Genomic DNA, 144,179 nt, shown 5'->3' with positions numbered 1-144,179 from the left:
TTAGCGACATCCAGCGGGTGCTCTTTGCTAATCGTTTAATTCGTTTTAAAATTTATTTTCGTGTCTCTTTATCAAGAGACTGGTATGCCCTGATGTGGTACTGCTTCCTTGAACACGAATACATCAATAAATCAGCGCCGAAATTTTGTTGTAATATCCCTTTAAAGGAGAGTGAACGGGTGGCACATTTTCACAATAGGAACCCAACGCCTGCAATATCTGCACATGGCCCTGTATCTTAGGAAATTTGACGATGTCCAACAAGACTTTCTTCGCAGGACGGAGCAATACGCACTGACAAGCTGTATAAACAATTATCCATCTTCCATGATATTCACTTGTAGAGCACTGAATATGGCCTCCCAAAAGGTAATCTCACCACGTATCTCCTTTCATGAAGACGAGAGAAAAACGCTTCGTGTTTTCAGTGGTGGCCTCCGAGATTCTCCGTGATCGGTAGAAAAGTGCTGATAATTGTTCCGCTTACCGAAGTAATTGCGAAAATGTTTCCTGGGAACCTTTGTTTTCCCCATGACACCTTTTTTTTTAATGTGAAAAATGAAAAAAAAAATCAACACATTTATATTTGGGATTAAAACAGTGAAAACTAAATAAGCATAAATTTTGATAAATTCGACACACGCTGCCAACCCCCCCGCCCCCCTCCCCCTTGCGCCCTGGTTATTGTCACCGGAGATAAAGTCACGATTGCGATAACAAATAGCCACTCTCGATGAACAAAACTGCCAAATTTTGCCTTCTCCGTAAGCAGACACACGGCAGATAAGCTGCCATGTGTCTGCTTGAGGCGAAGGCGTGCAACAAGAAAGCAATAATAGCACGGGGAAATAACAGTCAGGAGAAGATGCAAAGAACTGGCTTGAGGGCTAGTTTAAAAAAAGCCTTATATAAAAGTTTTTTTGTTTTTTTTGCAACATCTTTGTATACAAACACAAAAAGAAAGCAAGCGGCAGAACTCCGAAATGTTCGAATCGCTCAAGCGCAGCAGAACACAGCCGCCACAAAGTCGAACGGCCGATGCTAAAGTCGGCCGCGTGGGTCGAGTGCCACGTGCTTTCTCTGAAGTGCTGCACGCTGTGCCGAGGTCAGGACGTCTAAATCAATCTCTGCAACATCCGCATAAGGCCTCACGACGGGAGATAAAGAAGAGCGAGAGTTTTCTCGTCGACAACGCCTTCAATGGAGCTTTGGGAAGCTCCAAAATTAGTGTAGAGGCTCTCTGGGTTACTAGATGCAACGAAAAAAAAAATTATCCACGTCGCAAGCCTCCCGGTCTTCTCGAACTTCTCTAGCCGACTCGACGACCTTAAGTGCTGAAGAGCTCTATTTCACTGCGTATGACTATGTCGAACGTTGACAGGCCATCATAGGCTTAGCACTTTAGAGCATCTTTTCTTATCTCCTAAGCACTGAATCGCATGGGATGGAGACTGCACCTTTGTTATGAATCATTGCGTTTCTACTATTTTCGCCCTGCTGACTTTCTGAAATGAAAGCTATGAAAAGTCAATAAACATCATGATCAAAGAGCGCTCTGTTTGATTATGTTTAGCAGTCACCACTTTGTCCAGCTTACCACTTCCCTTATGTGAAGTCGAGCTGATAGCGGTTGAAGTCAGGGCCGCTGCAATAGCAGATGCGAAGGGAGTTCGTCATTTAAAGCCGATGAGCTCACGGCTCCATTCGTCACACCCAGCAGAGTTGGAGAAACAGAACACACATAAAACGACCTCAACTGAAGGTTGAAACTGAGCTTATGCACTCTGCATCATAAAAAAAGCAACCTTGCCTGTAAAAAAAAAAAAAAAAAAAATCTTCAGGCCCCAGGCTTACAAAACATTATCACGTCAAAGTACGCGCTATTTTAAAGCAACATTTCATAATCAGGGTGTACATTTTCGACTCACTGAGTTATCTTCAGTGAGTTAGGCTCTATAGTAGTGAGTGATGTAATTACAAAGAATCAGAGATTGATTTTGGGGGGTTTATGGCGCAATAGCTACGAGGCCATCTGCGCCAAACTAATTGAAGGTCCTTACTATAAAACGGGTTTTACAAAACGGAAAATCAAAAGGCTATAATTGGTGTAAAAGGCCAATACTACCAAGAAATTCAATTACTCGTTCAAAAGAGACCAGAGGATTCTCTCCAAGAAGGAGAGCAGGATGAAATGGGATATGATGTTGAAAAAATTCAGGAAAATGAATGCGGCGCTTGGGCTCAAGGCCAGGGCACAACCACAGGATATGCAAAACAGTGAGCCTATCACCACACTGATCGCAGACTGGTGGATCCTCTACCGAAAGCAGATACCTATGGATTATGAAAGAGTGTCCGATTCTCAGACGGCACAACAACGTTTCATGAAGTCGGCTCTTGCATGAAGAGCTTTCCCAAACTCCCAAAGCCGGTTTGGTAACATGAAGCTTGTTACCGCACTCCATGTCCTATTCCAATTGCCAAGAATGAAGAATCGAGGACTTCAACGAGGGCTTAATATCTTGATAGGGTAAACAGGACAGAGATTGTGGAAGGTTACCGGCAGACCCTGCAAGCTTGTCGGCTTCTTCATTGCCTTGTATGCCAGTGTGACTGGGTACCCAACAAAATTTTATATTTTGACCTCGATGCAAAGCAGTGTTAAGTTTGTATTGAATCTGTTGTAGAAGCATATTTTTAGTATCTTTAAGAGAGCAAACTGCAAGAATCACACTTTGAGAGTCAACAAACAGGACCGCCCTCAGTATTTTCCATTTGATAATGCATTTGATCGCCATTGATACCGCATAGAGCTCCGCAGTAAAAATGCTGACGACACAATCGAGTCGTTGAACCTTGGAGAAGCATTCAGAATATACAGCGCAACGAACAAAAGAAGAGGTCTTGGCACCATCTGTATAAACATGAAGATACCCATCATACTTAGTTTGCAGTTCACCAAACTCTTGCTTAATTACAGCATGGGAAATGCCGTGCTTGTTGAACTTCGCAAGTGACCAGTCAGATTCAACTCGCTGTGCTTTCCAAGGTGGAATACCGTTGACTCTCCTAACGAGGCTGACCTGGTCCAGAGGAAGGTGCAGAGAAGTGCGAAGATGTTCAATACGGAAGCTTAACGGTGTCAGAATGCTTGGTTTTTTTTCAGAAAGGCGAAAGAACCTTGACCTCGTAAGTGAAGAGTACGTCGGATGCTGTGGGTCGGCGAGAATCTTGTAAGCGTACGTTAGACTAAGATAGGTACGTCGTTTGTTCAGGGACAGCTCATTGGATTCTGCATACAAACTGAGGACGGGCGACTTCCGGAAGGCTCCTGTTGCCAGTCGCAAGCCGAGATGGTGAACTGGGTCCAACATTTTAAGGGCAGAGGGCCGAGCCGATCCATACACTACTGCACCGTAGTCAAGACGGGATCGTACAAGGGCGTTGTATAACTGCAGGATACATATTCTATCAGACCCCAAAGACTTGTGAGATAAAACTTTCAAAAGGTTTGTGGACTGAAGGCATTTTTGCTTCAGAGCTTTAAGGTGTGAGATAAAGTTAAGTTTTTTATCGAATATTACACCAAGAAATCGGTGCTCCTTTCTAACTGGAATAGGTGTTCCATTTAATTCCAGGGATGGATCCAAAGACAGCCCGCGACACAAAGAAAAAGGAACACAGACCGTTTTTGAAGCAGAGAACTTGAACCCATTTTCGTCGGCCCACTTGGACAGTTCGTTTATGGCTAATTGCAACTGGCGCTCACAACTAGAAAGGTTACAGGACGATGATGAAATCTGTATATCATCAGCATAAAGAGAATGAAATAGAGGGTGGCAGCAGTCGTGCGAGTGAATGCATTGTTAGCAAAAACGAAGTTACACTTAAAACACCCCCTTGAGGGACTCCATTTTCTTGAACAAAGGAATCAGATAGGGCTGAGCCAAGACGAACTTGGAAAGTCCTGTCTGTCAGATATTCCTTTATGCTTTGCAGCAGACGGCCCCGGATATTACAGGCATACAGGTTTCAGAGAATCCCGTACCTCCACGCTGTGTCATATGCCCTTTCTAAGTCGAAAAAAACCGCAACACAGTGCTGCCTGTTTACTAATGCCTCACGTATCACAGTTTCCAGGCGAACTAAGTGGTCAAGGGTAGATCGACTTTGGCGGAATCCACATTGATAGTTATCAAGGGCCCTCTATCTTTCTAACATGTAGACCAGTCGCCTGTTTATAAGCCTTTCATATGTTTTCCCAAGGCAGCTTGTGAGAGCAATTGGGCGATAGCTTGATGGTAGTGAGGGGTCCTTGTTAGGCTTTAGGAGTGGGATGATATGTGCGTGTTTCCAAGCCTGAGGGAAACATGCCTTTTCCCACAAAAGATTAAAAAACAGGAGAAGGTTTTCAAGGGATTCTGGGGAAAGGCGGCGCAGCATTTCATAATGAATTCCATCGGGACCAGGGGCAGAGAGCTTTGTCACATTAAGAGCCATCTCAAGCTCGCATCGCGTAAATGGTTGGTTATAGGATGCTGAGTTTTCTCCCGACATGACAAGCTTTTGTCGTTCCGCACGAGCTTTTAACTGTTCGAAGGTAACACTGTAGTTGGCCGAACTAGATGAATTATAAAAATGTTCCCCGAGTATGTTCCCAATATCTTTTAGTGACGAAGAAGGAGCATTAAACGTTGGAATGGCAAAGCACCTGTAATCCCCATTTTCTTTCCTGTATCTGTCCCAGGCCTCCTTGGCTGGGACAAAGCTGGTTAAAGAAGAGAGATACTTCACCCACGACTTCCGCTTTGCCTGCTTCCTTGTCCAACGAGCCTTGACTTTTCGTCGCTTGAACTCAACAAGGTTGCTTGAAGTGGGGTATCTGCGAAATCTGCCCCACGCCCTATTTTGGTCTGCCCGGGTTGTGGCACACTCCATATTCCACCAAGGTTTACATTTTTTGGGTATATTACCAGATGCTTGTGGAATGGACTGCTGAGCAGCCTTTAGTATCTGCTCAGCAACATAAAGTGTAGCGTTCTCAGGGGACATAGAAGAAAGAATCGAAGGATCTAAAGTGGAGTGAAGATTAAAAAGCGTCCAGTCGGCCTTGTCTAATTTCCACCTAGGGGAACGCTTTAAAAGATTAGGCAATAGAACAGTACTTTCTAAAACAATAGGATAATAATCACTTCCAAAAGGGTTATGGAGAACCTTCCATGAAAAGCAATGAAGTAATGAAGGTGAAGCGATAGAGAGATCAATAGATGTGAATGAGTTGTGTGCGGCACTAAAAAAAGTTGGTTCTTTCCCGTTAAGAAGACACAGCCCAGAAGACAATAAAAGACGTTCAATCACACTGCCACGGGAGTCCTGACGGGTACTACCCCACATGGGATGATGAGCGTTAAAATCACCCAAAATTAAAAACGGTTGAGGAAGCTGTCCTACAAGTTCCTGCAGCTCTTGAATATTCAAAGGAACATTTGGTGGTAAGTATAAAGAAACAAGCGTTACAAGGCGGTCCACGAGGAGACGCACTGCAACAGCCTCCAGAGGTGTGCGGAGCGGAACTTGAGAGCAAGCGACTCCTGTCTGCACAACTACTGCAACGCCACCAGAAGGAGTGGAAGCGGGACGGTTTTTCCTAAAAACCTGGTGACGTCTTAAAATGTTAAAAGAATTAGAGTGAAGATGGGTTTCTTGCAAGGCAAGAGCGATGGGTCTAAGATCATCCATGAAATGATTGACATCATCAATATTCCTTAAAATACCGCGACAGTTCCATTGCATAAAATGTAACTTCGTCATCTATTAAAAAAGTGTGTAAATATGTAAATATAAGGAGATAAAACCTAGCAAAATATATAAAACTATAGAGAGCCAAATCAAGCTAGGCGGAAGATGTGACCACAATACGGCAGCTATTGGGGTCATCACTTGGGCGCTACTACAGGTTGCTTCTTTTTAGATTTACGAGAAGGTGTTTCCCATTCCATACCATCCTGGTCGGACCCAGGAGTAGACTGACTGTCAGCATCAGTTGTTATCTCCATGTCCTGGGAAGTGTCCGATGGATGGAGTACGACGGAGCTGTTCCGGCCTGGCACGCGCGGGGGAAAACCCTGGCCACGACCGGATGGGGGAGTGGCGGACGAGCTGGGCGAGGGGTCACCCAAGCTCGTCTTGACACCTCCTTTCACAGGAGCTGCATGGGTACCATGCTGCTCCTTCGGTAGGGGGACCCTCTCCACCGAGCAGGAGCGAGAAGCTCGCTCCTCCCTAGGAGGGGACCTAGGAGAGGGGGAAGGCGCGGCTGCTGCCGGCCTGTCCCTGGATGGAAGGGCAGCACGCGTGCTACCACCAGGGACTGGGGGAAGCTGCCGCTGCTTCTGTTGGGGAGCTGGGGCCCTGCGGTCGGCCGCCAAGATCTCGGGAGAGACCCGGGTGGCCCGCGACTCCGAGCGTGGTGCTGGGCCCCTGCGCACCACGTCGGCAAAACTCCCCTTTGACACAAAGAAGAATCGCTTCTTTGCTTCTGAATACGATAGGTTCTCCTTCACTTCAATGGTAAGGACGTCTTTTTCTTGTTTAAACGAGGGACAGGTACGATAGTAAGCGGGGTGTGGTCCACCGCAATTAACACAGTGAGCCACAGCATCCTCACAAATGTAAGAAACATGGCCCTGACTGCCACACTTTGCACATGTCTCCTTTCCTCGGCAGCTGCGTGCTCTGTGACCAAAACGTTGGCAACGGAAGCACCGCTGGGGGTTGGGGACGTAAGGGTGAATGCGGCAGTTCAGGTATATTGCCTTGACGGTCTCTGGGAGTGTGTGCTTTTAAAAGGTCAGGATACCATGTTTCGAAGGAACCTGTTCACCATTTTTCCGAAACATGATGCGTTTAACAGCGACAACGCCTGAGCTCTTGAGTCCCTCGAGGAGTTCCTCTTCACTTGTGTACAAAAAGTCATCCTCGGAGAGGACTCCACGAATGGTATTAAGTGTGCGATGAGGACTCACCGACACCTTTACGTCAACAATGGTAGTCAAGTTGAGGAGTGCTTCGCTTTGTTTTTTTGTGTTTACCTCCACAAGGAGGTCTCCAGAGTACAGTTTTTTGGCCTTGTAGGAAAACCCTACAAGGTGCTCTAGAACTTTGGCTACAATGAAAGGTGACATCTTCGCAACTGTCTTCTTTTCATCAAGAGAGTGAACAACAAAAAACTTTGTAAAGGATTCTATCTCGGGATCTTTGTCAATGGTTTTGTGTTCAAGGCAACGCCTTTTAAGGGCGTGCCCTGAACGGGGTTTAGAGGGGTGGGGCGCCATAGAAGGGCAAAGATTTTTCGGAATCCGCGGTGCACCGCCCACCACCGAGCCCAACAAGGGGTTAGGTAACGCACCGTAACAAGGTGAGCTTGGCTGGAGACGTTACGCTAACACTGCTGCCGGGAAACTATACCCAAGTGTGGGTCAAGAGTCGACAGAGGTCTCTTGCCACCCAAGGTTAGCCCTTGCCGCCAAAGAGGGGTGAAAAAGGAGTAAGAGAAATGAGAGAAGTAAAAGAAACAGGAAAGGTAAAGGTGAAAGATTGGAGGGGATAGTAGAAGAAAAGGCGACTAGACTGAATCATCCTGGCCGGGCCTTACCAGGACTCCCGTCTACGAGAAGCAGGGGCCGAAGTGGTGTATTGCCTCACCCGGGGGGCCCCGAAGGGTCCAAACCTTCCCCGGGCTCGGCTCAACCACCAGGATGCCCTTTCCCCCGAACACGGGCTCGCCACGCACAGCCAGACGTGGGTGGGTTTTAGCCACTTTTTACTCAGGGTCTGTCGTGTCGCCAATGTGGCTGGGGTCCGTGGTGACGCTACTCACCAGGCACCTAGCACCTAAGGTGCAGGCATCCCCTGCGGGGCTCGGGGTCCGTGGAGACGCCACTCTCCAAACACCTGCTTTCACAGGTGCCCCCTGCGGGGTTCAAAGAATCAGAGGAGTTGCAACAAAATTACGCCACTGACAGCCGTTGCCGCACAAAACTACGACGCTTATTGAGTAAAAAATTTCAGCATACAGGTTTTTTTTTAAATTTTCTTTAAGGTTTACTGATTTCTTCAAGAAATGCTATGAAGGCTACGCTTACGCGGTTTGTGCAGGTAAGTTATACGACCAGGAGTACATAGTATTGGAGGCCAATCGTAACGATCAGTGGGCTGATTAAGTGTTATGTATTAATTACATTTTTAATTAGTGAAGATAAACATATGGTTCTAATTAGAAACTTATCGGCCATAATCAAAAACCACTATATCAAATCTTTTCGGAAAGATATAAGACAATGGCAGCATTTTATGGCGGCCTGAAAAAACGCTTAAAGTGGACACTTTTCTAGGTTTCGGTTTCTCATCGGAGCGCATCTTTGGGCCCGCGGTCGTGCTCCTAGATGGTCGCGGGGCGAAGAAAACCTCCTCACCTTCCTTGTAGGATGGAAGGAAGTAGGGCGCACGTGTGTTGCTCGTCTCTGCGCTGGAGCGTAGGACCGCGGGCGCAGAGATGCTCTCCATTTGAAACCGAAACCTAGAAACACGTCCAAATTTAGCCTTTTTCCGGAACGCCCTAAATGCTACACCTTCGTTATATCCTTCTAAAACGACTTGATTTATTGGTTTTTGATGACACTGAGCAAGCTTCTAATTAAAACCATATATCTATTTCCACTAATTAAAAAGTTAATTAACACATTTGACTTAATTAGCTGTTTGATCGTTACGATTATCCCCGTATACTACCCGTCCCCCTGGCTGTATAACGTACCTGCACAAACCGGATAGGTGTAGCTTTCACAACTTTTTTTGAACAAATCTGTAAAACTTTCAAGCAAAACACCCTGTATAATTTGGCACCAACGCTAAGAGTGAGTTATAAAAATAGACAGAATAAAATGTCCTCTATACCCGTTTTCACCTCAAGAACCGAAGTACAAAAAGTCCGGCTCCTCGCGGAGCAATACTAATTTTCCCTTTTACGAGGAGAATTAATATATATGTAGGTGCATTTTTTATTAGATATATGTTATCTAATCAAGACGTATACGTTTCAAACGCCAAAAGGATCGCTTCTTCCTCCGACAACTAAACCTTGTAAGAACTACTTCGCCCGGCGTATGAACAATGCGCAAAACGTCCTTTTTACTGGAGGTGAAAACGAGTATAGGTTATCTTAGTTTTTTGCCATTAATGTCACAAGTTTGTTTGTAGGCTAAATTGACTTGTGAATGTTGCATAAGAAACGACAAGAAATTCTCTTGCTTCTTGTGCTTTTTTTAAGTGCGTAATGATTGAGAGATAATGTTTGCTGGATTATGTTTATGATCTTCACATGTCAGATACAAATAAAATATCATATTGTGGAATGACGGAATAATGTCGAGTTTAAAATTTCCATTCGTAGTACTCAAGGGTAGTTTGCATAAAATCAACCCTGTGTCCCTAAAAAAAGTAAAAAAGATATATAGACGGCAAAACTTCTCACCTTCCTTTTTTATGATTTCGCCATTGTGCAGGTGCAATTTTATTTGCCAGAAGCAGACAACTTGCACTCCAACACTTTCTTCTGATTTGACTTCTTTTTTTTTATGACGCATTTACTTCGTTGTCTCGGTAACAAGTATTACATTGTTTTTATCCGATTTTATTCTTTCCCCGGGACAACTAACAGAGTCAGTAACGAGAATAACTCGAAGAGGTGAAGCACGCACCACGTCCGCCTCCCCTTTGATAAGGGGCCTGCCTCCGGCGGGGCTCGTACACTCAATCCGCGCGGAGGGGGGCGGCCAGAACAAACGTCACGTGCGTTGTCACAAGAGCGTCACGTCGCGGCCGTAAAAATCTGTTTACGCCAGACGGTGGCTTCCCCGGTAACAGTCGCCGACCCGAGCGCTCTAGCGCCCCTAGTCGGAATACCTGCCAGAATTCTGAACGAGGTTCGCCCACGTGGGGAGGAAAAAGTCGAAGAGGAAAACAAAACGTGATCTGCATCGTCTCGCTCCCCGACTTCCCCATTTTTTGTCACCGCTATGGCGGTCCGTTCTCTCTTTCTCTTTCTTTGTCTCCCTTTTCCTACTGGAGAGATGCCAGCGAAGTTCCCACTCTCTCTTCGTAATGCTCGTCATTCTACCGTCTTTTTTTAAATTGTTTTAACGGATTTAGGGGAAGTATGTATGGAAGAAATCGGGGCGTACTCGGAGATCGATACCTTCGCCCGTGGAGAGGTCTCCCTTTTCTCGCTTCGTTTGCAATGTACAAAATCGCTGCCCGGATTTAGACGTGGCCCCATAACGTGCACGAGCTCCTTGCTAGCCAAGCCACGCCGAGAAGGCAGATATTATGGCCAACAAGAGAATCCAGGACAGCAGATGAAGTGTGGGTATGCAGGTGAGTGGAACAAGAGCGGAACGCTTTAGTTTCTTGAAGCGTGCTGTGAAGTAACTTGTGATGAAAGAACATGGCGTAAACAAATTGGTATCCCCTGTATCTGCTTTTTTGTCGTGCTAAGCTCGCCCCCCCCCCCCCCCCCCAAGAAAAAAGAACAGAAAAAATAAACAAAAATAACCCCGAGTAAAAGTATTTTACATGTTGAGGGTATCGTGCCAGACACATATAGACCTTTCCATCGCTTATCACCCGGGCTAAAAATGCTAAATCACTGAGCTGTGGACGCATCCGCAGCGTCTGATCTAGCGCACAGCAGAGCAACAGCGCATGCTCAGAAGGCGTTCCACAGCCCAGCAGGCAAAGATGGCAGCACGCAGAAGGCGATTTTTGGAAAGGTCTATATCTTTGTATTTTATTTTTAACGAAAGGAAAAAAAAGTTTTTTTTTTCTTGCAGTATTTATAGTGAAAGCACTGCAAGGCTATCCAGTAATATTGATGGGAATTATTTCGGAAAAATAATTTGATTATAATCACTTTTACTTCGCTCCAATAGTTATTTAAAGTTAAAATTACTCGCGCAAAGAAAGGAGTGAACTACAATTAGGAGTTCATAATATAGTGCAATTACTTTGCCATTACTTTGTTTAAGAGCTACCCGACTTGTATTATGTTAATGGTATATCAGTTTATTCGCACTAAAACGTATTGATACATTCTTGGTATGACCGTTGAGGATTCAGACTCATTTTGAGCCGCTCTTTCAGCTAATTCATTAGCGATATCATATGGGAGCCTGAGTTCTGAGTAATATGCGAGTCAGTCGTTTCATTATTTTACAACACCACTTACATGGCTAGCGTTTTCTTTTATCCCGATAGATTAAAGTAAATATAATATTTTGCTCTTAATAGGCACTCAAAGAGTATACTAGAAGCTTATGATCGACAGGACTTCTGATAAGTTATTCATGGCACAGATGATTGTAATCACATTATTTGTTTATAATTTATCTATATCCTGATATTGAGAGGTGCTCTCAACTAATGCATGTCATTATCTGTCCACCTCTGCGGATGCTGTAGCTGAAACAGTTGACTAGCTGTGAACCCGCAGTCGGTGCCCTGAAGGAGACTGGGCGTTTTTAAATTCCCACTACTTGGAAGAAGCGCAAGAAGGCAGAGGGTGGGTATCGCAGTCTGAACGCGGAAAAATAATGAAAAAAGGTTTTTGTAATTGTCATTCAAAAGATAAAGTTACTGAGGCTAAAAATTAGTGAAATTACGAGAACAATTACTTTGGTTAAAAGTAAGTAATGACATTACTAATCACCACTCTTTAATTAAATTACAGTAATTTAATTAGTAAACTTAAAGTGCAAGCCAACTGTGTAGCAGATGAGTAGATTATCAGCGGTTGTCACAGGGTTTCGTACGCTAGCCTTTCCACTGCGTTTGGAGTACATCTCGAATTGTGTGCTTTGCTCGTATCGTTTGGAGTGCATCGCAGGTCATCCACCTCCGAAGGTCGGGGGATATCTGGGTCTGTGTAAACAGGGTAGCCTAATAGGGTTCCGCGTTTTCGGTTCTTATTTTATTTTTTTTTTTTAAATTCGGCGTAACTTTTTTTGTTGTTTATTTAAAAATTAATTTTTCGTTTTTTTTCGATGAATATTTATGCCCGCAAAAGTTTACCGTCTTTTTTCGGGGAATATGAAATAAGCACCAATGGACACCGGATCAGCTATGATCCTTGTAGCTCTGATATTTGTGATCACTCAAAAAATAACGGCACAGATACATTCAAAAATAAATGGACACTTTTCGGAAATGCGTCCAACTGTAAAAGAAACAAGAAAAAAAAACGCAGAAGTACAGCCAAGGATATGAAGCCTATGCTCAAAATCATGGAACTTCACTTTCTTTACATCAGGATTACGTGATCTTATTATAGTAAACACACATGTACTTTCCCAGGCGCTCGTTGGTCCGCACTATTTCTTTCCTGTTAATACCTGTATGACCCTTAGGTTCGAGAATAAAACTGGACACTGGCAGGCTGGGGAGGTGAAGCGCTGCCTCAGCCAAAATCGGCCAATCAACCAAATCTGACCTCCAAGGAGACACGATGCGACATTTTGAGGCACAACATATTTCCTGTCCTCACTAAACTCTGGTTGCAGAGCTTGCATCAAGTCAGTCTCCCTTACAAGCAGTTTGAAAGCACGCTCGTACATGGCGAAGTCATGGGGCATTTCGGACTTCACGTTCCGATCGATGACGCACACGTTAAACCATAACGTCGTGATGGCAACCCTGTATCCCATACATTCTGACACGTTTCGATAAGCACTGTCGTTCCACTTTTTCGCCACGGCTCTGCAGTTCGACTGGGAGGTCAGAATGGCCTTTTTTGGTGAACACCGAATTTTGTAAAATGGATTTGACGTACTTTTATCGGTTTTATCTGTTTAAACCGAAAACGCAGAACCTACAGACTAACCTTTTTGGGTTAAAACCAAATTTCCGAAAATAGATTCGCATAACTTTTATCAGTTTTTATCGGTTTAAATCGAAAACTCCGAACCCTACCTATGATGCTACACATTCTAATCAGGAAATTGAAGACAAGTTTCAAGAACAGACGGGTAGTGTTTACGTTGCACATCATTTAAACCAGAGACTAACTGACGGCCGGAAAGGGGGCAAACACACACTTCTCATGCAATGAGGAAAGTCTGATAATGACACTCGCTCTGAAAATGCAAGAAATAAAAAAAAAAAATGTAAAGGAGGAATACGACACGGCTGCTTTTAAAAGTGTTTCGGCCGTACAGTCACCAAAGCTCTGCGAGTTCAGGACCTCCGAAAATCGGCGCATTTCTTTCTTTTTTGTTAGGGTTCCAAGGATATATATCTACATATACTTTGTTTTGCACACATCACATGTATGAGTTTCCTCTTGTTTCTAGTTTCGAAGACCACGTTTTAGACGGAAACAAAAAGTCACATGAATATAACTCGAACCCGTTCTTGACAACTGAGCATTATGACACAGTCTTGTCGATCTTGGGATAAACAAAATGCAGGTTTGAAAATCCAACTCGTTGCGCGACTTTGTTACCTTTTGATTACGCTATGAAATAGCTTCCTCTTTTTCTCTTTTTTATTGCGTACAGTTAGTTCTCCGCACCGCTCATTTCCTCTCCAGCTCCCGGAAAAAGAAAAAAAAAAAATCCCTTTGGCTAACCACATAATTATTTAGCAATACCCGTCGATCGACCGAGAATACATAATAAATAATTGCGAAAGAAAATGGCAAGGAATATAGGAGTCTTTCATAGCGTAACAGGCTGCAAGGGAAGAGGGAGGGAAGGCTTCGATCCAGCCCTCGCCGACAGAGCATAAATCAGTCGCCATGTGCGGGATTCGGGTGGCTGCGTCTGTCCGAGAGGTACGCTACGCAGGGAGGCCCCCGTCGTCTGCTTTTCAAATGGTGTATGGTGCACGAAAGAACATCGAGTTTGCTGCAGCTACAGTACGCACCTGAACTTGAAACCGCTGTGACTGCGACGAAAAATGTCAATAATATTTGACACCTGCCCGTACGGTCGCGGGAGTCTGGCGATGACATCACCCACTAAACAATATACTCTCGGGCGATGCGACTTATGCGCCTGCCCACTATGGGATAAAGTGCATTGGGAATGTAACTACTGGGAAGATAAATGCAAGGCTCCGCTCGTCATTTCATTTACTGCCTCTTTGGCTGCTCGAGTTCCCACGGTATGCGAAAAAAGAGAGCGCGCGTTAACTCCTCCGCTCATCTGCCTTTGTTTCCACAGAATGCCCGCTAGCACCCGCAATATCTACGTCCCGGTGTGTCTGGCATACGTTTCTCTCGAATATGCCATCGGCTAAACAGCGCCTACAGAAGTTTTGCTGGCACTGAGGCCGAATCAACCAATACCGAGTCGCGCACCACGGACCCAACAATTCAACGAAAGCAAAGTGTAAAAGAGGACGGTGAACGACGACAGGTGACTCATTAATATAAACTATAAAGGTAGTTCAATGTGCGAGATGAGCGCACATGCTGTGGACACCTTGGCTCCAACCTTTGTATAGTTACTGACGGCTTAAGAATCGCAGGGCGTGGAATCTTATCTGAAAGTTACTTGCTTCCTAATTCGTCCTTCGGCGTTCTCATAACAAGATGCGATGATAAGATGTTCGTCACTCACAGACATCTTACCACCGTTTTTTTTTTTTTTTAATCGTGGAGAACATAACAGATAAGGCGCCATTTTTTTATCCGAAATGGAAGCGTTTACGTGAGGCAACCTATAGCCTGTTACTCTCATAACTAACGGAAACAACCAATGAAACTGACTGGCTAGAGGACTGGCTCGGCAACTGCAAGGGTCATTGTGAGTCGTTCCCTGGATAAATTTACGGCGCGCCCATTTGTGCGCTCTGAGGGAGAACGGTAGCCCTTTGATGCCCCGATTCGATATGCGCATCGATAATGCGCCTAATGGTGTGCATGATCAACGGTGGGGTGACGCGCGCATATTGATGCGCATTACCATGCATTACGGCGTCGCTGAACGCATAACAATGGCGCGTCGGGGGTCCAATAAAGGGAGAAGCGCCGTTTTGGGAGCCGCCTGAAGCCGTCTCCCTGCAGCAAAGACGGGTTCCAGAAGCCTCTTCGACCGATTGCAAGAAGTTTTTTGTCGTCAATGGGACGTGGCTGAGTGCTGCGAATGAGACCTGCCTGGGGCTCTGTTTATAAAATAAGGATCTATATAGACGTGGCCGTAAAGGCGACTGAAAGTTTTTGTTTAATTAGTTAATACGGATAAAAAAAAAAGAGAAAGGATCGCAAAAAGCGTGTTTACGAAAGAAACACATTCAAAATTTAATTTGGAATGTTTACTAGAAAAGATCAACACGTTGCGTGCCCTAAAATCAAGTTATTTTGAGAAAAATATGTTGGAGATAGGATATTGAGCACGACCATTCCCTTTCTTTTCAGGTTTTATTGGTGTGCCTGTTAATTTATTTGACATACAGAAAAGACCTGCATCATAGAGAAAATTACATTAGATACAGACACGGAAAAAAATATAACTCAATTAGTTTAAAACACATATACAAAATATAAAGTAAACAAAGTAAAAAAGAAAAGGCTCAGAAACCATGTGTTAAACACAATAAAATTAAAGATCAAAATCCTCTTCTGAAAGCAGCGCGCTCCTACGTTATTTTACAGGCGGTAAGATTTAGGCAAAGCATTCCACTCAGGAATTGTGCGAGGAAAAAATTAATAGTTATCATCGGTACGACAAAATATCTTGTTCACCTTTTATAATGGTCCGCGCCACTGGTAACATATTGAGGTAACAAAAAAAAACATAGCGTGCGATAAATACACTTAAAACTCCTTAAGATAGGAATACGAAAGCATTCCCACACGCAGCGCATTCCTACAAGCAGATCGCCAAGTCTTTCTTTTGCACACGGCACTCCGGCGGTGACAGCACGCTCCCGCACTGCGCAGGCGCGGCGAACCCTGTTGGCTTCACGACGGCTTCCGTAACGAAGCATTCGCGTTGCTGTGCTCTTTTCTGTGTTTTATTTCTTAGGCCCGACCGCTTTGACCTGGAGCGCCCCGCCGTCTTCTGTGACGAAGCATCTACGTTGCTGTGCTTTTTGCCATTGGGAATTTAAACGCCGTTTCGCTGCTAGAGGCGGTTACAGACAACGCCGGCTTCACTCCATGGTATAGTTGATGCTTTCTCGTAAAAAAAAAAATATATTTACTTATTTGGTCAATGCCAGCCAAATCATTAGAATGGTAACCAAGATACTCGGTAGTTAAGTGTTGTTGTTTTAAGCATGAAGATTCTTATCTAAGATTTTTATTTTAATCTCTGTTAGACTAAAATTTCTGCAACAATTTTTTGTACAAATATTGCGTGAATGTTTTGTAGTTTTTTAATTGTTATATAATGTGCCTTTGATGCGGATACCACAGTACACGCGCCTAGTCAATTGTAGTCATTACCAAACTGCAATAAGCAGTTTCCTTAAATATCTCTAGAGTTGCATACGTACGTTTCGATAGCTTCAGTAACATAGATATTAAAAGAAAGCTTACTTGATAAAGTTGTTCCCTGACCCCGATATATATATATATATCATCAGTCAGGCACGTAGCCAGGATTTTGTCTCGGTGGGAACGGGGGGCGGGGGGGGGGGGGGGGGGCGTTTATGACAAAGTCAGGCATGTAGCCAGGATTTTGTCTCGGTGGGAAGGGGGGGGGGGGGGGGCGTTTATGACAAAATGCAGTATGAAAGGCAGGGCGGAGAGGAGGTCCCAGCAAAATGAAAACTTGCGGGGCGGGCCCCATGGGTTCCTCCCCCCCCCCCCCCCATGGCTACGTGCCTGCCATCAGTATTATTCTATTTTCAATACTCACTGAAATTGCCTAAATAAATAAGATTTAGTTACGTTTTTGTAGAACCTTGAACACACTTATTGGCATCTAGACCAAGTTTGCAAACCTTACATCATCCAGATAGTTTATTGAACTGTGACTCAATACAGAAGCATTACTAATACTGCCCCCTCTGTGGTTCAAAGCACAATCCTCTGCAGTAAACCCCACAGATGAAACCCAATACTATGTAGTCAACAAATATAAGAAATAAAAAAGGTCCAAGCGCCGACCCCTATAGCTCACTAGAATTGACAATATTAAAATCATATTTTCTACAATATATCACAACATACTGCTTTGATTTCATGTATAATTTTAAATTAATCGGCTGAGCTCTCAATCAACGTTTAGGGTACTTGCGCAAGTTGTTAAACGCCTAGCGCAAGTTAAGAAAAATAAAACGCGTTTCGCTTTCAGTTTTGGCAGTTTTCACGATCAATCAAGAAGTTCTACCAGCTTCATCGCGCACCAGAGTTCCTTTCTTAAAACGTGCTGAATAGAAAACAAATGTGGTTACGCCTATTTCTTTTTAACACTGCATTAATATTATGCAGTTACGAGACAATACTGCGGTTGCAACAACTGTTTTTGAGTTACACCGCTCATGGCTTCGGGAAATATTACAAAATTCTTCAATACGTTTTTTTTTTTTCTGCATCTGCCTAGTTTTGAACGAGAGCGTACTAGTTTCAACAGGCCATCGAGGTTGTTTTTGTATGTTTTATTCATGAATGCTTCACTAGCAATTTACGACGTATTCCCTAAACATCGCGGGCTCGGCGCCTCGTCTTTCGCATCCATTTTTATATCGCACAGCGCAGACCGGACGTACCTGCTCCGTTATAAATAACGTACCACGTCTCCCGGCTGCTTTGTAAAGAGTATCGCTCAGACGAAGAAAGCGCCGGGCCTTGTAATTGATTGGAAACAGCCACGCTTTGGAAGCGTGTAACCCGCGAGCAACGTCGCGCCGTATCGCGGAAGGAGCGACGCGCCTTGCCTTCCAACACGGGGAGGCGAGGAGGCGAGAGTTTACTTCGCCCCCATGTGGCGTTCCCCCGACTCGAGAAGCTCGCTAACTTTGCGCCGCAAAGTTGCTAGACAAGTTCACGTTAGACCGGTCGCCTTTGCTGGAGAGAATGGGAGGTCGTGACCTATTCGAAATCACGATTTCCGTTGGCCGCGTTTTTGTCCTTGACAGCAAGACTCAGACAGCTCCACGGGCGGCCCTCTCGTGTCGGGCTGGCCTTTCAGTTTCTTGCTCAGCGTTTTTGTTTTATTTATTTTATCCCAGGCTCTTGATTTTGCAGCGCGTGCGTGTTTGTTCTTAAAGTTTATTCGAGTTGGAGGGTGCTTAGGCTCGTCGTCGTCATCATGCGGCGTTTAGTGTTTCAGTTTCGTTTGGCGGCAACGATGCGAGGATGGCTTTGTAGGTGCAGTGGGCCGCACCCGGCGGCCAGCTCGACAGGATTTTATGAAGTCGCTATCAGCTCCCTTTCTGAGCTGTTTGGGTCTAACCTTTTCTTTCTCTTGTTTTTTGCCCCTCGCGAAGGCACGTTATGAAGGCAGTTCCGGAAAGGTCAAGAGTCGGTTATACGAATTCTGGGTTCCGAAGTTCAGACATTCTCGGTGTTGCGAATCTCGAACAGCTTGAAATCACTCACAGTGTAGGGTCTTCTCGAAATTCTTGTGTCGGACCATGCAGTATGGGGGAAGCGGGCATCACACATATCTTACGGCCGGTAGAGACAAGCGATGGGCTGAAATTTCAGCATCCTGAAACTGCGAGACCCGGGTCGGAGACTAAGAAAACAAACGTACGGCACGTACTATCTGTATGTTGTTTAGTTCTCTGTTGTTCGACAAGAATAACCCACTGAGACGTTTGTATGTGTATTATATTAATTTTGTGTTTTTGTTTCTCGGCTTGGGAGTTTTACAAGGCTAAAAAATAACGCATAGTCTTTTCTGCCAGGTAGGTCCTTCCAGATAAAAAATAATATCTGCAGCAGTCGTTGAGACGCTACACAGCCAAACGAAGTGAAGGACGACGCTCTACTACCTACAATGTCTGACCATGCATAGGGAAAACATTGTGTGTATGTTCATACAGTCAGAAGTTAGTCTGCCCTAGTGGGCGTCTGATGTCTCAGCTGTAATTGAGGAATTTAGCCAGTCCGCTTGCATGGAGTCTTTAACGTGCACCACGCAGTAGGGATACACGGCCACACGCCGGTACAATGTTCATCCGGATCGAAACGGGCAAGGGTCCCAGGGTTGAACCCAGAATTCCTGATTTCTACAGCGCGGACTTTCGCTCCAAATGCTCCGAGCTGGTGTGTTCTAGCCCACTTGGCCACCGATCTCCATGTGCATAAGAAGGGCGAACGCGTTCAGAACCTTGTAGTGCTTCTATGATTTGCCTGTGCTATATTTGAATAATATTTCGTGGCAACAAACGTTTATTTTTTCTTGCATTTTTAATTGAAAACTGTGATGAATGCACTGTAATGCTGCAATGTTAAGCTTTATACGTATGTTTTAATAACTACGGAAGAAAGAATATTGTGTTAAGAACAAATGATATGCAGCACAGGTGCGAGTGTTCTTGCCTACGTAATGTAATGCTACCCTCACCAGAATCTTATTGAAGAGCAAAGAATAAAGGATGGAGATGCTGATAAACAGTGACTGAGAGCATAAGAACGCGACGTACAATAATTTAACAATTCCCTGATGTCAGCCACTAAAGTTTGTATTACACTGAAGCACGCCGGTATAGCGCGCGCTTTCATATTGAAATCAGAAAGAGAGAATTAAACACAGCTTGTCATACAGGAATCCTATAAAAAGTGCTGCACGTTGCAGTATCCGGGTGAGGTCTTACTGAGAATGCCGCGAAAATAAACCTGTGATCTGTAGTTCTTTTGATGTTTATCTGTCGGGTGGTCTCGCCTGGTTGCCTTCAAGACCACGCAGCGTGTCGTGTTCCAAACCCTATTATGACAAACACGTCAGTCTTACCTACTGTTTGTTTCACGATGCAAACCAACTAAATATTTTAACTGCGGGCTGCTTCTTCCCATTTTTCAATTATTTTCTATGAAATCGGCAACGTTGCTGCGAAGTCTAGCAGGGTAAGTTGTCAATCATGCCCTAAAAAATACTGCGAACTATGGCCTACATGGCTCGCACCGACTACATCGGCACACAAAGTAAGCTTGTCTCTTTGTTTTGTTTTAAGGGTTTCATTTGATTCGCAGTCACGAGCACGTCAGTGAAGTATCTTAGAAAGCCGAAAAGCATACATGAGTTGCCCTGACGTCACTTCGGTGGCCATGTGAGTTGCCTTTCTGCGGAGTGCGTACATCCCCCAGCCTAGATTTGACACACTCTAATTGTTTTTCCTCCTAGAACAAGAAAAAGTAGCCATCAGTATGTTGCAATGAGGCACACCCAAGACATGTATGGCTACCATCACCTTGCGCTGACGTCACGAGCAAGCCGTCGATCTGTTCTTTTGTGTCAGTAATACTTTTTATTGTTTTTTTCCTCTTTGAAGAGGCATCGTACATGTTCCATTTGTTCTGTTAGCGCCTGCAAACTTGCTCCTAAGCACCGATAAAACCGCCCTGAGTACGGCTCAATTTCAAGAGGCTGTATCAACGAATGAATGCTCGATGCATCACAGCCTGTCCAAATGTTTCGATCCTCCCTAATTCGCATGCATCCCCATTTATTAGTTCTATACGGTGGCTGAGAATTATAAAAATAAGAACGGAAGCAGGCGCGTTTTAATTATCAACTTTTTCGCAACCTACGCAAAGTGGGCCAGATGTTTGCTACATGTGGTGGTGCATGTAGAGCTTGAAAAGTAAATAAAAACGTATAGCCACCCGGCATCATTATGATGTGGCTACCCAGATGCCTCGTGAATTGGGGGGTCTGGTTCCATGTCGCATCGTGTGACGCAGCTGTTGTACGTCGGTGGATGGGCCAGCACCAAGGAGCGTCTTGTTGGCATAATGCATACCCACAACCAGATACAGATCCAGAGATTGGAAGTCAATAGGGAGCTCTCCATCAAAGCGGCATTCCTTACGCGTGAGCCTTATCACGTCGGCCTACATCGCGGAAGGACTGCGCGACCTCTCTCCTTAGTGGGAACATTTACTCGCCTTATTAAGCCTGAATTAAAATGAGTTTTCTTTTAATAATGTTTTCTTTCTGGGTGTCAATCTTTTTTTATGCTGGAGTCAGCATGTGTTCAGCTCGCCTGTCAGTATACACTCTAAAAAAAGTCTGTGCGTCTACTTTCACGATGCAAGCGTGACGTTTTGCATTGTTTAATATCACAACTCAGACTGCGCTTTTTGGTCTAAACATGTTTCGGCATCGTCATTCGCTGAGCTGCCTCCGTAAATTAAGGTGATTGGCTCTCCGAGTGTTGTGCGTGAAAGTAGACGCACAGACTTTTTTTAGAGTGTACGTTAGCCTAATAACGTAATGCTTTTGTGAATGTGGAAATAGTCGTCGAAGCATCGCTTCCACTCTGCTCAAGCGAACTTCTCTAAAATTATTGTGTATACGTTGCAGCATGCAGCTTAAACCTGCATTTCGAATCTTCATTTATTTCTGGAAGCTTGTACAATATATAAATAAAAAAAACGTGAATTAAAAAATCGAAATAACTCATTGGAAAAGCGCAAGCATATGAGAAGCTCCTTTCCTTTGCTCTCACGTACTAGCCTCAGCTTTGCTTCTGTTCATGTTACGTGCACATTTCCCAGGATTCGGTCGACAACGCAAGAAACCAAACGCAAGTTTAGTGTTCGCTAGAAGGTGGACTGTTTTGCCAGCTCAGATTTTAAAGAGAGAATGTGTAGAAATTCGCCTATGGGAAAGCGCGGCGTCGCTGGGGTCGATGTGTTTGTATGATCCGTAATCGATCACTGTTGTGACTGCACATTTTCAATCATCGCTTCTTAGTGAGCATATTTAAGACACGGCTTTGCGCGATGATAGCCGCATGTCCATTGGCTTTTGGCATAAAATATTTTTTTAGAAAGCAGCATACTGAAACACATTTTTTCGCAAGAAATTGCGCTGACTTCGCCGTTTCACCGTGTCATCGAGCGAATTGTTTGTTTGCACGCAAAAGCGGAAGGTGGCGTCATCGTCTCTTCCTAAGCATAGAGAGCTCAGATTTAATAAAGGGAGCAACTCAATATATAGGCAGCGTTTCCACCTTAATGAGTGACACCTTCTGAGCGAATTGGTCGCTCAAGGGGTTGTGTGATTTGGCGCGTGGCGCGAAGAAGAAAAAGAAGACAGGTTGAGCCAACCTTTTAGACGCTTGTAGACAACCGTCAATTCCCCCTCTTCCTTGCAGCTTGCGTTTCAATCGCGACCCGTGAATCGCGCGACCCTGATTGAGCAATGGGAAGCAGTCTCATGTCTCGGCACAGTACGGCGATCGTACCAGCTAAATCGGTGTTAGCTATAGTCTTTATTTTATTTATGTTCCAGTGCCAGAGAGTTTCCAAAATTCTTCGATAAATTCAGCACCCGCTAGGCCGCTCCAAGTTACGAGACCAAAATAGGGCGACAATGCCTTAAATAAACTAAATTACCCCGCCGATGGCTGTGCCAAAAATTTACCTGCACCTTTAAGTCTAAAAAAAGTGAAGAACTAAAAAAAAAAACGAAAAGGACCGAAAGTGCGACGCCACGCAAACATTCTATTGAAAAAAAAAAGAAAAAAAGTGCCGGCTAATTTAAAAAGTGCTGAAAGTGAGCATTGAATTTGCGCTTGTAATGTGTGTGTGTGTGTGTGTGTGTGTGCCTGTACGTGTGTGGTGAGAGTGCGCGCTCGTTTGCGTCTCGGCTTGTGTGTGTGTTCTAACCAATGTTGTAAGAGTTATCCTTAAAAGGTAACGAGACACGCTGCCCGTTTCCTGCAAATAAAAATAACGCGTTAACGCTAGCGCTACCGACAAAAAATTAACGACCGTTACTTTTGCATTACTTTTTTTTTATTTATGAAAATAACGCTTTACTGTCGTGACGTCACAGATATTCATAAACGCAATATTTGTGCAAACATATCCATGCAAAATCTTCATATAATTATCTACTTTTTCTAGCTTCCACCAGAATACCAGAAAAAAAAACCGACAACGCGAAAAAGCGAAAAAATTTATACGACTTGGCGCATAAGATACGAAAAATACTTATGAAATTTATTTAAATTTTTGGGAAGAAGCTGTAACGAAAAACTTACCTACAATATCGAAACAAGTAACGCGTGATCGGTAATTCCCTTTCATGTTGCGTGTTGACAACAGCAGCTCTAACCTTGGACTGTGCAGCTATTATTGCCTGTTGCAACGTAATGTCTGTAGTCGAAGCTCCGCTTTCAGAGCGAGCATTCTACCTTTGACAATGCTTGGGCGTCTTGTAAGCACGAGCAACCAAAGCACGACGGAAGGCAAGGAGCGCTTGCTGGAGGCAGAGCTTATCATGGTTATCTTATGTCACAGTAAAGTAAAAGAATGATCAAAGAGCAGTGTGAGTGAATGTTAACATTATCAAAGAAAGCGCATATCATCATTCGAACAAGAAGAAAAATGGACAAAATCGAATTTCATTTCACTCGAAAATCTTAGCAGTAATTGAAGTCAGTGACTAAAGCACATACAAGGATTCATGAGGCCTCCGTCCGTGTACAAAAACAAATAGTAAACGAATTAGAGAAAACGCTTACTAGAAAGGCAGACATCAACAAAACATTAATAGAACAACCAAGAAAACAAACACGAAAGCAAACTGATGAAGCCCGAGCACATTTTCTTCAAAAAGCGGGCACTCTCCGACATCGTTAGGCTTTCGTTTGGAGGTACATTCCCTCGTGCTCCTAAAAGTCTCCATTGGGCGCCCATCCCAAAAGTATTGCAGAACCAAACACCCATCTGCAATGTGAGGCGGACAAGCCCTCCTTAGGGGTACTTCAGAGCCGTTTCGCCCCGAAACCCAAACACCGCTTCCCCCACGAATAAAAACAACAACAACAACAAAAAATGTAGCAAAACATTGAAGTCATTAGTTTCCTCGTAAAAAAAGAAAGAAAGAACAGAAGAACAAAGAAAAGCCTCAGCCCTTTTCTTTTTTGTGGGCTCGTAACTACCACCAGGCGAATCGTAACGCGTTTGGGGACTGAGTAGTGGGTTGCAGGAAGTGGTAGAAGACTGAGCAGTGGTAGAAAAAACACAAAAGGAAAAATAGCAGGGGTTTTTCAAGCGTCTTGCTGGACAAACTTAAACTCAGTGGGGCTATGCTTTATCTTTTGCCAGAAAAGCCAGTCTTCACAGCTGCAGCAAAACTCAATAATGCTCGTTCACATTTCAGGTGCTACATCCCTAGAGACAACGACTCCGTTTGTAGCTGCGTCCAATTTTGAGCACGGTATCTATCTTGCCAACTCATCAATCCTGATGCCATCTCCAGCGAAAAGATTTTCATTTGGGCAACTTCTTGCAATTTGTGATCACGCCCAGCGTGTCATTATACTATATATCACTTCATCATATTCCCTGTGCCAGCAGAATTATGATATTCACCATGCCAGCAGATCCACAAAACAAGCAGCTATTGAGTCAACCGAGTCTCTGCTGCCCTCAAAATGATGCATGTATGACCATGTTTTGTGCATGGAAGGCATGTTAAGCCACAATGGATTTGGCGTTCGTTTCCAGTCGCGCCCATTGTGATTTAGCAGGCCTGATTGCGTCCATATATGCAACAAGCTTGCTCTTTCTATGATCGTTTCGTGTACCCCTCTCAGCAACGGCCGCTGTTGCCCTGCACCCTGCACGCGCTTCACTAATATGCTCTTCTGATGCCTGAAGAAATATAGTAGTGGAAAAGCCTGCCAATAAAAAGTCTATTTAAATGTGCGTCACTTCCAAATGGCGCTATTCAAACAACCGAAGCCCACTTATTCAATTAACACTATCTAATTTACTTCTTGAGCGAATAACTTTTCTGTTCCTGCAAGTTGCTGAACTCATAAAAAAGCCATCCATAAAGGTCAGGTGTCAATACAAGGAGAAACATGGTTGACCAATATTCCCCGCTACCCGGTATTGTCCGAAGCTTTGTTAACCGCATTCGCGTATTTGTTTTGTTGTGAGATTGTGTTTTTTTATTTATTTCGCAAATTTTGGTAAAAATCTCTTCTTTTAACCAAAATCTTACGCAATATATCACTACGACGGCTGAGTTTCAACAAATTAATAGATCTAATGACACGATAAATATAATGGCTTATGAACGCGACGGCACGTTGAATGCAATTTCTCTACTTACAACACAGGTATCGTCCACCAAGAAAGTATTTCCAACAAAAACAACGCCGACCCATTTGCCAAGATACATTAGGCAAAGAATTAGAATATTTTACTCGTTACTACTGAACTGTTAATTGCCTTATGCTTATTGTTCCCCAATATTTTTCGTTGTCTTTATTCACCGGCATAGATTTCTCAATGCTTGAGATACAAACAATATGGTCAAATTAATGTCGGGCAGATTTCCAATGCTTAATTAGTCGAGCGCCAACACTGAATGAGCTTTTATCGTTCTACATCGCTCCACAAACACTGTAACTTCACTTTCAGAATTAATCTTTGTATCGAAATATATATATTGGCAGGCAGAGTCAATTACTCGAAAGTGCTTCGGCCATGCGAGCTACTGCAGTAACACGACCGGCCATTATCGCTTCATCTTTGACGGTCCGCTCCGCATCGCTGGACAATGTCGCGAAACGGGAATGCGCCGAAGACCCCAGACGTGCTTCGTGGCGAAAGAAATATCGTGCTCGGGGCCCGGCAGAAGGGCAGCACGTGACCTTAGCTCGCGTAAGAGACCTCGACCGCTTGCGCGATTCTATCTTGCGTGTCTTTTGGAACACCGCCGATATCTTACCTTGGCGGGCGTTTGGGGCGGCTCGCTGCCTTTCTGGGCTCGGACACAAGGGCAGAAAGAGCTCCCGACCAGCACTTTGCTTGGTGCCGGGGCCATTAAGACGTCATTTACATGCTAATGAAGCCGAACGAAACGAACCCGCGAGGAACCGCTGGGAAGGTGAGCCGATAGATAGTGGGGACTAAAGAAAAACCGACCTCGTTATCTAAATAACATAGAATATATTTTGTATGAGTCCCGAACATCGTGGTTTAGCTCGCAATCGCCTGACTCTCAAAACCCTACTGGAAAACGATCCTTGTGCCTCAACTACCGATATTTGCTCTGGTATCATCAAGAGCCGTGTTGAAATGGTGGGCATAAAAATGCTTCCTAACGCGATCTTTTGCTTTCTGGCTGCGAAAGTTTTCACTTTGCTTTAGGTTTGTGGGGAGTACACCGATGACTGCTCGAATTCAAGGCGTTAAAAAGAGGTAGTTCCTCGCAGTATACCAGTATTGCATACAAACTTCACGCGTTCAACCAAAGGCACAGTATCAGTTCTTACGCCTTCCAAGTTTGTACCGGTTTATATAGTGATGGCGTCTAACCAAATACTTTGAAATAATATCTGCTATGATGTAGCCTCTGGTCTCCTGCATTGATAAACGCCGGTAAATTAACACCAAATATAATTCCGGTGATAATATTGTTAAGCATCCATTGAGAAAAGATGCAAGTGCTATTTACATACGTTCTGTCTCAGCAGGTTTTGTCGTGAATTTGAACATCGTTCTTTCTGAGATGTACCGGGGTCAAAAGTTATGATCAACTTAAGATTACATACATCTCTCAATGTGATCTTTATAAATATGCTTACCATTTTCTTTCTCGGGTGTAGAGGGCATGACCCGAATATCAACTGATTTTCCAGAAAACGCCGATTCTACAGAGGATTTGACAAACACCGCTTTAAATCTAAAATTATACGAGGAATACGCATGCTGACGCATTAATAAGACAAAAAATGAACGCGAATGCTCGCTATGTCGTCATAAAAATGAGAGTCTTGGGTTATCAAAAACCAAAGGGGCCACATTAGAAAAAAAAAAAAAAAATGTCCTGCTAGTTTTTTTGTTTTTTTTTTTTTTTTACTTTTAGGTATTTTATTGCTACATGGCGTGGGCATATTCCGACTCCCAATCTGACAAAGCGAGAGCTGGCCTTCCTTATTCAGACAAAGACGGGACGTTTGCGCTCAGGTTCCCAATCTTTTTATTCGTAACACAAACACTGCGTAGACACGCGCCTCCACCGTAGTTCTCCCGTGCGCCACCTCTCTAGCCTCGCTGTCACGGGTAATTTCATTACGCATGCGAGTGCCGTCCAGCAACGGGGCACGTAGATCAACAGGGAATCCCGAGCGATTGCTTTCCCGCTCCCGGTGCCGCCGGCGCCGGTGTGCGTCGGCGTGTTGCAGTGCCGTCGACGTCTCGTCAGGTTCATTGCGATCCGCCTTCTGTCGCTCCATTCTTCGATGCGTTGCATCCTGGCCACAAATTCCGTCAACTTACAAACTGTCCGGTGTGGAGGTCGACGCCTCGGCCGTCTGTCCCGTGCTGCGACGTAAAGCAGTTGCTCTGTACACGCCGTGGATAGAATGCCCAGCCGCCTTGGAGATTTCTCCGAGGCAAACGTCCGAACGATTCACGATATAAAACAACGAGTGTTTGTTTACCCCAGTGAACCTGGAACAGGCAGGGGAAGAAGGCGTAATCCTCCCCCCTTCCCCAACCCCGCCCATCTCATCTACAAACATTTTAGACGTCTTGAATACCCGAGACTTCGGAACAAACACGAACAGCACACCTAAGTGTCTGGTATTCAATATGTTGAACGTTCATCAGCTGGCCTGCATCTTCTTTGTTATGCCTATCATTTCAGGCGTTCTGAGTAAACTACACGGGAGGAAGAGGGAAGAAATCCCCCTCCTCCTCAAATCCAGTCTTCCGGACACTTCTGACGCCCCTTGTTCAACTTAATTTGCTGCACCGCTGCACATTTGCTGTCGGTGTCCTTCCTTCAACAATGAATGCCTTTCCGTCGTTTCTCAAGTGGCATGACCTTCACCGCTTTCTTCCAATACCATTGCAGTCTAAATTCGGGTAAGGCACACAGGCAAGGCACATATCCAGTGAGCATCATGTTTTATGGACAAGATGAATCACTTGTTGCCAGGGGCTGAAAAACCAATATAACTGCTTGCTTTCATTTAAGACAAAATGAACATGAAAGCAATAATATTAAAATAACTGCCCCTCCTCGCCCTCGATGTTCGTTTGCGTTCGAAGGATAAGTTGGTTTTGTGGTTCACGGGCATTTTTTTGTAGAGGAAAATTAATGCCCAGACCTAATGGCCAGTGTATAAACTGTTCATGGCCCATTCACAGAAATTTGGGATGCTTCCGGTGCTTTTTCTTTCTTTTTTTTTCGACTCCTTCTACGTATGGGCCTTAGTTGTACCACTCGATGGCGCCACCAAACGGCCAAATAAAAAGCACCAGGGTAGGCAACGAGGCACTGCAAGGCTTTTTGTAGACCGTTTTCTCTTCTACGCTGCGCCATCCGCACCGAAGACGCGGCTATTGTGCTCGTGCGCCGCTAGTATTGTCTGCAGTGTTCCGGATATCGTAGCGGGTTGCGGCGGAGAGTGTTATATGCCGCGGGATACGATCTACGAAGTCTTTAATGGCAACCCAAGGCTCGCGTTGAGTAACGAGTGTGCGCGTGACGGTAAAAAAAAAAGTATTAGAAGATAAGGTATTCACATGCCAGAAAAAAATTAAGATATCCGAAGTGTTATACTTCTCCAAAGAAATGGGTTGCGTTTCTATGGGAGCGAATTGAGCAATAGGTAGATAAGCTAGCCGAGTGTCGGCTCCGATAGATGTTTATGAAGGAAGGACAGGGCGGTTAACTTCAACATAGATTCTGACCAGCAACTGTGTGCTGGGGATAAGGGGATAGGAAAGGAGGGCATGAAAGCAAGACAATTGAGCAGATGGAAGTACACTGGCGTTCGACATTAAGGGTGAACACATCTGCATCACTTTCCACAGTGCCTCTTATAACCTCTTATTTTCGTTTTGTCGTCCTCTCTCTTCTCGACCCAGTACTCCGCGAGGAGTTCCGGGCGATGCCCAAGTCCTCCCGCGTGGCGGCGGGCGATTCGGCGACGCTGGAGTGCGTGGCGCCCAGGGGCCACCCCGAGCCCTCGGTCACGTGGTTCAAGGACGGCACCCAAGTGGCCACAGGCACGGGCCGCATTCGCCTGCTGGGCCACGGATCGCTGCTCATCGCCGACGTCAGGCACGCCGACCAGGGCCACTACGTGTGCAGGGCCGCCAACCTCCTCGGCACCCGGGAGACGCCCGCCGCAACGCTGTCCGTACACAGTGAGGGACCCGTTCCTCTTGCGAATCTCGCTCCTTGACTGTGGAAGCCAAATCCCTGCAATGAATTTCCAAATTACAACTAACAAAGTTTAAACAAACATTACTAGCGTCCTTTACTCAAACTCCTAGGGCGCATGGAATTGCTTACTTTTGTTTAGATGGCATTAAAGAGTCGTTTCGGAGAAAACATGTTGTTTAACAATTTCCCCGCTAATTGTAACGATGATGTTCACGTCAGGCTGCTTTATGGCATCACAAGAAACCTTGATATCTTTAGTTGACATTTTAAATTTTTGCCTATTTAACAAGCGCCTTTCAATAAGACATTCCTAGTCCGTCGTTAAAATGTACCTTGGCAGCTGTTGAATTTTAAAAGGATAAAGCCTGCATCGCGGTATTGAGTGGCGAGTCTGGCACCGAAACTCAGACGGAAAGACGCCCTGAAATCTCCGCCCCGAAGACACGTCAGAAGCCGCTGTGGGAGTACGCTGCGATCAGGCACAAGGTGGTCGAATGGTGACGTCGTCATATCACGATTCAAAAGTGAAATTTGTTATACCGGGCTCAGCGAATACTTTCTGAAATCCCTAATAATAGGGTAATTGAGAAAAAGAAACAAAAGAAAAAAAAATCGGGATCAAACAGCTCAGTCACGTCGGACGCCAGAAAATCCGAGAAACATACAAATTAGTTCATATACAAAACCGAAACCACGAAACACGTCCAAATTTAGCGTTTCTACGCGACGCCGTAAAATACTGTACGCCCCCTATATCTTCCCAAAATCATCTTTTCTTTTTGATGATGCTCAGCAAGCTTCTTCCCGTAAAGAGATATTTTTTTTCTCAAAGATTCTATCTTTAGGATTTTCTGAAAGGCTTCGTTCAAACACCATGTATCGCGAAGTAACTGCTCAATAACGCGGCTCGTGCCTACAAATAAAAGGGATACCCTATATGGAATGACGGTACTCAAAAGTGACTGTCCTTTGAGGGAACAGCCGTACTTTTTTTTTAAAAAACCCCGTCTCCGTGTAAGAAGTTTGTGTCTTGAAACATTCTGGAACGTTTGCAATGCGTAGAAAAGAGAACATTTCAGAATTGACTTGAGTACACGAAAAAAGAAGTACTCGTGCCCCGGTCGGATTTGGCTCCCACCGAGGGAGGTGTAAAGGGAAGTATATATTAGCTGTGCTACACAGTTAGCGGAGCAAGTGATTGCCATTTTGTTTTTAAATCTTTTTCGCTTAAAATCAAAAGGCTCTCATCAAAACTACTTGTGTTATAAAATGGTTTGTGCCGCTAGTACCCTTTCAAAGTAAAACGCAAAAAAGAACCGATGTCGTGTTCGTGCTAACCGGGTCGCGCAGTGCACATACAAAGCTACCTTATCCACGTTGACAGCGATCGTGTCGGTATCTTTGGGCCGACTACTCGCAGCAAAGATGCGTGTCCATATCATAACTGCTGTGAGCTGTTTTGGCGACTGGATACAAACTTATACTATAGACGAGGTTACTAAATAAAGATATTATAACTGTAATTAGTAAATGTAAGTTTCTGCTAGTTACTTACGGTAGAAGCGTTTCATGTCATCCGCCGCGGTAGACAACGCTATTCAGACGAAACTACTTCTGTATTTAAAGAGCGCACTTAAAAAAAAAAGTAAATGCTGTTATATATTACGGGCTATGCGTTTACCAGAACATTTATTAATTTCCTGGCATGAATACACGTCACCTTATTCTTTACAGCGAAGCCGTACTTCGTTCGTGTGCCGGAAGACGTGACGACGATCAGCGACGAGTCCGTGGAGTTCCAGTGCAAAGTCAACGGAGACCCGAAACCCACTGTGACCTGGAGGAGGCAGGACAGAAAGATGCCCGTCGGAAGGTAATAACGTTTTTACTACTAAAAAGTCGAAGAAATAAAAATTCCGACTGAATATAAACAGATAGACTTGCTGAACTGCTCTAATGGTGTAGTTGGATAAGGGTAACATGTACTTATACTGGGGGAAAAACACTCCGCAATTAATTATAATTTGCAAAGCCGTACAACTGGAAGTTTTTATTTTATTTCAACACCTGACATAGCCACTTGGTTTGGTATCTGTCTCACTCCTGAACCAACCAGCTCTAATTCACGGCTGCTGGAGGAGCCACTAGTCTCGCTCACTTACAGTGTTTTCAAGAAACACGGAATTTTCTCAATCATATTACCATCCATTTATTTTCTGCACTTTCTCAAACTGGCCGCAATCTGGAGCTTCAAAGCTCGAGCACGAAGTGTTAGCTGATGATTTGATGCCGCCAACCGCCGAAAGTATCTACAGGGTGTCACAAAAGAAAATTTACAGGTTATTGTTTTTTTTACCGCAAAAATAAAATAGGCAACGCCGAACGCTCATTCTCCGCCTGAAGGTAGCGCCAGAGGTCACAACCAGATTCCAAAGTTTCAGCCGGATCCGAATACTTAATCAAAAGTTATAAGTGATTTTCTGAAAATTGCAACGGGAAAATGAAGCCCATTTTTGCCTATTTTCGGTTTCTGCTGCCCATAGAGCCCTGTGTATTCAAATACTCCGTCGGCCGCCATTTTCCCATTGAACTTTTCAGAAAATCACTTATAACTTTTGAATAAGGTAGCGGATCGGGTTGAACCTTTGGCATCTGGTTATGACCTCTATCACTACCTTTGGGTGGAAAATGAGCGTTCGGCGATGCCTAGTTTATTTTTGTGACAAAAAAAAACCTGTAAATTTTCTTTTTGTGACACCCTGCATATATAGCTTTGCCTGGTTACCTGCTATAGCACTGAATGAGACAAAAGACGTCTCTGCCCTGAAACAGAAAGACACCGAGGTACCCAATTCTCAGTCATCTTTCCACAATCAACTAAGGATGTCCAATGAAGTATGTGTTTTAAACGGGGATATGACGCTATAATGCCAGGGCAGTGAACAGTGGCGCCTCAGTCGGCTTCTAGTCAACGCGGCTGGCGGCCAAAAAGGGCAGCTTTCTGCGGGTCACGCCACTGAAAGATTGGCCACCAGCGCCGGGTCGCAGTTAAACAGGGCTTACCTACGTTCGAGTTCGAGACCGGGTCTAATGGTGATCTCTGAGTTGCGATAATCCCGCTTAAGATGGAGCTACCTGTCGAAACGAAACCTAATTGCCCAGTCGGTACACTCCCGTGCAAGGTGGCTGCACCGCATTATAGGGAACTCTGGGGGAAAGCAACTCGAAACGGCGCAGAGACCCGTTTCGGCGAGGAAGCAAGAAAGAAGGAATGAAAAAACAGGAGCAGGAGGAAACAACTAGGAAATGGGGAAAAAATGCCCATATAGAGTCGTTTTATTGAGATTTCTTTGATTTAAAGGCAGCATACAACGTGCCATTCACATGCTGAAATATACCTGATATTTAGCTTTATTTCTGTATCTAAGGCTTTCTGCTCTAATAAGTATTTATATAGGAGTATTTATAGTAGTATATAGAATTTTATTAAATTTTTTACCTAATCAAATAACAAAAACGCTATAGATATAAATCCATTTCTCTATTTTATTGAGAAGTGTCTTTATAGATGAAAACAACTATTTCTATGTACAAACATTCAATTTTTCACCATTTTTATTTTGTTTTCTATACATCTAAGCATCATATTTTTATCTATATTCATTCACTCGTTAACTCACTAATTCAACAAGAAAGTTAAAATAATATGAGAGGAAAATATTAATTACTAAATAAGATTAAGCAGTCATTAAACCTAAATGGAAGTTGTGTTCGAGCAGCTCAAAATAAACCATTTTTTTGTCTGGCATTGATACAATACACGCCAATTCTAGTAAATCTTTCAATAACAAAAATAAAATTGTTGAATCTTGCTTGTGCTTTTCGCGGATTATTTTTTGCTTAATTTAGGTATTTCTTGTTTCAGAGCCAACATCCAGGAAGACAAGAGCTTGCGAATACAGAACGTTGCCCCCACAGATGAGGGAACCTACATCTGCGAATCTGAGAACTTTGTTGGCTCCGTTTTGGCATCTGCTAGACTCACCGTGCATTGTGAGTACCAGTGTGCTTGTAATACCTAATATTTTTTTTAAACATTACTTTGAATTATTTAATTTCTAATCACCTTTTTGTTTTATAGAACATTTTGCTTGTTCAGTCCAGTTCAGTTCAGTTTTATACAAACGAAGTAAACACATCCTAACGCTATTTCTTTTCTCGATTATTTTGTACAACTTTCTGAAAGTATTTTCTCAGTAAAATATAGTAAATGTATCGACAGTCAAAGCTTATCGCTGCGGAGAAAAGCCAATCATGTCAAAACAGGCAGCACAGACCAATTTGTTTCATGTTGGCTATATGTAGAAATCTGATATTGTCAAATTGTATTTTGGCAAAAACGGAAATGCCAATTGGTGTGTCACTTAGCAGGAATTAGAAATAAAACGTTTGACAAATTAGAAGTATTCATGTTTTTCAACCCTTCGCAATTAGGAGTAAGTATTAAGGCAATAAGTATGTTTTTCCAATGAAGCATCTTTTCAGCTCGACCCTCGTTCCTGCTGAGACCCGAAGACCAGAAGGTGGGACTGAATGGCGTCGCTAAGTTTCACTGTCTTGCGACCGGCAATCCTCTACCATCGGTCTTCTGGACAAGAGAGGGGAACCAGGTGACGTCATCTCTTCATCTTTAATTTTTGTTTTCGCATTCCCACTCACAATTTGGATAGACACATGAAGTGGTACGACTGCTAGCCATAAATGCGGAAGTAAAAAATTCAGTCCGTGAATGTATATTATTATCATGGGCATTGTTCGTCTTCGCATATAACAATATCAACTGGCAAGAACTTGTACTTGGAGCATGTATTCTGTACCTTGTAAAAAGAAATTAACTAAAATTCTTGTTTTTTTTTTGTTAGACAAGAACTATATAAGAGAATCATATAGTAAAACAATTATATAGGTTATTCTCCAAACACGGTGTAGGAAAGATATTGCCAAGTGACATTAATAATGTGTAGTTCTATAAAACAGCCTTTTTGTAAAAAAAAAAACTGAACAAGCCTGCCTAGAAACTTAATAGGTTTATATGTTCTAAGCAATTTGCTTTTCTGCATCTAAGAGACATAAACGCATGATGTTTTTTTGTTTTGAGAGCTTCGGTCATTTTTGGAGCACTGCTGGCTTTTATTATTAAGGTTATTGAGGGTTTTAACTCATGTTAAATGAAATCTTAAGCTCAGGTACTTCAAGCCGTCTAACTCTTGAACCAAGAAAACGAAGAGTGGTAGCGTACCAAGGTGTATCTTAAACAGAAATTATCAAATTGACTTCATGTTTGTTGCGGCTCCAATGACAGATGCTGATGTTCCCCGGAAAATCCCATGGCCGGTTCTCGGTCACGAACGAGGGTACTCTGGTCATCTCGAGTGTGCGCAAGGAAGACAAGGGCTACTACACCTGCTCTGCACTTTCGGTCGTGGGCTCTTCCATGGCAAAGGGCCACCTGGACGTCACTGCAATGGACGACCTCCCACCGCCGGTCATTCGTCTTGGTCCGGCAAACCAGACGCTGCCCATTAACACTGCAGCTATCATGCCGTGTGAAGCTACGGGCGAACCAGTCCCGAAGGTGCGCTGGCAGTACAATGACGTCCCCTTGCAGACGGATACTAGGCCAAGGTTTGTGATTCTGCAATCAGGAGCATTGAGGATTAACGGTAAGTTTTGTCTGATTATTGTATAACCTCTGAAAGTGAAGCATAGAACCAAGTAACGGTCCACACAACCCATAATTATAAAACGCAAACTTTCTACCAGTGGTTTTCATGTGTATCATGGTACTTTTTATTTACAAATCTGTTCTCTTAGATCGTAAAGAGTGAGGTGCTCTGGCAAAGGGTGTAGCTTGTAAAGAATCCTTGTGACTTTGTGTGCGAGAAGCGGATTCTCACGTCCCCAAATGGTGCAAGGGTCACGTCTTCTGCGCAAATTTTATCTATCATACTTCGTCTGTCCCTTCAATTGGCGACAATCAGAGCTACAGGCCGCTAGGTCCAGTAACGACGCAGTTAGAAGCCACAGTAGTTCTCTTGGATGTGCGCCTCAGTGCGCCACATGTACCGTGGTCGACAAAACGAAACGGACCAGCGGAGTGCAGGAGTCGGTGTTGACAGTCGTAAGTGCGCTTAGCTGAGTCAACCAGCCATCGGCTGTTCGCGCTCGGAGTGCAGCCCCTGACAGATGCGTGAATCTCAAGCAAAATCGCTTTTTAATCTTGGTGTAACACTCACAATTTATTTATATATCAGTCCTTTAAGATGTCAGGTTTTATTGCATAACATATGTTTTAAAAAGAAAACAGCGAAAAGGGAAGAATTTTTTTTAATTCAGTCTACAGAAAGGACACACCTGCTATGACACTACACATTTATTTAGTATGAACTACGTGGGAGCCGCTGGTTTCCCTCCCCCGAGAAGGCGTAAGCCGTGGACGTTCCGAGCGGAGTCGTCTGACTTCGAACCTGGTCGCTTCGTATTTTCTCGGGGAGAGTACGCCACCATGCTGACCTAGTCTCTCACGCTCCTCCGTGCGTGTCCCGTTTTCGGCGGACCAGAGAGATCGCACGAAAGAGTCGGACCCGCCCTCCTCCCAGTAAATGGCCGTGTGGCCGAGGATCCCTGGATTGAACTTCGGGCGACGGGTCGAGTAGCGGCGTACTATCTCGTCCAACCGGCGATGACTCATCGCTAGCGTTTCCATTGGCTCTGACAGTCGGCGTCCTCTCCTCCTAGTGGACGTCCGTCTGCGTAAAGCCCTGGCCCGAACTCTCGCGACGACGGGTAGCAGCGTGAGCTCGGCCCAACCGGCGCTGACTCTGCTCGCTATACCCCTTTGGGTCTCTAGTCGGCGGGCGCTGCGGGCACTCTGTGTCCACGCCTCGCTTGACCGCAGAGTCTTGCTGGGGACACTTGTTTTCCAATAAACGCTGTTGGATACCGGAATCATCGTTCGTTGGCATGGCGTTGGCGCCATGCCAATCACTGGTGATCCATGTGAATCAACCAACGAGTGGGACCACCGTGTGAACGCAGTGGGTTCACTCGTTCACGAAGACGAAGAAGCAGACGACAAACCGAGTCTAAAACAATAAGACAATTCGAACTGCTCTTTTACGCTCGCTGACAAACTAAGGCATCGCAAACAACACAATCTTATGAAGTACAGACATGCAGGAGAATCCAAGCGGATACCAGGGCGTCCCAAACGATGATGTACGATGATGTAAGCGCAGCACAGCCCTATGCAGCCGCGAAAAGGGAAAGTAACGACTACAAGTAGCATGGCGGCGGCACCATTTCCGTAGTGCACGCGCCTGCGCAGTTTGCTTGGTGACAGCTGCTTTATTGCTGCTCCTATTCACGCGCGTAACGATGATTTGAACACGGGGGACGAAACACGAAAATAAGGAAAAAAAAGCGCGAGACGTACGAACAAAAAATTCTATATTGATCCAGTTAAAAAAAGTAAGACATGCAACAAAAAGACATGGCCTAAAATCGAAAAGCACTAGGCGAAGAAACGCTAAACAGTAGTGACGGAACTAATAAACAAGGCGTTCAAAATGCATTTTGCGGAACCGAAGTGGGCACACTACACTAGCCAAAGATTATAGTATTTTTTTATATTTTTTTATTTGGAGGAGTCAACTTGGTGTGTTGTTTTTCTCCTCTGCCTCTTCACTTTTCGCTGCCTGTTGCCAAAGTCGTTTATCTTTAGCGCGTGAAAGCCGCGCAGTATCGGAAGTATTCGCAAAAAGCCTCCCTACCAGGGGCGCTGCGCGCAGTTCAATGTATTGGTTGTCCCGGGCGGTGGAGTTCGATGCATACGCACAGGGCGCATATACTTTTACGTGGGATTTTGAAGGGGTAATATTTGACTTTTCGAAATACACGGTTTAGATATATTCGGGCTCGACTTATTAGCACTTCCGTTCGCCATATATTAGTGCATGCACCTGCAGAAACCAGTCTCGACTGATCCGAAACGAACAGTGTGGCATACTGCCGAGACGCTAAGTGCAGCTCAGACTAATGGTAAATAAGAAAACATACAATTTCCATGGCCGGCTTTCTAGAAGCAGCGTCTCAGTTAAGACAGGGGAAAAGAAGGCACTTCCAAAGCTAACGCACGAGTGGAGTGGCGTTTCAAGTTGAGTCTCAAGCGCTCGCGTGTCCCAGGTTTGGCAGGCTTTCTTTCACCCACTCAAAGCTAAGACGCTGTTTCTAGCAAGCCGGCCCTGATTCCACGAATGTCTCCCTGCTTAAGTACTCCTTTTTTGACGCTGGCAGTTGACAAACTCATGTTTTTGTTTATTAAGTGGTATTGTCTTTCTAAAGTAAAACGTTAAATTTGTTTTTATATTTCTTGGCAGCCTGACCGACTTCATGGCAGAATGAGACCACGGATGTGTTATGCATTTATTGGCTGGAGAAAGCTTATAGCTGCAGAGAGATGCACACTCTATACTGTTTTTTTTTTTGGGGGGGGGGGGGGGGAGGGAGCGCTTTGTAAAACAAGGGCTGCCTTGAAACCAGAATAAAAGAGTCATGATATATGGCTTATGCTCATATAAGAATGTTTACCCCTTTAAATTCAATTTCTAGGGTTGCAAATACCAGACAGTGGACTGTACACCTGCACAGCATTCAGCGAGAGTGGAGAGACCTCATGGAGTGCCTCTCTGACCGTCGAGTCTCCTCACAACCCCAATGTCAACTTTCACCGGTCCCCAGATTCTTCCACCTTTCCTGGACCACCTTCAAAACCCGTTGTAGTCAACATAAGCGAAATTTCAATTACCCTCACGTGGAGACGGAGCGAAAAAGTTGGAGAGTCCTCGTTGAAAGGATACTCAAGTAAGATTACTCGACGGCGTACTACTGGTGTGGGGTGTCTCGTTTTCTGCTTGCACTTGCTTCAATGCTTCAGGTCTTGTAAGCTGTAAAGTACAGGTGGAACTTTTTAATTCCCAACCTATGTGTTAATTTTTAGTATTTGTTCCTTTTCAGTGCTATTACTTTATCGTAATCATTTTAGTTTATGGGGTAGATGGCGCAACACAAAATGTACCACCGAGTAAACACAAAGGCTCATCAGTGTACTTTTTTTTATATTTCAGTTGAATACTACAGCAGCGATCTGCAAAGTGGCTGGGTTTCAGGAGCTTATCGTGTGCTCTCTGAAACATACACAATTCAGGCACTGCGGCCTGACTCGCGCTACATCTTCATCATTCGAGCTGAAAATTCTCACGGTTTGGGGCCACCAAGTCCGGCCTCCGATACCATACGCACTTTAGGTAAGTATTATCGAAACAATTACCACTCTCCTACATGAAATAACATAATTTACGCAAACTATAAAGGGGCATGGCTTGTGTAAAATGATGCATATATTACTTTACAGTAATATATGAATATAACATCCTCTATAACATCCTTAAAGCTAAGGTGGCTTATTTCGTGAATGTTTCTTTTTTTTTTTCATGCTAGGTACTCTGACGCAAGTTTCAATTACGCACATATTCAATACCCGAAGAAGTGGTAAATAGCTATTGTGCAGGAAATTGAACAGTCATGTCTAACGCCTCTAATTGAACAGTGAATGTTAAACAGGTTAATCTTAGGATAAGTTTCGATGAGCCTAGTTAATGTTGACATCATGCACTCTATGCAAGAACAAGCATCTTCCCAAAATATTTTTTTCAATACAGGTTTGTGTAATGTCATTCAACTTTGTTATCGTTTACTCTGTTTAGGTATTATTTTAGATTTTAAAAGTAATTGGGAGACTGTGTTTTTCAGGATTAGCTCCTCATTTTCTTCCTGAGCTTAATTTGGACGAAGCCCGGGTGAAGTTGACCGCTTGCGTGGTGGCTCTACTGGACATGCGTGCTGTAAGCTCCACAGCTGTGAAGCTCACCTGGAGGGTGAGTGTATGACAACTCCTAAAACCAAATTAAAGGCAAACTTTACTGCTAAGACAGAATAAATTGACCTTACAACTCGTTATCAAGGATGAATGTTAGATGAATCTTGATAGAAACTTAGTATATTGGAGTATTTCGATCATGTATCCATGGCAGTGCTCATCATATAGTACTTCTTTGTTACCGGTTAGTATAACTCTGTACTAGTCAGATTAAGTGTATATTTAAATTTAGCAGATCAAAGGCAGTTTGAATCGTCGTGCGTGGTCTCCAAAGAGGAAATAATCAAAAATATGCTGATTAATGCAGCGTACTTGATCGAATGAAACAAAATCCACGAAGCCGCCGAAAAAGAAAATATTTTGAGGATCCGGGATTTGAACCCCGGGTGTCCCACTATCCGGTCGGGTATGCCAATACTGAAAAACTTAGCAAAGTGAATAATGAATGCACTAATGGATGAATGAAGATGAAGCTCAATAAAGGTTAATAGAGATAAATGTTAAGTGAGAAATTTACTCTGTTATTTTTACCTGAAAATGACTAAATGTTTAGTAAGAAGGGTTGTGTGCATTGTATAAATTTGTAAATCTTAAGTATCAGCGATATCATAATATTTAAGTCAACCCGCCCCCCCCCCCCTGGTGCTGAAATTTTTGTGTTATTTCACTCATAATACAGATTCAAGGAGACAAGCATTACGTGGAGGGATTCTACATTCGATTTAAAGATTTGAGTGGGGGATCACAAATGTACAACATGGTGACTGTGCTCAGTGGAGGAGCTTCGTCTTACGTCCTTAACGACCTCAGGCCATACACGAAATATGAGTTCTTCCTAGTACCCTTCTACAAGAGTGTGGAAGGTCCCCCCAGCAACTCTAGGATTGTCCAGACATTGGAAGATGGTAAGAAAAATACTTGAAATTGTAAAGTTTTTAACGAAGCGCACAAACAGTTTCAGCTTCTAAGCTAAAAAAGACAACCTAGGTGAAAACATTAAATCATCTAGATTGCAAATGCAATGACTGTGATTGATACACATTTAATTTTTCCTATTTCATTTAATGTATTTTATTTTACCCGAAAGGCATCAAGCGATGAATACATCCGGGTTAAATCAAGAAAGTGAGAAGTCGTGATGGCCTTGGCATAAGGAAAATTGATATTCATCTGTCTTTGAGTTTTGCAAGTTACATTAGCACAGGTGCCTAAACGATAAAAAGATCTACACTAGTAATACCTTAAGTGTTGAAAGCATATTCAACATAAAGTTCAAGGAGATAGTGGTGTACTCACCATTAGTGTCAATATTACTTGTACTGGAGAAACTTGGAGATTTATTGAGCACCATCGGTGTGGTTTCTTTGCAAAAACATAAATATTGCAATGTAAGCTCTTAAGATTGCGACCATATCTGTTCTCCACTACAATAATTCTTCCAAATGTGCAGGATTTAGAATGAAAAAGGTAAAAGTTTCCTCGGTACTTTAAAAATATATGGATGCTTGAGATGCCCGGTACAGATTCATCTGGCTTCGCACTCTGCTCGAGGAGGAGGAGGAAAGAAGGAGGGAGAGGAGGATCGGAGAGGAGGAAAGAAGGAAGGAGAGGAGGAATAGAGAGAGAGGAGGAGGAGGGGGTAAGGAGGAAACTGAAAAAGCCCCCTGAAAGTTTGTTGTGGAAAAAAAAAAGAAGGTCATCTGATGAGTGTCTGCACTGTTTTAATAGCGAAAAGCGAAACTTTTTTTTATACTGGAGAAAACACTAGAGCTGAATGTACACCAAAGAAAAATGCATGCCATTATTGTTGACCAACACAACGACGTCGAGTTGGTTGTAATGGGCACAATATCGCTAATTTATACCCATGCATGGAGCGCTCCAGCGATGTTGCCAGGACATATATTTTTGTATGTTTACCACTTCTGGTAGTGGAAAGCAATATAGTCATCCTAATACTATCCACGAACCTTTCCAGTTCCAACGGCAGCTCCTGAAGATGTTAGAGCTCATGTGATGAATGTTACCACTGCCACAATATTCTGGTCTCCTCCTCCACCTCAGCATTGCAATGGAAAGCTGAGAGGTTATAATGTGAGTCTTAACTCCTTAGTACCTCTCGTGCATGACCCCAAGTCATAACTAAGTAGATCTGAAACATTCTTAAATGTAAAATTGTATGTCTTAAAGTATTACTTATTTACTCTTTATTTCAGATTAGGTACTTTTATGCTAAAAATGTGCTAACGTGATTTCAGGTCTATGTCATAGGAGACCCGTCTGAGCCCATCATGAACAAGAGTATGAATTCTACGACAAACTCCCTCTTTGTGACCAACCTCCAAGTGGGGGCTTCTTACAAAGTTCGCATTTTGGCTCACACCTCGGTCGGCAGCGGGCCCCTGAGTGCTCCAGTTCTTTTCAGAATGGGTAAGTTCAGACTCCTTCGGAAGTTTAGTGAAGGCAACCATATTCAAAGTGTATTTGAGGAAGTATCTTTATATAGAGGCTCGAAGTTAATTTGCTGGACTTCTGCTCTCATTTTTTTATCAGCAGATAACCTATCTTCGACGTCATTGTCCACCCCTTTTCGCAACGTCGTAAAGCAATCCTGGTTCATTGCTCTCATTGGATGCCTGATGTTTATAGCCGTCAGCATATTTTTATGTGTTGTGGTTCGCAAAAGAAAGCTGGAATTGAAGAAAGCAAATGCAGAAGGTGAGAAAAAGAGGTCCCGAATTCCTCTTATATTTCTGCAAATAACACCAATAGACCTAAGTCCTGTTTAAAATTTCCTTCTTTTTAGCTCCTGTTTGCAAACCAGATGAATTAAGGTAAGTGACCATTCAGTCCATCACATTCTGTTTTGAGATTGCTTTTGATACCTTGAAACTGTATGGTCCTGAAATAACCGAAACGAATGAAACTGCTCATCCACCCCTTCAGCAACTGCTTCAATTCACTAACTAGGAGGACAGGCCTTAGTCCTCAAGACGCTATGTGGATCAATCATAGTGCCTGGAGGGCCTGCGATCTATCCAAGGACACCTTCTGTGAGACTAAGCTGCTTAACAAGATGGACTGTACTTCAAACGACCTAAACTACTCCAGGTAAATTAGCACTATATTTTACAGCTACTTTGCTTGCATAAAGTGCGGAGAGAGAGGAAACACTGGTGGAGTGGGAATTTTAGTTCCCCCTCTGCTGAGAAGGGTTTGCCGAGTGGCTCCTTTTGTCGTGCAAACGAAAAGACTCCGAGTGCCCGGAGTTAGCGGTAATGTGAGGGGGTGCTGAGCAGCAGCCATGCTAAATAGCGGTGAAAAAGCGGTAGCTCGTTCACCGCCACCTACAGTAATGTGAAAGCATTGCTCACGTCCGCTGGGCTGTACTTTCAGCAACGAGCTCAGGAACCTCAGCAGGGTCACTGTTTCTATGCATCTTCTACTGAAGATGCATAAAAAGATGTGTAAGGCTGTAGCGAAGCGTAAGTAATCAAGCGGTCGAGGTCGTACTGACGCCTTTACAAATTATTTGGTCTTGCTAAAACGAGCCTCTCAAATCTTTAGTGATTTTAAATTATTTACAATAACTCCCATGGTTGATGACATTGCTGTATCTTATTAGGCTTTTAAAACGAGATCATGTCTTGTTTTATTAACTATTTTGATTGAGTCAATAAATATAATGTTGAAAGCAGGGTTTTCCTAGAAGCCCTACACAACTTTTTATGTTTGTCCACCTTAAGGAAATTTAATGAATAAAACGAACTATCTGGGGAATTATTTATATGACCTTGCAATTTTCGCTAGTCATAGGGATGAATAGCCATTGATTAAAACAAGCTGATGTGGTAAGAAAAAAATATTAATTTGTTACTCACAGAAAACTGGAATATCTCATTTACTACAAAACAAACGTACAAATTGTACAATTGTTTTTAAAAACTATACAGCATCTTATTCCCCAAAATAATAAATACGCTAACTTTACCTACAGCTGCCTAACTTCCACACCCAAAGAGGCACCAACACAGTGTACACCACATAGAATTTCAATCATGCAAAAAAGTTACGTTAGAACTAGCAGTAGGTTTTAAAAGGCAAGATCATGCCTTGCAGAGAGTGGGTATTTTATTAAGCCATGATGAATAATAAAAACAAAATGTTTCTGAGGAGCTGTCATCTGCCTTAGCCCTGCAGATTGATACATAAGACTTCCAACATCCTTGAACACATTTTGTTGTGGAAGTACAGTTGGTGGTCCTTAATACAGGCTGCAAGAGGTTGTATAATGTCATAAAATGAGCCTTTCTTATGTACCTCAGTGTCCCTCCATCACTGTCATCCCCTATGAAGGTAAAACATAGCCTGGCCTCTGAAAGGAGCATGACGAGGTATACCGTTTTTATGTGTGTAGTCTGCATTTTTTTTGCCCTGTCACTCCAGTACGTTTTGAGTTTTTGTACCATTTACCTTTTGTTTTTTCGAAATACATCTTGATATAGTCCTCCCAACTCACTCTGTAAACAACACCACACTACTATGTTTCCCTCCCAGACGTGGATGTTTGAACCTGGAAATTAATGGCAAATTGTGTAATGTGACCCTAATGCAAATCCTAATTATAACGCTTTGAGGCCTCAGTTAATTGAATTCCAAGGTCTTCTAATGTAGCAGAGTGAAACATCCCTAAGGCTTGGTGGCATATCTACAGCCATGCTCATACATTTAAAAAAATTGTTAGTGAAGGGAACAGATCAACAGTACCACTTTTTTTTCTCGGGGGAAGTTGGTATATTATTTGAATAATTATCTTAGGATGGCTCAGGTGTGACCTAACGATTCAATGGGTGTGCACTGTAGGATGGGTGGAACAATAAATATTAGTAATTATAATTATGATAAAATAAGTTGAAATAAATTTAAGCTTTAAAAGTGGCTACAATTTTAGGATGCAGTTATTTTAGACCGCTAAATTTAAATTAAAAAAAAAAACTGAAATAGAAGTTTGATCATAAGTGAAACAATGTTTTGCTTTCCGGCTCTGGCACAGACGCTGCTTCACTTGTGTCAAGCTTTCTCGCTTTGACCGACATGTGCACAGGAAGCTTCACCACTGGATGGCATTGTGCTAAACAGTGGGTAAAAGGGGGAGTGGGGGGGGCTTAACTTTATGTGCTCAAAAAATTTGTTCATTTTTGAATTTCAAATTTGTTCAATTTGACCTTCTATCGCTACAAATATAGGTTAAACCGTAATATTAAAAAAGAAGTTCCAAATAAATGTTGATACATATATTTTAAAACTATGCAAGTTAGCCAAAGTTCGTGAAACTGATGCACATTTAGTCAGGAATGAGAAATGGTAAACAACTATACAAAAAAAAAAGAAAAAGAATTATCAATGAGTCGAACTTGTGCTTACAAACTACAACTGCGTCGGCAACGGAAGGGCACCTGTTCTCAAGCAGCATGTTACCGGTGCAGCAGGAACGTTTCAAATCAGAACACTCGATGACATCCGAGAATGGACTGCAAATTTCCAGAAGAGTAGATAGTTATAAAAAAAAAGTTCTGGCTAAAGGGGGTACGCGCAGTGGTTAAAATCCGGTTCCTCCGCCTGGCAGCCTTGTGTGCTGCCAACTTCTCCACGCCCTCGGCAATTTTAGGCAACCTTTTCTGGCGGGCAGCAAGGTGAATTAGCAAACCCAAATTTATTTTTATCAATACTGCAAACTAAAGATATCTTGCATGAAAAGAAAGACGTTCGTGGTAAAAAAAAGTGATGTATGAGTTATGTAAGCCTAATATTTATTTTATAATTATGTACATTTTATTTTGGTTTGACTAAAAATGATGTTCACATTCAGGATAATACATAGAAACGATGGCATGCTCAGCGATGCCCAAGTATTAAGCTAAATAGTACTTCTCTTTTACTTTAGTGTCTATGCACCACTCAATTGTGGCATGAATGCTCCAGACTATGCAGAGGTTGATACACACAACCTGACAACTTTCTACAAAAAAGATGTGCCTTCAGTACCTGAGCCATATGCCACAACTACATTGATAAATCCTTCACTCCAGAAAACCTTCAGTGCTTCGGTGAGTGTTAAGACACAGTTGTTCTGGGTGGACGATTGGAAGTTATGTCCACTAGTATAGTTACGCCATAAAATCATTTTAACGCATGTAATACAAACCCACTTTTATCTCCATTGGTTTTGTATAATTGTTAGACATTATAGTGATACAACATGTTATCCACTAACATCGTAGGTTATTTGTATTCACTTAAAGTAGTTTGTAGAATTATTTTCAGCTTTAAATAATTTCAAATGTTTAAATGTAGATGTGTGAACACTTGTGAAACCAAGGAAACATATAGAAAGACAATGTACGTAGCATTTTCTATTTCCAGGGTAAAGATGGGCGCAGCGGTAGCTGCGGTGAAGAAGGAAGTCGTTTATCAGACAAGGCTTTTGACCTTGACTTCAGGAGATCAAACGAAGGTAAATTATTTCGCAGGTACCCTCAGAGAAGGCAATGAAATGTTGTTGGTAGCTAGAGAGTTTATTCACTGTATTTTATTTGTAACAGATGGCATCACAAATCGGATGCTGGAGTCTGACAAGCACACAAGCCCAGTCAGTGATTCTGGAAACTACACAACAGGTGAGAAATCGTTAACCAAGGAGGAAACTACTGCAAAAAGGCAACACAGTGTTTTCGTATACTCATCACATCTGCCTCTTAGAGTTCAGTTTCAACTTGTCTTTATATCCATAGATGAATATGGCGGGCCCATAAAGAGCCAGCAGAAATCGTCCAAGGGAAATGCCATGTCAAAGAACCCCTTGAAGAACTGGGCCGAAATTATTCCTCCACCTCCGGAACAGCTTCTCAGTGATGCTGGCTCAGCACTAAACACCCCCGCTTCGCAGCGGGGAGCGTCTCCACACCTTAGGCAACTAAAGAAAAAGGTAGGCACGCTTTACAGCGTTGGAGAGACTAAAAATCATTATGTATTTAGCGAGCTAAAAAAAGTACTTGTTTATAATCATTAGTTACAATTAAAGGTAACTTATGCCTCTGAGATAACATGTAGATCAGTTGTCTTATACTCTTTATGTAATAGATGGATGATGGGTGATTTCATGGTTTTGCATCAGGTTACTAGGAGTATTGTTGATTGCCCAGTGCTACTAAAGTGCGTATACTTACGTGCTCCTGAAGGGCACGGTCTGTTGGCCTAGACCATGCCCTTCAAGAGCATACAGCAATCAGCATTTATATATACAATATTTACATATCAAGTACAGATCATTGTCGCGACCTTCGAAAACCTAGCCGCTCAAACTTGCTCGCGAGCTTTCTCTCTCTGTCGTCCTTTTCTTTCTTGCCGATCAAGAGCTGGCGTGATGACCGCTACACTACCCCCTTCTCGTAGATTTGGTTTATATCGTATGCAACCGAAGTTTCCGCTCAAGATGCCTTTTTGTTATCTATACCTCCAATAAGACGTCGTGCAAAACTTAACCGAATAAAGAACATTCTTTGTGATACGTAGTGTGCACCTATTATTGCTGTGCAATGCTTCAAACACGTTTGTTTTGTTCTCTACCATTAAGATATATATATATATATATATATACGAGTAAACTTGGCAGTCAAAGAGCTCTCACTGTCGAGGAACTTATAGTGTCGAATCCCTCTCCAGTGCTCTAAGTTCAAACTCACAGCCTTCTGTTGTAATAAAGTAAAAAATCAGTTTCAAGTTTGCACTACTATTAAACCAAAAACGGACTGACTAAGAGAGGCTATATTCCTCATTGTTTCAGTCACCCGGATAATTTATTGTTCGTAATCTTAAAATATTGCAGTACGTTCTGATAACGCGAGTCCTGCAACTCGGGTGGCCTGCTTTCATGTTTTCTATTGATGTAAGCCGATTTTGTTTTGTCCAGATGCTTTCAGGCTGCTCCCAGTCCTCTCCAAGAAGTGCGAGGGTGGTGCACCGGGTCCCCAGGCTGACGGGCTCCTCCCCAAGTGCTAGCCTTAACAAATCAAGCAACAGCCTCGAGGCCTGTTACGCTGACCCCAGCACGGGCTTTCATTTCACCACGAGAGATCTCAGGCCAATGCTGAGGCCTCCATTGCAGTCACAGCCGCAGATACAGCCATCGCCTTTCTGCCAGACTCTCATGAACAGAGGAGTCCAGTCGTCCCTCCCGTCGCTAGAGAGCGAGTCGCAGTCCTCACCACCCACCCCGGAGCTGTCTGAGCTTCATCTCGCGACGTTTCAAGGTCAGTTGATATACCACATAAATTAATTTGCTACTCTAACGGACTTTGTGTCATCCTATGGCCTAATAAGAGGATGATCTTTGGCCGTATATGTAGCTTGCTTATTTGCAGTAATCTTAAGCTTTTGCGTCGAAAATTGTTTTTCCTTTATTAGAACCATCGTTGGACTCTTCCAGACTCTTCTAGCACACCAATGTGTTCCATATGCAATATATGTTCATTAGGATGAGTTGTTGGCAAAAAAATATGCATATTTACTTATATGTAGTTTCCGAGTGAGGAGAGATTGACAAGCGCAGCCGTGGTTGTATTGCAGACGAAGAGGGGAGAGAGGGATTATTCAGCTTATTTTTTATTATATAAAGTTTAGAGGAAGGGAACGGGTGGCGAAAAATTGGTCCCGGATTGAACCCGCCACCCGCAACGATATTGACACAACACGTCATTTCAGGTTGCAAATGTCGGAAATGGCCCGCCTTCCAAGGTATTTGGGGAACTCTAAATACCTTGGAAGACGGGCCCTTTCCGACATTTGCAAGCTGGAATGACGTGCTAGGTCACTGCCGCAACTCGGAACTTGCATGGGCCTTTAGTCAGCAACGGCAGTTGTCTACACAGTTAAGCGAATTCGAAACTAACAGTGAACAGAGAGCTGGTCAAAACTTGAGTCAACCGAAACAATATATATTTATATTTTATGAAGATTCCTCTGAGCTCCCTTCCCCAATGGCCGTGATAACGTCTGCGGGTCGGAACGCTCGGCCTCCTTTATTGTGAGCCCAGACCTGTTCATGAAGCGTAGGGCCTTGGGTGCCTCCCGATTATGATTACAATAACGGTTAATGCGAAATGAAAATATCTGTTTCGTCTTTATTACTGGTACCGAACAAATTTCGCTCATAGACTGTTTCGATTTGGTGTTACGGTTACGGTTTGAGTACCTCAGACTAACATCTTGTGATTTTGCGTGATACCTGCCAAAGAACCCATATTAATTCATATTTATTGACCAAAGCGCGTCACATAGTCAAGACGCAAGTCACTGCCCCTTAAGACGAGCAGTGTCTTTAGATGCTGAACCACAGTTTTGCACTCGCAAGTGCTTTATGTTGGAAAATAGATTTATAATTCTAAACAACAGCAAAAAAGTAGATACATACAAATTGTTATGTGTCACACGACATGTGAAGATATGACAAATTTATGGAACCGTTTTTTACGGTCAGTTGTGATTGATGTTCATATTCAGTCGTGACTGAGGTTCATGCAAAGTTAACTAACGCAACAAACCGTTTTGTTGAACCAGGAGATATTTATCATCGAATGGGCGGAGAGTCGGATGCGGAGGAAATTACACGGCCGCAGTCCTTAGAGTCCAGTGTGGCTGGAGAGACAGACTATGCACCAAGTCATGGTAAGTTTTACACCCTTTAGTCGCTTCACGCAGCGCAATGAAGCATTTTAAATCAATGTTAATTTTATACATTTAGCTTTTTCTTAGCCTGGGACATTAATAAACATTAGCATTTGTTTCTAACACAAAAATATGCATGTTCATTTTGTATTAGCTTTGCACATCGTTAAAAGAGACAGTGCATTGACCGTTTTTTTCATGGTGGCCGCCATGTACAATTTTGATGTAGCTGAGTTGGGGAAGAATACCAAATCACTTTACTCGCCGATTAGAAGGCTCCGGAATGCAAGGGGTTCGTACCGAGAAAAAACTAGTTCTAGTTTTTCTTGGATGCACTTTTTTTTTTCCTTTTGGCAATGGCTAAACTGCATACATTAATTTTGGTCGCCTTACTCAAGTACTTCATATTTAAACATGGTATGCCGTCGCACGAAAAAGGTCTATAGCTCATAGCGTCCATGCGGCGGACGTATAATTGAAATAACCATACCGAAGAATGATGTAAAATTGCTTGTCCCCCTACACAAGCTAGTACATATTAATTTTTATGCATTTATGAATAGAAGTTTCAAATATATAAACCGTCTTATTACAAAGATGCAAGACTTCCTTGGTGAAAATATCAGGTTACTACAAATGTTTTAATTAAATAAAAGAAATGTTTGAGATTCCCGGCACATAATTTTCAATTGTGTTTAGTTCATATATGTACATAACAACAGACCGTTTCGGATTTTGATTTCACCTAGATTACTTCTATGAACAATTACAAGCTGACTTGTATTCTTCATAAATGTGCCGATCAACGATATCGGGCAGGGATGTTTATAACTTTACACTAGCGCCCTGGCGCTAGTGGGACTCAAGTATACTCGCATGCAACGCCACTGTCGAAGAAACTTCTTTGTCTCTGCCAACATTTAAGGATAAAATCGGACGTTCTTTTATTTTTTTTAGTCTCTCTTTCGCAAAAACTTGATGACGCCGTTGTGGGGATCGCATCGTTGGCGTTGTCAACCATGCGTTCCACATGATTTCCACTGGAAACGCAGCCAGTCGTGGCTAGGCACTAGGCGGGCCCCCCCCCCCCCCCCCCCCCCCCCCGAGCTAGCTTTTGACACCCTCACCGAAGCTTACGGCGAGCGAGCCCCCACTACGGGGGGAGGGGGGGGCGCCATTAAATCTAATCAAATCCAATCCAGTCCAATGGTCATCAAGCTTTGTGATCAGCACGGTGACAATATCTAAACGCTGCTCAAGCAGTGGACACGAGCATTGCTTGAGCATTCGATTTGGGCTCGTGAATATTCATGTCTCAACATGCATTCGGCTAGTGGCTCTTGCCGAATTGCTGTGATTACGGGAATATCTGAACCTTTACAATGCGTGCAACTCAGCGCGTACCCCATGCTTTGCTAACCCCAGCGTGTGGCTATGATAAACGTTGGAGACATATTGTCAGCTTCAGATCACGTGGCTGCTTGTCCGGGTTTCGAGTTGAAAGGGGGAACGCTGCTTGTTTTTCCCGTATATTTTCTCCGACTATCATTGTGAAGACAAAACAAACGAACCCCTGTTTAAGAAGTTATCAATGGCAAAGAACTCTTTTTTTGGGGTATTTATGTCAGCAGATAAATTGCTGCATCTCCGTTTTACTGTAGCAAGCTGCTATAGTAGCACTGCAAGAGTCCTTGCAAAAATTGATGTGGTGAAAATAGTTTCAATAAACAAACCACACCATGTCTTTACTGAATATAATAAAATAATTCCTAGCTCAAACCTACAGCTGAAGCACTACTAGTTTTTCATCTTTTGCTTTTGAGGGCCAATTTTCTTGCATATCTAACAAAGAACGTGTGATGTTTCTAAAGTTTGTACATTGGAGTGCTCAGAATCATGGCGAGAGACAGAATATTTAATGTCCCTAACGTTTGTACATTGAGACACTCAAAAATATGGAAAGAAAAATAATATTTAATGTCTCTGAAGTTTGAATAGTGAGGAGACCAAAATGCCTCACTAGAACTAGAACATATCCTGCAAGAAGACATTCTGAGCTGTATTGTCCTCCACGAGCAGTTACGCTCAAACATACCACGCAGTCGCGATAAGCCAGCTAGTCACCTAACTTTATTTGGGTGTACGTTCAATAAATCTGTTCATGTTTTTATATATGGAAGTTTTTTTGTTTCTTTTTTTAAGTAGAGGCTTTACAGAATTCTAGGGTTTCAGAGTGTTGGCGTTCGCTTTGTTGGTCACTTTGAGTGTTCTGAAAACTAAATCAAAAGTTTATGACAATACTTTTTGAGTGGTGTTTGAGCTAGTTCTTTTAGCATGAATATTTTGTTGCTTATAAATTACACATCTATATTCTTATTTTCTGGCGTTATATATTCATTCCAGCACCATCGTGGGCAAGCACAACGGAACAGAGCAGCAGCTCCTGCAGAAGCGGTCGCTCCAGTGGTGCCAGTTGCTACGATGATTATATATATAATGAAGTAGATTTTGGCAGTGATGTGGCATTGGCTGCAAAAAATGGTGGCCTCCGGGTGAATGGGTCAATTATTTCGACAGCTGGATTAATAAAAAGCGATGGCATTAAAAACGCCTATGAAAGCTTGGCGAAAGGTCGGTTAAAACAGCAACGGGATCCACGATGATGAATTGCAGTAGGAGCCTTTGCTTCAAGTCCGGAAAGCATACATCAGGGTGGTCGGTTAGCCTATGCTGAGAGAGTTTTTATGCTCGGTAGTAAGACCGTTTACGAGCTCCATGTCGGCCTCCTCAAAAAAGGATAGTGCATGCGGGCCTTCTGTTATGAACGTCTTAATGATGTTGTCCAGCTTCTTTTGAAACAGAGCGTGCTTCAAGATCGATTGATATGGTGGATTCCACTCGTAGATCCGGAGCGCTTTCCAAAATCCGCGAGGGAAGCGAAATTTCGCTTCGTGGGACCCGCTCCGAATCGGCGGCGGGATGATAAACTCGCATTTTTGGAGCGACCTCTCCCCCACACCCCTCCCCACCGCTTCCCCCTCCGCCGTTCAAAATGGCCGCTGCTCGGGTTTGAGAAGCCCACCAACGCCTCAGCCAACTGATCTCTCCGACGACCAGTGACGACTGTCACTGCTTAGCTGCAGAAATAACAAGCGACACAGGCCGGGCAAAATTATACGTACCACGGCGCCCATGTCACAAATAACGAAGACGCCCGCGTTCGGCACCGTCACATACCTTTCGGCCGCCTCGAAGCGGCGGGGCACGGACAGCGATTGCCAGTGATGGAGTTCACACTCCTGGTACGACTTCAATAAACACAGAGGAAACAAACCATCACTTTCACAGTCGTTGCCTAATCTCTTGCTTTATTGCACGGGAAAACGCCGGCTGAATGCAGTGTAGAAAGGTAAACAATCATTGGCTGCGGAATGAGGCTAACCTTCCGTCTGCCTCCGGCTCTTCTGTCGTTCTTTTTCTCGTTCTTCCTCTCACGATCACAGATGTCAGCGCTTACGATTTACCACGTTCCACAGTCCCGGCTTTGTATCCTGATTTAGGTGAGGTGGAAGCGTTCGAGCCGTCACAATCTCGCGTAAAGAACCGACGCATCCGAACAAATCCAACTCGACGACCCGACCGGGCCCGACCGGCCGCCGACCTCGCCAACCTCGCCGCGCATACGCACTGCGGATTTAGAAGGAAAAGACGTGGGCGCTCTGTCAACTTCCGGAAAGATCTGTGAAATGCCGCAGAGCAAGTTCGGCGGGGTTCGTGGCGCTCCGTGGAGCGGGCGCTGCAGAGATCTACGAGAGGAAGATGACCAGCTCGAGCCAGATCTGCGAGCGGAATATGCGCGCTCCAAAGGGAGTGCTTTTGGAGCGCTCAAGATCTGTGAGCGGAATTCACCATTAGGCTCTCTAACCGATGAGGTATCTTCATAAAGACATTTGTGCCCTCCCTTTTTGCGTTAGGATTTCATCTTGCTCAAGAATGTGCCGATTAGCTCTCTGAAAGGCTAAAAACGAAGCTGCAAAATCGATGCTTGTTATATGCCTTTACTTCGAGAAGTAAAAACCTTTCTCTAAAAACACCTCCAAATCGCAGAGCAAAACGTAACGTTTATCTACAAGGATCAGTACCATGCATCTATATATTGCAACATGCAATATGCGCATTTCACGTAAGGCAAGCACTGTAACCTTCAAAAGGTGCCAGGCAAAAAATACGAAAATGTCATTTTTGTACGACGTTATAAAGCGCAGTAGGCGTTTATATAAATTATTCTATATATCGCTCATTTTTTGCAGAAAGCACTTAGACGTACAAGCTTTTCAAGTAATGAGAGCACAAATTATTCGAGTTTATATAACAAAATATTTCAAGAACCAGGACTCAAATAATATTAGTATTTTTTGCGGCCTGAACTAAAAAACAAAAAGAAAGAAATAACCCGCGCTGCTCGAGCGTTGTTCCACAAAAACGTAAACAATGGGCTTCTATACCTTGCTTCTCTAAAGACCGAACCTGACGAAGCTTATAAGTAATATAATTGTAGAAATTTACGATTGATTAACCTCTACACACCAGAGGTCGGCATTTTAGGTCGCCCTCACTCACCCTCACCCTCACAGCCACACTCACCTAAACCCCTCACTCGCCCTCACCCTCACAGCTACACTTACCTTCAGCCCCTCACTCACCCTCACCCTCACAGTCACACTCAACTTCAGCCCTTCACTCACCCTCACTGAACCTCACGGCCCTCACGCACTCACCGCCCTCACGGCCCTCACGCCCCTCACGGCCCTCACGCCCCTCACCGCCCTCACGGCCCTCACGCCCCTCACTCACTCATGGCCTTCACGCCACTCACCGCCCTCACGTCACTCACCGCCCTCACGGCCCTCACCGCCCTCACCGCCCTCACGGCCCTCACGGCCCTCACCGCCCTCACGGCCCTCACCGCCCTCACGGCCCTCACGCACTCATAGCCCTCACGCCACTCACCGCCCTCACGGCCCTCACCGCCCTCACGGCCCTCACGCCACTCACCGCCCTCACGCCATTCACCGCCCTCACGCCTTTCACCGCCCTCACGCCCCTCACCGACCTTGTGGCCCTCACACCCCTCACGCCCCTCACGCACTGATGGCCCTCACGCCACTCAGGCCAGCTTCAGATGGGGCAATTTCGCCCAGAAACTTTACGTCGCAACACCAGCAACACGGGCCGCCCGCGATCACACGCAGCAACCAATTGCTGCAATTTGCCATCGTCATCATAAAATTTTATTTTTCTTGCACTTTTTAAACACAATTACGCGTTATAAACGTGTTTTTATGCATTTAAATATCGTTAAGAATACTACTGCACCTTTCTGGAACAGTTTATTTCCAAAAAACGATCGATTTCAAACCAGAACCAAGTCTTTCGGTGTCATCATCACCGGCACGAATTATCACTTGAAAATTTTGCGTCCCAAATTGGATGCAGCCGCTTTAAACGTATTCAAATTGCTCCGAGTTGCTTGCTTATTTCGAGCCGAACCCGATCTCAGCAATTCGTGTTGATCTAGGGAAAGCTAGAGAACAACCCGCCATTAACACTAAAATTGCTGAGAAAGATGCTCGATCTGAAGGGGGCATCACGTACCCACCGCCCTCACGCACTCATGGCCCTCACACCCCACCTCATGCACTCACCGCCCTCACGGCCCTCACGCCTCTCATGCCACTCACTGCCCTCACGCACTCATGGCCCTCACACCCCTCACGCACTCACCGCCCTCACACCACTCACGCACTCATGGCCCTCACGCCACTCAGCGCCCTCACGCCCCTCACGCACTCATGGCCCTCTTACCCCTTACCGCCCTCACCGCCCTCATGGTCCTCATGACCCTCACGGCCCTCACGGCCCTCACCGCCCTCACCGCCCTCACCGCCCTCACAGCCCTCACGGCCCTCACGGCCCTCACCGCGCTCACGGCCCTCACTCACCCTCACACTCATGAATTTTCCTGGTTCAGAAACTCACTCACCCTCACCTCACCTGTGAAGATGAGGGTGAGTGAGGGTGAGTGAGGGCCCTCATGAGTGAGGTTTGCCGAGGTATGCTACACACAATACAAAACACCTCATTTAATTTAAAATGAGAAAATAAACAACATTAGGAAAATCTTACCGGCACATGTTTTTCTTATTTTTTCAAGCTTGTGGCACATGTTTTGTTTGCTTGCGTGGGAGTAAGGCGTTGATATGAAATAAATGATTTTCCTTTAAAAAAAAAAGATTGCAGATGATGGGGATAGCCAAAGACAACCGGCTTGAACACGAGGGGTACGACGTGGAAAGCTTCGAGGAAACAATATTAGTTAAAAGGTACAACAACCTCCTTTATATTATTAATGTCAGACGCTAGTGCTCTCGGTTGTGGACCACGTGGTGATAAATAGCGCGAAGGTCAAGTACACGCTAACGGAAGAAGCGCTACTTATTTCTATACATGACCTTCGCGCTATTTATTTCTGATATGCATACCCAACTAGCATGGACCACGCGGAAGGGTAAAAGGAAACTAATTTTTCTTTAATTTCTGAGATAATACTAAAAGCTATGAGAAGAGCGAAGTGATGCAAAAAGGGGGCAAGCACTCAGCTTTGAGCATAAATAATCCAGGCTAACTTCATCAAGCTCAATTCCAGATCTTGAGGAAACACTGTTAGGGTTAGACAACCTGTACATCTACGGTAGCTGCGGACTTGGATCGTGAGGAGCAAGAATGTGGTTCAAGCTGTGTTCACCGGTGCTTGTGAGTCACTGTCGGGTCGAAAACTGGGGGCGGACTACCGTGTGCTCGGACACTTCCAGAGACGACATGCAAGAAACTGTTCCCCTGGGTGTTTGTGATCTTGCGGAATGAACGCTAAGGACTGGCAGCTATGGTGTGACCCCGAAAGTTCCACACTCGCCGAGAACCTGCGAAGTGCGATTTACTTGTGTATCTCTCCGGGAATTCCCGCCAACAAGCCCACCTCCTCGCTCAGAGGAGGCAACATAACGGAGCGAATGTTCGGGAGATCGTCGTCTTCCGCCGCAACTATGCGCTATGCAATAAACCTTTGTTAAGTTTGTCTTCCTTTGACTCCCGAGTGCTGACTGGGCAGGGCGGCGCTCCCGAGTTTACATGGACGCCGACAGCCTCGCCTGCTATCTTGCGACTGTGGTGGCGCTCTCGTCGCAGCCAGTTTGCGTCAGTCCTGTCAAGCCAAACTCAATGTGCTTTTTTTTTCCCATTGTGAGCTTGAAACAGGTCGTGCCCCGTGCGCGATTATTTTGCCTCTGGGGCCTGAGCGGTATATTTTCAACAAAAAGTTGAATATATGAAAATATAAATTGTTGCCGAAATCGCGAAGCAGAGTGCCACTGAAATGCGATAGCGTCTTGTGTCATCTTGTACTGCACAAATGTCTCTTCAATATTCTGCTTAGGAAATCCTGTAAAAATTCTAGGAATAAGTTTTGTCGACGTCTAAGGAGTCGTATCTCGCATTAACCGAGCCGCAAAATTTTCGAATCTAACAGTCTACTCCCAGCGGCTCTTGTCGTAATATCAATGCAAATTATACGGTTCCCTCTTACTACATTCGTATAAGCATTGAAGTCAAATCTACCTGCTCGCGGTACTGGCACGTTCCCCGATGTCGACCGAGGTAATAAATGTTATCACTCTTGCAACCACAGCTTCGAAAATCTCCACTGTGGACCAGTGGTTACTCGTGGAGCTCGCGACCTTACATGGTTTCATTCCCTTTGGGGTTGTTTGTAGTTTCGATCTATCTTTTTAATCAATCACATGATTCCTCTCTCGCACATGCGCATTCGTTTCGCTGGTTACAAACAGGACAGAAACGAAAGAGCGTAAAGTTCGCTCAGCGCATAAATAAACGTTATCACTCTTGCAACCACAGCTATATATATATATATATATACGAAAAAGAAACTCGAGACTCGACGTCAAGGAGAAGAGACGTACACCTCCTACATTGAAGACGTCCTCGCGCTCTGCCGTCGCGTCAACTGCGAAATGCAAGAGAGTGAGCGCGTACGTAACCTCCTGAAGGGAATTGCGGAGCCGGCCTTCAATGTTTTTCTGGTCCGAAAGCCCGAATCGATAGCTGACATCACATCTGTTTGCCAACACCTCGAAGAAATCCGAACCATCAGAGTCTCTTGCCCAGCTCAGAATCTCGGAGAACCAAAAGCGACAAATTCTGAACTTCGCACCCTCATTAGAGACATCGTTCGAGAAGAGCTCCGGGAGATGTTCAACGGAACACACCGCGGCGCTGAACCGGCAGCAAGTTCTCCAGACTTGCGGTCCCTTGTCCGAGACGAGTTATTAGCTCTACCTTCTGCAACTCTTCCTCTCCCCACGCCCGCACCACCAACCTACGCCGAGATTGCCGCTAGGATGCCTTCCCCTCAAGTGGCTTCGTTACAACAACTCCACACCCCACCCTCCTTGGCTGCATTTACTCCAGCCACCCTCACCCCGACGTACCAATCTTGGAGACCACCCAACCGCCCAGTATGTTATTACTGTGGTATTAGGAGTCACATTGCCCGCTACTGCAGGAAACGCAGTGATGACGACAGGTACGACAAATCTTATCATCCTCACTTTCGCCGAGATCAAGGGACCTACAATGTAGGTCGGAACAACTCCGGCTGCCAAGGAAGTATTTCCCCTCAGAGGTCGAGATTTGAAAGCCAAACATATCCTAGGCGTCGTTCCCCCTCTCCACTTCCACGCTCTGGGTCTCCGATGATTCCATCTACCCAAACCTACCCTAGATACCCAGCGGAAAACTAAAAAACGCAGTTCTTGGGGGGAGAACTGCGAACCAACGGAACCAGACAACTCCTCCAAACCCATCCAATTTGATTGACGTATGTGTAGAAGGTTTAAATGTTCTTGCTCTAGTTGATACCGGCGCCGCAATTTCAGTTATAAGCGAAGATGTCTGCAAAACCTTAAGAAAAGTCCGAACTCCCTTTCACGGTACTTCTTTACAGGGAGCGGGAACCAATTTGATATATCCCTCCGCATTGTGCACGGCGAGGGTGGTAATACAAGATACCTGCCATCACATAGAGTTTGTTGTTTTACCAAATTGTACACACTCACTTATCCTTGGCTGGGACTTCCTCTCACTTAACTCGGCAGTAATTGACTGTAGTCATCCGGAATTATTTTTGACCACTCTTGACGTCTGCAATACAGCTACTGATCACAGTGCGAAAATATCAGTTGAAACCGACTCGGTTATTTCTCCATTCACAACACACGTATTACCACTCGTATCGACAACCGCTTACACAACCGATGTCGTCGTACAACCATCGAGCACATTTCTCGCGAGAGGCATAGTTGTACCGCACGCACTTATCCGTTTCATCGATGGAAGAGCTCTCATAGCTGTCTCTAATGTTAGTACTGAGTCCGTTCTCATTCCACAGGGTACAGTTGTCGTGACTGCGACACCACACTCGCCCGTTTCTCTTTGTTCTATATCCGCCCCTCAAACCAAATCTTTGCTTACCCAGAACTGTAAAACATTGCCTCTGCATACAACAATTAGCCAAGATCTTGACGAATCAAAAAAACGTCAACTCCTATCTTTGCTAGAGCAGAACAGAAACATATTTGACATCGTATCACCTGCCCTTGGTCAAACCCACACGACAGAGCATCGGATCCACATTGAAGATTCTGCTATTGTTCATCGTCGTCCGTACAGGGTTTCCCCATCAGAGCGTTCTATAATCGAGGACCATGTAACTGATATGCTGAAAAAGGGTGTAATTCGTCCTTCACGCAGTTCATTCTCGTCCCCGGTAGTCCTGGTCAAAAAGAAGGATGGAGGCATTCGCTTTTGTATCGATTACCGCCAGCTGAACAAAGTCACTCGTAAAGACCTTTACCCTATGCCACGCATTGACGACGCACTGGACTCCTTGCAGGGAGCTGAATATTTTTCATCTCTTGATTTACGGTCCGGTTATTGGCAGATCCCGGTTAATGAAGAGGACAAAGAAAAAACTGCGTTCGTCACACTGGATGGCTTATACGAGTTCAACGTCATGCCCTTCGGACTCTGCAACGCGCCAGCGACTTTCGAACGCATGATCGACAACATCCTTCGAGGCTTAAAATGGAAAACATGCCTATGTTACTTAGATGACATTATAATATTTTCTTCCAACTTTAAGGAACACCTTGAACGGCTTTCCCAGGTCCTGTCCTGTTTATCTGCCGCCAACCTCCAGCTTAATACTAAGAAATGCACGTTTGCGGCAAAAACAATTAAGATCTTAGGGCATGTCATCAGCAAACACGGTATCAGACCTGACCCCGACAAAATAAAAGCGGTTTCAGACTTCCCTCGACCACAACGCCAAAAGGAATTGCGAAGCTTTCTAGGTCTGTCGTCGTACTTCCGTCGTTTTATTCGCGGCTTTGCAACCATTGCCGCTCCACTTAACAACCTTCTTAAGAACAATTCCACCTTTACCTGGTCTCCTGAGTGCGAATCTGCCTTCACATCCTTAAAAGCAGCCCTGACTTCCGATCCTGTCCTTCGACACTTCAACAACAACTCCGCCACCGTTCTCCACACAGACGCTAGCGGCTACGGCCTTGGAGCAATTCTTCTACAACCCGACGACTCGTACGTAGAGCACGTCATTGCTTATGCGAGTCGATCTTTGAGCAAGCCAGAGCAAAATTATACAATAACAGAAAAGGAATGTCTTGCGGTGGTTTGGGCGATCGCAAAGTTTCGTCCTTACTTATACGGCCGTCATTTTTCAGTCGTCACTGATCATCATGCGCTCTGTTGGCTAGCCTCCCTAAAAAATCTTTCAGGTCGTCTCGGACGCTGGGCGTTGCGCCTGCAGGAATACGAGTATACAATTGTTTATAAATCTGGCCGAAAACACCAAGATGCCGACGCCCTCTCACGATGCCCGCTACCTCAACCCTCGACAATTACGACTATATTAAATATTGAGACGAGTCCATCCCCGACAGAACTAGTTGATGGAATAGGGATCGCCACCCAACAACGCCAAGACCCCCAGCTACGTAATATCATTGCCCAAATGGAAGGAACCTCACCTACGACAAACGCTCGCTCCCGACGCCAGCTCTTGCATTATCAGCTTCAAAATGATATTTTGTACCGTCGAAACTACTCGCCCCACGGACATCGTTGGCTTTTGGTTATTCCCCGTACTTTACATGCCTTGGTCCTTGAATCTCTGCACGACGATCCCACAGCCGGCCACTTAGGGCTCTTCAAAACTTACTGTCGTGTCAGAGAACGATATTTCTGGCCCGGAATGTACACCGCGGTGACAAAGTATGTATCTTCTTGTCTCGTATGCCAAAAACATAAGTGTCGCACATCTCCACCCACCGGCCAATTACTGCCACCCCGCTGCCCTTCACAACCTTTTGAGATCGTAGAAATTGACTTGTTTGGACCACTACCACGCACAGTCAATGGCAAACGATGGGTTGTAACCGCTGTCGACCGCCTTACACGATACGCAGAAACAGCGGCTCTTCCAACTGGCTCCGCCACCGAGGTTGCGGATTTTTTCGTCCACCAGCTACTCCTCCGACATGGAGCACCCCGCGTGCTGCTCAGCGACAGAGGCCGTACCTTCTTGTCACAAACAGTGCAAGAGGTCTTAGCTGCTTGTGCAGTCATCCACAAAACAACATCCGCTTACCACCCACAGACCAACGGGCTCACTGAACGCTTTCATCGTACCCTTGAGCACATGATCGCAACGTACGTATCATCAGATCATACCAACTGGGATGCAATTTTACCATTCGTAACATACGCATATAATACGGCCATTCAAAGTACAACTGGGTACTCGCCATTTGAGCTCGTCCACGCAAGACAACCGACATCACTGCTCGACACAGTACTCGAGTATACTCCAACTGAGCCCCATACAACTCTCCTCGATGACCTCGTATCCCGTGCTGAAGACTCCCGTCAACTTGCGCGACTTCGCACTGTTCAACACCAACAGGAACGAAAAACCCGACACGACTCCATCCACAAGAACGTCAGCTTTCAACCTGGAGACCTTGTTCTCGTCTCGTTGCCAACACGCAAGCCCGGCCTTTCTGAAAAGTTACTGCCTCATTACATCGGCCCCTACCGCGTCATCGCTCAAACAACTCCTGTCAACTTTCTCGTGGAACCAGTACAAACACCCACCGATCGCCGCTACCGCGGCCGCGAACAGATTTACGTCTCCCGACTGAAACCTTTCACTCCCCGCTCAACGGCACCCCTTCCTTCCCTCTGTGGCCAGGTGGCCACCTTTCCGCAACCGGGGGAAAACTGTGAGGGCGCTTCTGCGTAGCACTGCCCACGGACATCGTCGTCGTCACTTTTGGCTGTGGGTGGCGCGATCGGCATCGGCAGCTGATTAGTGGCACCTTTTTTGAAACGTTCTATAGCTATCAGACTCTGATAAAAAAAACCGTCATCTGACCGACCTTTCTCTGTCTCACAATATATATATATATATATATATATATATATATATATAGCCAAAAGCATCAAGATCGCCGGCCGGCTCGCAATGCCAGCAATCGAGGTGGGGTCAGCTCAACAACTTAGGATTAGATAAGTCACCTCCTCTTACCGTGCAAGCCTTTTTTTTTCATGCTCCCGTGGCCAAACCACGACAGACGGGAGAGAGCACGTGCAGATTACAGCACGCACACTTCTGGAAGTATAGTGTGACCGTCATATGTGCTTGGAACAGACATGAAAGTAATCTGTTACAAGCAACATGATTACTTGTAATTAATTACTTTCCTTGTAATGTAGTAATTAATCCGTTACTTCTTTGAAAATGCAATTTGTAAAGTAATCTCATTACTTTTTCAGTAACGAATTAATGAAATTACTCTTTACAATTCTTCCGTCCCATCGAAGGGGGAAATGGAGTAAAAGAAGGGAGGCGCAACGGCCTCGGCACTTTTAGCATGGCAACTCAAGGCGGGGGTGCGCTCGGGAAGAGAGTGCTGGCGAAGGAAAGGAATTCACGGAAAGCACGACAGCCCAACCAGAGCCCGTTTCTTGACTCGTTCGTACGGTCAGCCAGGCTGGGAGGATTCGACTGCTTATATAAAGTCAAGAGGCTTCAACTTCTTGGAAAACGAACGGACTGCTTCGAGCGTACAAAAGTGCAGAAAACTAATGGACGATAAAACCGTCGCGTGGGGTTCCTGTCGAGTGAGACCGTTGAGTCGTAGACACAGTGACCGTCCCGCATATGTCGGCTCCCTTCCTCCCCCTCCCCTTCCTCTACCCTCCTTCTTCCCTCGGCACCCCTCCGCGCCTTGTCCCTTCAAAAAAGAATCTTTATTTATATTTTTTCACATGAAACCGTCCTTTCACTGTCGATTTTTCTGCCCATACACCCTCACCCCGCAACCGTGCCCTGCAAACAGAGAGAAAGCTTTAATGAGACCTCGACCCTGCTCATCTTTGACAGCGCTGTGAAAGCTGATACTGGCTGCTACAACCAGCTATGTGTCTTTTGTCACTTGACTTCGAATTAGTGGATGCGTATGGCAAAAACATAAGGGGCGCGAGTGCAGTGGTTCATTGGAGCAGAAAGAAATCTAGCATCAACCCTGCAGTTAGTTTAGACAGTAGCTTTCCACAGCAGGTAATGAGCTGGCCGGGGAGCACAACAAAACGGCTTGGGACATTAAAGCTGAACCCGTATTCTTAGAAACGAGAAGGCTATGGTTCTCGTCAGCGGGTTGCGCCCGCGGGAATTTAGACCGTAATTTTAGGGAAAGGAAACACAGCCCGAGTTTTCTGAGAATAAACGGTGACTCACTTGGAGACTGGGCTTGAGAAGCCGACTGTAAACGCATGAGAAACATTCAAGCGTGCTGTTCACTGAAAATTGCGTTCTTTTTTAACAATCTCTAAACGGAAAAATCAGTTCAGCTGAGAGGTTGTACATTAATGTTTCGTGGTGACGTCTTGGTTCTGATAAGTTTGGTGATCAGGAAAGATCAAGCGGGTCATTCGGACAGATAAGAGCCTTCATCAAGCAGGAGTCTTTGAAATGTACCCAAACGCAAGCACCACGTCTTGGTCTCACAGCCAGTGCGTTTTAGTAGGCAAACCAGCCCCTATTTAGGCAACATCAATCAAACAATCAATCAATCAATGTTTATTTTCCCTTATGCTAACCAACAGCTCGAAGGCCTACTGGGTTAAGGACACACACTTAAAATACACACAAAATAGAGTCGTGAAAAAAACATGCAGCACACAAACATGTCTATATGACAATTCAAAACACATGCATCGAAATGATCGTTCTCCAAAAGAGAGGTTTGTACTAAAAATATCGATGTCAGTAAATTGCGTGTTCAAAACATGTTGGATACGCGAAACCGGTGATGCATTTCGAATGAGGTCTGGGTAAGATACTCTTGGATTTCTGGAGCCTGTTCTAAGTGGAATGCAAAAGTGAACAGAGGTGAGGAGAGTAGGGCTGTCTATTGCATTATGAATAAGCCTATGTAAAAACTGAACATCCCGAACATACCTTCTGTTACATAATGTGCCCCATGTTAATTTCACTAAAATCGAATTATATTCATAAAAACTCTTTCTTCCAAAATATCTGTCGTAAATGATGCGCACAAATCGCTATTTTACATGTTCTGTACTTTCACTTGCTGCTATAGAAATGGAGTTCCACACGAGAGATTCAAATTCTAGTTTGGAACGCACATGGGTACTGTATAATCTCAAGAGACAGCAATCAGTGCTAAATAATCTGGTTAAGCGTGACATTATTCCCAGCGTACGTAATGACTGGCTAATAATTGAGTTTACATGAGAAAGGAAGAAAAAAAAGGTACTCGTCCACAGGAACACCTATAGGTCTCGCATCTGCGTGATCTGACAGATCGTTTCATATTCCAAAACATATACATACAATAAATTGTGACGCTTTCTGCACAGCGACATAGCTTTTTTTTTTTTGAGGGGATTTAAGAAAATATTATTAGAACTGCACCATTCTACAACTGATCAAAGATCGTCCTGCAGTAAAGTATAGTCAGTGATTGAGCTGACCTGCCGAAACAACTTCACGTCATCTGCAATCATAAGTATATGAGAGTGTTTTACGGACGACACCAAATCATTTAAAATAATAACAAAACACCAAAGGTCCAAGGTTCGAGCCCTGAGGCACTCCTGACATAGAAATGAATGGACGAGACGAGAAGCCAGATTCCCTTACACCGTTCTGCCTTTTATGACGATAACTCCTAAACCAGGTATTGTACTCAGGACTGAGGCCATAGTCTCTAAGTTTCAGAAATAACAACTCATGACTGACCTTATCAAAGGCTTTAGACATATCCAGATATATTGTGTTTACTTAACCCCGACACTGAATAATTGAAAAAGCGAAATTTAAAAGTGTGCACAGATTTCTCTTAATCGGTCTGCCTTTGACAAAATCGTGCTGTACAAGAACAAACTTTCTTTTAAAATAATTATACAAGCGAGTGTACACCAGCTTCTCAAACACCTTAGAAATTGCATTAAGAATAGTACGATAATTACTATCACAAGAATTACCTGACTTAAAAATTCGGACGACTGTCGAATACTTTCATTTCTCTGGAACGATACCACTCTGTAGACATAAGTTGAATATGTTTTCAAGAACATGCGTAAAACATCAGCCACATCATTTTACAATAAAGTTGGGAATACCATATGAACCTGTGGAAAGTTTAGAATTGAGAATTCCAATAGATAAAAGCACTTCGTAAACTGTAAATCTAGTAACGTTAAATAGTCTTCAAAAGTAGTATCGCATGTCACGGGTAAAGCGGTGTTGACATTGGAAAAGCATGAACTGAAATGATGCGACAACAACTCACAAATAAATTTTGGGAACGTTTCCATAACTGACCCGTTGCTCAGCGTTATATTGTTAGAGACGTTCGTCGTGTGCTTTTTCACATAGCGCCAGAATTCTTCTGGTTGCTTGTTAAGGTTACGCTCCGTCTGCCTGCGGTAGTGATATTGGTCGCTAGCAAGAAGCTTTTTTGTTAGTTCACTACATATGCTAAATTTTTCATACCATAAACCGAGCCTCGTTTTTTATATAATCTGTGGTAATGTAATTTTAATCTCAAGTAATATCGTAAATTTTTGGAAAACCACTTTGGGTACCTCTCGGGACGGTTGGTGCATTGGGGAACAAACAAGTTCATGCCATCATTGACTACCGCTGTGAAACTCGTCACCATTGAATCTACATCAGAGGGTTGTAAGGCATCAGTCCAATCATATTGTTCGAAATATTTGTATAAACTAAACTAATCGCCAGCGCTTTACGCGTACCGTAGTGCACCAGACGAAATACTTGACTTTAGAAACAGAGAAAACGAAACCGTAAGTGGAGGATGATAAGCATCAGGGGTGACCAGCGGATCGTCTACACGAGCCACTTTCGAAGTAGGAATGTTATAAAAAACCAGATCAACAATGTTACCGGAACAGTTCGCGAACATGTTGTGTTGTGTAAAATCGTTAAAATCTATGAAGATAAACAAACACGACGCTTTTTGACGTGCGCAGGAGCTTTCACTGTTAATGCGACCATAAATACAGTCAACTTTCGGTCGATTAATATACACGTATAGTTGCACGCCATATTTAGTCACGTCTATTTCATTTTCAAAAAAAGTTAAAGTGGCTTAGAAAGAGGGCCACATCTGCAGCAGGAAGGAAATAATATGTTCCAATTGAAAAGTTGAACCCGTCACCTGACGGATTCTTGATTGGTTTCCAAATCATTTCGCCCATGTGCATTCAGTGATTATTTGCAAGCTATCAATACAGCACCTCCATATTTTATCCAGGAAGTATAATCACGATATTTACGAAACACAGTAAAAGATGGGGTAAAATATTCACTATTCGCAATGCCGTCATGAAGCCATGTTTCTGACAATATGACAACATCGCAATCGGTACCTAGCAGATTAGACATAAATTCATAAGATTTTGTTCTGAGGCCGCAGACATCTTGATAATAAGCGTTAAGATTCCGAGCCGTCAATAAATTTAGCTAAAACTTTCCGTTGCAACCACGTAATGCCAGGAAGTAGGCAACCTCCCAAAAAAAGGGTGAAAAAGAGAGCCATCTGGTCAGACGTCCGGGTTGTTCAACACTTACAACGACTCCTCGTCAACGGCAAGACGGAACGAGTTATACGTGGGGTATTTTGTTTTGAGTTGCATGTAAATCACTGGCTTCTCCCCGATAACAGTTGCTACTATAGGTTTGACGTCAGTGACGCTAGTGGCTGGGTCCAGACGGGGCACAAACAAGCCTTTGGAAGGCGGGGACATGCAGCAAACATAGAAAAACCACATCTTAAGGGAAATCGTCTTTTGAAGCTTGCCGATGCCAAACTCTAATTAATTTGAATGGTTTGCGTGCCTCCATCACCCAAGTGCATTCGTCGCATGTTCATGGGATTTAGTTCTGTCCCGGTCGGACAGCGCAAAGCTCGTTTATCTTGAGTGCCTGTTTAAGGCCTTTAAAATTTCATACATTCGTTCTACTCAAATTATTAGCCTAAAGAAATGCATAGTGTTCTTTGGAGTAACGCAAATGTAATCGAGTAAAGTAACAAAGTAATAAATCAATTACATTTTTATGAAAGTAATTTGTAACGGTAATCTATCACTTTATAGTTCAAGTATTTGTAGCTGTAATTAATCACTTTGTTGAAGTAACGCGCCTATGTCTGGTTTGGAAGATGGGCGAACAATCCCCTTCTCCTAAACTGAATTTTATCTTTTAAGAAAAAACGAGGTGGCTGGCTTAACATTAGAAAATAACCACATCGCTATAAACCCGTTTCTCGCGAAAAAAGAAGTAGTATTTTTAAAGAAAATACATCACGACATGACTGTATAGCTTGTATCGTCAGCGTGCGACAACTAAACGGGGCGCGCCGATGTGCCTTTACAACTGATTGGAAGCGCCACCAATATCAGAGGCATTCAGTGCCCGCGGTACGTCGCGCAGTGATGCCGTACACGCTCCTACTTTTAATGCGCCCGCAGCGTCTTGGCCGCGACATCGCCTTCCCTGCCGTGTTTCTGGATATCATTCCGGAGTAAAACTTTCGCCCCTTTACGTTCGGAAAGGAATCCATCTTCAGCCGTTTATTTGTATGTGTAGTCACGTCATTTGATCCGCACGCGTTGCTCGGAGCTCGGGTTCGATCATGTCCGTCGCCATTGTAAGCGGCAGCATCGGCATCACAGCGCCTTTTTTTTTCTTATTTGCCCTGGAAAATGCTTCTACAAAGAGCCTGTGTGTTCGACGGTCCGTAGATCACTATTAATCAACATTCACCAGTGGCTGTAATTGATAAAATTTACATAAGAAGTATTTTCCCTCTACTCTTTTTATCAAATTGCCCTTTGCCCACTTCCGAGTGGAGTAGACGCTGGGATTGATCTATTCGCGGCTAGTTTCGCAAGCGAATGGATGATGATTCTTGTTCTCAATTTCCAGATTTTGTATAAAAAAATATCAGCGCCGACTGTGGCCCCGAACGTTTTGTATATCGCTGTGCGCCGGTAAGTTGATGCTGATTAGAAACTATTGTGGCTGCTACGCAGGATCTCTATTGAAAATGCTTCTGCTGAAAGCCAACTATACCCTGTTTCACCTTGTGTCGTACCGCAGGAAAGGCTACAAGCGCGAGCTCCTTGCTCTAGGGCACATCTCGGCGGCACAAGCTCTCGTGCACCAAGGGCAGCTGCCAACGCTATGAGCTCGCGCCTCTAGCCTTGGCTGCGGTACAACATAAGGTGAAACGGAGTGTAGTGGCGCCAATGTCTAATCGCACGCTTTCAATACCTTGAAGATATGACTCTATTCTTTCTTTAACAGAAGCATATTTCTTCCTGAGATCAGAGCTCGATTGCTATATTCGATGTTCGTCACTCACATCGAGAGAGCCTCTCCGTCTGCAACTAATCCAAAATTTAGGCGCATTATTTCTCTTACAAAACGCTTTAACCGTTTATGTAATTCAGGCTAGATAATGCACCGAGAACACTAAAACCGTCCGTCCAGCGTAGCAAACACGCAATCTTAAACGAGAAGACAATAAGCTTCGCTTATGCGTTTTTCGCGCGTGGGGAATGCAAAAAGCACTTTGCATTCAAGTGAATGCAAGGTAAGCGGCTCTCCTACACTGAATGCAGGCTTTTAAAGAAAGAGCGGGCACTTTTATGGCCCTTCCCTTTTGCATTCAAAGGCGGCCGAAAAGGTCCTTACCAGCTAAAAGAAACCTCGACGTGATCAGCGCTGCAATCTAAGTTGTACGGGGAAAAACAATGAGAGAGGAGGAGATGAGCGCGCACAGGGGGGGGGCACGGCTGAGAGAAAAGTTGTGATTTCAGTGATTTGGGGGTAGACGCAAAGAATAGCTGTTTTCGTGTCTACGCGCCGTCTCTCACACAAAAAAAGCGAAGCATAGTAATGTCTACTCCTCGCGCAGTGTCTAGTCGTTCGAACAGTGACCAGAGACAATTGCAGCTGGCCTTTGTGTTTACTCACTATTCTTCCGAAGAAAGCTCCGCGCTCTGAAGTCTCCATACGGTCTCATCCCTTCGTTTCTCTCACTGTTTTCCTTTGTATTGCTCTAAATTATGCAAATCTGTAGTTGTTGTTTTTTCGATCAGTAGTTGTTTGGAACCGTCGTGAGTGTATTACCGGCTTTCTTAAAGGGCAACTTCTGTTCATTTTTGATGTTCAGAAACCAATGCAGTTCTCTTTAGTATCGCAACACGGGACCGTACGACACCTTAAGGGGTATCCACACGAAGGAGAACTCCGCGGACGGATGTTGTGACGTCAGCAACCCGGGAAACTCCGTCCCCGGCTCCGCCGCGCGCACTTGCGGAGTTCTCATGCTAAGAGTACGAAGCCTCCGCGCCTCCGCCACGGAGGAGAACGAGAGAACGGCGCCACGAGGCGTCAAAAAGGGGTGACGTATGTCTCACGTGATGCGCGCTCCGCGGAGGAAAGGAGCGGATTTCTCCTTCGTGTGGATACCCCTTAAAGGGGCGCGCGCTGCTCAATCCGTCTTGGTACAGCTAGTGGGCCGCGTCATAAACGACAGCATCCGCATCAGGTTGCATCGCGAAGCGCCGCGCGCGGTCTGACGTCTCTCTATGCAACGCAGCGTTTCGGCGCCGTCTACATCTTCTCGCTGACGTGTTCCTTGATCTCGCTTGGGACTAAAGGCCGACAGGACCAATCAAACCGATAAAAGCCGACGAGCCAATCAAGCAGCGTTAAAAGAGCAACGTCACGCTGTTCGCAAACTTCTGGAGCGTGTGCTACAATTCGCAAAACGAATGAGGCGCAGTGAAGAGCAATGGGGTACCTTGAGGCTTGTAAGGATTTGTGCTTGTATGTGTTCGGGTTTTAATGCGAAAGCATTAACTGTCCGATGGAGTGAAGCCGGTAATGTATGTCCACCGGAAACGGCATCTTTAGTTTCCATTGGCTGCGACGCGTCATGGGGCTCCATAGCAACGGCGTCATCTTGCTAAAGAGCCAGCCAAACTGCAGGCGGCGCAGTGGGGGAGGGGGTGGAGGGAGGGGGACGCTGGTATGCGCCGGCCTGACGTTAACATGCGCCGCTCAATTGTATGCTCAAGGACAATGCCGTCCTTGACGTCGCCATTGAGGTCGTCCTAGAAGTTATCTTCTAGGTGTCGTCCTAGACGTCGTCCTCTAGTCGTAGTTCTCGACGTCGTCCTAGACGTCGTGCTAAAAGGACGTGCTAGACGTCGTTCTTGGTGTAGTCCTCTAGGACGTCATTCTCGACGTCGTCCTAGACGCCATTTGATGTCGTTCTCGATGTCGTCCTAGATGAAGTTCTTGACGTCGTCTTCGGCGTCGTCCTAGACGTCGTTTTTTAGGTCGTCCGAGGCGTTGTCTTACACGCTGTCCTTGACGTAGTCCTAGAGGTCGTCCCAGAAGTCGCTCTATGTCCCGTGTAGAAACATTACTCGAAAACATTTCACCCGCAAGTCTAAAATGCTTTCGCACTCCTACACGTAAGCAGTCTTAAGTGTCCTCCTGTTCGACAACGTTTAGACTTCATTATAATGAAGAGAAATAAAAATTACCACTCCCGCCACCCCCCCCCCCCCCCCCAAAAAAAAAAAAAACAGTTTTTTTTTTTATATATATATCACGGGAAAAATTTACTTATTGCCGAACTTTCATTTTCAGCCCAAATGTAGAGGTACCCGTCCGAACCAGATCCAAAAGCATCAGCACTAGCCGTTATTCATTCAAAAATTATAGTCCATTTTATAAAATTTCCAATGTTAAAATGGCGGCCGACGGAGCTCTCAAATAGATAAAGCTCTATCGTGCCACTTACCAAAAACGGGCATAAATGGTCCCTTTTTCTAACTGAAAATTAAAAAAAAAAACATTTAAAACTTTTGACTTTGATAATGGTTGGTGCTCAAAATTTTTCATCTTGTTAGGACTGCTAGCGCTACATATTTTGGCTGAAAATAAGCCTTTGCCAATGCGTAGTTTATAGAAAAAGCTAATAAAAAAAGCACTATATTTCTAGGAGGAAACGCTGTGTAGTTACTGGCTCTCGTCTCGATTCCCAGCGTTGCGCGAATATTTCAACCATCTCTAAGTAAATGTAACCACCAAAGTTTGAAAAAAAAAATATGTACCGCAATATAAAAATGTGATGAACAGCTAAGCGTAAAGATCGGGACATATAAATTAATTTTCAAGTAGGGCTGCTTTGGGAGGGCAATATCACGCTGAGAAACAGATTGAAGAGGGCGAGCGCCTCATCAGCCTTGTGTCAGAGGCCTTAAGGGTAAAGAAGAGATATAGACATAGAAAATAAAAAAATAAAAGTTAAAAAAAGCTTAAATCATCTATGGAATATCTTTAAAGTTCCCCGGCGACCATTATCGCCGAAACTCTTGGTTGCCTTAATCCATTCTGACTGTAATGGGCCCGGGCGTAAAATACGGCTCTTTGGGGCGCTTCCGCTGCGAGCCAACGGCTGGGATTCAATATTTCCAGCCCTTCTTTTCCTTTTCCACCCCTTGCCGTGTGACTTCCTTCTCGCGCGTTTCGTATTTTGTACTCAGTCGTCCCTTTTCCTGTTCCTTTTGTTTTTCTAATTGAATTCAGCGCCCAGAGATCCTCTGCAGAAGATAAAAGCAGCGATAGGTTCACGTATGGCTATATGCCAGGCAATCATTGCCCCCCCCCCTTCCCCTTCTCTTCCCCCTGTGCAGAACAAACAAGTACAGAAAAAAGAAAAAGAAAGGGCGTAGAGGATTTATAGAAATAGGCAAACAAAATCTGATACAAATCCCGCGAAAAAAAAAAAAAGTTTATCTTCCTTTCGGTTTATTCTTTATCTCTCGCAAGTCCGAATGAACGATTCCGAAATAAATCCACCCTTTCCCGGCTTTCCGCTTTGAGAATACAAAACGCGCTTGTTGCCGGGCCGGATTAATCTGCGAGAAAATACAATTCTGCCGTTTTGCTTGACGCGAGCGCCGCCGTGTGTATCCCAGTGTGCTTGGACGATGCCAAAAGCGCTGCATTGCGTTAGGATGTCTGAATAGGCACCGGCCGAAGGGCGGAAACGACGAAAATAATCCCTGGAGAAGGGGAACAAGAGGGACAAAGGACAAACACAAATCTCCGAATTTAGCTAGTTTTCTTCCGTTTCCTTCGGAGATCTTCGACATTGATGGTAGAGTGGCGTGGGTTTGTGCGATGAAAAAGGTTGACCCGTCAGGTACTACAAAGGCTTAGGAGGCAAATGGGCGTACCCGACTACGCTAAACGATTTCATTTTCACGACAAACTAACTTTTGCAAGTTTCTCGGATTAAGGGGCAGCTTCGGTCACTATTTGTGAGCTTGGGATTACGACTGTTTAAGCTCAAGTGGTGTCCCACAATCACAAGGTATATGTATATTTGACGTCATGATGGCGCTTAAGACGAGGACAAAAGGGAGACAGACAACACGGAGCGCTACTTCAACTGTTTATTTTTGAACAATAGGGGGGACATATATACACTCACACCGCTTCACCTGAGCCAATCCCGGGCCTCACCGTCGCTCGCAAAAACGCTATCTCTTTGTCTAACAGGTCAATGGAGGCAACGCTGACACACTGTGCTCCAGACTGTTTTATCAAGTCTGCTTCTATTATTTACCTGACCGTCTTATCCTTGTGTCTGGCTAGAATCGCGCACGTGTTGAACAAGGGCCTGCATCCTCAATCGTGACAATGAACTGAAAGATGACCGTCAGGGTGGTTCTTAAAGATGTCCTCGGGGAAAAAAGTCCGCGAACAAAACGTCCCCGGAAAAAAAAAGGTCCCAGGTGGGAAGTAGGAAAAAATGTCCCCGAAGGGGAATCTCTATCTCTGCGTTTCCCAGATCTTTATGGCTTTCAGGGGGTCCGGTCATTTGTTCTTGGCAAAACAGGCACCCTGTGGCAAGTAGGGAAAAACGGCCCCAACAAATGAGGAAATAGACGATTCCCCGAGGTACACATCGCGATACTGTTAGCACGACCACGACATCGACGCATTTTCACATTTTACTTAGAAGGAGTATTAGTGGGAACGAAATTTTATTATCTGCATTGTATCCTCGAATGAGCAATTTCAGTACCTATATGTCATGATCCTCATGACAATGACTGCGTTGCGGCCGCGATCGAAGACAAAGAAGGTTATGTAGAGGACGAGGTGTGGAGCGTGCGACCGAGCGGACAGTTGGAAGCTGAGCACGGACCGCACCGGTCGGCCTGCGGATCACTAAACAGCTGCCACGGTCAGCGAAGCGCTGCGTCCAGCGGTCTGGTCGACGGAACCTTCGCCAGACTCCGACACGTGACGTGGGGCTGCATGCCCATCTCCTAGCCAAGTCTGCGCCACGACTTCCAACCGTCGAGGCGAAGGCAACTACCTTCACTAGGACACGCTATGGAGGACTCGTGAGCCGAGATTCACCTCATGTGTCTATGACTTGACGGAACTTTGATTAGTGTTGAGAGATCTGTGTATAGATTTCTTTATTGTACTTTTTCTTCTGCTAATTCTCTTTCTTTTCCGACGGTTTTTTATTTATTTTTTGTCATACCAATTCTTTCGCTTTTTTAAATAATATATCTCACTTCTGATTCCCGCAAGTCACGTGGTCTTTGTCTTTCTTTTTCCCCAGCGGGCGTGACACTATGATAACATTGATGACAACGTTTCGTTTCTATAAGAAAAAGAGAAAAAAACTAACGATCGCTAGTTCGTGTTAACAGTGTCCCTCTTTTTACCTATTTGGGAATGGTACACAATTACTTCTCAAATTTTCCCAAACACAATAATTTGGTTTGAGCTAGAAGTGTTATGAATATTTATTTCACAATGAAAAATCCAACACAAAAAACAAGAATTATTTACTTTTGGCAAACAATAATTTGGTTTCCAAAATACCCCACAATCGATTACTTCGGTTGATTTGTGTCACTTCCAGTCTCCCTTTCTACCTCTCTTTGGGTTAGGTCATTTGTGACCAGATAATGACAGGACCGCCCGAAGGCCAGGAGAACCTGGGAAAACCCAGCGATATAGAACCCTTTGGGCACATTTTTTTCCTACTTTTCACCTGGGGCCTTTTTTTCCGGGGACATATTTTCCGGGGACTTTTCTTCCAGGGACATTTTTTTTCCAGGGACGTGTTCTCCTGGGACATTTCTTCTGGAACCCGTGATTTACTGCACACTTTGTACCTTTCCTGGCGTTAAACTTCAGTGTTGCCAGGAGGAGCTCTCGGTTGGAAAAACATGATGAGAACGAAATTTAAAAAAAAAATGAATTAACTTCGCCAATCTTATTTTTTCCCTCAATATTGGTAGGTTTCTGTGTATCCGTGTGTTGAGCAAATTGTAAAGCAAATCTGCAACTCTATAAAAAAGTCATTGGAGTGCCCCTTCAAAAGTCCATCTTCAGTGGGCCTGTCACAACGAGTTCGTCTTGTAGGGCCACAATTTTTCTTGCGATAAGCCCGCTTCTCAACCCAGCCGTATGGATGAAACGGGAACGGGATGTCCTCGGCCATCCTCATTGTTACCAAAAGTAGCGAAGCTTCAAAAACTAGACAGAAAGCTGAAGTAGTGGAAAACAAATATAGCAGCCAAGGTGTCAAGCCAAATGGCGCCCTTGTTTTCCACCCGAGAAATTCTGGAATCCAGTCACAATCATGTTCAAATGTCTACCGATAAGTGGCACCACATCCAAGGAAAAGGGTGGATTAAAACCAGGGGCCAGATTCCCGAAACTTTCTTGCTACAAAAAAGTTCGGAAATTTATCCTACGACAAAGTTACGAACTTTCGAGTATTCGCGAAGCAAAATGTCCATAAGTTTTGCGCATGTTACGACGAAATCCTACGATAGGGGTCATTTCTTCATAACTTACGCAAAACGTACGAACATTTTGCTTCGCGAATACTCAAAAGTTCGTAACTTTGTCGTAAGATAAATTTACGAACTTTTTGTCGTAAGAAAGTTTCGTGAATATGGTCTCAGACTTTTACGTAACAAGTTCCAAGTAACTGATTACTTGGAATAACTTACATTTTATTGCAATTTTTAACGCTTCAATTATTTTTTTCTGATGTAACGTTCGCTGTAATTCAATGACTAATTTTGTAATCCATCGCAAGTGATCGGATTTATGTTTCGTAAGGAGCTAGAAATATTTGTTAAGTTTTTTTCGTTTTACATCAAAATTCGGTCTGTCTGTTTGTGCGTCATCGTTGATGTTACAGCAACGTTGGACACTTTTTTTTAGACCTAAACAACTAAAAATGATACCAAGATACCATAGGCACTAGAATGTCAACACGCTCAGCAACGTTTTGACTGTCGAGCTGTCGAGAGTGCCTCGTTTCCTTTCTACGGGTTGTTACGATCCGGGTTTGCTGAGGCATACACGACTTTGTTCAGCACTAACCTCAACTAGGCACGACATAGACCCCCCTCATCCCCCCCTCACCCTTTCTATCTCGAAAGAGTTCACCAGTGCTTGCTTATAACGAACGTATTAATAAGAGCAGGTTACATTTTCTGAAATATCTTATTTAACTAGACCGGGGTTTCTAATAGTTTAACACGTGACTGTTTATTTATACTTCTCTCTCTCTCTCTCTTTCTATGCCTGTTTTTATTACTGAAGAAAGTGGCGAATTCTATTAGCAATAGCTTATTTAGTTTTTAGTGCGCCCGCGAAGAAGATCACGTGCTCTCTCTGGAGTTAAAAAATGGAAAATCTTTACTAGGTTTTGGTAGTTCCTAAACATTCCGGAGAAACGAGGCGTCATGGAGGAACAAGACCTGGACATCTGACTAGAGAATCATCAGCATCGCTGCACATATCTTCACCGGGAAACGTGGGAGGATGAGTGTCGAGAACTTTCAAACGACAACTGCTGTTGAAGCTTGCCAAGGTGTGAATGATAAAAAGAAACAAAATGTAACCAGTTCGAACATGTTGAAAAACAGCGCGACTGGGACGAGGACACACAGAGATGAAGAGAACACAAGACAAAGCGGTGACTAGCAACTGGTTCGATATTACAACATAAGGAAGGATGACAATGACAATCATTTCATTGTCCTCCTTCCTTATGTTGTAATAACGAACCAGTTGCTAGTCAGCGCTTTGTCTTGTGTTCTCTTCATCTCTGTGTGTCCTCGTCCCAGTCGCGCTGTTTTTCAACATGAACTCTCACCAACTCGCCCAGTTATCGATCCTTATCATTTCGAACAATGCACGCCTTTTCGATTTCGTAATAAAAAGTTTAAACAAGTAACGTGAAAAGTAATTAATTACTTTTTGGTAGTTTTTTCAATTACTTCAGTAATTGAAAATACTTCAATACTGCAGTAATTGATAACTCTAATCAGTTAAATTTTTCGATAAAGAAATTGTAATCGATTGCTTTTTCATTAACACGTAAAATACTGATTAAAACGTAGCTGTGTCGCAATAAAAACGACTAAAATGCAGCGGCAACAGATACATTTTTGATGAAAAACACGCGCAAGTCAAGCTTGAGGCAACATAAAGTATTGTATAATGATCCTGTCAGTGGCCGAGCATATAGGTTTGATTTTAAGAAATCTTTAATTAGCCTCGAGGGACTCACGCGAAAAGAATCTCGTACCCTTGCGTAACATAAGTGCTCCACTACAAGAACGTTAATCTTCCCTTTCGTTGGTATGAATAGTGAGAAATATTTCCATGTTCAAGAGTGGGGTTTTATCACTTCCAAAATGCGCCCCCAAAACGGCCTTCAAATGATGATACTAACGCCTTTATTCGAGAATCCAGTCGGTACGACTTGCGTGTTACACAAGTCCGTTTTCTCACAGTGCGTATGTGGTTATTGATTACCACTCAAAATCCGCTGCGATTCAAGCCCAGGCGTAATTTTTTCTCAAAAACTAAAATTGCTTTTTGTTTTTGCGTGTTTGTGTGTGTGAAGTGCGGTTTTGTCAATACACATTTCACGATTTTATGAGTTTCTTTAATTTGGTTTTTTCTATACAGAAAACCATTTCACGCGTTTTGTGGCATTTCGCATCGTATATTGTTAGTTTGAGACACTTGATTCGTCCCTGAGTGCTGATGATAAAAAATCAAACCAAAGTAGTTTCGTTTTTTATGCTTTGTTAAGACCTCTTTCTTATGTTAAGCCCGAGATGGGCCTTTAAGGTAGCCTGAGTCGACAGCAATAAAATTAGAGGTTCCTCGCCCTGTCCTGCAAATAAACTGCAACGACAGAAAAGCAGCCGCCCTGTCTGCTCCACACATTTAGAGTGTCGTGTATAAATTTGCCACACTTACGTTTCGCCTAATTTAACGGATGGTGTCGAAGTGACACTGCCACGTTAGGTGTCATTGTGATGTCAAGTGACATTATAGCGTCCTATGACGTCGTTCTGTGAAAGACGGACAACAGGTGACACAAACTTTCCTCTAAAATTAGTGTCCTAATTTTCTCATCTATTTTAGCGGAGAATTACGGTGTCACGCGACACTCTAACGTAGTGTGACGTAATGTCGAGTGATATTGTGATGCCACATGGCACTGATTTCCCTCTAGATGAAGCGGACGAAATTTAGCGTAAAAGTTAGCGCATCACGACCTACACATTAACACATACAGGAATCGAAAACGAAATCTTGTCAAAAAAACTATCGCCGTCAAAAAAAAAAAAAAATTCAGTTGCTTTTAATGTGTTTCAACTCTGAATCATTAACCCACCGCCAAAAAAATGTAAAATAACGGATGCGGTCTTTTGACCCTATTTGTGTGTGTGTGTCTCAGTCATTGATAGGAATATTCATTGATGTGTTCATTTTCAATATTTACTTCTTTCGCTTTTGTTTACACTTCCTCCTGAAGAGTACCAGTTTACATGTGCATACAAATGTAATTGTAATATGCTGAAACAATGCGCACTAAACTTAGTAGAAATACAAGCGCAAATATTATTTAAATGCAAAAAGAATATAATTAGTTAGAAGCATATTTAATATAAAAAAAACAGACCCGCGAAAACGCCGGTCGTCAGCTTTAAGTGCACAGTGTGTCTCAAGCGAACGAAACACAAGGTTCTTACGACGAAGTTGTCTACAGATAGGGTGTTTAGAGAGCAGGAGTGTAAGACACTGAGAATTTGTTTGTGAACTTATTTTATACAATTTGAATACCATGCAGGAATACTAGCAATGTCAAGAGTTTGCCTCGTTTGATCCAAGCACATCGCACGAACTGCTTTTCTTGTTACAACAAACTTACACGGCTGAAGAAACATTAGCATGTCTCCTAAACCGAAAATGCTAGGGCAGGGAAACATATTCAAAAACGTAACAAGGCGTAGCCGGACTCTCCGAGTAAATTCAGATGGTAATTGTAATCGAAAATGATAACGTATTCCAAATGCATAAAAAAAGCTTAGAAAACACACGCACACACACACACACGCGCGCACACGCACACGCGCGCACACGCACACACACGCGCGCACAAACACACACACGCGCGCGCGCACACACACACACACGCACACACACACACACACGCGCACATACGCGCACACACACACACACGCACACACACACACGCGCGCACATACGCACACGCACACACACACACACACACACACAGACACACACACTCGCCAAATCCTGAGAGCCATAGACCCGGAGGAAAATGACAAGTGGGGCCGTCTATTGCGCCTGTGCTTCACCGCTCTCGATATTCGACTCTCGGAACTCGATAAATTCGTCCGTTTTCCGACGCAGACGTGGCGCCCGAGCTGAGTCTTCAGCTCCTCCTCTGCATGTTCCTCTCGCTGCCCCTTCGCGACGTCGCGAGCGGCCGCCGCGCGACACTTCGTTAATGTATTCTGCAACTCTACCGTGAGTGAGAAATAACCCCTCCCTTTCTTCGATAGCCCCTCCGAAGACAGCAAGCAGGCTGGGACCCTAAGAGCGACTCCGTGGCGCCTCGATTTTCTCGAGAGAAAATACCGTTTCCTCTTCCTCTTCCTCTTCTTGTTTCACGCTCTCTGCTTTCCTTTGAGCTGAAGTTTAAACTCCGAATAAGTTTTTTCTCAGTTTTGAAAGAGAGCACGCCATTCAAGAATGATGACGAGAGAGTCTGTTCTGAAACGTTGGTAGTTAAATTAACAACTTTGTATCTCAAAATTTCTGTTTTTAGATATTGTTTTGACCTTTCAGAGAGCACCGAGAATGGATGTCGCCTCATCCATTCTCCCAGTGCTCTCTGCAAGGTCAAAACAATATCTAAAACAGAAACTTTGAGATACAAAGTTGTTCATTTAACTACCAACGTTGCAGAAGAGACTCTCTCGTCATCATTCTTGAATGGCGCACTCTCTTTCAAAACTGGCAAAAAACTTATTCGGAGTGTAAACTTCAACTCGAAGGAAAGCACGGAGTCTGAAACAAGAAGAGGGATGGCAAGGATGAAGGGAAAAAATAAGCGAGAGAGAAGGCAATATACAAAAACAACCAAAGCAGGGGTAACTGCGTGGACTCTTGTGGTCCAGAAAAACTTCGCCTAAGGGATTTTTCAAAATAGCTGAGTTCCTTCCCCCCACGTCTTTGTTTTCAGTTTGCTGTGTGTTTTTTTCTGACCTGGGTAGTTGGCACTTCTGCATTTATTTTGTTTAAGAAATCAAACGAACAAGAATGGCGACATAAGACCTCCGGCGTCGATGGGGCTACGTTTCAGAAGAATATAGATTCTCCTGGAAACTATGGCGCAGGAAAAGCTGATGGGAGACTGTAAGGGAAGAAGGAAGTTCAAAAACTAGAGAAATTCTAGCATCGAGTGATGCATTGTATGGGTTTGCAGCAAGCTCAGTTGCCCCAAGCACGACGTAAACAACAATAGGAACGCCCGCGTTTTTTTTTTTGTTTTTTTTTTTTTTATTTTCTAATATTTTTTTTTTTCGCTCTTTTCCCAGAAACGATACGAAGAGCGTCGCCATTCGAAACCAAGCAGAAACCTTGAGATCGCTTGGTGAAACGAAGTGACGTTAAAGGGCAGCTCGATTTTCATCAAAATTGCGTTACTCTAACGAACGTGTTACCTCGTGAAAAGTGTCACGCTACTAAGAATTGCACAGGAGCCTCAAGGAACTAATGAAAAGGTTTAAAGTAATGATTGCAAGCATAAGTAGCGTTTGCGTCATATAGTAGTCATATATAAACAAAAGAAGGCACCAAGAAACAATTAAATACACAACTATGTAAAAGAATAGAAAGCTGATTCCTCGGTAATTAATGTAAAAATACGTTTATTTATTTTTTCGAACGAAAGGACAAACGCCGTTTTAGCGGTTTCACGTCGGCAGTAGTATGTGCTCGAATGTCTTGTAGCTTTTGGTAATACTTACGAACGCCTCACTGCCCTTCGGGGCAGGTGCCATTATGAAAGCCTTTGATGCGACGCTTCATTTCAGAAGCGAACGTCGGAGAAATGTGTTCTTGAGGGCTTCCTCTCAAAAGAAACGACGTGTTGAAGGACACGGAGGGCGGCTGCGCAACATTTGAAAAGCTCAGCATGCGTGAAGGCCCACAGCCAGCGAGAGTAGTTGTTGCCCTCCTCCCTTCTTAGTTCTGAAAACTGCCGGAAGGCGGAAGCTGGGGCGTGTTTTCTTTTCTCTGCAAATGGGAGGCAGGGCGGAGGGAAGATGATGGGAGGGCAGAGGGGGGAAAGGGGGGGGGGAGGACAAATTAGATACTGCTCCACAGAAAAGTATCATCTCCATATACGCCGTGGGCAAAGTTAATTTTGGAGCCTGAAAGTTTTCGCTTATTCTAGATTGTTTGTAGCAATCTTAGTGTCTTGTTACTTGTTTTTCTTTTCTTTTCGTTCTTTTTGTAGGTTTGAAGTTGAGGGAACCGAGCGTATTGGGATGTCCTTAGCAATTATTCTGGCCTTGTCGCAGTTTTGATCAGCGCAGCCAAGGACCGTTGAATCGTTTGTTCAAACGAGATCGTCGAAAAATTGTTTATAGAACTCGGTTATTGCAGCTTCACTTGCGCTTTTCCTGTATGTGCCACAGAAGCTGGGTAAATGGCTCAGTCATTCACCACGCTCAGTGTGCAAAACAACCAAGTTTTTCGCACTCTAAACGAAGGACTCGGAATAAAACAATAAGATGCTTTTTGTTGGTGGATATACTGGACAGAAAAACTTTGCTGTCAGAAAACGTGAAAACGGGCTCCTGGTCCCCATAATACTGCACACAGGATTATGCGGTTTTCTTTATTAAATGTTGTCTAAGTTCGGAAAAAATGATGATCAATAATTGTCGCCTAACGAAAGGGAATTACAGTTCTATATTTAAAGGTTTCAACTAAAGTAGAAGCTCCATCAAAATTAAGAAAAAACAAAACAAAGAACCATGGCTTCATAAAATGAAACTTTTATAATACTATATTTGTTTGAAATAAATGTTATATAAATGATATAAATGATATAAATATAAATAAATAAATATAAATCCATGGTATTTTGAAAAAAAAAAAAAGGTCTTTGTTCAATTGAATGCGGTTCGAGCCGGCGAAAAGAAGCACCTCAAATATACAAACCCACCTCACCTAGATCATGTTATGTGACACAAAATATTCATAATTTAAAAAGATAATAAAATTAGTAGCATCGGTGTTTTAGTATATACAAGAGCTGCGCTCGTGCTAGCAGCTGGAGCGAAATAACGGCCGTCCTCCAAAAAAACGCGGCTTGAGTGGTACAGGGCCAACGACTCTACTGACGTCGATGGACATCGAGAGGTCTGGTCGTATGTTTTCGGCGCAACCCTAGTGCAAGAGGCACTAACCCTTTCCACGGATTCAATTTCGAAAGAAGCAAAACATACGAAGAGGGGAGAGGGGAAGAGGGGAGGGGCAGCTTCCAGGCACTGATGCAAATAAAAACGTCATGGGATAATGCGCCAAAAACACGGATGGAAACGAAGGGAGAACTGGAGAGGCCGCGGGGTAACTTTCAGCTGACTGGTTTATTTGGATGGAATACTTTGAAAAAATTAAAGACTAGCACACTTCGTAGCACGCAAAGATATGGCCTAACTCCCCCCTCTCCCCCCCCCCCCCCCCCCCCGGTCCCTTTTCTCAAATACCAGCGTCATTGGTTCTTCAGGTAGTAGAATTCTTTATCGGACAAAGACAAAGCGTGTGCGCCTACACAAGAGTTGTCGTGGTGGGGGAACTTAATCAAGTAGACTTCACGAATCTCTGTGGCCGTTTTTGTTGCATGATGGCCCATGACACAGGTCTCAACAACGATGGGGCTGCAGCCCTTTGAGGTAGGCTCGCATCCGCAACGGTCACAGTGGACCGCTATTTGCGAGACGGCGACTGTCTGATTGCCAAGGCATGCTCTCTGATCCTATCATTGATGCACCTCCCCGTCTAGCCAACGCATCAATGATAGGGTCAGAGAGCATGCGTTGGCGATCAGGCAGTTTCCGTCTGGCCACCTAGTGTTGCACTGTGACCTTCGCGAATGCGGGCCCAACTCTGAGAAGGGCAGCTCCATCTTTGCTGACACATGTAGCCCTCAGTGAGTTTTGCCTGCCAGTTTTCATAGACTGCAGTGCCTATACTGCAGTGCCAGGCAGCCTGTAAGCAGCATGTGACACCGCAGACTTCTCAAGAAGAACGTTGTGCAGGACCACACACGCCGAAACAATTCGTGTAACATTCTCATTCGTAGCCTTGAAAGGCCGACGAAGAATTCGCCAGCTTTGCGCCATGATCCCCGACGGGTTTACAGCTACCCTGCGGACTCTATAGTTGAAGATTCGGCGCAGGGGAGTTTGCACAAACTGGCAAACTGGCAAGTGTAGCACCACATTCTAAACTGTCCCTCACTATCTACATAATCAAATTATTACTTAAACATTGTCATACGCAAATACTTGTTTTTTTTTTAAACTGATAAAATGAAGTGTAACAACCTACACTTCCTAGGGTAAGGACGCGTAAGATATTTCCTGAGCGGACATGCCTCCTCTCAAACAAAAAAAGAAATGCATAGAGACAACGAATCCTAGAGCAGCGTCCGCATGAATTTTTTGCAGGTTTCCCTAAATTTACCTTTGGACATTTCTGCAACGGAACACACTGCGACGGAACACGCTGCCATCTGCTTTACTGCCGTTATGGCCCACTTCGGCATAAAGAAACCTAATGTGAAAAGAAAGCAGAAAATCATAATAACTTTTAGAGATCATCACACTGGCTAAAGGCATAAGCCAAATTTGTGGAAACTTGAGACAGCACTAAATTGATTGCTGGTATCGCACCCCTATGGTCTGCACATTGTGATGACAATGTAGGCCTCTTTTCCTGCGTGCTGTTTCGTCGACTAAAATCCTTTCCCTCTTTCACATCCGCCTCGGGTATTGACCCAAAGTCTAGGCTCATTACGAGCGTGTCGGCTTACACCGTAGGGATGCGAAGACGCTTGGTATGGAGGTATACTTGACAACAAACATATGGTTGCCTGCCATTGTCTCTCCACGTTAAATGCTTTCTCATCCTCGAAGATCTAAGTCTTTGTGAACAGGTACAAATCTATCATATTTGCTTGCTTATTTTAGAATACTGTCATGCAGAAATAAAATAATCGCACGATGGATTCAGCGAGAGCCACATTGTGACTGTCTTGTCTGTCTGCCAATGACTGTTTCTATTATTTTTGCTGGCATTGTGCACCGCGAGTTTACAAATTACAGGAACAGACACTATGAAAAACTGGGAGGTGATAATCGCCCAATCTGAACAATATTTATTCACAAACAATTTAATAATTTCAGTTAGGTGCCACGCTGCTAAATAACCTAATACAGATTCATTAAATAAAAGGCATAAGAAACAGCTGATTGTGTTTTGTCAACTGAGTATAGTGCAGAGATAAGTGTCGAAATTATACATGTAGTTGGCATCACTGACTGCCAAAGGCAACTTGCTGGAAAACATTTTATAATTCCTATCCAGGCTTCCGGATTTGGCAGGATACTCAATATTAGCACGTTTTGGCATCTATCACCCACACGCAGTGCGTCATGTTCCAGCACTCCTCAATATCGAAAAAATCGCGTGCTACTTGCAAGCGACAGTATACACGAAAAGGTTAATGTGCTTAATCACGTGGCCCGAAGTCTGCGTAAGTGGGGAAGCGTGCCATGGAAGTGCTAGGGCTAGGTGTCGAGCCAAATGAAAGTGGTGCATTGCCATCATCCTACATATTGTAAAAATTATGTTCACATACTATCGAAGCCCTTGCACGAGAACAGGGGGCAGTGCCCAGACGCTATCGCTTTCTTTTCTAAACGTTTTCAATATCATCTAGGGACCATGTAGATATGTTGAATTATATTAAAAGTTAAAGATGAAAAATATATTTGCTCTTTGTTTTTATTTTTTCTATATTCACTTTTGTGAATTAGTTTGCTTGGGCGTAGCAGTTGTTTTGGACGTTTTCTCTAGTCGTGTACAGTTTCAAGGCGTTGTTTCCAATGCTGGTGGGAAGGAGAAACTTGTCTATTGACATTCGGCTGTTTTTTCTTCCCATTACTCCACTGGAGGGCAACAGTAAATTTGAAGTATTACCATGAACATGCACTCATGACTAGGCAGGCTTTTTATGTAAAATGAAATTGCTTAACCTCAACCATTCGCCTTCAGTCGATGAACAAACAACGTAGATTGGGCTTAAGAATGTTCTATATTTCTTCCATATTGCCCTTCACACCTCAGACAAGACTTGGCATGCAGTTTAGCGCCCGGACATGGAATTAGAAAAAAAAGAGGATCACACAGTTTGTCCTGCCGCCAAGAAAGTGAAGATAGAGGCACGATGTAACGTGCAGACGCGTAGCTCTAGATATGTGAAAAAAAAAACGAAGAAGTTTAACAACGCACCCATAAACATGCAGTGCATATACGTATGTCTATAGTTCGTAGGGTTTCACCACTGTACTCTGCACATTATCTCACAGGCAGAGCGAGCCGCTGGTGAGCCGGGATTGCCTTGTGAAACCCAGTTTCTTGCTTGCAGATCAGGGTTCCCAGACGCTCCAAAAGCGCATCGAAAGTGCGTGGTGGCATCCTCAGGTAGCCGGTCAGAACAAGGCAGAGTTACTCAGCATCGCTCACTGATTTAACGACGCTTAATTACTAGAACTTGATTACATTGACCATGAAACAGTATGATGAGACTCACTCTATGTAGACTCCACGTTGCGGGACCGTAAAAGCGGTAGGAGCTTGTTTGCGTGGCCCAATGTTTCACGCTCTTGCAAACACGGACATAACCATCACCGTCGGCAGCACGGTTTCTTTGTTCTCGTGCTGGTTACTTCTTGTTTCAAAGCAAGAAGAGAGCAGCATAGATCGGTCAACACGATCTCTTCTGCCTCATTCAGGCTGTCCCTCTTTCAGTACGGGCATAGACAACGAACGACGCGAAGACGAACCACGAGTAAACGACACAGCTGAGTTAACACCCGCTGACGAGCTGACGATGAGACGCGCGCGGGCAGGGAGGATGTTCGGGACCTCTCGTCAGCTCCTCGTCTGTGGGGAAACTACGAGACGCTCGCGCCGCGCGCTCACCACCGCTGGCGGCAGTTAATGTGAATGGTCTGGTCGATTTTTGGCGAGTGAATCCGGTCGGCAGGAAGTGCGTATTTCGCGAGTGTGAACGAGCTATTAAAGTAAAATTCGATTTCATGCGGAATTCACTATAAAAAAATTGCCCGAGGTCGTAATAGCAATAAGGACCACATGGATTTCTGAATATGCACCTTAGACGTCTTGTGCGAAGTAACAAGAAATTAGTTAGAGTTTGGCGTTGGTACCGCCGTCTGCTTCGCCTTCAGACCCTTGTCCATAGTCTGTTCATGACACACTAAAATTTCACACGTCTCACAGACAGGTCAATACAGAAGCCATGCATTTGCCAGTTCGTAACACACTGACGATGAATTTAGACTCGTGTTCTATTTTAATTTGCTTATATAAAGTAAAGCTCAATATAAGATTTCCTAGATGCATGCTCAATCAGGGGGTGGCAGCGAGGTAATCAGTTGGTGTGTCATTTTATGACTTCAATGCTTCATGGTAGGAAACTCTCCGGGCAAAACTGAATTTCGGACAAATTTCTCCTATAGTTTCACTTCGGTTTCTTTCCTGCTAATCGCTCAGTCATTTTAGTTTTGCGGGTGACTGTCACGCCCAGGACGAGTGGGCATCAAATCTATATTCTCATCAAGTTTTTCCATTGGTGCAGTGTCGGTATGCTCACCCATAGGCCATGCTTCACCCGTGTGCCGCCATTTCAAAACATCAACTTCCATTCCTGCCCATATATATTCGGCACGTAGAATATGTCTTCTCTAACAGATACATCATATTTCAAAATCCGTCCCCCAAATCCAGATTTCGCTCCCCATGCGGGCCATGGGGAGCGACGGCTAGCGTCAGCGATCAGCATGGGAGCAGTGTGTACAACGGAGCTTACCCGAGAATACACTGCGAACGAAAGAGGAAGTGGGAGAACTACCAGAGCGGCGTCGTGTTGTTCATCATCCACCGCCTAGAGCACGCTTAGCGGAGCAAAGCAAGCATTCCCCACCGCGCCTGCAAGAAACACAAACCACGGGGCTGGCTTCCTTTTTATACGCGCCTGCTTCCACCTTTAGAAGCGGTACCTTTAGCTTTTCATTTTGCCCCCTCCCTTCATCTCTTCTCGCTTATCCACCCGGCGTTGCAGCTTTTTTTTTTTTTAATGTAAACAATTTAAAAGCTCGGTACTCTTACTCACTTCCGGCACCTATTTCTAACACATTCAAGGCACCGCATTTCTCTGGGTTTTTATGGTATCAAATCTTTTTATCTACGGGCACGTTTCACCACTAAACCAAGACAGGAATTGCAAGGCAGTTTTGCGCTGTCATTTACAAGACATAAAAGTGCTGGAAGATGTATTACGGTCTTACCCGACCGAAGAGGAACCCGAGCTTTTTTTTCAGTCTGGGGGGTCGTCCTAAGGACTTCGAAGGCCGGCCAACGAAGAATGACTGTTGCTCATAAAAGGGACAGAGCGATCGAGCCGGTAGGATTAACCGAGATTATGGTTTCTTTTCGTCTCCATTTAATTTCACCTCAGCTTCCACTTTGACAGCTTCTCCTTCTGTTTCTGCAAAAAGAAAAAAAACCTGACTCTTTTCTCCCTTATGTAATAGCAAAATGATGGTTTCGTGCTTTTACGCGCCTACGTGCCCTGCAGATTATCTGCTTGTTCTCCCAAAATATAAAGAAGTAGTCTTAAACTCGGGGAAGAGACAGGAGGAGTTTATGAAGGAATCATCGTCCTAGCCACAAGTGTGGTAGCAAGGGTATCGGTTGAGAGATCAGAAGAGAGAGAGGGCAAGGAAGTGTTCAGACAGTTCCATTGTTTCAAAGCATAAGCTTGCGGGTGTAGCGAGAATCTGATAGCTTGGGTGCTAACAGTCATCCTGGGTGTGCTTTGCTTTTGTTGTCTCCAATCTTCCTGCACCCTCCCCTCTGTTTTTGCTATACAAGCGATATGATAAAGGAAGAAAAAAAGGCCACCTCGCGTGGATGGTTCGTTTGTTCCTGTCTTTGTGTCTGGCGGTGGAGGTGACGCTCTTTCGCGGCTGCTCTGATCGCAGCCGCCACGGTCGCTGGCGTCCCTGCGGTAGATTAATGGCTCGAGCGGAGACGGGGGCTTAATCTGCTCTTCCATTATCGGCAGAAACTGGGTTCATCTGCTTGTTCTTTTGGCTTTTCGTTTTCTGCCGTGAGATACCAGCGTATTGTCGTTACGCAATCCTCCCTATCCGATCACGCGTGGAGGGATGGGTGTGCTTAGCGATGGCGAGTGTATCAAACTGTGCCTACTATAACTTTGTGTGTGCGTGACCGTGTCGGATCATTGGCTCGGTTTTCACTCATTGGGTCCTCCTCTTCTAGGTATGGATAAAATAAGCAAAAGGCGTCGTCTATTTTTTTGCTGTTTTTGTTGACGGTGTAGATGATAGTCTGGTAGCGGTGGAATTTTTTTCGGAAATCGGGCATGAAATATGAGATAACGATTTCATATTTAGAGTAAAATATCCGGCATTAATCGACTGTTTCAAACTGCAAGTTTCCGCTGAGACGTGTTTACAGTGAGCGCTTGTGATTTAACATATACCTCAAATTGCGTCTTTGTATTTAGTAAACATAAAACTGAAGTTACATCAATAGTGCGGTCAAAGTGCAAGTCCTTGAAACACCAGATATGGAACCCCTATGCAGCGACAACATGACAATGAAAATGAAAATCAAATTACTTATCGCAGAAAAAGAAATTTCCTGTCGTGGAGCCATGTCCAAACAAAGTTTTTTCGTTGGGGCGACTTGCATCTATTTATTTATGAACATTAACTTGGGAACGATGAAGAAAAACCTTGAATTAAAAAACACGTTTCCGTTCATTTAAATATCGTCATATTAAGACTCAGCTTAGAATGAGAAAACACAAATGAATATGACATCAATTATAAGTACTTCGTTAGTCCTTGATTTCATTTGCTTTCATCACCTTAAGCACAAAATTATTGACGTTAGCATTTTGGGTTTCCCTTATTCACTCTTCCTTACACCTACCGGACTATTGCGTTTAACTAAGCATGCACTATGAATCGTCACATTTTTATATGGACAGGAAACTATGACTTCCAATAAACCAATATGTTTAATTTGAGTCGTCCGCCATGGATCAGGTCGCTGCCACATCTGTAGCGCTACCTTCAACTTACCATTGTGTCCTTCGAAGCAGTGTTATCATAACTAGATAAGAATACAAATATGCCCGAATCTTGGATGCTGTTTATTCCAAAATTTTGTTGTTGAGGATAGACCGCGTTGAGAATCAATAAAAATTCCGAGGCCACCTAAGCACTTCTTATGAGTTGTGAATGCGAAAGCATGAATGTTGTTCTCCGCTCCCTTAGTTGGTTGGCGGAGCACTGGTCTGGACGGCCACGTTTCGCAACTGCCGATGTTGCGGCCGACGGCTGAGTGCGCGCTCTCGTGAAGTGGCCGCGCCGCGCTGAGCTCGGGCGTGCAGCATCTCCGGATTCTGGCCGGGAGGGCCCTGCTGGCTCTTCGGCCATCCGCTCCCTCTTACCAGCAGCCAGACCGCTGCGCCACTATGGAGAGGGCTCCTCGGTGGTGTGGCGTTCTGTAACTACGCCGCGCGGCAGCCAATGGGAGCTCGTTGCTTGAAACTATGACGCGCGCCAGCCAATTGGCGCCTATCCATCAAATCGCAGCTGCGGAGGACAGTCTTCGCTCCAATGGGACAGGGGAGCTGAGGTGCCGTTTGGTGCGGCTCTAAAATTGCATGTTTGTAGATTAATAGGATTTCGAACCGGTGGATCCGGCCACGTGAATGAGCGACGTTTGTGCTCTTGAAAGACATTACTTAGAGTATTGTTTTTGTAGAGCTAGGAAAGGTATTTTCCTCATTTTGTTTGACAGGCTATTCCTGAGGCGTACATTATTTTAATCGAATTTTTTTGCGCATATTAGTGTAAGTATCTCAGGGCTAACTATCGTTTTTTACTCAGGATAATTTTAAACAAAACCAACCAAATTCCGCTTTAGTGTCTGACGACAATTAAATAGCGAACAGTCTGGATATGAGGAGGCAGTGATTGCGCAGGCGAGCTGGTGGATGTTAACCATTTTGTTCTTAGCCCGAGACTGAGGCAGGAAAAGAGGAAAGTTTCAAAGTACAAAATGGTTAGTCTGGATATGTAATCTTTTCACAAGCCACAGTTATTTGAGGACGTCCAAATTTATTTAGGTGCACCCAAAATCCTTCCCCAATTAAGTAGCATATTTAGGTTCATGCAGTCCTTCCCCAGGAAACAAAATACATTCCGTATGGTTGTACAGCAAGTTCTCTATCTGCATTTAGGATATGGCGACACTGCTTCATAGCCGTTGAAACACGATTTAGCCAGCGGGATACATCTGCTAAGCTGAAAATGTTTACGTGCATCACGCTATATTGTTTACACGGTCGCGCCCCTGTACCCTTCTCCAGCGCCGATGCGGGCACGGGCGACGACTAATCTTAGATATTTGGGCTAGCTCTTATGAATCCTAGGACTGAACCAAGAATCCGTGGGCCGTGGGATCTATGTAATACATCAGAGAAAGGCGGTGTTCACAAAGAACAAGGCGGTGAAGCCCCACTGACGTTAACCAGGTGCACTTAGGAAACGGTGGCGCATTACTCTGTGGAAATCAAATGTAACTAAAACGTTATAGCTGTTGAAACACGAAAGCAGTACTTATCGGGAACAGGGCGGTTCGTAGCCGCTACGTGTACCGGATGTAAACATAAAAAATAGGATCTGTATTTTACAGACACTTAAAACTATTCAGGCACGACGAAACACCACATAAATTACTGATTCTGTATACAATGGGAGGTTTATTACCGGGCTACGATGTTTGCATCGAGACTCCTAGGATAGAGAAAGGTATGTTTATCGTATACGACTTTTTCTTGTTTAAATGAAAGCTGAAGGGGTTTTTAAAGAAAAGTGTGAGGTGAATTTTAGCGTATTTTTGTCCTCTAAATTTGAATATTACAAGCATTGTACCCATATGCATCACTAGACGAGAGAAAAAGCAAAAAGCCAACCACTGGGTGTGACGTCATACCCAGAGGATTCAACTGCCTTGCGCTTGCCGCTTGTGGGGGAACGCGTTTAGAATAGGCCGCGTTGAGAATGAATAAATATTCAGAGGAGACCTAAGCACTTCTTATGAGTTTTGAATGCTTGGGTAAGGTTGCGAACGGCTCGGAAATGTTGAGACTTTTGTATAATACGTCACGATACTCACCACCAACTGAACGCGCAGGCAAATTATATGTCAATTTGATGCACCAAATAGCCACAACAGAACTTTCAAAATAACGCTGGAGGCTTCAGTGCTATTTTGAAATATCTGTTACGACGAAAATAATTCCTGAAGAAGGGGAACAAGAGGGATAAAGGAAAGACAAAAATCTCCATGCACAGCTAGGTTTCCTCGTCCTTGTCCAGCCTGCTCGCACCTTGGCATCTAATTGCATTATAATGAATTAAGAACCTGAATGTGATAATGAGTGGTTTTGTGGGGGCCCCTCTTACAAAACCATTAAAGGAAAACTCCCTTTTTGTCCTTAACGTGTAAAGTAACAAACATTTTGGTTGCAGCCTTTGAAGGTTAAGTGTTGCAAAATTTGCCTTTTGGCGACAGTCTAAAGGAAGTTTGTAGACAAAGATAACACCAATTCCCTTAAAAAAAAAAAAAAAAGCTTCCCTCCAGCGCTGTTTTTCCCGTTTTCTGGTGGTATTTTAAGTTTTATTTTATGTTTAGTTGGCTTCAAATGGAGGTAGTACTCATGTTTCGTACGCAAGAAAAACTAAGCAAAGAAGAGGGTCTAACGTTGCATTTAATTTAAATCTTATTTAAGGTGCCGTTTTTTAGATAATTAAATAGTCATTAACTATATGTTCAGCAAATTTAATGTCACATAAAAACACACGAAATACAAAATACTAAATGTATTTAAAGATATTTTTAAAGTATTTTTCTCTGAGACACTTCCGATTTTTTCTTCAGGGACTCAATCCTTAAACGCACAGAACTAAAAAAAAAAGGAAGCTAAACTTTTAGTTTTAAAACTTTGAACCACAATATACCGTATCTCTTATTACGCCTGACTGAAGCCTTTAGTTGTTTAAAATAAGTCATGACACTAATCTACAGTGCGCTACACTGTTATCGCGAACAAGCGATCGCAGTTTTTCAAGTTTTATTTTAAAATATAAGGGCTGTCATCAAACATGCTGCGGTGGTGGGAAGTGTTTGCTTAGCGCACTAACCTAAGAGGTAAATTTTAGTGTCTGACATTATATTCTTTAAGTAAATCGAACAGATATTGTCGATTTTGTTTTCGCGCTAATAGTGTCGCGCAGGGTAGATTGGCATAATAAAGAAAGTAAACAAATCTAAAATTATTAAGAAGTACGATTAGGTGTAATAAGCTGTACTTGTTCGAGCAAGTAATAATACATCATTAGGAACGTTTGTTTTACTAATGAGACTCTAAACTTAATCGGAACTTTTTTTCCGTACATAGAAACCTCAAGATACACTTTAAAAGAAAAACAGAGTAGCAACCTCAAATTATTCAATATATCAGAACGATAATCGCTTCTCTCAATGTGTTTCGTTTTTTCTCTCAGCGTCGTTATATGCAAGTTTAGCCCGAAAGCAACATGTAACATATATTATTAACCCATGGAAAACAAAAAGTGACAGAACGAGTAATTGGCGCGAAGTGTGCCAATCTCCCCACTTATCTGAGTGAGACAGGTCGTTATTTCCTGCGACGTGCGCGCCCTTATGCATCATTAACTCGGTCTTAAAATGCGAGAGAAACCTCCATATATTTCGCCTCACACCTCGTTTGTGCTCGCTGCATGCGCTGAATATTAATCACCTGCGCACGATGGAAACCACGCATTCGTGCAACGGTACAAGGCGAATAAGACATTATTTGTGCTTTGAAAACGCCCAAGCACGGAATATAAAAATGATTTATGCTGCCAAACTTGATACGAAAAGCTGTAGAAAGCACTGGATATCGAGAAAAACAATAAATGTCTTTTGCAGATATTAGCTGTTTTCGAAAGTATTTCAGGCTATACACAGTGTGTTTTTTTAGGCTGTGCAAATTGTTCTACAAAAAGGTGTGAAGGATCGAGTCATGCGTTCTGCTCAGGCTAGCCACACGTCCAGGGGCACATAATATATGGGGCTAATCGTCACGATATGAAAATTAATGAATTAAATTGTGTTTATTAACTTTTTAATTGGTAAAAATAAACACGTGGTTTTTGTAATTTTAGAGGCACTTCGAGCGCGCCGGAAGTGCTGTGGTGCGCTGAAGTTATCACATCGATCGTGCCGCAGGCGCACGGTGGGCGGTGCAAATCTTTGACGATAATCTCATCATCCGCGTTTTCGCACGTCAATGTCGGATGTCACAGTGAATTAATGAAGTCACATCAGCATTTTTTAAAGTTGGGTTGATATGTTGCATTGCCTTGAACCAAGAGCTGAATGACGCTATTCATCAGAGTTATGAATATGAATTAATACATTTTTCCCCAACTCAAGAAAAAAACGAAATGGTCGTCGCAAAATAAAGAAAAATATTTATTTTAAGCCAACTTTCACAGTGTGTAATTTTTTTTTTTCTTTTAGACTGCAATACCCCTAGATAGAAAAAAAGACGCTGAACCTACACTACTCGAAAGCTATGCTGCACTCTAAGAGCTCTTGAGCACAAGCACTGCCGCGTCTCAGCCGTACGAGCAAGCTTTTGAATATTGCCCGTACTCGTAGAGAAACTTCGTGAAAGCCCCCGACTCTCTCGGTGTGACGTCGAGTTGGAGACATTGTTTTTTGGAACGGTACCTTCAACTATTTTTCTCTGCTCTCGCACGCAAAGAGGTGTCCTTTTCTAAGTCCCCCACGCCCCAACGCTTCCAATAACTCCGCCGCCGTCAAAGCCCACTTCCAAATACTTGGAGACGCATCATACAAGAAAAATATAAAATAAAACAAACGCACAATCTCAACCCGCACTTGAAACGGTAGTTCAAGCCCGCACACTTTCGTGAATTCAACTCGCCCCCGACAACGAATTCGCGACTCACAATGGTATTGGAAGTGCCATGGTGCGTATTTGTTTTCTTGTTTCTCATTATATACAGTTTACTTGCACTTTTTTGTTAGGCTATTTAAATTTTGTTTTCCATTTTATCACCCGTTTGCCTTTCAGACCCGAACTTGTTCGGTAGGAATTTTCTTTTGGGGAGATTTAGACCAAAGATTCTGGAGTCAGAAGCGCTTCCTGCTCGCGTCAATACATCGAAAAACTCGGGATTAAGATCCGCTCCGGAAGGACTCGTCTGCGACTACTCGTATATTGAATTGTGAAAAAAAACAAAAAAAAAACAAGAGCGAAGGGTAGAGTAAAGAAAAAAGGGGAGAAGACGGCACCGCGCAGTGACTCCGTCTGCTCAGGCCTAGAATTAAGCGAAGGCTCCTGTTCGAAGCGCCACACTGCAGCTTGTGCACGCGTCCATGGTTTGAACGAAAGGTTCGACCATGATTCTCCTCGTTGATCTTTCTTCCGGGTGTCTTTTCGCAGAAGCTCCCGGGTCTAAAATAGCATCCGCATTTTAATCCACCTTCAGCCATATTCAGAGAACAAAAGCGGGGTGCGGGGAATCCCGAATATAGTACGAAGACGGAGAAACAAAATGTGAGGCTTCCTCCGGCGTTTATGACATCATAAATCAACAACATGAGTGCAGCGACACCTTAATGTAAAAGACCTGCTATAAAGCGTACATAGACCATTGCTCTTGTTCAGTGGTTTTCGTAAACTAAAAGGGCGCTATGTATGCAATTTGTTCAGAATAATATAGCTATCTCGGTCCCCAGACCGGCGGCGAGCGCAGTTTTTGGCTTTATGCTCTTTTTATATTCCGACATGGTAATAAAACCGAATACAAGCGGGTTGATTGCCCTACATCTCTAAACTGGATCCGTAACAAGTGCCAGTGTATAAGCGTATAAGTCTGGACGAGTTGGTGATGCATTGAGACGAGAAAACAGCGCAAAATGAGGACGGCCCTGAGGTCAGTCTGTGCCTTCCTCTGGTCCGTCGTCATTTTGCGCTGTTTTCTTGTTTCAAGTTCCAGTGACTTGTTGGCGCTCGATGGAAACGCACCAACCGCATTGCATGTGTAGAAAAAACGTCAAGCGACTCCGATGTCTCGGATGGAATGTTTTTTAATCACGCGCGCTCACGACCACATCACCGTTTGTGCTTGGCGATGGTGCTGCAAGCTTAAAGGGAAAAAAGAAAACAACGAAGCACGGGGCCCCTACAGGGCTCCCCCCCCTAGCAACATGGAGCAAAGTGTGTGAATCATGGGGCAGAGTCAGATGTTCCATGAGACACGCTTAGTGACGGGTGGCGAATTCGTAGGCGCGTGGGAGTTTGCTTGTTGTATGATCGGAGTCGAAGGTGCAAGATTATCATCCAGGAAGGCTGGCTTTATGTGGTCCATGGCAACGATCTCTGTTCGACCGTGCAAATCGAGGGTCATCGTTTTTGCCGTACGGTCAATAACCTTGAATGGCCCGTCGTAGGGCGGTGTTAAACTCCTTTTGAGGCCCTCCTTCCGCAGGAAAACGCGCGTGCATGTTGTAAGATCTTGTCTTACTAAAACTCTCCGGGAACTTGGCAGGCGAGGCGGTGTTGTTTGTAGCCGTTGGAAAATCTCCCTCAAGTTTTCCAAGTATGTCTGAGATGTGAGTGATGCAAATGTCTTGGGTGCTTCGAAGAATTCCCTGGGTAAACGAAGTGGTGCACCATAAACCAACCTTGCGGAGGTGCAGTTCAATAGAAATAACGAGCGAGCCAGTCAGGTGCTGCCGCCTTTTCCGCGAAGGACGACCGAGCATTGCCCTTCGAAGTCCGTCTGGCCCCGCCCCGTACCGCCAGCAACTGCCGCTCCATGGCTCGCGACTACAGGGCGCTTTCCTTGCAGAGTCACGTAGTATCTGGCTATGTGGGCAACAAATGCGCCTGTTTTCCGCTCCAGACCCTGGGCTCCGAAGTGGACTTCACTCCGTGCAGTTCTCAAACTATACAGGCTATTCGGTATACAAGGGCCAGGTTCTCAACGCAAAGGAGTCGGTAGATCTTTACGAAGGTCTCAAGCTCAACCGGATAAACAAGTACTCTCATGTATAGGAAGTATTCAATAGCGGCCATAGCTGTGTGCGCGACTGCTGAGCGCGTGCTGATGGCGAGCTTCCACAGTTCTTTTGCAACGTGCATTCCGCACCCTCAAGATTGCCGGTCTTGGCAGCCTATTGATGTGAGCTCGTTCAGAGCATGCGCTCTAGACATCACCCACAAATATGGCGCCCAGTGAATACTCCTTATTAACAGGTTACGTTGCCTCAGAGTCCTTTCTCAATAAAGTGGCAGACATAGTTCAAGAACTGAAAGAGGACAACCCTTCATTAATGTACATGTGCGATCCGGTTTTTGGAGACAACGGAAAAATTTATGTGCCTCCAGGTCTGGTGAGCATCTACAGGGAGCGGCTGGTGCTCCTGGCTGACGTCGTGACTCTCAACCAGTTCGAGCTAGAGCTGCTGTCCAACAAAACCATCACGTCCGGGTCACCAATTTGTAGAAAACACGTCAAGTGACTCGGATGTCTCTAATGGAATGTCTTTTAATCACGCGCGCTCGCGACCACATCGCCGTTTGTGCTTGGCGATGGTGCTGCACGCTTAAAGGGAAAATGGAAAACAACGAAGCACGGGGCCCCTACATCATGTACACTCAGCTTTTAATCCCCTGAACACCTCTTGTCTAAGATGTAGGAAATCATCTGGGCGAGAAATAACCGCCCAAGAGAAAGAAATAAAAACGAAGACGGACATTTTTTGACATTATGGCTAGGTCAATCTGTATATTTTACCTCAGAGAAGCTTATCCTTTCATCGACGTAACAGTATAAGAAAGTCGCGGTTGTTGGAAGCGAAATTACAGCATACTAGTCGTAGAGAAGGCCGGAGAGGGAAGTCCTTACATGCGTCCACTCTTCTTGACGAAAACGGTCCGTTGTTTTTTTCCTATTGTATAACATACCCATATATTTTTTTTTTTTATTTTACTCGCGCTCATTTGATTACCTCTCCCATTTTACTCGCCCACATTCCGTATAGATCCCCCTTTCCTCCTCAATATTTATATTACCCCGTAGTTCCAGTAATAAAGTAGAGAGCTGTGCTAGTTGGTGGAAGCTTAACATGGTGTAGGCGTAACAGCGCTTAACAACGAAGACTAAGAGAAGGAACACACAATACAGGACGAGCGCTGCCTCGCAACTAAACGTTTAATAGTAAAAACAGAAACCAGGAGAACGTAAAGGGCATACGCAACAACGCATGCGCCATCCAAACTGTTTCGTCACGAACGGCTTCATCGGTCAGCGCATCGCTAGCCCCCCATTCAGAGCAAAAAAAAAGCCTTTCTTTCTCTGTATGCGCCACCGATGGCTTGCTTACAATTTGTGCTCTGTAATTTCTCTCCTCACCTTATATTGGTGCTATTCTAAGACAGCGGTCTCATTGAAGGATGGTTTGCACTTGCAAGTCCAGCAGTGCACCGATAGATGGCCGCCAACCGTAGCTCTCAGGGAACAGTTGTGCTCCTTGAGCATGTCGTTTAGTCATCTACCGGGTTGTCCAATATACACTTCCCCACAAAAGAGGGGTATCCTATATACAACACCCGAAGAACAAGACCAATCAATCAATCAATCAATCAAACACAAATGGTTTGACACAAATGGTTTGGCATTATTCTTGATAAAACGTTTTTTTTTGTGTTTTTTTTTTGTAGTTTTATAGCACCACCAACTAGCCCACCTTCAAACATTACTCTAGTCCCTGTATTTTCGAGTTAACCCTCAAACGAATTTGGCTTACCCTCTGGGGGCTGGACAATACAACTTGGATGCCATATAGGCCTCCTACTTTTCAAATTATGAGATATACCTTGTGCCGGTAGATAATGACAACAGCCCTCCTCCTGTCAAAACGTTCCTTAGATAAAAAAAAAAAAAATCTTTAACCTTCTTTACAAGTGTACTTGCAACTTCACTCAACAGTGCCGACGCGAACTCAGCATTTCTCATTCTACCACACTTTGCCCGTTCCTCTCGTTCTTTCTCCCTATTGTTTTAATTTAGATAAATAATGAAGCGTGACCTCGCTTACGAAAGGGATCTCGGCATGAGGCAATCGGCGCTTTGTCCCATCAAACCAAACCCAGTTGTGTTCACAAGGCCCCTACGAGGGAAAACCAAGTGACCTTTAAAGCCGTAAAAAGAAGGAGGACCTCATTGTGCGCTCAGGGTCCCCTGGGGCGTTCGATGCTCCCTGACTAAAAATGACAGAAAACTGCGGTAAAACCGCGAGTCTTTGTTGGTTAATCGGAACTTGTAATGGCTCCGAAAGAACTTGCGATTTTTTTTTAGACCGCATGCTAGAATCATTGGTTCATTACGCGAACTATCTCATTCAATGTTGTGAGTTGTGCGTCCGCATAAATAAAGATGGACTGCAATTCTGTGGTGTATTGAAGTAGTTTTCTTTTTATTACGTAGTAACTTCTTTCTTCAAAATAAATATGGTAACCGAATAAATTGATAGGTTGCTCGGGGCAAACATTCAGGAATTCGAAACTATCGGGGTTGCTTCATTGGGTACAACAGTCCCTTGAATAATGCCGGCCTATCCGTTTGATTTGTATGGTTGTTTTGACAATCTGTTGATATGAACAACGGGTCTTCAGTCTTACAAGGTATGGAATTACCAAAAAGTAGTTTCAATAAAAAAGCAATTTCCTCCTAAGGTGTAAGTGTGCCGGTTAGGACACATCTTTCATTACGGTATCTGAACATTGTGAGAACAAAACAAAACCCGGAAGAAAAATAAAATTTAAGGGACAATATTTTTTGTTTATGTTGTTTTTTCCTCGGGTTCGCGTAACGGGTACAAATATAAATATGACTGACGGGAATGCACGTGCAAGCGCGTTAAAGAGTAGGGACAAAAATAAGCGTAACTGGGATTTAAAGCGAAAATAGAGTTTAACGCCTGGGCCCGTTTTTGTTTTATGTATGGAGCAATACTCGTCCATGTGATACTGCGGAGAAGGATAGTTTGCGAGCGAGAGCTCATATAGGCGTCATTCGAGCAGAGGTTATCTAACTTAATGGCATATACCCAGGTACAAATCATCCTAAGTGTTCTACACCTGGGTATATCACATATGCCCTTGAGTGTATTCAAAGACCCCGCAACTTGAACACACACTGCACTGATAAATAATATTATCGTTCCGAAGTCCCCAACAAACATCTGATATTCGCATATTCTAATCACCTTCCTTCTGCCTAATTGTTTTAAGATCTTAAAAGATTTATCGTCCTGGAATTTTTGTTTCTGATTATTTTGTCTTCCATTTCTGAAGTGTCGTTTCTATCGCCAGGGGGCAGGGCAGAAGTCTCGTGAAGCTGCTTCGTGTTAAAGAGTGGTGAGCTGGGCTAGTTGGTAAGAATTATACATGATTAAAGTCAGCGAAACAACGCAAGGAAACTGTAGAAGACTGCAGGAGACAGAATAGACGCAGAACTCACAACTCCATATTTCATCCAGAAGAGAAGAAGAAAGAAAATTGCATATAACCAACAGGCACTTTGCTCATGGAATGAGAACTCTAGGGCGCGGGGCAATGGCTTTTGCACATCGAAGCGTTTAAAAACAAAACCTACTTTTTAGACAAAGTAACAGACAGATGGCTCACGCATTCCCGTACTTCTACAGTTTCCTCAAGTTGTTTCGCTGACTTAAACCATGTAAATTGCTTCGTGTAGATTTTATTTTTTGCCACTCACTTTTAAAAAAATAATACCATTATGCTGATTTCCACAAAACTGCTGCTTTAATTTCATTCTTCAATAAATTAACACAACTCTTACTGTTCGATGTTTGTCTATAAATTAAAAAAAGCGCAGGAATTAAGCAATATCACGCAAAGCGCAATACCTGGAGCGTCAGGGCTGTCTCTATGATTAGGCAATCAGCGGGGATAAATTATTCGTTATATCAGTTCCCAATATTTATATGCTTGCAAAGGAAAAAAAATTCACGATAAAAAAAAAATGAATGTAATAAAAATACGCAGCTCAGAATCCTGAATCCAGCACCTTATCTCAAGGAGCTCATTATAAAATGCATATCAGAATCAGAATGGCGGCTTTATTGAGTGTATTTTACTAAGCTACAGGCTTCAATTCGTCATAGGGCTTTAAAAAGAAAACGAGAATACCCCCCCTTCTTCATTCTGAAAGACTCAAAATCTTATAAAGTAATACGAGAAAAATATCCGTTTCAAATTCTTATTCATTTTGGTGTGAACTCAGTGGATACTAACTCAGCGCCGTTCAAGGCACCGAAATAAAGAATACAAGAACAACGCTGTAAAAGGCCACGAAAATTGATTGAAACAGATTCATAGCGGAATGCACAAAAACTCTTTAATACCGTTACGCAACTTTGATCTAAATTCTCTGCAAAGAGATATATTAAAATTTGTACGACAGATTGCGAAGACGTATTAAGTCACGGATGCGCATATGGATATCAGCTCCGACATTACATTTATATGAATATCCTGTCCGCTTTCTCTATCCTTTTTTTTTTTTTTCCAGTGCAGCCCAGAAACAACCCGTTCCTAGGCTGCACTGATGATGTCTCCCGCAAGATTAACGTTTGCTCATGAATTGTTGACATCGTTATATAAGCTGGAAGTTTTTGATTTGAAATCGTGAAACGAAGTCGAGTGAAGCACGCCCCTAGCGGCTGCCACGACCACGAAAGAAGCCGTACGTCACTTGCGGTCGACAGTGTGGCACTTGCTTCTATTTTCAGCTTAACCGAAAATAACAGCAGCGCCAGATGACAAGGACAAGTAAAATATACAAAGAGATCAAGTGGTGATCGGTTTTTCTACTTGTTTACTCTGTCTCTGTGCTCATAACCTTTAAAGTAACTTCGTCACACCAAGTATACTGCGTTGCACCTTACGTCCTGACGCAGCCGACGCTATGATCTGATAGGACCATGGAGACAGCGCCCAATCGCAGCACCATGGTGTTCGTCATGTCCCTGTACTTTTTACCATCACTGAACCAGTCATTAGCAAAAATGACTTAGAGAGTTGCGCTTTTCACGCTGCTCGGTTGTTCCCAATACCCCGTAGAATCGGTTTCGAGTCTCGACTTAAATTGAAACATGGTCCAATTATTGTGCGTTTTCACCGGTCGGGTTCGAGAAGGATGTCAAATGAATATAGTGTACGCGATGCTCTTCAACAATGAAAAAATAAAAGCTGAATTCTGCCTCTATAATTAGCGAGAAAACAGTTTAAAACGTTTTATTGATAATTTTGCTTCAATGGCATTCGACAATGATGCACCTTTGCATTTAATTGCATTATAATAATTATACTTTCAAATTTGTTATTTATGAAAATACTGCCGAACCGATTGATTATATCGGTTACCGGTTAATGTTTACCGGTTACGGTAAGGCTTACGGTTCATGCCCAATGAAAATATTGGTTTCGTTCCGGTTCCTGTTAGCAAAAACATTTCGCTCCCAAGCTGTTTTCGGTTTGGGTTACGGTTACAGATTGAGTCACTGCTAGAAACATAGATCCACCATCTAGTTACACCTTTGTGGAATTGGCAACTTACGGGCTCAAGCAACTGATTTACGAGTTGGAATATCTTAGTTAAAATGATTTATCATGGGCTTTCCTAAATCATTTTTGTTTAATTGCGCGATGTAAGATACATTTTATTTTAGTTTTAATTTTACCTTTCATGCCGACCTAGGTCAGAAAGATTACTGCGTACGTGAAGTAATAGCTTCGTAAAGTGCTGAGGCTTCAAAAGTATCGTGGAGCCACGGCACATCACAAAAAGAAAAAGGAACCGATAAGAAATGCAATAAGAAAAGGCAGAAATGTGAATGTTCAAAAGAAAGGACAATTACCCTATTGGAAAAACGTACAAGAAACAAACCTGCTGCTTGTACAGTTCTGGTCTGACACCAGTATAATTTCTTGTTATTATGTATGCAGCTAGTTTGGTTCTGCTTTCTGCATAACTGGAGATACCGGCACCGCTATGGCTCCGGGTCTGCCTATACTGGCAGCCAGTTTGCTTGCCGGTATGATTCGGTATGCTGGTATGATTTTGCGGCCGATGACGTAGGCGACCGCCATCTTTCCAACTAAAAACGCTTATACCACACCACCACCGTTATATCCAAATCATACATGCAGAGAGACGACCGCCATCTTCCAACAAAACGTCCATCGTTTACCACCGGTATCGTTACATACACCATACATGTCGAAAAAGAACATAAGCCGCGTTTACATGAATGCGACTTAGTCGTATTGAATCCAGTTGCCGCATTCCATATGCGGTCATGTAAACGGCATAATGCGCAAAGCGCATCGCATTAAAGTCGCTAGACAGAGGTGGATCGAAATGTCGAGTGCGCATTCATTCAGCCCATGTAAACGGAGATCGCATCGCATTTTGGAACGGGGAGGATTATCGGAAGGCGCTCGCTGCGGGAGCGAGTGAACAGCTGAGAACATGGAGGCGGCCAATCTCGTCGGCGGCGCGGAGAGCGGTCCCGCAATTTTTTTCCCGAGAACAAACGCAAGCTTTTATTGTGATCATAACTAAGCGGAATATAGCGGAGCTGCTCGGTGTGGGCGGCCCCGTCCAAACCTTTGCGAAGTACGACTTGCGTGTCCGAAGGGGTCACAAAGACATCGGTGCAAGCACGAACGACACCGAGAGCCCCGAGCACTGTTGAGCACTGCATGGTAGCGCAGAACGAGCAGCTCCTACCTCGGTGCCGTTCCCGGCTGCGCAAGAGCCTCTCGGACTCGGGGTACGGTCGCGATCGGCGAGTTCTGGCGCGGCGAAACGCGGAGGCTTCCTCAAAGCGTGCGCACACATGTCGCCTCTCGTTCAGAGTGAACCGGCGGCCCGGCCTGGAGTCCTAAACGCCTTGGTTTCGATGCTTCTTCCGTCTCGCAACTTCTTCTACAGCACCGAAGACAGCGGGCACCATCTTTACGGTCACTAAATGCGTCGAAAGGCCTCCACGTGCGATGCACCGGAAAAAGTGGTGCGGCTGGTGCCGGAACGGAACTGCGTAACTTCGAGCTTTGAGTCAGCGTGCACGGCAACAAACCGATCGTGACACCAAGCCGCGGATACCGCATCGCCGGTCGACAGCGGCAAACGGCCCGTTGCTCGTATCGTGGGCCGTGACTCGTACTCGGCCAACTCGGCGTCTTTTCGTGGCCCCTCGCGTCGTCGCTACCAGCCGCAAACCCGGCGTCGGAGAAAAGCGAAACCGAAACGTAAAGCTTCCGCCCAGTGGCTTCCGCTGTCGCGCCTTTTCTGACTTTCCGGCTTCCACGCTTCCGGTCGTCGCGGAGATGGCGACGTAGTGGTTTTGGCGGTTTTGGCATCGCTGGCTCGTTCTGCGTTTTGGGGGACAGATGTTTTACGGTCCGTTTCTACTGCGTCTCTGGCTCTCAACTGGACGGCGCCTCTCATAGTTCAACCAGGCGTGGTCAACCTGTGTCAGGCCGGCTCGACTCGTCCGATCGCCGGACCGCAGGCGACTTCCCAGTTCGGCCGTCAGGCCTAGGATCCGAAGACGTCTGTCTCCGTGAAGCGGTAAGCGAATCTCGTCCCGTTTTCGTTCTACTCTTAAATTACGTTAGGTGCGCTACAGTGTAAGCATGCGTGCCAAGTGTTCGTAACAATTTTGAACTAGAATAATTGTGCTTCATTGCGGTTTGTCATTTACGGAAAATATAAATCGAGCAATGAACGAGGAGCCATGCTTGAAAACGACGCATGTATGTACGATGTTAACTTCTACCTCGGCGGCTTTAAAAAAAAAAGTCAAGACTGGTTACGGTTGGATGCGAGGCTGGTCCCAATGCAAAGGTAAGCACTTAGAGCGCCTTTCTGAACGGCATGTAAGCAATATAGCGATCAACGAGACGAGCGACGGCGAGAAGCTACGAGTGCCGGCGCCGAGCGACGAAGATTTCTCACTCTCGCTGCTTGCGCCACTCGGTTCTTGGGCTTCTCAAAACGTCGCTCATCGCCTTGGTCGCTCGCACCAATCGCTTTCATAATGTGTGTCTCGTCGCGCGGCTGACTACCGTGTTCATTCAAGTATAAATCAACTTTTTTTTTTTTTTTTTTTTTTGGAAATTGCGATTAAAGACTTTTGACCTACATTCGCGACCAAATTTTGCGACCCTACCGGAGGCATGGAGCTATCGGGTCACCGAGCCGGAGTTGCCGTAGAGCCGTGCCGCTTCTTGTTTCAAAACGCTTTTGGTGCACGAAAACAACCGCGGTGGCAGGTGGTTGTTTCGCCATCGCGTTGTTTCACCTGGTTTCGCCATCGCGCCTCTAGCCACTACCGTTCCCCTTGCTGGGCAACGGGGAAGGAAAGAAACGCGATGCGCCATGCACTTTGCCCTCCATCCTCGCAAACGCGCACAAAAAAAAAAAAAAAGAGTTACTTTTGTTTGTTGTTTGAGGCGGCTCGGCTCGCGTGTTGCTCATGGCGACACGGCGGCTTTGCTTGCGTCTTTGTAGTTCGTCTTTCGTCGCTTCGCACCTTGTTTCGTTTCTTCTTGTCGCCATTTTACCACGGTGTCAGTGAAGTATTGTTGCGAATTTGCGAGGATGTCTACCAAGCTGACGAAGCTTCGGACGACGATGACATGTCCAGAAGTTCTGACGGTGATTAAGTTTTTGGCATCGCCCCGTGATTTAGCTGAGAGTGATGTAAATAAAGGTTTGTTTCTTTTGCCCAAAATTTCCCCCGTTTTTAAAAATAAAAAAAAGGTCGACATATATTTGAACTATTTATTTTTTTTATTTTCGGTGGGTCCAACAAATAGGCTTCGACCTATTTTCGAGTAAATATGTTAACTTTAATTTTTATTTTGGGTTACGTCGGACGTAACTCGAATGCTTGACAGTTACGTTGGGCGTAACTTTAATTTTTATTTCGGGTTCCGTCGGACGTAACGTTAGACACTGCGTTACATTTAAGCAAAATAGGGGCTGCTGGTTCATCATATAAACCAACCATTTGTGTTTAATTAAAACGCATCACTGGCCTAAAAAAAATACTGCTATCCTATAGGAATGTAGCGCTTCATATAAATTTGTTAATTTTTACTTTTAGTCCCTGCCCCACCAGATACAACATCTGACCTAAAGCAGTGTTCCGGATCTCCTTCCAAGACCTCAGGCGGGTCGTCATTCAATCCAGGAGTCGGCGGCGTCTTATGGGCGTGTTGCTGGTGCTTACTGGATGGTGCTACCGAGGGAAAAGTGGTCGTGCTTGGGAAAGGCAAGTATGGCCGCCGTAAGTATAGATATTGTTTTTACCTTTGCTCGAATCCACCATTAAGTAATGCACAGTTCGCATGTGTGCATCTCTCAATGCTTCTACAGTCGGCTGTTAATATTTGGAGTGCTCCAACTCTGTCAGCGCTAGTGTCTCTAGATCATGCAAATGGGATGCAGCAATAAACCACATATGCTCTCGCAACAAACAGCGCTGTGCCGAAACACTGTGGAATTTACTCTAGCTTAATAATGCAGCACAAAATAGTTGACGCCAAGTATAACTGCTTTTGTGACTCCGTTTTACCAAAAGCTCTGCCGAAACAAACTTGCCGCCTTATAGGTAGTGCAAAAGAACCTCGGTGTGCCTAACCTGGAGAAGGACATTTTTTTTCATAGGTCAATTTTTTCTTAAAGCAATACCTTCAGCCTCCTTGAAATGTTAACATCATGTGACACTCAGAAGAACAGTAAACCCCTTAATGTTGGCGACCCTTTAATTTTCGTGGCCTTTAATTTTGCGGAATTCAGTGGCTGTGATTATGTCCTCTGTGACCGATTCGAGAAGAAATAGGGGCCACCAAGATAAGGGGGTTTTACTGTACATCGGAGGAGAGAGGAAGTCACTTTTGTTTGTATGCAAGAGTAAAACCAACAACAACAATCATGGTGTCGACACTTTGTGAGCCTATCTGTGTCTATTGAATGATATCAATTTTGTTTTAGTTCGTTAAACATTGTTGCCTGTACACTGTGGGATGTCGTCTTAAACAGGAGCAGTAGTTTTCCTCTGAAGCAGGCAGCATGGACGCGTGCCGCAGCACAACATAGTTCATTTGCAGGTGGTACCGCAGTTTGAAGGATGGTTCGCACAATATGGGGGAATCGCAATTCAATGTTCTACCTCGGGCGTAGACAAGATTTGCTCATTCTAAATCATTTTGTCTACAAATCGGGAACTTGCAACGAATGTACCCGCATGGTTGGAAGGGCCAGACAAGCCTTGTGAGTGCTTCGTTTTCTAGCCTCTCAGTCCTGAACCTACTCACGTACCATATGTGTAGATGTTACGATAGGTGGGAGCACTTACTTGGAAAATGGTGAATGGCAACTGTTGTTATCTTTAAGGTGGACTGCATATTTGCAGTACTTTTCCTCACTTAAAAATATGTCTTACTAAAAATATGTAGTATAGCCGATGACAAAAAGAGAATGGCTGGGCGTGCTCCAGCACGTGCTTGTGCTTTTCACCCCGCTTTGGACAGATGTGCTCGCTCCAGGCTCATCAGGCGCTGAAACGTCATCGAAGGCAGCAGACGGGCTGGAGGTGGAACAACGGAGACCTCTCCCTGCCTTTCTGATGGTGTCAGTGAGCGTGTACTTCTATACTCTAACTTAGCTTAACCTGCACAGAGCTGAGTAGAATAGGCTTGGCAAGTGCCCTTATTGCATATGCATTTGTACAGCTGAGGCACTTTCTAAATCAAGAACATTGTGTACCTTACCTTCAAAAACACATCATTTTGGGGGTGCAAAAAGAATTCCAAGGCATATTTTTGTTTGTATTGTCCTATTACGCATCGACTCCTTCAACTTAATGCAGAGTCGACCCAGCCTCTTGAAAAATTTAATGCTTGCCAGGTAATTGTTTTGCATTTAGTTGATATATCAGTATTCAGTTAGGTATCCCAAGTCATTAGTCGTTGAGGTGGAGTCTCTCTGTAAGTCAATCATGTTTAACATTCATAGAAATGCTTGTCAAATAATGGCACTGTCGAGGATATCTATTCAGCTCGGAACAATCGCTGGGCACAAGCTGATCGTGTGGTTACAGGCAGCAAACATCCCGGTTGGAACGTCCTATTTCGCAATGTAGCTGCAGACTAGGTGAGGGCCCCACTCATAAACGTCTATACTTTTAGTCTCTTTAAGCTGGACCACTTTTGACACTACAAGCCATTGCAGCTAAAATAGCATGACACATGATTATAAGCTAGACGTACCATGGCGTCCAACTAGAAGGTCACATGGCTTGCTTTGTGCACTGAATTTGCAAGGATGGCTTGAAGCTTCTGTCGTGGTTAACTTTAAGCTGAGATACTTTAAAATAATGCTCTCAGTTTTTAGTGTTGCCCGGCATGGTTAACAAGTTGGTGATATAGCGCTGCATTGAAAAGTCTGTGCATTCATGACTGTATCACCTTATGAATGCATACGAGCTATTAAACTCTTCGTTTTTCAGAGAAATGAAATGCACTTTGCTTCCAATTGCACCCGCTTCTGTAACTTCATGGTAGGAAGCACCTTATGGCTGCAAGCTCTGACCGATCTTGTTCTCTGATCTGCGCAGGCCCATTGCAGGGAGTCACTCCGAGAGCCTCACCAGAGGTTCCTGCCCGTGGTCGTTCTAATTTTTTTTGTTGTAGGTATGCATCCTTTCTGTCTTTCCCTAATGTACTCAGGCGTTTTCTTTTCATTGTCGCAGATTTGCCTCAAAATTGGTTCAGCACAAAAATGGATGCTGTACAACTGTATCCCGCATATTTTGTTCAAGATAACTTTTCTTTGCGAAAGTTAGATTTTTTTTATGAAGGTTAGTCTTTTTTGTTTTTATTCACAAATTTATTTGAGTTTCCATGGGCAACACTAAAATGTTATGCCAGGAGCAAGGAGTTCACTGCTGTAATTTGTTCTCAACTGATTGCAAGAAATTTCGTTAATGTCGTGAAACCTCCTTCCAGCACTTGCTTTGCAGCATAAAAAAAATTATACATAGGACATACTCTGTTTTTTAAACTGCTTGCTCAATCTGCAGGTCTACCTGCCATAGATGTCGTGCTACTGGAGAGCAGGCAAATTCAATTGCTGGTTTTGCCATTGCTTTTTTTTTTTTTTTAGCCATTGTCTTTGTAGTTCTTGCAAATTTAGAGATTTTCCTAAAAAGCAAGCCGGGAAGAATATTTAGTTTAGTTAGGTAGCTGAAAGTAATGATTTAGTACCCCTTTGTCAGTAAAATAGATACTGTGTGCCGCTGTTAGTGTCAAGCCGAGATCCACGCTTTTTTGGCATTTTGCTCAGAGTAGTACCCATTCTTATTCGTTAGCCTCTTGGTGTGCCAACTAAACTCTTTGTATACAGACACCTGCCCTCTGCTGGTACACTCTACCCTCATGTTCAGCGAGTGTATGAACTGGAGTTGTATCCACAGTCGACACTCGCTGAGCACGAGGGTAGGAAAATCTTTCCATTGCAGCAGAGCCATATATGGGGAGAGTCTGGCAGTCTATGATTTCGCTGCCGTAACGTCTTCCTTCCGAGTGAGCTGATCAGCCCGCGGCACAGAGCAAGAGGCTTGAGCTCATGCGCGTGAACTCTAGGCTGCTCCCAGCTGAGCGGGGAGGGCCGCCATTTTCATTCATTCGCCCGGCATGGGATCGATATTCAAATTTCGGTTCTTTCCTTTTATTTGGCAGGCTCTGGCAATAAAATGATATAGTGTTATTCCTCGGTGGCTTAAAAACCTAAAAAAGGAAGTTCCTCTATGTTTGAACGCACTTTTATTTAGACAAAAAAAAAAAAAAATAAGCCCGTAGCAGACGACTCATAGCCTCAACAGTGCTCCGTGCCGACAGCTTTGCGTCAAAATGGCGGTCATCTCTTTGCCTCTTTGCTGCCTTCTCTATCCCTCCTTCGGCGTTCTCCTCCCTTTCCTCCTCTCCGGCGCCTTCGTTGCCACACCTGCTGGCTAAACTCTCCCACTATACGGCTTTGCATTGCAGTAGTAGTTTTATTTGTAGTCTTTACAGTTGAATGTGAATATTTGACAGAAGTCTCTCAGGTTGGGGCGAAAGGGGGTTAAATGAATGCATTTGATCATTCGCCTAAATTCGGTACCCATCATTTTAACGCCTACGTAGCCTTGTCCTGGTGGGTGACTATGACTAAAATAAGAGGATCTATGTGCTGATCACGAAAGAATATGCTAGCCATTCTAATGTAGCTCTGCCAAGTACTTGATTGTGATTTGTTTTTATTTTCAGCTACTTGGGTGCCTCGAGATCTGGAGATCCTAGTGGCCACAAGCTTGGACTCAATCTTTTTCTGTGGTCTGGCCAGGACCATGGGGGAGGTAATCCCAGCAACAAGAGCATCGCAGTATCTCCCTGCCTGTGACTTTCGATCAGCGTCACGACAGGGGAGTCCTCGTGCCACCAGGCGTTAGGTATGCCACTTGAAATAAGCATTTTTCTTACCTATTAATAGAACAGTAAAAGCACTACTAAGCCTAAAATGCAAAAAAAAAACATATTCAAATCTTGGGTTGGATGAAATTCCAATTACAAAAAGGAGTCTGCAGACATGATTATCATGTGAACTTAAAGCCCGCAGATGTAGGTTCGACGGTGTCACAGAAATAACTTCTCGCAGATCGCCTTGCTCGTGCTATACCCAAACAAATTCTTAAAATAATCATTGTGTTTCGTTGGTGTCATCAATCTTATGTCCCTACCACACCCACCAGTCGGGACATGTGAAATATAGAAAAACAGGAACTTGCACATTGTCAGCTCTGCAAAGATTTATATAGTAAACAGAGCATAGCACGTTCAGCTTAAGAAAAAAATTTAGTGCAGGCCTATATTCATGGTTCACATATGTGTGATTGCTCTTTATAATGAAGTGAAAACTGCTTAAGTTGTGGCCCACTACAGGCTTTCCATTAGTGTTAAAAAGTGCGGTAGAAAACATTATTGTGCTTGGAAGACGGGGACATAGGAAGGACAGACACAACAGAGCGCTAACTTTCAACTGATTTAATTCAAGAACCTCAGCGTAGAAACGGACTGTGTCACCGCACCACATCTCAACCAATCCGTGGCCCTGCCACGGACCGCAAGTACGCCAACTCCTTATCCGCCAAGTCAATTGACGCCACACTGACACAACTTGTGCCGGAACTATTTATAGTGTCAGCCTCCATAATCTCGCTAACAGTCCTATCTTTGTGCCTCTCAAGAGCAGTAGACGAAGCAAATAATGGTTTGCACCCGCAGTCATGACAGTGACACGACAGATCATGACTGCAAGTGCAAACCATTATTTGCTCAGTCTACTGTTCTTGCTAGGCACAAAGATATGACTGTTAGAGAGATTATGGAGGCTGATGCTATAAATAGTTCCGGCATGTGTTGTGTCAGTGTGGCGTCAATTGACTTGGCGGATAAGGAGTTGGTGTACTTGCGGTCCGTGGCAGGGCCACGGATTGGTTGAGATGTGGTGCGGTGACGCATTGTGTTTCTACGCTGAGGTTCTTGAATTAAATCAGTTGAAAATTAGCACTCTGTGGTGTCTGTCCTTCCTATGTCCCCGTCTTCAAAGCACAATCATGTTTTCTAACATAGTCAGCACTTGTTAAAAAGTGCTCTTGTGTTTTAAGCAGCTCGTACCAAATATTTTCTTGAAATACATTGGTTCATGGAAATTATTATGTAGATGTTGGCAGACAGTCATGGTGAGGCCAATCTTTAATGCCAAGTGGTCCACTTATTCAGAGTTAATTGAGTTTGTAAATATTGTAGGTCGCAAATTAAATTTTTATGGTACGCAATGGGCACAATCATCCGTAATGACTAGCTCTACCTAGGGGAACTTCATACGTTTACTACGGCAAGATGGTTTCGAAAAACAAAGTATTTAGTTTATTCAACTCCTGCACTAACCTTGTCTTTAGAAACTTTTTATATTCTTTGCGATGCTGAGATAAGATTCTGGAAATAGTTTTTCTAGAACTACTCTAGATATTTCCAGTTCATCATTTTTCTCGCAAAGCATTCGAGAGAGCCAAACCCTGTAATGTACGGAGGGAACTCACAGAATGATGCGACTGACAGTTTGGAACATTCGGCACTGTAACAGTAATAATGACATGTCACTTATGTAATGCTCATTATCGCAGATCAAACTGCTTTTTCCGTCTACACTCATTTTCAGTAGACTCATTCAGCGAACTCCCACCTGAGACTGCAGCGCTGGGTTCTGCAAAGTAATTTGAATGAATATAGATGCAACAGGTTTCTTTGAGCGTGCATCTAACACACATTCTTCATATTGAATCTGCTAACTGTATTCATGACCATGTCCATAATTGTATCCACATTCCAGCTTATTTTTATTTTGACATTTGAGTTTTCTTCAATACTTTTCTCAACATCTGTGCTTGCTGAGCCGTACTCAAGTCCATACATCTTGTCTTTCGCTATTACATTCATATATAAAACTGTTGATGCCAAGTGAGAATTCAAGGTACCGAATCTGTCGTGCGAGCTAAATAAGAACCAATAAAAAGCTCTACAAAGGAAATTTTGTTAAAGGATGCTGTATGAGCATTAGAATAGTACATACCATGCTAAAAAAAAAATACAAATTCTTGTTAGGTATGCGAGGATGACAGTGCTGTGCTGTTTCTGATGTGTCACAAAAAAAAAAAAGAAATCAGTGCCATACAGTGTTCCTTATGGAAGTACAAACTGTTGAATTCGAAGCCCAGAAGTTTTATTCAAGAATGTTCCTCAATACAAATGTATTTAGAGATCTGAGCTACTGACTCATACATGACTATGTGGCAAACATTCATTTTCATGTGGATTATAGTTTACAAGGTCTAGTCTGCATTGATTTATTGCATTCATGCTGAAACTGGGAGGGGTTCTCTGGGTATGAATAAAGAGATAAACATTTCTTGAAATCAAAACATTTGAGAACGAACAAAAGGAAGGATCTGAGAACGGTATCTTAGATTCTCTTCTTTTTCTTACAGTATCTCTAATGTTCACTTTATTTCACCTGATGCATTTAGTTTTTAGCGCAGCTCTTAGCACCCGTTTCCGCGTTTTGCGGCGTCGCTGTCGGCGTAACCGCCCAACTAAACTTGGCAGGAAATTGAATTAATGTTGTGGTCATGTGACGTTAATATTTCCGCTAAGTCTAGCTGAGAAACTGAATTTTTTTATGGATGACGTGACACGGTCATGCGACGTCATTTTCCCCGCTACTTTTAGCGGAAAAACTGCATTTGTGTTGAGGTCATGTGACATCAATTTCTGCGCTAAATTTAGGGGGAAACTTAACCAGCTAAATTTAGTGGGGAAATTTTCCCGCTAAATTCAGGGAAATTTCCCGCTAAATGGGAGGGAGCAGAAGAGGAGGAGGGGAGGGGGAGGAGGGGCATACCCTCCCATCCTCCTCTTCAAGATCTGTGCTCTAATTTCACGTTACAGAGAATTGTAAACGTCTCATATTTCATCTCATGTTTATTAAACTTTTATATTGCAGGTGCGCTCGCAGCACAAATCTGGGTTGTGCTGATCCTCTACGCACAAGTTAGGAACTCCTGAGTGGCAAGAGTGGGAGTTTGGTCTGACAGCTCAAGGGACACCATTGCTCAGTATTGAATTTTTAATAATCCTCTTTTGAGCAAAGTTAAGCTTTGCTGCATGCAGTTCTTGTAAAAATAAATACCTGCAACCAAATTTACCAGGTCACGACATTTCGCCTCTGCTCTTAGTGCTCTTGGTGAGCCTCGGATAAGAGCTTACTGGTGTGCAAACATCATGTTTGTTTGAAACCACTCACTGATGTAGAGACTCGCTGACATCCAGCATTCCAATGAAATGCTGGATGTCCACAAGTCTTTCTTGAACAATGCAAGCGGGGAAGGAACCATACAATCGTATCGTATTGGGGGACATTCTACAGAGTGTTTTTTTCTATGTTTTACAGATCTTTTTTAAAAAAGCCGTAAAAGCTACATTTACACGGTCTGTGCACGTGAGTTATATGGCCAGGGCGGCATAGTATAAAAGGCTAATTTGTAATGATCCGTCGGCTTATTACAGAGATGTGCCAGACTTCTTTCAGAAAACTAGATGGAGGTTCATTCTAGCATAGTTTTATCCCGCGAATCTGAATATCCCGTTCGTTTTCCTCAAAGATATAACTAAACGTCAGAAAACACACAAAAACATCCTACCAACAGTGACATCGTAAGAAGACCTTTCGGCCGCCAAGCGTGTGTCGCTTAAGGGCCGCTCGTCCAATCGCAAGTTTTCTAGGTATATTCTCCGGCATTGGCACCAGTCGTGACACATTTTTCTGCCCTTTTAAAAAATAGCATGTGCGTGCATAGCTTTGATAGGCGCTGAAGATGCGTGAACAAAGATTTTGAAAGCTGCTCTTGTGACGTCGCTCTCTAGGGAAGTGCTTTCACAAAATGACTATGCAGCCTCGATTAATTAAATTAGCAAATAATTTTGATATTTGAGATTCTGGAGGTCGAATGAAGAAGATTTAAGTGTTTTCTCAAATAGAAAACTGCTTCAGCCTCTCTCTAAGTATAGTATGTTCGTGAAATTTTTAATCAGTTAAAATAGACCCATGGTTCCAATTAGAAACTTGCTAAGCATCATCAAAACACACTAAATCAATTTTCTTTGTAAAGATATAAGACAAGAGTAGCATTTTATGGCGTTCTAAAAAAAATGGTCAATTTGGACGCGTTTCCAGACTTCGGTTTCTTACCAGAGCGCATCTTTGCACCTGCGGTCCAGCTGCCCAGTGGCCACAGTGCGAAGCCGCCCCCTCGCCTCCCTCGTAGGATGAAGGGAAGCAAGGCGCACGTGTGTTGCGTGTCTAAGCCCCTGGGGAACAGGACCGTGGGCGCAGAGATGAGCTCTGATAAGAAACTGAACCCTAGAAACTCATCCAAATAAAGCTTTTTACAGAATGCATAAAACGCTACCCCTGCATTATATCCTTCTAAAAAAACTTGATTTTCTGGTTTTCAATGACTCAGCAAGTTTCTAATTGAAACCATATTTTCATTTTCACTAATTAAAAAGTTGATTAACAAATTGTATTTAATTATCCGACTGATCGTTACGACTAGGTCCCTATACTACGTACGCCTGGCCGTATAACTCGCCTGCACAAACTGCATTAATTTAGCTTTCACGACCTTTCTAAACATATATGTAAAGCTTAAAACTAAATCGCCCTGTACAACAGTGAAAAGGCGAAACCAACATGCTGGAGCCATATGGCTCCACCATGCTGGTATCGCCCTTTTGCTGGTATAGGATGTCCCATATTACGTTATGCATGTATGGTTCCGTCCACCTCCATAGTTCCGCCTTAATCCACTACGCTGGTATAGGATGTCCCATAATACGACACGCTTGTATGGTTCCGCCCACCTGTATCGTTCCGCCTTATTCCACTATACTGGAGCCGCCTTTTTCGCTTGTATAGGATGTCCCATATTACGGTTACGCTTGTATGAGCCTTTTCCGTCATCTTTCCATCATCGATATTTTCCAACAGGGTATCCATTGAAGATTCACCATAAATAATTCCGCGTGTTTAGAGATCCAAATGGCTAGCTTTCTGTAAGCAACCTTAATTTATCCCGATGGGTACTGCGCTTTCCAAAACCGACAATCCAAGAATACAATGATATATGCAGATTAATTTTCGTAAGGGGTAGAGCAAAAAAGAGAATAAGAGAAGGTGTAAACAGTTACTCAAAACATCTCTCGCAGCATCACTGTAAAAAACACGCTCGAATAGAAACCTGAATCACGTTATAGAGTGGAAAGAGATGTAAATTTTCGAGGCGTGAAAGCCGATTCTCTTTCTTTGAGGCTTTCGTCAGAGAACATGGTATATCCCCGTAGCTGATTTTCTTTCCTGTAAAATTGAAAAAAAAAAAAAAAGACAGAAGGAGCAACACAGAAGAGAAAAGGATGTAGAAATACAAAAAGGCAATATTTACACCCCGCGCCAACGGTTACGTGCTTCCGGTTTGCAATCGCGCCGTGTTGTGATTATTTTAAATTTATTTTATTGTTTAAGGAAAATATTGCCCGAAAGCTTAATAGGAAGGCGCAATCAATGGAAACTCCGCGTTAACTGCTTTATATTTTTGTCTCCCCTCTTCTGTTTATATTTTGAGAAGACGGGCCGATTTACTTGGCGTAGGGGCTCTGGACTCCTAATTGTCGTTTTTTTTTCGAGTCACACTTTATTTGAGTCTAATTTTCATCTAATCAAGTCGCAAATTACAAATGTGTTTCGTCGAGTCTGAAATACTTGTTTCGTTGACGAACCAGGCTTACGTATTTGATAAACGATATTGCTCTGATTGTCGTAGCAGTGGTGGCGACCGTCATTCAGCTGATGTCCGTATTGCGAGAAGGGAGATTGAAATTTTACTAAACTTATCAATCGATATGTTTGTCCTTTCGGTAGCGGTAACAGTAGGTCAGTAACGATTCTGGCGACTGTGGCTTACTAGATAGTGTGGTATTGTTTTCGTTGCAGGTAGGTTAAGAATAGTATAGGCGATGGATTGAATAAGACTGCGGATTATGTCAGTCAATCAACACGGATTTAAAAGAGGAGGACGCTTAAGAGTCACATCTAGAGTGTAACGCAATAGCTAAAAACATAGAAACACCCGCTGGTTTCGACGCAGCGCAAGTGTGTCTGCGTGTTGATTCCACTTCCGGCAGCCGAAGCGAACGAACGTGTCGATCATGTCGAGCTCCTCCGGAGCGGTTGTAGCGGCCCAGATGAGTCAGATGGGTTAAAGGCTCAGCTAGAAATCCTCAATCTTTCGATCCACCTACAGCGTGTGATAGAGCTGTTATGTATGACGCAACGGGCGCGGGGTGTGAGCGCGCACGTTCACGAGCAGTGTGCTTAACTGACTTGACCCTTGAGCAGCTGAGCCATAAGCAATCTGTGGGTCGACCAGGTGAACGGCGCTCTTGTCAGAAGCCTTTTTTTTCTTCATACAAGCGTTCGCAATATGACCCACTTTCTTGCAGTATCTGCACTGCGACGTGCGGAACCTGCATGAACCCGGGTTGTGGAGCTCTTCGATGTGTGTGAGCGCGCACGTCCACGAGCAGTGTGCTCGAGCGAGGGTTCCTGAAGCGATCGGACAGAAGACCGGCCGTGTTGGACACCGTTCCTCAGTATTAAATGATGTACATATAAACTGGCGACGAGTAAGACGACGGACCTGCTGCCTCGGAAAACATGGCTACCCACGGCTCCATGAAGGAGTTCTCCGGAAAGGGCTGGACGTCATGGGCGGAGCGGCTACGATATTACTTCGAAGCAAACGGCATCGGGGACGACCCAGAGAGGCGCGTCGTGCTCCTGACACTGTGTGGTCCGACCACTTTTGAAACAGTGAAAGCACTGGTGGCACCAAAAACGCCAAGTGAGTTTTCCTTCGAGGAACTCGTCACCTTGCTCCAAGTTCATTTCGATCCGCGCCCGTCGGAGCTCTTCAAGCCGGTGCAGATTTCAACGTAGAGACCAGCTACCTGATGAGACCGTGACTGCATGCGTTGCAGCTCTAAAAAAAACTGGCTGCAGATTGCAATTTCGGAACGGTACAGCCGGCTGCGACCAGCACCTCTACAGCTGACCTGCCAATCCGATCGAACGCCGTGGACTCGGCTGGAACTGCGGCAAGTGGTGCGACGACCACCTCGGTCAACGTGACAATGCTCCCTATGGATATAATGCTTCGCGATCGTTTTGTTTGCGGGCTTCGGGACGAACACCTGCAACAACGCCTCTTCGCAGAAAGGAACCTGACGTTTCTCAAGGCCTTTGATATAGCCATACGGGCGGAGAACGCCAAGGATCATCAGCGACAGATGAAGCAAGACTTCCAGGAGGTCAACAAAGCAGAAAAATCACGTCTGACACACCAACGGCCCGACGAGGCCACCGCAACCTCTTCAACGCCGTGTTACCGGTGTGAAGAGCTCCACAACCCGGGTTCATGCAGGTTCCGCACGTCGCAGTGCAGATACTGCAAGAAAGTGGGTCATATTGCGAACGCTTGTATGAAGAAAAAAAAAGGCTTCTGACAAGAGCGCCGTTCACCTGGTCGACCCACAGATAGCTTATGGCTCAGCTGCTCTAGGGTCAAGTCAGTTAAGCACACTGCTCGTGAACGTGCGCGCTCACACCCCGCGCCCGTTGCGTCATACATAGCAGCTCTATCACACGCTGTCGGTGAATCCAAAGATTGAGGATTTCTAGCTGAGCCTTTGACTCATCTGAAACCTGTGTAGGAGTTAGAATACGACAGCCTAACGAAAAATGAGAGGGAGTCAATACGTCTGGCTCATAGGAACTGGAGCAAATGAAAGTAATCGGTCTTGAATTCACAACCGCTTCGGTTTCAGACGGCAAGGTGCCCAGCTGTTGGAGTTCGAAAGACCCCTTTCCCAATAATTTGTGAAGGCACGTCGTCACTATTTCAATGAGCCTATCCCAAAAACCACCCCACCGTGGCGCTCCTTCTGCAATAAATCTCCATGTTACATGATGACTAGCATAGTACTTTTAGAGCGCAGCTCTTAGGGGCCCGTTTCCGGCTTGAGCGGCGTCGGCGTCGGCGCAACCGCGAGGTCACGTGACCCCCCCCCCGAGGTCACGTGACCCACCCAGGTCACGTGACACCCCTAGGTCACGTGACATCCCTAGGTCACGTGACCCCCGAGGTCACGTGACCTAGGGGTGTCACGTGACCCCCAGAAGTCACGTGACCCTCTGGTCACGTGACCCCCTGAAATCACGTGACCCCCTTGAGGTCACCTGACCCCCTTAGGTCACGTGATCCCCTGAGGTCACCTGACCCCCAGAAGTCACGTGACCGCCTTGAGGTCACGTGACCCCCTAAGGTCATGTGACCCTTCAGGTCACGTGACCCCCAAAGGTCACGTGAGCCCCTGAGGTCACGTGACCTCCGGGGGTCACGTGACCTCAAGGAGTCACCTATCCCTCAGTACGCTTCCATCTTCCTCCTCAAGAGCTGCGCTCTAACCGGCGCTACAGGGAATTTTAAACGGCTTTCATTTTTTTCACTTCATCTTCTCTCAGCAACTGGTGCATTGCAGCTAGTTCTCTTGACGCTCTTTTAAAAGTTGCAGCGTTATCCGAGAACACAACTCGCGGGGTGCCACACCTGGCGCAGAATCTTTTAAAAGATCATAAGAAAAGAGTCTGCCGTAAGGTCTACGACAAGCTCAAGATGAATAGCTCTAACGACAGCACAAGTGAATAACACAAAGTACGCTTTCACTACGCTACAGTTTTTCACGAAAATGGGTCCGACAAAGTCTGCTCCCGTAACTTCGAAACGACGAGAGCTTAGGACTCGGTCACTTGGAAGGGGAGCCATCGGCGCACTTGCCGCTTTAAGGCGGAACCGGGCACAAAGTAGACACTTTCCAGTAACCCGTTTAACAGCCTGTCGTGCACACGTGACCCAAAACCTAGCGCGCAGTTCACTTAAGGTGTCACCGACCCCTCCGTGGAGCACCGCTTTGAGCATGTAGAACAATCAGTCTTGTCACAGAGTGTTCACCTGGAAGTAGTACGGGGCTTTTCTCGTTGAAGGACACCGCCGCGTTTTAAAGGCGACTCCTAATTCAGACGAGTCCTTCGTCACCAATAAAAGAATGGAGGTCTCGTATTGGCGAAGTATTTTCCAGGTTTTCTCCTTTGATTAGTTGTGGCATTTCATTTACAAATGCTTCTCGCTGTACTTGACGTAACCAGACGTTTTCGGCTGCTTGAAGTTCCTGGGCCGTAAGTGTACCTTCTTGACGAGTCGTCGGTGACCGGCAGTTGTATGTGAAACGCTTTACCCAAGCTGTCGCTCTTGTCATCTTTGTCCAAGTGCTGTACTTGTCAAGGCTGAAAATCGGCTCATTTGCCACGCTTACGAGAACTGGAACATCACGATTCAATTCTAAGATCGCATCATTATCCACCTCTGTAGACTCGACGAGAGCGGTTATCCCAGGCCAGGATTCCTGTGCTCTTGATAGCCATTCAGGTCTTCTCCACTAGAGGTCGTTTGTTAAAAGTTCCTTTAAAGAGAGTCCTCTAATCAAGAGATCCGCTGGATTCTCATATCCAGGGCAATGGTTCCAGTGGGATGGATCCGTTGCTGTCTGTATTTCTGACACTGTTAGAAACAAACTGTTTCCACTTGGCTGCAGGACTTTGGATCTAACATAGAGTGACAGTTGAGTCGGTTCACAAGTAGTAAATCATGTTCCCATGCTTTTTTGCCGGCGTCTCTTTCAGGAACTTCATTAAACGAGCGGCCAGAACTGCCGCAACTAGTTCCAAGCGAGGAAGGGTGACATGTTTTATAGGAGCTACCCTACGCTTTGAGAGCAAATGTTGGACGCTCACATTTTCGATTGTATCGTCGACCCTGAGGTAGGTCACTGCGCCATATGCACTCGAACTAGCGTCTGCAAACACGTGAAGTTAGTGGAGTGCGGAGTTATCTAAAAAGTTCTTCAACCCACATCTGGGAATCGAAAATGTCTGTAATAACCTGAATTCTTCACACCATTAGTCTCATTCTTTCTGTAATACTCTAGGCATGTCTTCTTCCCAATCGATGCCGTGTTCCCAAATTTTCTAGAAAAGGGCTTTAATCCTGATGAGAAACGAAGACAACCATCCCAAAGGGTCAAACAGTCGCGCTGTCGTCTGAAGAACAAAGCGCTTAGTGTTGTCTTTGTCTTCGAAGAACTCCAGCGTTGTCTCGACATTAAGGTGAAGCCGAAGACGGTGCTACTCCCTTTCCAATGTGTCGTTGAAGCGCCTCGTCGGTTGTGGTCCATTTCTGAAGCGTCATGCCAGCTTCCTCAAGGATAACTTTAGCTTCTATGTAGACACGAAATGCCTCGTTTGAAGTCGAAACTCTCGTGGCTAGATCGTCCCCATAAAAGTTCTCGCAGAGCAGCCTCGTTGTGTTTTGAAAAGCTACTTCCATACGCTTGAAATGGTGCTGTAATGTCGCTGTCAGTAGAAATGGACTTGCCGTCGTTCCGAAAGGTACGCGAGTCATCCGATACTCTTCCACCTCAGGCAGGGGATGGCCAGTCTTTGGCATGTGCTCAAACCAGAGGAATCGTAGAGCGTCTCTGTCGGTTTCTCTAATAGATATTTGAAGAAAAGCCTTCTGAATATCTGCCGTGAGACCTATCTTGTGCAGCCTGAAGTTCACGCCTGAAGTTGATCGACAAGTCAACCGTTTTTACGGTGAGTAATCCCAATTTCCTCGATACGTCTTCTCTTATGAAAGTTCTCTGACTCCCGTTGTCGAAGACTCCTCTGATGTAGCACGACTGGCTTTCGTTCAACAACCACGCTCGAAATGTCCTTAGAGCATGTGCGTATCCACTGAGCTCGTGGATGCATCCTTGGTTGCCCCGTGCATGTTGGCGCTCTCCTTTTCGCGTGAGCTTTGCTTTGTACATCGGATCGCAAACAACAGTAGCGTGCCTGCCCCTGCATTCTGAGCAGTGCACGTTACGGCGGCGGTCTCTCGCCCGATGTCGAATAGCAGTACACTTAAAGCACCTACCTGCCTTTGCTAGACGGCTTTTCTTCTCCTGCAGATTGATTTCAGAAGAACAGTTCTCGGTGGTGTGCGTTGGCGAAAGGCACAAAAAGAAAAAAATGACACTCTGCTGCTTAGCCGCGTGATTATGAAGCACCGTCCCTGAAGGTAGATGGCTGCTGTATGGAGCCTCGTGTGTCGTCAGGCAGACTTCGTTTCGTGAGTGCGATGAGCCCAGTTTTCTCGCGGGCTTCCACTTCTATACGCAGACAGCATAAGAGTTGTTCAAGCTCTGCTTCTGACGACTGATTTTCTCTTGTGTTCTCTTGGAAGCTCTGCCGTTTATAATATTCGACAACGATGTCACTTGGGATTCCTTTAGTGAGAACCTCTAATAACATTGCTGCGTACGACAGCTCCGCCAGACCCAGCGCTTTTAGGCCTCTCACATTAATCTGTACGCTGTTCAGGAGTTCCCCTAGTTCAGTCACGTCACCAGATGACTTTACTGGCTTCAGCGTTATGAGGTTGGCAAGGTAAGCTCGCTGGATAATTTTTACGCTTCGAAATCGTTTTTTCAAAATTTCGATTGTGACGCAGTAGGATGCCTCGCTCACCTGGACTCCTGCAATGGCTTTCTCTGCGGGTCCACTCTGCAGAATCTTCAAGTAGTGATACCGATCAATGTTGGTCAAATGGTTGTTTGCGTTAACAGTACGGCAAAACATATCCCAAAAGGGTTGCCATTGGGATACGGTTCCGTCAAAACAAGGAAGCTCTAGTTTGGGAAGTCTTGCACCTACCCGCCCTGGACCTCCGTGATCGCCGTGACCATTCGGTTGTGCGCTCGGAGTAAGTGGGAAGCCTTCGTTTTGTTGATCGATTTCTCGGGCCGGTGGGCATGGAGCTTGGAGCGATTCCATGTGATGGCGGAGCCGCGCCAAGCTCGCAGCTGCGTTGTCCTCGTATTCGCTTACTGAAGCGAAATCCTCTGCAGCCTGTTCGTCTGTGAGAAAGGCCTCTAGTTGCTCGTTGAGCTTCTGCAGGCCGTCATTGCAAGTCTTCAGTCTATCGCTCAAAACCCGCAGAGCAGCAAGGCTGAGCTGGTTAGAGTCGGTGACTTGTCTTGCTTCGGTTCGTAGACGTGTACGCAGAGCCCGCTGGGTGGTTCGCTTGCTTTTCACGCGTTCCATGTCGTTAACGGTGACGATCTTTCCTCTCGGTTGGGTCAGTAAGGTAGCAGAGTCCCGGGTTTCGGCACCAATGTTTCATGTAGTTAGAGGAACGATGTCCACGGTGTAAAAATATGGAACGTCGCGTTTACTTCGCAGATAGGTACAGTGCTCACCGCTGCCTCGATCGTCTCAAAGTCCCCTTGTAGTGTTGCAAAATAGCGACATCTACGGGAGTGTGTAAATAAATGGGGCGGCTCGAGGAGCTCGCTCAGAGATTGGCCCGAACGTTGACCCGACGACATGTCTCTTTGATCCGACCTCCGGCCCGGCTTGCGTCATGGGGCCCCGTTGAGCAGCCCGGTGAGTTGCGCCCTTGCCGGCCACCCTCGTCCTTGACATGTAGCTGGACCAGGGGGGATCGTCGCGTGTACCCCCCCTAAAACATAACATAATTTTGGCGACGAGGTTATCTTTCTATGTTTCGGTTGAGGTCGCTGTTCCGAAGGATAATTACTGGCATAGGCGCCCGGTGACTATCGCGGTCCTGATTCTTCTTTTTGTGGGTTGGTTCCCTGTGAACACAACGATTGTCAAGTGTTGTTCGCGGACGCGGTTTGCCGGGATTGGGCCCTCGCCAAGAAGCCTTGTTCGAACGAACGAAGGAACGAAAACAAAATGGCAGTCATGGCGGCCGGCCTTCCCGATTCTCGCAACATGGCGGTTAACCCCTCGTATTGAAGGAAGAAAAGGACGAAGTATTGAATTTCGGATTTTCGGATTTTCGGATTTGTGACATTGCAAATCGAAATCTTTCGCTTGAAGGATTATGAATCCGACTCGATCGAACACCTAGGTCGTTATGTTCCAGCTGTTTTGTGGTTTGCATTTCCGACCGGTGTTCTCGTCTTCACTGCAGTACCATAGCCCGAAACTTCATTCTTTCGAGAACGTCTCTACATTATGAACTAGTGTGAGCAGGTTCCTGTTATCGTAAATACTGTTTCGTGACGGGATTTCGTTCACCTAGTTGGGTTTTGAGGCAGTTGTGTCCCGTTCGTGCAAGCGTACCATTTACAGCTTTTGCACTTTGACGTAGACTTGAAACACCATACAGAGGTTTACGCCTGAAAAGATTCGGTGTATTAATACAGTACGCCGCACAAGGCTACCCGAGTCTTTTACAGCCGTTTACCTACATTCACTTACGGACTTGTAGTCTTGTCTCTTTGAAATTCAACCTTGTCAGTTGTGACCGTGTCCACACGTTGTGAACGCGCGACGTACGTCACACATGTCTTTTGCATAACGGTGTTATTGCTCACCATCGGTTTCGTCAGTCAACCTGGTGAGGTTCAAAGTCGTTGATAATAAGTTGTCAACGGTCATTCGAAAGTGTGCTGCACGTGACAATCTCTCTGTACGTTGCGCACAAAAGCTCACGCGAGGTCATAATTCTTTTTGGTGTCCCGGACACGATTCCATCTTGGGTTGAAACTCGCCTTGAGTATACATGCTCCTCATTGGCATTTGAGCAATTTTTTTGTTTCTTTCGTCATCTTCGGAAACAGACTTTGAAATACTCCTTATACCTGCAGTTACATAATGGAAAACACACAGCACATTACAGTCATACAGTCTGCGGCATTACCTCCACCTGCACCATTCCTTGCAGTCGCTGGATCGCCACCGCAGGCATGGCCCGCATGGAAGGAAACGTTCCTGTCATTCTTAGGAGCGTCGGGTCTTGAGCAAGTAGAGCCCAGAAGAAAGAAACAGCTCTTGTTTTCGTTGCTGGGAGTCGAAGGGCAACGTGTAGTGGCTGCTTTTGGGTTAACAAATCTTCCTGCTACAGAGCTTCATGATGAATTCGACACATTCATGACGGCGGTAGAAAAGCATTTTGTGTTCTCCGGCTCGCTCGCGCTGGAACGTAAGAAGTTACGCAGTCGCGTACAACAGCCCGGTGAAAGTGTCACCGAGTATCTCGCGGCACTGCGCCGTCAGTATGACCTTTGTGCATTCCAAGAGCAGTCAGACGAACGTATGTGTGACTTATTCCTCGATGGTTTGGACTCCCGTCGTGTCCAAGACCGGATCTTAAGAGAGTGTGTGGACACACAAGTGCCAACACTAGATCGTGCCGTACAGTTGGCCCTCCAGTTTGAGCAGTTAGCGCTTACATCTCAACAGTATCATCAGTCTCGTCGAGCGGTGCCTGACGCCCCTAATTCCACTGCCCCGGTGCAGTATGTTGCGGTGCCCAACACCGAACGCGCACAAGTGACCAGTCACGAAAGTCGGCAATCTCCGGTTTTCCCGAGAGACGAACATTCAGCTATGCAGAGTGCAGGTTTTCCGGCATGGTCATATGAGCCGACCACGTCTGCACCAAGGTTCCATCGAGGACATCCTGCTTCAGCTCATGCATCTCGCCCATCGGGACGACAGAGTTACATGCAACGTCGTGACCTGCCTCCCGCGAGGTACGGACCACAGCCAAACACCTCCTGCTGGTTTTGTGGTCGGGGAACCCACTCAAGAGAACATTGTCCTGCATTGAGCGCACAGTGTTTCATGTGCGGTAAGATGGGACACTTTGCGATAGTTTGTCGCAGCCGTGCACCACCACCTGCCGCGGACGGTGATCGCCGTCGTCATCCAGCCTCAAGCCTAGGACGACGACAACTCTCCAGACGTCCATGGAGGCCTGATTCGTCAGCAGCAGCATCAGCGTACAACTACAACGTTACCACGGACGACATCCCAGTTCGGTCTCTGGAACCGCAGGCTGAGGATCACAGCCAGTACAACCAGTTCATCGCAGATGTCAAGGTAAATGGAGTTCCTCTCAATCTCCTCATTGACACGGGATCGCATGTCTCCATTTTAAATGAGAAGATCTTCCAGCAAATTAACAGAGCTCGGAATATACGTCTACAGCGACCACGAAGACGTCTCATGCACTACATGCATCAGCCAATTCCAGTATTAGGTTGCTTCCTTGCTCAAGTCAAGTTCAGAAATAAAGAAGCGCCATTAGAGTTCTACGTTATTCGGGGCGGGAGATCACTACTTGGCATTGATGGAGTACGAGAATTGAAGATGACCATGTCAGGCGCGGAATTTGAATGTTCCTACGTTGATGCAGCTGTCCAAGGACCAGCAGCAAGTCACCCTGTGAGACCGGCCGACGACTCCCGGAGGACTCCGTTCACCGTGTCGTCACAGCAGTCCAGTGGTTTCGGATCAAGTCAACCGTATGCCCCAGGCAACGAATCGTCTTCACTACAACCGGGTGTCCACTTCCGCTGGCAGAATTCAAGGGTACCAACCGTTCATGGCGACGGACCATCGCGACCAGTACTTTCAAGTATCAACGCTCCACGATTCTCATCTACAGGCACAGACGTCGTGGACATCGAGTCTACAGAGGTGAAACAACCAGTTGTCACCAGTTCAAGGTCTTCTTCAAACCCGCCAGCACGGGACACATCAAAGCTGCCTCCTGGGTTCACGGAGTTCGAGCACTTGTTCACGCCAGAACTTGGTCTGGTACGGAACCAGACGCATACTGTAAAAGTACGCCAGAACGTGCCTCCTGTACAGTCAAGACTACGTCGTCTGCCGATCACCCTACGTGATGCAGTTTCCGAAGAAATTTTCAAACTTGAACGTCAAGGAGTCATCGAGAGAATCAACGCCTCGGAATGGGTCTCACCAATCGTAGTAGTTAAGAAAAAGGACGGCAGCATCAGGATGTGTGTCGACCTGCGTGCGCCCAACCAGGCCGTCGTCACAGACTCTTTCCCTTTGCCACACATCGATGAGCTCCTCAACTCTTTACAAGGAGCATCACACTTTTCCAAGCTGGACCTAGCATCCGCGTACCACCAGATCCGACTCGACCCGGTGAGTCGAGATCTAACTGCATTCATTACTCATGAAGGACTCTTTAGATTTAAGAGAGTATGTTTTGGTTTGGCATCCGCTCCTGCAGCGTTTCAGCAGATAATGTCAAAAATCCTCAAAGAATGTAAAGGAGTGCAGTTCTACTTGGATGACATTATAGTTTACGGATCCTCTCAGAAGGAGCATGATCATAACTTGCGAGAGGTGCTGTCAGCTATCTCCCGAGCGGGAATGAAGTTAAACAAGAAAGGTGTGTTCAATGTACGCGAGCTCTCATTTCTGGGCCATAGTCTGTCCATGGACGGGTTAGCACCCCTTCCATTAAAGGTAGACCACGTTCAGAATTTTGAAGCTCCCTCAGATGCAGCCAAGCTTAAAGCATTCCTAGGTCTCATCGAGTATTACAGCAAGTTTATTCCGCACTGTTCAACCATAGTCGAGCCTCTGCGGCGCCTACTGCGAAAAGGCGTGCGTTTTGTCTGGTCCCCTGAAGCTCAGGCGAGTTTTGAGAGAGTTAAGGCGAGCATCCAGAATGCTCCCATCTTATCCATGTTCGATCCGTCCTTGCCAGTCGTAGTATCGACTGATGCCTCTAACTACGGTCTAGGCGCTGTACTTCAGCAACGAGCCGGGAGGCATCTTCAAACAGTTGCTTTCGCTTCCAGGTCGCTCACCGACGCTGAGCGTAGATATTCCACAGGTGAAAAAGAAGCCCTAGCTTGCCTATGGGCGTGTGAAAAATGGCACGTTTACCTATGGGGACGTCCATTCACCATTCGTACAGATCACCAGGCGTTGGTGACGTTACTCTCTAACAAAGGCTCAGGAGTACGTCCGCTGCGTATCACCAGATGGGCATCTCGTTTGTTAAACTACAACTTCCGTATGGAGTATCAGAAAGGTGTTGATAATCTAGTAGCAGACGCCCTGTCTAGGCTTCCCAGTCCTGATACCGAGAACGGTATGTTTTTCGAAGAGGACGTAGTATCCCTAGTCATTGCTCCCTTGTCTCGCACAGATTTTCAGACAGCTACAGCCAATGATCCAGTTCTGCCTGGTGTGATACGGTATACTATGTCGACATGGCCACCGGATAGTGCCAGTGTGCCAGATTTGCGTCCGTACTACAGTGTAAGAAATCAGCTATCAGTGCACAATGAGTTGTTGATGCAAGGCGAAAAGATAGTTGTCCCGCAAGCTCTCCGAGAAAACATTGTAGATATGGCACATGAGACACATCAAGGAATCGTAAGAACCGCCAGCATCATCCGTGATCGTTATTGGTGGCCACGGATGGATGAACAGATCAAGCATAAAGTACAGCATTGCGCAGTCTGTAACGCGACAGACAGACCAGTCAAGGCAGCATCTGCTCCGCTCCAACCAGTCCAGTTTCCAGATCAACCGTGGGATAAGATTGGGTTGGACATTGTAGGACCAATAGATAAAGCGCCGCAGAGTCAGAGATTCTTCATAGTCCTCGTTGATTACCACTCTAAGTGGCCAGAAGTCCAGCATACTTCGACAGCCACATCAGCAACAGTGATCGAGTTTCTAAAAAACATTTTCGCTCGAGAAGGACTTCCTCGTGAGATCGTCACAGACAATGGTGTACAGTTTGTCTCCAGAGAGTTTGAAGAGTTTCTAAAACAGCATGGCATTAAACATCTCAAGTCGTCATTGTACCATCCACAGTCAAGCGGCCAAGTGGAAAGGTTTAATAGAGTTCTAAAGTCTTGTCTGCAACTTGCTACAGTTCAACACCGACCTCTTCCTGAAGCCGTTCAAGAATACTTAGAAGCATACAGACGCACGACACATCCAGCTACAGGGCGAGCCCCTTCAGTTTTGTTGCATGGTAGAATACATAGATCAAGAATGGATATCCAAGGTGTACCGACACCACAAGTGACAGAAAAGCATAGGAATCAAGCACAACTCCATGAGCGAGTTGAGAAGTATCAGTTCAAGATGAAGCGATATGCAGACACTAGAAGAGCGGCTAAAGCACCGAGATTTTCAGTTGGACAGTCAGTCCGAATTTTTCGTCCGTTGCATCAGACTAAGCTCCATAGCACGTATACAGAACCGCAAGTTATTGAAAAGCAAGTTGGTCCAGCAACGTACCGTATGCAAGATGGCCGAAAATGGAATGCGAAGAAACTTACGGCGGTACCTTCACAGTTGCAGAGGAGTTCGTTGCAAGCAAGCGCAACCACAAATACAAGTCGTTTGCCACAAGAATATTTTGATGACGATGATAACGATTCAGTTACTGACAAGATAACTGTGCCTTTTATGCGTATGAAGTCTAAAGTTTTCACAGCATCGCCTTGCAAGGACGCTGTCCGTGAGAGTCCAGCGACTACGACTACAAAGGAGCCAACGGTCCCTCCCGCTGCCCAGCCGGAGCCCGTCGTGACTTCATCAGCCCAGTTCTTTCAGCCACCGGATGCAAGCACGCCGGTTGCAACGCGTCCAGCGACGCCAGAATCGACGCCTCTTCTAGAGCCACCTGACGGTGAAGTGAGTGAGTCAATGGTGCTTGTAGATCCCTCAGCAGTGACAGAGTCCGTCGGAATCACAGAGTTCCCTGTAGCGACCACAGTGCCTTCTCTATCGGTTACGGAAAAAGAGACTTATGTACCTGATGACCGATCACAAACGGACAATCAAGTAACAAGCTCCACAACAAGACGTTCCACAAGGCAAAGACGCTTGCCCGAGAAACTTAAAGACTATGTACTTTCCTTTGTTCATGATACGTCACATAGTACGTCTAGCGAGATTTTTTATGTTTAATTAAGACTTATAAACATAATTAGATAAAAGTGCCTAACGCAAATGTGAACGTTTTCAGAAACTGTCGAGGACTGTTTTTCCCTTCGGAAGACTGTAACGCAAGTCAAAGATTGTATTCTGGAAAGAGCATAACGTGCCGTTACAGGCGTTTTCAGAATTTGATTCTCAATGTGATACCGCAAATAAGTTCTTTTGTTAAATCTTTTTTTTTTTCCAACGGACATGCAGTGTAAAACGGACATGTGTTGCGAAGAGTTCTTGTAGTTTCTCGAAATATTACGGCACTGTTAGTGTTACAGTGTATAGCCTAATGTTCGTCCAGAATACTGTCCAGTCAGTTAAGCAAAGAGTGTCTACGTCATGCACTGGGTAAGCTAACGTAACTCACAACTAACCATTGTTCTGAGCATAACTTAAGAACGACCACGTTGAGAATTTTTTGAAGGAAAGGAGGAAACGATCAGGAAGTGAAAAGTTCAACTTTCTAAGCAGTGTTCTCCTAACATTTTCAATTCATGGAAGGGAGAAATGTAGTGTCAGCGTATCTTCCATGTACAGCGTTTCAGTTGGCTTCACGAGCGGTAGCACGTTTTCCTCTGTCATTTTATGGGGAGGAGAAATGTAGTGTTGCAAAATAGCGACATCTACGGGAGTGTGTAAATAAATGGGGCGGCTCGAGGAGCTCGCTCAGAGATTGGCCCGAACGTTGACCCGACGACATGTCTCTTTGATCCGACCTCCGGCCCGGCTTGCGTCATGGGGCCCCGTTGAGCAGCCCGGTGAGTTGCGCCCTTGCCGGCCACCCTCGTCCTTGACATGTAGCTGGACCAGGGGGGATCGTCGCGTGTACCCCCCCTAAAACATAACACCCCTGTCGTCGCGCCTTTTTCCGACCTTCCTCGTCTTCAGTCCTTTGTCGCGCGCACATTCCTCCTCTTCGTCTAAAATATTTAACAGGGCCCTCCGGTATGAACTGCGCATCTTCTGTGGCAGCGTATCCGCAGTTCCTACCTTAGGGCATATTGTATCGTATCGGATGTGCAAAAACGGTTCCCTAAAACTCCCTAATAACACAGCTTCTGGAGACCGTTCTACGGACTATCAGATCATCTTGCATCCCTAGCAACCGGCTCTTCGGTGCTCAACACCGTGTTTCCTCACGCCGACGTCCGGGGCCGCCTTTACCGCGTGGAGGACTTACTCTGTCTGGCACTGCTCCCGGAGATCATCGCTCTGGGGGTGTACCAGATGAACCTCGTCTGGGCTGTGACGTTCCAGCCACAACAGGGTAAACGGAAGGCCCTCGCCATAGGTAACCTCGTCGTCAAGGGTGTGCCGTCACCGATCTGGGTAAACAAGACTTGAGCATCAAACTACACTTTAGGCTCCACTACGTACCCGACGACAAGGTGAGGGCGGCACTCGCTTTCTACGGCACGGTGGCCGGAGTAAGCACCGAGAAGTGGCGTGTGCTGGGCGTGTCGGACTGCGCGTTTGATGAAGCACACAGACGCCATCAAGCTGAAGCCCGGGCTCAGCCTGGACAACCTGGCACACCAGCTGCGTATCGCCGGAGATCAGAGGCCCGTGGTGGCGCCGGGCAGAGCACCGCTTCGCCTGCGCTGTTAGCGCACTGGTCACATTCGGCGAAACTGCCGGGTACCGAAATGTGATACCTAGCTGTCGCAGCTTCGGTCCCGAAGCGGCCTACTGCGTCAAGACCTACCCTGTGGCGATAAGTAGCCGACCGGGCAAGCGGCCGCTGAAAGATGGTGCCCTACCGGTTACCGCGGCCATGGCGCAACGTATACCGATGTGTTAACCAGCAAGGACGAGCAGATAATGAGCGTGGTGAAGACAGCGTCGCTGCAAGTCGACGGGACAGCGACGGCAACTTAGGCGCAGCAGAGCCTGCAGGGCAGCGATATCCTCATGGCCGACTCCAGCGCGTTGACCACGAAACGACCACGTCGGGAGGACTCGCCGTTGCCAAAGGGGGGCAGCAGCATGTGCAGTCGGTGCTGATGGAACGGCGGCAGCTTTGACCCCCCCCCCCCCCCCCCCCCCCCCCGCCCCAAACACTGCGTCAGAGCCCAGGGGCCCGGACAAGCAACCGGTTGACAATTCCCCGAGCCGGCTCCCGGTGAGAGTACCACGTGAGAATCTGAATCGCGATGACGCCATGCCTATTGATAAGCTGAAAGTAGTGACGTTGAATGTTCGCGGGATCGTCTCGCGTCGCAAGCAGTATCATGTTAGGAGGCTACTCATCGATAACGACATTGACGTCCTCGCGAGTCAAGAGACAAACGTTAAAGAAGAAGAGGAGACCGAAAAATTGCTAGCGCCTTTCTTATATTTTTCAAAGTTTGTGTGGTCGATGCCAATGAATTGTTTAGGCACTGTATGCTGCTTTTGTACAAAGTTTAAACACTCGAGATATTTCTTTTATTGTTGACAGCGAGGGCTTGCTTGTGATTTGCGACTGTTGTGTAACTAACGAGGAATACAGAACAATCAATGTGTACGCGTGCACCTAATGACAACTACGGAAGGAAATTGTTTTTAAAGGATTTCTTCATATTTAGAATGTCGAAGAAACATCTTAATGTTAGGCGACTTTTACTGTGTTTGTGACGCGAGAGACCGAACAAGCAATACACGTCCACGTGATAGTAGTACAAAACCTTTAAACGAAATGACCACGGAATTTATCTTACGAGATGTTGCAAATTACCAAAGGAATAATACCGCCATCTTGTACACGTATTTCCAATCCATCATACTTCCTATGCAGTTTATATCATGTAATGTTCGTTTTATCCTGATTAGGTATTTGGACACGTGAAGATTAATCTGAGCAGAAATATAATTATGTTCAACAAATTTATGGTAGATAGACATTATTATCTGCCAAAACTGCCACTCCGGTTAGGTAAAGAGAGAGTCAACAAAACAAACACAACTGGCACATTAATTTATAAACAAGTTCAAAATACACTCACTGGTAAAATATAATAGACGGGAATAATAAAAAACATGATGATGAAATAACAAGGTGTAATTATGAGAAGTAATATAAAATCGACGTTCATTTATACGACGTTATTTCATCCGTTATTTAGCTGTTTGGGGATCTTGAATGGATGCCGCTGGGCGGAAATTTGTTTCTGTTTCCACTCTTCTTGTATGCACGATGAAAACGTCTCAAAAACGTTTGTTGAGCGCAATCAATTTCCGATCTTATGAATGTAATATAGTGAAAGTAAAAAGTTATTGCAGTTGTAAAATTCCTTTATCTAACCGGCGTAAAAAACAAAACTCAACATAAGAAACATTATAATTTTTAGGCCACGTTTAGAGTATGTTTTTACGATAAGGGATTCCCCAAAGGATCGCAGCGCATATAAATTAAAGCGGGGTTCAAAAGCAGGCACTGAGGTTTGTAACAAGTGACTATAGCCTAGAAAAAGTTGTACGGAAGTGAAAAAATTAGGTTGAAGCTCTCCTCAACACGGAAGAAAGTCTTCAAGGATGTTTGTATCGAATTTTGGAGTTCATCGGATAAATATGCATTGACGAAAATCTTACCGACGTGCGTTTTTGGAGCTTTTCGGATTTATCCGAAAACAAAGAACCTTAATTATAGCATACCGACTACCAAGGGATGGCGCAGCGGGTCTGTGACGTCAAAACTTCAGACAGCAGTCAATAGAGAGCGTAAAGTGTGCGAGAAACGTCCTTCGCTCGCGACTACTTCAGTTACCACAACCAATTCCTTGCATTCCAAAACCGATAAAATTGCAAGGCTTTACACGCACCCGCGGGAGGAGAGCCCATTGACAACATCTCATTGAAGCATACCCATAGCACACTCTGCAGTTGCATAAATTTAAACTTGCCATGATTATTGTGATATACCTTAAAATCAAGAATGTGCTGCGTGCGCACTGCATCCGAAACCGCAAAGAACTCTCCGTAACCAGTCATAGTAAATCATAACGCACACATAATTCACGCACGACATTCTGCGGCCACCGGGTTTATCGATTAATCAAGATGTTTTTCATGGCATTTAAAAAAAAAACACAGAAACTTTAACGAGGAGTTGGCTTTCTCATGCAGTACTTGAACAAAGGCTCTTTCAAATGAGTAGTCCGACCTGAAAGTAGGTGGGAGTTTCAAATTAGATGGGCGGAAAGAGAACGCGGCAGTTAATTAACGCTACAAAGCATGGCAGAGTTGGAAGGGGCTTCTATAAATCTAAAAAGGATGGAGGTACTCGACGCCGGACGAAATCCCTTCCGAGGTGTCAGCCGAGATACACACCTCTGCCTCCCACCAACTGAGAACCGTAGCATGTTAAGCCGCCGCCTCGTGATGGAACTGGTCTTTGCTTGGGGATGAAGCTTTTAGGTTCAATCAGGTGTTATCTTTCGCCAGGTTCAACTCCGCCTTCATTATCTGCTTCCCTTAACGACTTCCTGACGGATTGAACTCCCGTAATCTTATAATTATGCACTAATTATCGACATTCGCGGCTGTCTTGAACTAGCATAAATATCAATGTCAAAATCAATTATTCATTCATTTTTAAATTATTTGTACATTGGGAAAGATTGGAGCTTTTGGCCAATCTGAAGCGAAAACGGGATCCGGATAGTTTTGAACGAAGATTGGGACTAAGCGAGTTTATTCAAAGCGCATCATTTCGCAAGCATTAATTGGATTGATATAAAATTAGGTCCCGTATGTTTGCTTCACTGTTGGGACTAACTTCAAAACCGAAAAGGCCTATTTTTTATGCACTTTAGTTAAGCATATTTTGTGTATTTATTTCCAGTGTGATCGCTGTAATTATAGGAACACTGAAACGAAAACAAAAGCTTCTTTAAGGGGCCGTGCTGGAAAACATAATGTTTAATAATTTCTTCACAAACTAAAGATTTATTTGCGCATTAATTACGCTGTTAGACGCAATTTAGGCGGAGGTCACCTCCTGCGCAAGCCCCGCCCACAGATGAGTGGCTCCGCCCTTTACTACGGGATTCGCTTGGCTGCTCAACAGAACAGGCCCGCAAGCCTAATGGCTCACCGTCGAGACGTCCGATGCCTCTAGTCTTGCTACGGTGCCTGAAACGCGTCACCGGCTGGTGTGTTTAGCATCTCATTCCAGCTGGAGTCACTGAATGTTTCACAGAGTACCGAAACTTCCAAAACTTCGTTCAAAACCCGAGTCGCTTCGCAGCAGTCACGATCCCCAACATGGCGCTGCCCTGTGCGGTCGAAGCGAAGCGCGTACAGTGTAGCGTTTGTTCTCGTGTGAGCTCTTCAATCCACGTTTATGGCCTGTATCGACACTGGTTTCTTTTTATTAAAGTTATTTACTTCGTTCGGGGTGGTGCGTGACTTGCTCCTCGCTGTCTCGTCTCTCTCTCTCGCCTCGAAACATATCAAAGTCGAGTGTTAGACTTAGAGTCTTAGGCGTAGAGTTTGAAATGCAGCACCGGCGCCACCGGAGGGAGCAAATGAGCCAGCCATCTTATTCGGCGATCCAGATTAGCGGCTACTTGATATAAAAATTATAGAGTCTCTCAACGGATCTTCCGTTCGGTCCTAACTCATCGATGCCCAGAGCACTCACCCGTGCGCTCCCCCCGCAGTTGTGGTAACGCGAAAACCTTTTATATAGGGTGGTCCAAGTCACCAGGCTCGATCTAAAAGGAACCGTAAATATCGACGCCTGCACGTATCAATCTAAACTTTTCTTCAAAGGTGCATTTTGAGAGGTCGGTTTTTCTTGTAAAATTACAACGCGTAGATCTCTTTCTGTAAGAAATAGGGCCAAAAAACTCGCCAAAGTCTACGGCGGGCGGTGACCCAGACGACGCAGTCCAGTAGCCGGGTGTGTTTTGAGCTCGTACTGATAGATGGCGTCGGGAGCAGCGTCTGAAGGTGCAGCCGACCAGCGAAAGAAAGCAGACGACACGCAGACGAAATCCGTTGACAGCAAAAGCGCCGCCGTTATGATGACGCGTTTTTTACTTTAAGTTTTGCTTTTATTGTCCGCATTTATTTTTTAACCGAAGGTACATTTTCAAAAATATTATGTTCATTTTATTAAACCACGGTGGTCACGAGCCGTCGCGATATGGAGGTAGCGCCATCTCTCAATACGAACGCCAAACACACCCCACTACTGTACTCCTTTCGTCCGCGTCACTGCCCGCCGTAGACCTTGGCAAGTTTCTTGACCTTATTTTTTACAGAAAGGGAGCTACGCTTTCTAATTTTACAAGAACAAAATGACCTGTAAAATACACCTTTGACGAAAAGTTTAGATTGCTACGTGCAGGTGTCGATTTTTACAGTCCATTTTAGATCGAGCCTGGTGACTTGAATCACCCTATATATAGGGTGGTTCAAGTCACCAGGCTCGATCTAAAATGGACTGTAAAAATCGACACCTGCACGTAGCAACCTAAACTTTTCGTCAAAGGTGTATTTCACAGGTCATTTTGTTCTTGTAAAATTAGAAAGCGTAGCTCCCTTTCTGTAAAAAATAAGGTGTAACAAATGAAAATTTGCACGGTCTTTTTACCGCAAAAATAAACTAGGCGTCGCCGAACGCTCATTCTCCGCCCAAAGGTAAAGCTAGAGGTCACAACCAGATGCCAAAGTTTCAGCCCGATCCGATAACTTAATCAAAAGTTATAAGTGATTTTCTGAAACTTTCAATGGGAAAATGGCGGCCGACGGAGTTTTCAAACACATGGGGCTCTATGGAGGCAGAAACCGAAAACGGGTCAAAAATGGGCTCCATTTTCTCATTGAAATTTTCAGAAAATCACTTATATATAACTTTTGATTGAGTTATCGGATCGGGCTGAAACTTTGGCATCTGGTTGTGACCTCTAGCTCTACCTTTGGGAGGAGAATGAGCGTTCGGCGATGCCTAGTTTATTTTTGCGGTGAAAAAGACCGTGTAAATTTTCTTTTGTGACACCCTGTACTTATTGTGTTGTTTGGGGCCCATCTCTAAATGGTCGAATGATAGCTCCCCCATGGGCTAGACCAGCCAATCAGAACTGGATTCTGTGGGATTTATTTCCGGTAAGTGGATTGAATGGAATTCGCAACTCTCGGAACATTCAGAGACTCTAATTTCACCCATGCATCGAGAATGGTCCCTAAGCGGAAACAAATGACGCCACAAAAGCCGAAGTGTTATGCTCTCGAACGTCACGATCCTGGTGGTTTCTAGTAGAACTGCTGGCGAAAAGCGGGAGCAAAAGTGAGTGTCGCTCTCATTACGATGTCCCAACTCTTGACTGTCAAAGTTTCCGTGGACTATACGCCTCGCAAGTGGGCTTATTTTCGTCTTCTGCGCATGAGAAAGGAAGTAGCGGTGACGTCAGAACGCCGAGCCCTGATTGGCTGATCGCGACCCCCTATCTCAGCGTCGTCTGCTCCTTTGCAACGTCGTCTGCTCGCAACATCGTCTGCGTATGTCTTACCTTTCATGCGAATTTCGGAAGTGCAGGTCTTAACGAGCGAGCTCGACTTCGCCTTTCAGAGAGGGCAGACGAAATAACTCAAGCGGTACGTTGTTTTTGTCTAACAACTAGCAGACGCGCATTAAGGAGGGAAGTCAAAGGACTCACTGGCGAGGTGTCCCGAGGCGCCCAGGTTTGTTTGCTAAGAACCGAGAGTGAGCTTGTTAGTGTCCGCAAATTTCCTCCCAAATACTTTTTTCCTCCTTTCGTGTGCGGCGAGACCCCTCATTCTTTAGCGGCGCCGGCGGGTTGGCGCAGTTAACGTCGTCTGCTTTACGTCTGCTAGTAAAAGCTATGGCTGCTTTACCTTTCCTGCGTCTGTCGGAGATTCACCGCTTTTTCACCGGCGAGAGTGGCCGTTGCCTCGGGAAACAAGGAGATAACAAGAGGAAGAAATTGACCTTTTAATCTAAAACTGAGGTCAGCGATCAAGGTATAATACGGGAAGGGTTCACAAGGGTTGCGCGGGCATATTCCATTCAGCACACCAGCCGGTCGGGGGCAGACGGTCGCCGAGTCGCGGAGTGCCTGCTAGGCCTAACTGCCGTGCTCGCTTGGTCGCGTTCGGTGGAATCGTGGCTGTTGCAGCTTTTCCCGGGTGTTTGTGAATCCAGCGTTCTTGTTCGTCGTAGTCTGTTTCAAGTACCTTTTACTTTTTTCTTGCTGCTTGAAGTCGGGACGCGTGAGAAGCGCACGTAGAAAAATAAACGTCCGTGGGTCGTCGCGACCGCGACGCTGTCGGCCATGCTGATTTGATCGTAAGAAGTGCGTAAGACAGCTTTGGAGCTGTCCGTAGGATTTCGTTGTAACCTGCGAAAAACTTACGAAAATTCCGTTTCGTCAATACGAATTTGTTCTTAAGTTATGTCTTACGCACATTTCTGGCGTAAGATCGTTTCGTGAATCTGGCCTCTGCACTTCCGAAAGTCGCAGGAAAAGTAGGACATACACAGACGACGTTGCGAGCAGACGACGTTGCAAAGGAGCAGACTACGCTCAGATAGGGGGGTCGCGATTAGCCAATCAGGGCTCGGCGTTCTGACGTCACCGCTACCCCCTGCGCAAGAAGCAGACGAACTTGCCCTCCGCATTAAAGTGGAAAGTGACCTGCAGCAGAATAGGCTCCATGCCACGCCCACCACCGCTGTTGTGACGCCGCTAGGATGGCGGCCAGCGACAGAATGACACTTCCATGACGTCATCAGGCGAAAATTGATAGTCAGCTTTTTTGGACGCTGTAAACACACCAGTGAGATACGTCTTCCAGGCACCATAGTCTAGCGTCTGAGACCGCCTGCTAGTCGAGTGTGGAGACGCGCGGCATCCTCCTGCACCGTCTCATATTCCACCATGTCGTCTATTGTCGTCTCCAACGGCCGTAAGACGCGACAAGGGAAGCGGCCTGTCGGCTCCCGTTATCGCCTGCACCCATCTGCTATTCTAACCCCGTCTTCAATGTCCTCAATGCTGGCAAGACGCGACCATGAAAGCGGCCTTGTAGCGTTTCCTCATGCACGAGCCATGGTCTAATACAAGCGTCTGTCAGCGTATGTAGACGTGTGGTAGAAAGCGGCCGAGAAGACTAAAATATTCAACAAAATTAATATGCAGTCATTCCAGATTTTTTGTTCTTGCTTTTTTTTTTTTCGAGTGTCATCCGCGAGGAAGGGGGATGAGCGCCATGACACACAATTAAAACGCAACCTAAAAATATTCACTTTGGCAGGCCAGGTGCACTGAAAAACTTGAGAGCTACTTGCCTTTCGAAGCGAATTGACGAGAATATAGCTGGACAATCTTTATGTGAGACGAACCTTCTCGGTACTCAATAAACTTCTAGGTATTGAAATGGTGGTTGCAATCACAATGACTGTGCTATTCACAGATTCACATGGCCGCGTTTACAGGAACCATGCAGCATCCTTATTGAGCGTCAACACGCTCACTAGTTGACGTGGGATGCTCGACTTAGGCCAAGTACCGTTACGAAAACCGGCAGCCGCAAAACACTTCCGTAGGTGCGTACTTGCGACAGTTTGCTGCAAGCTAAGTTGGCTGAGGATATTTTCCACTAAACATCTCGGGAAACAGAAAATGACTCGCACTCATAAAAATGAACGAGCTCAACGAGCTACGCTGGTTGAGCACCCCGCAAGCGCCGACAGCCAGGTTTGTTGTCGTTGGCAATCATGGAGTCAAGAAGAGGTGGTGACATACCGGCTCAAGCCAGCCAAACGAGCCAATCCCGAGTTAAGCAGCCGGAAGTAGAGCTCGCGGTCGGTGGGAACGTTTCCAAGGGTGCCCATGGGTGTCCTTTCCGACCAATAGCAGGATCTTTGCTTAAGGAATAAACTCTCTTTCGCCATTTCAGGAGGTGAAAGGCACACGATCAGGCTACAGGGTCCCAGAAGAATCTCTTTGAGCAGCGCCCTATCACTAATACAAACATTTTGGAAAGGTTATAAACTTATTGCATCGTTAGGGAAAAACAAGCTTTGACACACGTCTTATATTTGGATTTCTTTGCAAATACAAGCAGTGAGTACAAGTAAAATGAACAACATAAAGACGACATGAGACCATCTTATGTTTGAATGTTAGGTGATATTCGAAAGCATACAGACACATTGGCACAAATATTATGTCTGCATGCAGCGCCACATAAACACAAATCCCCTAAAACAACTTTTCTTTTAAGTATACGAAGGACGCATTTTTTACAGTCTATTTTTTGCAAAGCTTTCTGATGTAGTTACGGGGATCACCCCGGACAGACGATAGTTGAGTGTGGCTCATGAATTGAACACGCAAAATGCATGGGTACCGGACATATAGGTTCGGCCGTAATAAATACCTTAGCAGTTGTGGGCTTGTGATTAATCGTTACGGTGACGGGAATAACGAAACTATCATAAGTTCCGGAGTAGAGCTTACACCTTGGGCATTTGCCAGCCCCTGTGGTGCGAAATGGCTGTTTATAATGGAGATCAAACAACACAGCCAGTTGTGTCAACCAGAACTGAAGGTTAGTATTGCTTGTTATTTTTTTTTAATTTTTTTTTTATTTTTATCTTGAAGTCAGTGTTTGTGTATTACTACTCTCACATATCCATTGAATGCTCTACGTGACCTTCCCAGGTCACGTGCACACAAAAAGAACTCCCAAAACATTTACTTTTGGCTTCGTAATTTAAATATGTAAAATTAAACTCTCGATGATCCCGCCTGGACAACACATGTTTACCTAGAACGATTCATTTACGCCGCCAAAGTTTGTGTTCTTCAGGAGACAACCGAGCTTTATCCAGTGACATCTCAATTTGAATGAAGTCTTCATTTTGCTGAAGCTTAATTAAAAAAAAGATTTATTTGAAATGATAATATTGGGCTCACTGCTGGGTAAAGCACATCTAAAAAGTACTTGATGTAAAGCAGAAAGTAAGTGAGAGGTTATATACTTCAAATGAATTAGTAAGCAGATCGGGCGCAATTAGTTTAAAGTAAAATACTATAAATACAATGTACACTCACCGTAAAGTACAAGCAGTTTTTAACACACTCTTTCATGATGCCCTTTCATTCCCTTATACAGTGTTTTTTTTCTGTTTTTTTTTTTTTGTTTTCCTTTAGTGGTATGCATTGCCCGAGCGGCAGTGTTCTAGGCGTTCCCAAAGAAAAAAATAACGAAATACGTTAGTCGTTACTTGCAAAATAAAGAACTGCGTTACCGATCTACGTTACCTAAAAAAAAAAGGAACGCGTTACCGTTACCGTTACCGATAAAAAGTGACGCACATTACTTTTGCGTTACATTTTATTTATTTATGTACTTAAAGTACTTTCCAACACTGATTTGGCTAGACATTTCAATTCGGCCTAATTCCCAGCCTCACTAAAATTTTCGATTCGATTTGTTCAGCTCCATTCAGCTTGATCCCAGTTTGACTAGAAGTTTCAGCTCCGGTTTAGCACCTCTAGCCGGCTGAACAGCTGTTGAAGTCTTGAGCTGCTCAGTTTGTCCTCATTTTCGATGGGAAACAAGAGTATGAGGCTTGAGAACCATAACTTGAATAAACTCTAGTTCACATAGTTTAGAAAGCTGCACAGCGCATAGTAGTGATTTTTGTTTTGTTTTACTAACTAATATTATCATTTCTGCAATTTTTCACGTTTAGCTGCTCGCATTCACCAAGCACTTGCATTAAAATTAAATTGTGCGTTATAGTAATGAACCTCAGAAAATTGCGACTACGATGTTGAGGATTCTCTTCTAAAGTTCGCGGACATGTCGATGTAAAATAAAACCGTCTAAGCCGTGACCAAACTTGCACTATCCTTATGACTTAGGTCGTGTAACTGATGTTTTAAACGGGTAAAGAAATGGAGCTTATTTCTTGCCTTCAACATTAAGTGGATACAGCTTCGGAAACACAAATATTTCGTTAGAAAAAGCTAGAAAAAATATCTTAAACTGAATTAAACGATAACCGAAAGCCACCTCGTGGATGTCTGTGAAGCTGCAATAGAATTTAGAGGCGATATCAGTTCATTAATTCGTCATTCACACAGCCGTCTTTTCGCCCCGTCCCTACGCCGGCGGGGAAGGCGCCGTGCCGCAGACGGGTCGAAGGAGTGTTTGAACCAGCGGCGACGGAGCTGCCGGCGGTGGCTACATGGATGGGTAAATGGATGCTGGTCGCTGTACCCTCTATATTGCATCTAGCCTAAAAACATTGCACTTGCCTTAAAAATCTTGCGTCAAACATTTGCACCCCGTTAGACCGTTTCACCGCTATACAACAATCATCTTGTGCGCAATTTCACACTTCCCTTGATCTCTACCGCCAATCTTTCAACCCCCTCTTTGTGTCTACGTCTTTGTTTCTAGGAACTTGCGGTTGGGTGGGCGATAAAAATCTTTCGTGTTTGAAAACAATTTATTTTCTCTACTTTTCGAGACAAAAAAGACAGGCTTTTTTGTGTTTGTTTTAGAATAGATTTCCCCCATAAAGAAGACAGAACCAACTGCGAGCACGTTCGCATCAATCGCTCGTTATTAGGGCTGGGCATTTAATTGATTAACATCCCAATTAATCGATTAATGCTTTGGTCGCTTTTTTACCCGTTAATCGGATAAATTCTGACAAATCAAACGAAAGCTAACGTTGCACGTTTTCATCACTTAGGCCTGGACGAGTACAATGGTATGAAGGGCAAACTTTAGGTGAAATGTCGACTTAAAGCACACTTCTTGGGCGAGATGTGTAACTCCAAACCAGTGCAGAAGGTTATCAGTCTCCCGTCTACTTCAACGTCCTGCGATTGTCCGTTTAGCACAGAAAGGACTATTGGGAACATTCAAAAGAGCTCGCTTCTGCTGGAGAATATCAACGAAATTGATTGCCTCGGCAGGTGAAGTAATCTTCTGATTCTGAGGGTCTTTGAACTGTACTCCACTACACATCGAAGGTTATTCATAATGCTAATTGTACATTGTGGCGTTTATTGTTTATTCAGCAAAAGCAAAACGTGCAAGTTTGACGTTTCAAAATATTATTTACCGAAATGAACGAGACCGATTAATCGACTAATTCATCGATAATGGTGGCGATTAACCGGATTAAGATTTTGATCGACGCCCTGCTCTTCTCGTTAACCCACAGTTCATTCCCGATGATCGACTAGCAGAGTTTTTTTTTTTTTCTCTTCTTTCTTAAAAACACATTTACGTATATCGTAATGGAAGCGATGTAGTCTCACCATTTCGAGCAGCAGCTCAGCGGTAAATCCAATTTTCTGTATACCCATTGTTGAAGATCCGCAACCAAAAAACTACGCGCGCGTCGTCCTGGTACAGAAAAAGAGCTCCATTGACTTCATCGCTGGGGCGCGGCACGGTCAATTCCCCCTTCCGCGGTCGTGCCCATGGTCCCCCAGCTTTTGAGAGTCCGCCAGATTGAGCGAAACATTTCTATCTTGGGATTGGTCTTCTCCCGCTGTGGCGAAACTCCGGCGCCCCACGTCTTTCGGCAGAGACGGGGGCGTGGGACATGCTCCTTCGGCCCACTTTGGCACTTCGGCTCCTGCGATGGAATTTGGTGCCCAAATTGGTCCGAAAACCGTCTCCCCCCGCGGGAACGCTGCCCGGTGCCGCGACGGGACAGGGGAAAAGACGGCTGTTTGAATGAGGCCTGAATGAGGCCTAAAAGCAGCGCCACAACGGAAGTACGCTCACTCATGGAGATTACTTCGGCCTGAACGCATTACCGAGGTGGTCTGGTGAAGAAAGTCACAGGAGAGTTGACCATTTTGGTTTGAGTTTCAGGCGTTTATTTCAACGCATCTTTGTGGGTCGTGTCTGTTTGATCATCTCAACTCTAAAAAAAATTCAGTTTAAACGGGCCCGAATGCGCAGCTCTACCGAGGATGGGATAACCCCCTAGGTTGACTGCTACGAACTCCATCTCTACAAACTTGGTTAAAGAAGACGGCCCGCAAAGTGGTGCACATCGTGACAAATCGCAGCGGCGTTGCTAGGGGCCTTGGAGAACTCGATGCTGACCGAACACACGGCAGAGAAAGATTGGACCGGCATTAAATTTCCGAAAAACTGCTCTAACCCCACATGTGGTGGCGTGCCGTCATGTCGCAATAAAAGGAGACATATAAAAAAAAGTGTATGCATCATGTTGCGGAGGCAATTTATACGGCGTTTATTTGAGCCCTGTTTTCCTGAAAGAAGGAGATAGAATCGATGAATGTCCCACCGCTGCCTCTGAAACCACCGCTGCCTCTGAAAACAAGGGGGCGACGAGGGGACAAGGGAAAAAAACGGGCCTTCTTAAGTCAATAGGTGACCGGCGTTTGGCACCAGCCGCAACGCACTCTGGGTATTATCCACTTCCGGTTCGTAGCTAGCAGACGACGCAGCACCATGACGGCTGTGGAAGTGTGTGCGGGTGTTGAACCGGATCAATTCAAGCCACCTCCCTCTGCTGCTGGGTGACTTACAAATTTCTGAGAGTCTGAAGTTACATGTACGGATATGTTAAGTATAGAAATCGGCACGCAGGAGCATCGAGAACGGCCACGAAAGCGCGGAGTGATGACGGCAAGCTGCACTGGCGCCGCGCTTTCAGGATCTTCGCACGAAAACTCAGGCTAAAGCCTGATTCACATGGTGCGATTTTCTTCTGCGAAATCGGTGAAGCGATGAACCGCACTTGCGAAATTTCGCGTTTCCTTTCACATTGATTGAGAGCATATGCGATTTTCCGCACTTGCGAAGCACATGGTTGGAACCCTTGAATTCGTTTGACGATATTAATTTCGATATTTAACAAAATTATGAAATTTTCAGATTTATTTATTAGCTTCTGGTAAAAAGTACGCCGTATACTTATATTTAGGGCCGATTCAGAGGTTTGCATCGACTGCATTCGCATCAACGAAAACGACGAAAACAACGAGTACGACGAATGCGACAAGGACACCGGTAGAGCCACAGCTCATAACTGCTTGAGGAAGCTAGTTGTTGCGTTGCTTGGCATGTCGCGCAAGGCGAACAGTTGTCCCGGTGGCTTCGTCACGTGGACGATGTTCCATATTGAAAGAGGGCAAGTAGCAGCGCGTCTTGACTTTCATAGAGCATGATGGCCGCTACTCTAGATGACGACGAGTTCAGACTGCTCTTTTGAAAAGGAATACCTACTTCTGCGGAAAAAAACTCCTGCACCTAGACGGCAGCCCGCGGTGATGGTGGGTCAGGCCGTGCTGGCAAAACAGAGCCAAAGAATCGGAGTTTTACTCATTGGTAAGTCGACTTGTGCTTTTCTGCGAGCAGGTTTCTGGAATATTTTTTCTCTGCAGACCCTCTTTATGCTGCACAGCGACCCGGAGCAGTTTCGAAGAAATTACCGGATAATGCCGAACGCCTTTGAAAGACTCCACGCTCGCCTGGAAACAAAGCTTACGAAGCAATATGTCGTCAAAGAGCCCATTTCGTCGCGGGTGCGGCTTGCTATCACTTTGAGGTAAAATATTCTCTTTAAACTTCAATGTTTGGAGTGAATACGAGGTACAATTAAACTGGTTTATATGGCGAACTCATCA

General features: G+C 44.8%; 3 protein-coding genes and 1 pseudogene across 3 annotated transcripts; 3 read left to right on the top strand and 1 right to left on the bottom strand.

Moving 5' to 3' along the window:
- The first annotated feature begins 29,090 nt into the window (after positions 1 to 29,090).
- Positions 29,091 to 52,069, top strand: LOC8040793 (roundabout homolog 1). Its single transcript, XM_029983331.2, has 21 exons — positions 29,091 to 29,362; positions 31,116 to 31,254; positions 33,307 to 33,434; positions 33,927 to 34,051; positions 34,744 to 35,104; positions 38,052 to 38,303; positions 38,567 to 38,746; positions 39,252 to 39,376; positions 40,058 to 40,283; positions 41,357 to 41,472; positions 41,637 to 41,808; positions 41,935 to 42,096; positions 42,185 to 42,212; positions 42,325 to 42,489; positions 45,323 to 45,485; positions 45,802 to 45,892; positions 45,981 to 46,055; positions 46,170 to 46,363; positions 47,348 to 47,687; positions 48,994 to 49,101; positions 51,505 to 52,069. The coding sequence occupies exons 1-21, from the start codon at positions 29,104 to 29,106 to the stop codon at positions 51,762 to 51,764; spliced, it is 3,669 nt and encodes a 1,222-aa protein (XP_029839191.2). The 5' UTR covers positions 29,091 to 29,103; the 3' UTR covers positions 51,765 to 52,069.
- A 40,251-nt stretch (positions 52,070 to 92,320) lies between these two features.
- On the top strand, positions 92,321 to 120,771 carry LOC115322980 (annotated as a pseudogene).
- On the bottom strand, positions 120,772 to 121,818 carry LOC120838050. Its single transcript, XM_040207789.1, has one exon. It carries the CDS (start codon positions 121,816 to 121,818, stop codon positions 120,772 to 120,774), a length of 1,047 nt encoding a protein of 348 aa, XP_040063723.1.
- A 1,584-nt stretch (positions 121,819 to 123,402) lies between these two features.
- On the top strand, positions 123,403 to 124,360 carry LOC115320920. The gene is made up of 2 exons (XM_040207784.1): positions 123,403 to 124,096; positions 124,194 to 124,360. Exons 1-2 carry the CDS (start codon positions 123,403 to 123,405, stop codon positions 124,358 to 124,360), a joined length of 861 nt encoding a protein of 286 aa, XP_040063718.1.
- The last annotated feature ends 19,819 nt before the right edge of the window (positions 124,361 to 144,179 follow it).

Source organism: Ixodes scapularis, unplaced genomic scaffold, assembly GCF_016920785.2.
Source record: "Ixodes scapularis isolate PalLabHiFi unplaced genomic scaffold, ASM1692078v2 PGA_scaffold0__279_contigs__length_252992795, whole genome shotgun sequence".
In the NCBI taxonomy this organism is placed as follows: domain Eukaryota; kingdom Metazoa; phylum Arthropoda; class Arachnida; order Ixodida; family Ixodidae; genus Ixodes; species Ixodes scapularis.
The sequence above is the reverse complement of the archived record's forward strand: the minus strand, read 5'-3'. Positions and strand labels throughout refer to the sequence as shown.

Bases quoted from the DNA above. Each gene is read 5' to 3' on its own strand.
- LOC8040793 (XM_029983331.2), top strand. From the start codon at position 29,104: ATGCCCAAGTCCTCCCGCGTGGCGGCGGGCGATTCGGCGACGCTGGAG. The intron at 31,255-33,306 runs GTAATAACGTTT...TTCTTGTTTCAG, and splicing joins AGAAAGATGCCCGTCGGAAG to AGCCAACATCCAGGAAGACA. The intron at 45,486-45,801 runs GTGAGTGTTAAG...TTCTATTTCCAG, and splicing joins AGAAAACCTTCAGTGCTTCG to GGTAAAGATGGGCGCAGCGG.
- LOC120838050 (XM_040207789.1), bottom strand. From the start codon at position 121,818: ATGGAACGCGTGAAAAGCAAGCGAACCACCCAGCGGGCTCTGCGTACA.
- LOC115320920 (XM_040207784.1), top strand. From the start codon at position 123,403: ATGGAAAACACACAGCACATTACAGTCATACAGTCTGCGGCATTACCT. The intron at 124,097-124,193 runs GTCGGCAATCTC...GTCTGCACCAAG, and splicing joins ACAAGTGACCAGTCACGAAA to GTTCCATCGAGGACATCCTG.